We start from the raw sequence: 130,018 nt of genomic DNA, 5'->3' as shown, positions 1-130,018 counted from the left end.
CCACATTCTGCATGATTTCTTGAAGCCTGAAGGGTTTTCCAATGGAAAAATTGTTGAGAAAGGCTGTACTACACCAAGGCTGGCTATTTCAGAACATGCATAAACCTGACCAGAGCTCCTAATAGATTAACGCTACCAACCACAAAAAAGCAGGGCATATACCCACAAGGTTCCAATTTTAAATGATAATCACCTGACCATTAATGTTCCAATGATGTACCTCATTGATTTGTCCTAGTTAACTGTGAGCATGCGCTCAAGAGCACCTAGTCTTCATGCCAAATGTCACCAGCTGCCCATATGCAAAACCATTAAAAATACTGCTCATTAAACAGAAGAGAAGAAGAAGAGTTGGTTCTTATATGCCACTTTTCTTTATCCGAAGGAGTCTCAAAGTGGCTCACATTTGCCTTCCTTTCCTCTCCCCACAACAGACACCCTGTGAGGTGGGTGATCCTGAGAGAGCCCTGACATTACTTCTTGATCTGAATAACTTTATCAATGCTGTGACGAGCCCGAGGTCACCTAGCTGACTGCATGTGGAAGAGTGGGGAATTGGCGCTCCTAACCCCTACACCAAGCTGGCTCTCTAACGTGAGCAAATGGCCAATGTAAGCACCAGAGAGGCTCAACTCATGAGAAAAAATGGGCTTTTCAAACAGAACAGGATCAATTTTCAAAACACATTCAGAAGGTTTCTATTGTCCATGTGCAAAAGGCAGATCCTAGAATCTCCCCATGTCCCTCTCCTTTCCTGCAGTGACAAGATACTTGCCCTTTGGGGGGGGGGGCAGGTCTCTCCAGGCCACCAGCAGAAGATGGCGGCGTTTCCAGATCCAGGTTGTGAAAATCCTGGAGATTTGGGAGTGGAGCCTGGGGAGGGCAGGGACCTCAGTGTAGCACCATGTCATAGAGTCCATTTTCCAAAGGACCTATTTTCTGCAGGGCAGTTGATCTCTGTCATCTGGAGATGAGCTGTAATTCTGGAGGATCCCCAAGTCCTACCTGTAGGCGGACAAACCTTGATCCCTAAGATTGCAGCTTCACCACTGAGAAGGGTGAAGGTCCTGTAGGCACACTGCTAACTTGTGAGCTCTGCATGTCATGAGATACAAAGTATGAAAGGTCTATAATCAAAACACACTATTTCCTCTGTAACGTCATTGCTGTGCTGTTCTGTATTTCTCTGGCCTTTGATATTTTGGCCCTTTTGTGCAAAGGTTGCTACCTTCACTATGAAGAACGTTACTCTGATGACCAGCTTCTGATCAGGCATATTCGTATTAGAGCCATTAGTGACAACAATGGTTTTCACAGTTGTGTTTTTTAAAATGATGACAGTGAATTTGCAGATGGTTTGTGACCTGTGAATGAAATATACCAAAGCTTTGTCAGGGTGACATCCTATCTCTCTTAACTCATGGACGACAGCTCAAACTGGTGCCTGCAAAATTGATGGAGAGGGACGTAGCCCTTTTTGTGTCTGTTGCAATGGGAACGGGATAGCGGCAAAGTCTACAAACAGACTTTGAACACAACAAGGCTAAAGGGGGGGGAAAGCTTTGAACAGTATAGGTCCTTTTAAACAAACCAAGGGCAAAATGCCCTACAGGTAAATTTGCAGTGAAGCACACAGCACCTGCTCAAGATCCCTGGCCCCAGAGAAGTTAAATTGGCTTCAGCCAGAGCCAGGGCTTTCTCCTCCCCAGCCATGGCCTGGTAGAACTCTCTCCCGAGTGAGATTAGGGCCCTCCTTTACTTGAACAGTTCCACAGGGTTTGCATGACAGAGTCATTCCACCAGGCCTTGGGTTGAGGCCCACAGAGCATCATCCCAACTGGTCTTCCTACACAGACAGCATCTGCATGCTGACTAATTTGGACCCTATGGCACTTGGTCCTGTCCCCCCCCAGGTGGTGGTGGGGGGCTGTTTTTAATGTAGATTGGTTTTAATGGTTTAACTTCTGTCTATATTTAATGTTGTTACCTGCCCTGAGCCCTCGTCAAAGGGCAGCAGAGAAATTTAATAAACAAATAAATGGCTTTCCAACCAAACCACATACAGCAGCAGTATCAAAGACCAACTAGCGCTCTCTGTCTCCCCTCCCCCCTCTAGGATGGGTTCTGAGGGGTGGTAGAGGTAGGTTTGAGTTTTTTTGCTGCATCTTGTTTTATTGTGCATGTTTTATTATGTTTGTTAATTGTATGTATTCTCATTTTTATGGATTTTAATGTATGGTTTATACTGGGTTTTTATGCCTTGTAACTTGCCTCGAGCCTCCGGGGAGAGGCGAGTAAGAAATCCGATAGATAGATGATGAGGGATGGAGGGAGGGACCGATGGACCGATGGACAGACGGACAGACGGACGGACAGACAGACAGATAGGGAGGACTAGCAAGAAAGCCAACAAGGAAGTCTTCCACTCACTTATGCATTCGCTAGTCCGAGACTAATTAGTGATTGTGGTGTTGAGATTTGTCAATCTTTAGAATACTCAAAGCCCCCTTGAATGTGGACATGCAGACATACACCAAAGAGATAGGAAGGGTTGTGGCTCTCCAATGCCGGGGTACTGGGATGACCTACGGTCCTTCACTGGGACGTGATTAATCTAACGCCCAGCATGACCTTGATTCTCCAACCCATGCAGAACTGCTGCACCTGAAAGGCTTTCAGACAGTCGGAGCATTCTGGGGACAGCAGCCATTCCCATAGCAACAGCTAAAGCTTAAGAGGGTTCAATGGTATGTTCCTCTCATTAAGCAAATTTGCTGGGGAGGCTGGGTTGGGTACCCCTGCAGACATGGGTCGGTGGCTGCGAAGTGGAAAACCCAGGCAGGAACAGTTAGTGGGTTGGAGAAAGCATGCTGCCACCACTAGTCTTTTGGCTTCTATTTTAGCCATTTTATGTTTTAAGGGTTTTGTGTGTGTGTGTGTGGGGGGGGGGGGTTCTGCAGTATTTTATTGGTTTTATGTTGTAAAACGCCCAGAGAAGATCTGTCTTGAGGGGCGGCATAGAAATGTGAATATAAATAAATAAATAAAATAAATGCAACTATATTTCATTAGAAGCACATGCTGAAAGGAGCAGAGAGGCCCAGAAAGGAGGGTTTATTCTCATACTGTCATGGTGCCAGGATCAGATTAATAGATCTGAAATGCCTTAGGCAGCACCTAGAATCATAGAGTAGGAAGGGGCCACACAGGCCATCTCTTTCACCCCTGCTCAATGCAGGATTAGCCGAAAGCATCCATGGTAAGTAGGTGCTCCGCTGCTGCTATTCCACTGCTGAACTACTCTGGCTGTGAAAATATTTTCCTGATATCTTGCCAGTACCATTTATCACATAGTTTAAATCCTTAAATCCTGCTGCCAACAAGCATCGTTCCCTGCCCTCCTCCAAGTGACCACCTTTCAAATACAGCAATCTTGTCCCCTCTCCACCTCCTCTTCTCCAAGCTGAACATTCCCAAGTCCCTCAGCCTTTCCTCGCAGGGCTTGGTCCCCAGGTCCCGGTCATCCTGGTGATTCTCCTCTGTACCCTCTCTATTTTGTCCATGTCCTTTTTGAAGTGAGGCCTCCAGAACGGCACACAGTATTCCAGGTGCGGTCTGACCAAACTAGGATTGCCAGAAGGCAGTGCTCAAACAAGGATGAGAGAGTATAAGCCAGTAGTGTTACCACAAATGCCATTGCTTGCCCCCCCCCTTTTAGCGATGGGTTGGCAACAAGGGACCAGACAGAAAATGTCATTCAAGAGGCCTGATTGAATTTTTCAGAGGCAAATTCCTTTTGACATATCCACTGTGTAGAACAATCTGATAGGGTGGCCTAAAATGGCCACCAGTAAGTCTGAAATGGGTAGAGGCATAGCATGGAACAGGGATTCTCAGCCAGGTATCCATGGATCCCCAGGTGCCCAAGAGAGGGTCCACAGCTTTCCCCCTCCTTAATGCACACAGCAACAAGCTAGGGAAATGGCCACTTCCATTAACCTCCCCTCCTCCTGAGTATGAGTGAGTTCTCTCCTGGTTTCTGCACTTGGGAGGGGACGGAGCCTGCATGCCTACTCCCTGCTTCAACAACCTCCTCTCACACCCCCCCCCAGTCCTCCTCAAACCTGCTTTTTAACACAAGTGATAATGTCACTTCCAGTGATATATCACTTTCTGTGGGGGTGACGGGGAGATATGACCAGCTGACATCACTCCGAACCCTGCAACATTATTCCAGGTGCTCCTCCATGGTCAAAGGTTGAAAAAGGCTGCTGGTACTTGGATGGGAGACCACCAAGGACAACACCTCAGAGAAAGGCAATGGCAGACCATCTCTTCTTATTTGTTTTGAAAGCCCCTTTTTGGAGTTGCCATAAGTCAGTTGCAACTGGACATCACATACATACATAAATCTGAAATTATAATGGTGTGCTCTCACGGGGTCCTATGCTCCCCTGGCAGCAAAGCCAGATGAATAATTAAAACAGCAGGAAAGAAAACTGTCATACCCATATCCACAGGGTCTGTAATTATTTCATCAGCACCGAACAATGACAAGATCACTCATGGCGATCCCCATACCTGCCCATGTATGGAAAGTATTAGCAAGGAGCAACCTTCTTGTGACATACTGCACTTTCATACTTCCCCCAACACACAGAGCACAGATTGGTTGCATGAAAACCACAGAAACTTAATTTATCTGCTGAGTCTTATGAAACACAAAGGTAGGTGAGAAATTGAGTTGTTTATGCATGAAGCCACGGGGCTCAAAATCTCTGGGTAGATTTGTTGCCAGGAGAATCCAAGACCAGAAATAATGATATACAATCAATTTCAAACACACACCCCTTTCTAAGCACAACCTCACTGCTGGACAGCCATTGCGGTGCCTCTATACACACAGGCCGAAATTCAGCATCTCAACAAGGTGAACAGTAACTAGCCAATGTCTCCTAGGAATGGTTTGAATCTCCCCCTGCATCCAGCCACTGTAGGAAAAGATCTTTTACCCAGGAAAAACAGGTGAAATGAAACTCATACCAGTCATAAGAATCAACTAACTCCACAGCCCTGTGGGTGCATTGGGAGAATCTACGCTTGCTTCATGGAAACAAGGTAAAGGGTTAAAAAAGATGGAAAGTCCAAAGACTGGATCACATATTAACATAACTGGATTTCTTGCAAAGTAGGAGTTGATCATACTTTAAAGATTATTAAGGATAGACCCTAGTTTGAGTAACATAGGGAGTCCATTCCTTGCCCACTCTCCGGCCATCAGATAATTAATCATGGCCTTTCAGCAATTGATCAGTGTGCCTTGTTGGCATTTCTCAAAGAAAGGTTATCTTGCCACAGATTCATCTAAGTTACACTATTTGGAGTTACCTGCCAGAACCACCTTTCACAGGCTGTATATCAGCCTTCCTCGGCTTTTTTACCATTGAGAATCCCCTAAAGCATTATTCAAGCTTTGAGAAACCCCAGAAGGGGCACGATCGTGCAGAACATGGTTGGGGAGCATAGCTGTGGACACACCCATCTGGGGCTGCTCCCCTCCCCATCCCTTCCAGCCCATCATTGGCCATTTTAGGAAGGGTGGGTGAGTCAACATTACCACAAATGGTCATGCCACGGACATTTTTTTTTATAGCTAAAATAATTATTTAACTGTCACCCATTTGGGAAACCCGTTCAGGGCAGTCATGAAACCGCAGGGTTTCATGAAACCCTGGCTGAGAAAGCCTGCTGTAGAGTATGCCCTAAACACGCACCTCTCAACCCCCTTCTTTTTTTTAAAGCATAGAATCTGTACTTCCCCTCGGGCTAACATCGCCTGGGGTCATCTATCAGATTCCAATGACTGCTAGCAGAAGCGGCGAGGGTCTGCAGGGGAGACTGGGTTGCTGATTGTTGCCACCGTCAATTTTATTGGGTTTTATGTAGATTTTATATTTTTAAGTAAACTGTCATGAGCGGGCTGGGCCGAGAATGGCGGTCTATAAATCAAATTAATGGGTGGATGGATGGATTGATGGATGGATGATGATGATGTCATCTGTTCAGTTGCGTCTGACCTTCGGTGATTCTATAGAAAGGTCTCCGCCATGTGCCTCTGTCTCTTACTGCTTCTTTTAGTTGGTTCATGGTCATCCCTGTGTCGGCTTTGATCATGTTGAGCCAGCGGATCCTTTGGCAACCACGTCTCCTTTTGCCGCTGACCATTAATGATTTTTCTAGCGAGTTTGATCACATGATGTGTCCAAAGTAAGTGAGCCTTAGTCATAATATCTTGCCTTCTAATGACGTAGTTGGTTTGCTCCTCTCTAAAACTGTCTTGTTGGTAACTTTGGCTGTCCATGGTATTCGCAGCATTCAGAAAGATAGATAGATAATTTTGATGTTCTGAACTGTCCTTGGGATCAGACTCTGCCTTCCAAGTGTTTCTTCTTCTTCTGCTGCTGCTGCTGCTGCTGCTGGCTTCACCTTTGTTGGCTGCTACACCAGCTTCCTATTGCTGTTGGCATATTATGCGTCTCTGCTTGCTTTTGAGGTTTTTTTTTTTTTTAAGTTCCATTTTCATCCCTCCCCTGGTGTGGTTTAAACCATGCTTGGAGTGAGTGGCTAAAAAGGCTTCAAGCACTGGGCGTTGTCCCTGGATGTTTGATATTTTGTGCACTCAAGATTTGCTAACCCTTCTGTTAGATATTTGTACTATCCCCCTCAATAAACCTTATTTCTGGTTTTACTATATACAGTTTATGTGTATTCCTTCCAAACTTGTAGAGGTGCATCGCCACTGAGTCAAACGTCCCTTACAGCCATCGAGTAAACTGAGTGTAGAAGTATCCCTTTAAATGGCTTGTAGGTCTTACACCACCAGTTCCTTCAGCACAGTACCGGTGGGAGGAGGTTCCTCTTCCTTATGTGCAGGTTATTCAGTGGGCTCAGATCGGAAAGCCAGCCGCATTTTCAGTATATTTAGGATGTATTTGGGTGCCTTCACATATGGGCTATCTCCTTGAGATTGGTTAACCTACATTAGGTAACCTTACTAGAAGCTCCCATTTGGTCACTGCCCTGGAGGGCCACTAGTAGTTAGGAGATGTCAAATTGAGCCACAGTGGTGCTGGCATGGGAGGGGGGGGAAGAGACTCTCAGCTTGGACTTGGCTTGCAATGATGAAGACAACAAGCATAGACCCTCCAGGCAGGGTGGGAGGAGGCAAATGGGGCACAGATCCCCCCAAGCCATTCTTATTGGGCAGGTCTTGGATTGCTCCTGGGCTGCATTAACCACTCAGTCCCTGAGGTAACTTTTGACCATGCTGGCCACTGTGGATCAACTCTGTGGATCAAATAAATCTATAAAAATCAATGCCTGTGTCTAGATTCCTCTTCCATGAAGAAGCAGGAGCTGTTTATGTATACCCTGCTGTTCTCTGTCTTTAAGAGTCTCAAAGCAGCTTCCAGTCGCCTTTCCTTCCTCTCCCCACAACAGGGAACTTCTGAGATAGGTGGGGTTGAGAGAACTGCCACTGGCCCTGGGTCACCCAAGCAGGCTTCCTACAGAGGAGCGGGGAATCAAATCTGGTTCTCTATGTTAGAGCCTGCTGCTCATAACCACCACCCCACACTAGTTTAAATAGTTCTTAATCTTTGAAGTAGTAACAATTCTCTGTCATGCTGTCCACATAGTTTTAACCTAAATCAGAGTCCAGTGGCATCTTTAAGACCAACAAAGATTTATTCAAGGTGTGAGCTTTCAAGTGCAGTTCATAGTCTGAGGAAGAATGCTTGCACTCGAAAGCTCACACCTTGAATAAATCTTTGTTGGTCTTAAAGGTGCGACAGGACTCAGATTTTGTTCTGCTTCTTCAGACCAATACAGTTACCCACTTGAATCTAGTTTTAAACTAGTTAGGGAATGGCTTTCCCTGGTTTCACAATAGGCCAGGTAAAGGAATTTTTTTTAAGTTATTTTAATCTGCAACTAGTGGTTGTGAATTCAGGAGGTAGTTATTGGGTACAAGCATGTGACAGTTGGAAAATGACAATGGGATGTAGATTTCAGGCAGGCTCCAGAGGTGTAACTGAAACAAAATTTAAGGATGCCCAGTTCATCTCCAGCCCACTTTTTAAAAAACCTGTGCCCTTGCTACTCATCAGTTACACAGGGTGTAATCCTAACCATACTTTCTGCCCAAGATTATGGGCAAATTAGGAATGTCCTAGGGGTTAATCCAGCAGTTTACCCTCCAACTTTCCTGCGGCAAAACATTCCTTGCTCATGTCAGAGCCAGTTCCTCTGAAAGGAGACCCTCCCCACCCCTCAGCAGAGCCTGCAGCTAGCCGGCTGCCCGCTCCCCTAGGCAAAGCCCCGTCCTCAAACAGAGCTCCTTTCTGCACCGCTGCAAAGAAGCACCAGCGCCAAGTCCACCGCCCGCCCGTTCCTCCTAAGAAAGAGCCGGTTCCTCGCCGGAATCGATTGGTCGGCTGGCTAATTTATGGAGCAACCCCCGCCGCCGATTGGTCAGGGCTGCTTTGAGGGCTCCGTGCAGCGGGCGCTGCTACCTGTTTGCTGAGGGGGCTTCTCAAGTGCTGTCGCCGCCGCCGCCGCCTCTCTCCCAGCAGCTGGCGGCCAGGTGGGGAGGGGGACGAGGGGCTGGAGAGGACAGGACAGGACAGGCGGCGCCCCCCCACCGGCCCCTGGCATGGAGTCGTGGCGGCGGCGGCGCCCCTGTTTCCCGCTGCCACTCTGGAGCCCGCGCAGCCGGGTGAAGCTCCTGCTGCTGCTCTTGACGGTGCGCCTGGGGAGCAGGTGAGTGGAGGGGAGGGGAGCAGGGGGTGAGGCGGGGAGCAAAGGGTCAGGGGCAGCCGAGGCATGTGCTCCTCTCGCCCTCTTTCCCGCGGGGGCGGCTCCCTTCCTCCCCTCCGGAGGCGGCAGGGGAGTGGTTGCAAGTTGCCCAGCAGCCCCGGGGGTCGCCCGCGCTAACTTTTCGGCCCGTCTCCCCGCCTGGAGTAAACCCGGAGAGCGTCCCCGGGCTCTTTCCGCACACGTTGGCTCCGGCGCTTTCAGAGCGCGTTGGCAGCTGGAGTTCCCCGTGCGAAAGCGGGACAGCCGAGCTCGAAGGTAGCTCGCAAGGTTTCGCAGCTGGAGAGGAGAAGCGGGGAAGACCCTCCAAGCTGCTGAGCGGCGTTGGCGAAGGGAACTCCCTCCGCCCCCCGAGTCCTTTCCTACGAGTCAGTTACTTCGGAGTTAGCAGATGGGGCTCTTTCAAGAGACGGGTGCCGCCTGACCCCGCGTCGAGCGGTTCCTCCCACCCGGGCGAAGGACGCAAAGTTTTCCTGCTCTCTTTCTGGCGCTCGGAAACTGCAGCAGCAGCAGCAGCACTGGTTGCAGCAGCCATCTGTTGCTCAGCGGCCCGATCCTGTGCGGGGCTCCTCGGAGGGAAAGCCCTGGCTGCGGAGGCTGCGCGTGGGGTCGGGCTCCGCTGCACCTCCCGGGCACGCTCGTGGGCTTGCAGAGCCCCCAGGATGCAGCCTTGAGAGCGGGAGCTCGGGGTGGCCTCTTATCGGAGCCGCTGTGTCTCCTGGGAGTTACTCGCGCTTTGCAGTCTGCTTACGCTGCTCTTTAAGCAGAGCGAAGAACAAGGCTGAGCCGGCTTGGGGTCGGGGCTACGGAGCGGTGGACTCTAATCTGGAGAACCGGGTTTGGGTTCCCCACTTCTCCCCTCCCCCACCCCCCTTCAGAGGTCTCTCAGCCCCACCTACCTCTTAGGGAGTCCGTTGTGGGGAGAGGAAGGGAAATTTTTCCTTGGAAGTTTTTGGGAGAAGATTGAATGAGCACCTGCCAGGAGTGTGTGTTTTAAGTCCCCTAGGGGTGGGGGGGTGGGGGGCGGGTTGGACTAGACAGCCCTCTGGTTTCTTCCAGCTCTGCAAAGAAAGAAGACAAAAGGTTACTGTGAGCCACTTTGAGTCTCCTCCTGGTAGTGAAAAGCAGAGTGTAAAACCCAACTCTTCTTAAGTCCAGTGAAAGCAACAGAAGGTTCTTCAACAAACTGAGTCCCTCCCAACCCAAAATGTTCTTCCTGGTGTCTTTCTGTGTAAAATAACATATCTGCCATGAAGGATGGTGTCCTATTAGAACGTCTTGTGGGGGTTTTGTTGGTAATATGAGTGATTTGGAAGTCTGCCCTTTAAGTTCCAGAATGGTAGAGAAGAAGAAGAAGAAGAGTTGGTTCTTATATGCCGCTTTTCCCTACCCGAAGGAGGCTCAAAGCGGCTTACAGTCGCCTTCCCATTCCTCTCCCCACAACAGACACCCTGTGGGGTAGGTGAGGCTGAGAGGGCCCTGATATCACTGCCCGGTGAGAACAGTTTTATCAGTGCCGTGGCGAGCCCAAGGTCACCCAGCTGGCTGCATGTGGGGGAGTGCAGAATCGAACCTGGCATGCCAGATTAGAAGTCCGCACTCCTAACCACTACACCAAACTGGCTCTCTCCTGGTTGAGAAGCAACTAGTTTTGGGTGTGTCTGTACAGATGGCCTTCCAGCAGCTCTGAAAGCAAGCTATGTGTTGCCCCCAAAAGAGTACTCACCTGCAGAACCTCTGGCTAAATCACTCTTAGATTTTGAAAGAGACTGGACACATGATTCCCTGTCTGCCATCTCTCCCAAAATAAAGGGACCTCCGTACTTGTAGTGAAACTGGACAGCTACCTCAGTGGGATGCTTACGACCCTCCTTCCCCATTTTTTAAAACTGGGCCTTTGGCTTAAGACAGCTATTTGAGCAGGCACCATAGGGGGGGGGAATCTGTACCCCTTGTACACCAGTGGGGAATCCCTACAAATATTTGGAAAACTTACTGAACTCGTTAAGCAATGCCAAATACAAGCTGACCTTAGGGGAAGCCGGTCTTTCCTTATTTAGTATTCATGCGCTGCTTATAAGGTTTTCAACAAGAAGGGTATTAAATTAATTATACTTCTTGTACCTTTCTGTTATTTCTAGGTAATGCATGCTGCTCCCCCAACTTGTTCCCCGCCCCCCAGTAAAGACATTAAACTGATGTGCAAGCCAAACAGTGGAAACTTCTCTTTTAATTGAAGAGTTGCAAATTATCATTCTGAGGAGGGGTGGGTGGGGGGTGCAGCAGATGTGTGTATCCAGGGTGGTAACAACAATCCACTTAAATATGCTAAATGTGTTTGAAGTTCTCCATGCCGGGCTCTCATTTATCCACCTGTGTGAAGCGTGCAGATCTTAAGAATATCTCTCGGCTTTAGAAAGCTGCGAGGGGAGCCCAGCTTAGCAATGCTGCTGATTATCCCATTCTTAGGTGTGTGCTATCGTGTGGATCTGCTCCACAATGTGTGTGTGTGTGTGTGTGCTGGGGTTGGGAGAGCTTAGACAGATTACTGTAGCGCATTTCTTTTTTCAAGGCATCGCTGGAAACAATACCGACGGCGCAATGTGCAGCTTGTGAACAGGTCTTAATGAACACGTTGCACTATAAAGGTATATTAAAAAATATATCAGGTGGGTTGAGTGGGAGGAGGGGGAATCCGCGTGCTCATTTAGCTAGCTGAAAGACTTTGTTGGAAATTTCAAGAACTGGCGAGGGAAGTCTACTTGAACACTTGCAGAGAGGGAGGGGAGCCATTAGTGAAGTATTTAGTGAGGAATTAAACTGACATATGCTGGCTAGAGGAATTGTTTGTAATTGCAGAAGTGTTTCCCTTTTTTTGCATCCAAGATGTAATTATCTTTAAATTACAAAACAATTAAATGGGGGGAGGAGGAGAATAATCTGATGGATCTTTTTTGTTCCAGGCAGGCTTCTGTAACTGAACGTTCCATAGAAACACCTGCACCTCTCTGAAAGCTTCTATCTTGGGGGGGCTTTGGGGTGTGCATTCCCAGAATAATGGCGAATGGTAACGAGCTGTTCTGAGCTACCCAGGAGGCCCCGCCTCCGAGAATTCTAACCTCTAAGCATAGTGTTTGTTTAGTGTTCAAGCAATGGTCAGGGAGCATCTCTCAGGGATGCTTAGGTACCTGGTTGTAACAGTTAACCAAGCTGAAAGGAGTTGTAGTGGCTTTCTGCTCTCTTGGGTGACCATGGGCTCTCTCAGCCCCACCTACTTCACAGGGTGTTTGCTGTAAGGAGAGGAAGGGAAGGTGATTGTAAGCCGCATTGAGACTCCGGCAGCAGAGTAGCAGGGCAGCCCCTGAGGCAGCAGCCAGGGAGGAGGACGAGGAGGAGCTGCGGTCCGGTACTGGTCTCTGGATCGGGGATTGGGGACCACTGATCTACACAACAGCCTTGTGGGGTAGATTGAGGAGCGTTCATCTGTCTGGAGCAGTGGAAAAGAGCGAGATCGGCATGGTGGGACAAGAGAGAGAGCTGAACTGAGAAACCCCGGAAAAAAACAATTTATATACACTCATGAACAATGGATCTTCACACCATTGGTCAGTTTCGGTTGAATTTCTGTGAAAGAACACTTGCACAATTTTATGGTTGGGGTCAGCACAACATGAGGAACTGTATTAAAGGGTCACGGCATTAGGGTCACTTCTCTAAGAGAACCGTGACTGGCCCAAGGTCACCTAGCTGGCTGCAGGAGGAGGAGTGGGGAATCAAACCCAGTTCTCCGGATTAGAGTCCACCGCTCTTTAACCACTGCACCCTGCTGGCTCTCAAGAACCCAGGAAAGCATCATGTTTGTACCGGCAGGGTCACCCTTCTGGAAAGTTACCTTCAGCACAGGCTTGGTGACCTTCTAAGGTAAGCCCTTTGGGTTCCCATTGTGAAGAAAGGTGGGCCACAGATGAATTAAATCAATACAATAGCATGAAAGAGTCTGTAAATTGTTCTGTTCTCATAGAAAGCAGGGATGTAGGGGGGAAGGAAGGTAATGACAGAGCAAGGTCTTCTATAGCTATTGATGCAGGGGCCCAACTGCGATGAGGAGGTCCAGTTTTCTGTGCAGAAAATAGAAGCCAAAGTGCCTTACATCATTCTCTTTGTTTTATCTTCCCAGCAACCCTGTGAGGTAGGCTAGACTGAGAGTGTGTGACTAGTCCAAGGTCACCCTGCAAGCTTCCATGGCCGAGTGGGGATTTGAACCTGGATATCCTAATCCAGTGCTCTCGCAGGCGTAACTCATCTGAGAATAAAGCTAGGAGATTTAGCATTGGCCACCAGTTTCAGGGATGTTGTGGGGAGGTTCCAGGGTCAAAACTGAAAGGCATGAGGAAACCCTAGCCCAGATGAGGCAAACTGCCATCACACCATGCTATTTGTGACTGAAGCACAGGGCTCCTGGGGTAGGAGTAACTCAGAAAATAATGCTACATGTTCGAGAACTGGCCACTAACTCCACTATGATGGTGGAAACTACAGTGACAAAAATAAAGGGAGCTGGAACATCCTGAGATGCTTTTCTTTTGTACCCTGCTGTTTGCTAGTGGAAGGAGCCTCAGAGCAGCTTGCAATCACCTACCCTTCCTCTCCCCATGTCAGACACCCTGTGAGGCAGGTGGGACTGAGAGAACTCTGATAGAACTGTGACTGGGCCAAGTTCACTCAGCAGACCTCATATGTCTCAAAGGGACTTACAGTCGCCTATCCTTGCTTTCCCCACAACAGACACCCTGTGAGGCAGGTGGGGCTGACAGAGCCCTGAGAGAACTGTGACTGGGCCAAGCTGGCTGCAAGTGGAGGAGCTGGAGAATCAAACCTTGTTCTCCAGATTAGAGGCTGCCACTCTTAACCACTACCACCAAGGAGCCATCGGCTGGGGTAGCTTATCTTGCTCTGTTGCTGATTTGGTTGGTGGGTTTAGCATGATCTGTTAGACAAGTCGGCTTCAGTCTTGGAGAAGGGGGAATTTAGCCTACAGTAGAGTGCCTTTTACTGTGCTCAGGCTTTACTGTGCCTCTAGTGTCTGCAACCAGAATTGCATTAGAAATAAATCGAATGTCCTTTGACTGGTTACAGCATGAGGCTGGCTTCAAAGGACTTCCAGCTGACCCACCCCTCCCAGAATTTTGCTCCTCCAGAACACACTTGGCAGCCCTGAATGGTGTCCTTGTCAGGAAACCATTTGAGCTGCACATTTCCCTTCCCACAATGGCTCATACTGTACTTGATGGGAGGGCACTGGGCCCCATCAAGCCCCCATGGGCAGCAGGAGACAAATGCATGTGTCTGCCACAGGCAGTCTGGCCCCTGGATGCTGCAGACCCAAGGCTGGGCACACTAGCCACTTGTGACAGTGCAGTGTCCGATAATTGCCTGATGCAACCTCCTGAGACCTTCCCATTGGCATGGGCCAGCTGAGGGACTTGCAGCCTGAGGTGGCTAGCCCCATGGTCACCATCCTCGGTGTGGGCAGTGGTCTGTCGGGGGCCAGGGTGCAGTTATCTGTTGGGTGTTTCTCTATGGAGACCCTGCCTACGTAACACCAAGGCCCACTTATGTGCTTCCCCTGGGGGCAAAATAGATTAGGTACGCCCCTGCCTTCCCATGCCCTGCAGAAAGTGATATATTCAAACAACCCCAACATGACTACATGTTCTGTAGTTATCAAATACAAAAAACTTCTATATTTAAAAATCGTGTGTGATCTTGACCTAATCTAAATGAAAAAAAAAATCAGTTTATTGGATTTGATAGTTGCTCTACATGAGCTAAGGTACATGCTAGGACATGCTTGTTGCTGGAAAAAATCAGTAATGTTGCACAATTTGGAAGTCTGGATTTTTTAAATCCATAACCTCACCGCTGAATTTGCAAGTAACCGTAGGGATCTTTCAAACATACTCTGAGGCCCTTGCCTTATAGTAACTCCTGGTTGTACCTGGATTGACTGTGTAAAAGACTTGCTTTTAAATACATGGTGGAACAGCAACTTGCTTGATATCTATGGTAGCCGTAGAATGTGGTAGAATGGGAAGTTAATACACTTTAGAAGCTTTAGGCTGCATCCCTGAAATCATTTCCCTGGGAATAAGTCCCACTGAATACAATTTGATTTAGTTCTACTACATACTGCTTAGTCTGGCTCCTTTAATTGCTCTTGTCTGAAAAGTCCACCTTCTGTTTGTTTCTGGGGGGGAAATGACTTTCCCAACATTTTATTTTGTTATTAAAACATCAAACTGATATTTATATCTGTGTCACATTGATGAGCGGAGATAATTCCCAACTCTCCAGTGGTTTTAGTTGTAAAGGATATCTTGCCTGTTGAGACCTTGAAGGTGTGTTGGCAGGCAGTTCTGTGACAACAGTTGTGCAGTGTGAAAGACAGCTGTGATAGCAACCAGTGGTTTGATTCTAACAGCCAGAGGACAAATAAAATTACATGTGATGAAGTTTTGGCCCTTTTCCCTAAACGTTTGATTCTGCACAGCATAAAACAGACAAACTGGCTTTGACATGAATGCTTTAGCCCAGGAACTGGGTACTTTGTAGACTTCTAGATTTCCCTATAAGTAAGTTCTCCTAGCCATACATAAGGTTGCAGTTAAGCGGAGTCTGCACACATAGGCAGTGAGACAAATTAGTAAGCAACATTCTCGATTCTGTGCAAACTTGCATATTTTAACAATATCAACAGTTATACACATATCTCAGTGCAAGTTAAAATTTTCTGTGCCTCTGAGAGCCTGGGCAAACCTGATTTTATCAGATCTTGGAAGTGAAGCACCGCTACAACCAGAGCCTGTGGCTTTACGTCTTCAGCTAGGTTCTCCCAGAAGTCTCTAGTGGTCTACTGAAACATTATTCTGCCAAAGCCTTGGCTCTTTCCTGAATGGAAAAGCAGAATGCTTAGCTTCTTAAATGAGGGGAACAGCAGCACAGAAACAAGTAGAAAATCTAAATGAAACAAGATCTCCAACCAAAGACACCTTGAAGATCAAGCTATGCTTTATTTTCTGTGCAAATAACGAGGAAGAAGATAATTTTAAATGGCAGGAGTTAGCCCTATTCCTTAATGCATTATTTGGAAGGCACTAAACAATGAAAATTGAGCGTGTGTGTGCGTGCATGTGTGTGTACATGGTGTCTAGATAGGATATCATAGAACTGGAAACTAAGAGTAGAAAGGAGCCTGATTTGGTTTCTTCCTTATTCCAAAAACCCGTCAGCTTCTTTAGCATAAGAGTTAAAACTAGTCTTATTAAGAAAGCAATTTGCTAGGGATTTCCACTGATTTAAATGCAAAGCTTATTTTCTAAATGTAACTCCCCCTCCTCAAAAAAGAATTGAGATTAAATTGTCAATGGGTTCCACCCTTTACCTAAAAGCCTGTCAGACCACAGGAAGTTATGGATAAATTTCCCCTCATCCCCATTCTATAGGAAATTAAGCTTCTAATTTGTAGAAGAAATGTGAAACCAAGAACTATCAGTCTTGCCTTGGGGTCCTCTGTGATGAGAGAAGAAGGGCCTATTATTAAACAAGTGGAGTAACAAGTTAAAAGAGTGAAGTTCCAGTCCCTCGCATGAACCAGCTTTCACAATCTTTCTTACAGCCCACCCGTGATACTGTAAATCATTGCTGGAGTATGGTATTAGACGGAGCAGAATTTAGTTCCTCTGACACGCGTGGTCCAATTGTGTTGAAAAATAGCTCCCCCTGTCCTATTTTTTTACACAAGAGTGTGATTGCTTTTCTTTTTTTCAAACTGGGACTGGTAACAGAATGAGATGAAGAGTATTGGGACAAAGAAGAGGAGCTTTCTTCTGGTACTACACTTTTTACTACCCAAAGGGATATTCAAGCAACTTAAAATCACCTATTCTTCCTGTTTCCACAACAGAAACCTGGTGAGGTTTGAGAGAGTTCTGAGAGAACAGCAACTGGCCCCAGGTCACCCAGCAGACCTCATGTGCTTCAAAGCACCATCACCTTCCCTTCCTCCCACCCACAGCAGAGACCCTATGAGGTAGGTGAGGCTGGGAGAGCTTTGATAGGGCTGCAATTGGCCCCAGGTCACTCAGCTGGCTGTATGTGGAGGAGTGGAGAATCAAACCTGATTCTCCAGATTAGTGACTACTGCCCTTGACCACACATTGCAGTTATATCCTTCAGTGTATAAAGGGGCCTACTGTGGGAGGAAAGCATAGCCTCTGCTTCTGTATCCCCCCCCCCCCAATCTGCCTTACTTTGCTTCCAGCCAATAAAAAGCCTTGCCCTAGTCTGCCTAGTATGTTTACAGACCAGATAATGGAACAGCTCAGGCAAGCAAAGCACATCTATCCATGGAACATAAAACCCTCCTAGCTTTATTGAGACTTTCTAGTGATCTGTGGGAAGTAGAAACATGGTGCACAGAAACACCAGTCAACATTATTCTGTTGGGTAGGAAGATATGCTAACTGTTTTGGTTGGATGAAATCCCTATCTCACACAACAGTTGAGTCACTTTCTTCTATTGCTGACCTGCCTGCTGTCTGCAAAATCAAAAATGGACACCAAACCTCCTGAATAAATAGAGAGCAGAAAGCTTCCATGTTAGCCCAAATTTCAGGAATCGTTTTGTTGTGATGATGTACTTTGTTTCTCAGTGAGCTGTGGTTTGGGGCAGACTACAGTTAATACAAATGTGATTGTCTATACCTAATGAAATAATACATTCAGGTGGATAGCTATGTTGGTCTGAAGCAATAGAAAAGTGGATGCACACAAAAGCTTATGCCCAGAAATAAAGTTTGTTGACCTTTGTTCTAATAAGGAAGAGCAATTGATCAAAAACTGTAGATTCAAATCTAGGCCATAATTATCCAAACTATTGTATACTCTTGGTCAGTATGGACCGAACCATAAACTGATACAAACTGGGAGGGTTGTGCAAGTTTGTGGCCACTGTTTTCTGTTCCCTACCACTTTCTCCTTTTCCACCAAAAGCAGGATTAAATGGCTCCCCATGCGGTCTGCTCCCTGCAAAAACAACAACAACAAGAACAACAACAGCTGAGTGATAGGGGAGCAGAAAGCAGGAGTTTAAATACCTCAGAGCCATTTAAAACTTTGCTGTCTGCTCCCTGCTACTCAGTTGTTTTTCAGGAACCGTAGAAAGAAGAGGTTTAGATCAGTGGTCCCCAACCTTTTTATCACCAGGGACCGGTCAACGCTTGACAATTTTACTGAGGCCCGTGGGGGGGGGTAGTCTTTTACCAAGGGATGTCGCCGCTGCCGCATGAACCCCTGCTCCACTTACTTTCCTGCCAGCGCCCCTGACTTCCCACTGCCTGCTGGGTGGTGCTGCCAGCAGCAGCTGAGCAGTGCCACGCTGAGGGGGAGCCCCAGCCATGGCGGCCGCCAGAGAGCACCAAAGGTGAGCCAGTGGCAGAGTGGCAGGGCAGCCCCCGAGGCAGCCCCCAGGGAAGTGGATAAGGAGGAGCCGTGGCCCAGTACCGACTGATCCACGGACCAGAACTGGTCACCGAACACTGGACTGGAGGTTGGGGGCCACTAGTTTAGATGACTTTGCTTGATGAGTCAGTTTGTGTCCATCCTTAGTTGTGACATGGTAGACAGTTTTCACATCTTTGTTGGTCCTTGCAGCCTTCTCTTTCATTGTTCTCTTCCTTCTCTTGAACGCTGCTCATGTGCTTGTCTTTCAAGGTTGAACCTGACAGTGCTTTTCACCTGGACATATGCCATTACCTGCTCAAAGAAGTAGAGATGGCTATTTTTTTAAAAATGGGAGGACAAGTTCTGTCCCTGTCATTTTGTTGTTATTACCAACAAGAGTAAAAAGCATGTATCTGACTTTGCAAAGTGTACATATCCTGACAATATGATTGAGCTGTGTGAGGGCTGTTAGATGAATTTCACCTAATCCTGACCAGTAGACTGGACAGTGCTGATCATGTTAAAGAAAAGAGACCTTTCATGTGGCAGGGAATGAGACTGGTCACCAAAATATGCTGAAAGATCCCATGGAAAGCCATACAATGAATCAGGCTTGCACATGCACAAGACAAAATGATGAAATACCTTGATTGAAAGGCAGATAAAGTACTCACAGCTTGCTGTTGCACACATAGTAGTAGTAGTAGCTTAGTTTTTGTATAGGAACTGGTGATATTGAACTCATGATTTTACGTCTGCTGTAAAGTAATGGCTCTAGACCAGCCTTTGAAGAAACCCTCCAAGGCCATGGAGGAACTCCTGAAATATTTTCCAGGCTTCGAGTTGCTCTGGAAGTGGTGACATGTCCCTTCAGAGAACTGGGTGCAGAAGTAAGATGTGGGAGCCAGCTAATCAATCCATTGATCCTTTAACGTTTCCATTGTGGAGAAAGAGACAAGTCTGTAGAGCAACAGGGGAAGTCAGCTCCAGTGATTCCTAGTGATGTCAGCAGCCATCCAAACTTCTGGGAGAGGCTGCCTTTCCCCTGGGGAGCTCTTACCTACCACAGGATTTCCCAGAACCCTGGTTGGGAGTCACTGCTCTAGACATTGATCTTCTTCCTGTTTCAATTCAAAGTGCTATTTCTTGAATTTAAAAACATTCATGATCTTGGCCGTACATATTTTATTTTCATTTATTAGTTATTTTTGCATTTATACCCCTCTTTGTTAGAAACTCAGGTTGGCTTAGAAAATAATTAAATACTGAAGGATTACAATTATATATAGTTTAATATTTAACATTAATAATCAATTTTTATTCAAACCCATTAATTCTAGCTGCTTCCTTCCCCAAGTGGAAAAAGAGGGGGAGAAATAATAACCTTCATTCAGATTGTGTTTAACTGGTTATAGACTGGTAGTCCAGAAATTTATTTCTAAAGGAAGTAGAGTTGAGCATCAGTTTAGCACAAGAGCTGGTTGTTCATCCACCACATGAAATTCTGTTTTTCTGTTCACTGCTCCTCCCATATGAAATAACATCTACATTATGTATGTAAACTCTCCACTTCCTCTTTTTTTAAGAAAAGCAGATAAGACAATTCTGTATCAAAAGGTTTGTTTGAATTGCTGATCAATTTATTGTAGGGAAGTTGTTTTTATTATGAATTTGTATTTTAGGGCAGTTTTGTTCTGGTACTTCAAGGAGGGTTTGCATGTCATGCTTTGTAAGTTGCCAAGCTATTGGGAAAGACAAAGTATGGTTTTTAAAAAATAAATAAATAAAAATATTATATGACTGCTTTGCTCCTGCTGCAGTTTTGGATTGAACTGCCTTTATTCTTGTGGGAAACCCTTGTGTTTTTTGTAATAACAATATTTATTTATTTATTTATTTTGGATTTTTATACCGCCCATTCTTTATGGCTCTGGCCAGTTTACATGGAACATTGCATAAATTTACATGGAACATTATAACAATACTATCTGTCTCCAGGATGTAGCATTGAAAATCTTGCTTTGGGCAGTGGCTGTCAACTGCCAGGAGCCTATGTCTGCCAGAGAATCCCTATATGCCCCAAATGACAAATTATGGAAGCGCAGAAGAAGTGGAAGCAAAGGAAACGTGTTCTTGTTAATTAGGCCACCTGTGTTTGTGTCTTTAATGTCTGATTTGTAAATAGCAACAGAGCATTTTTGTAGCTGTATTTTCTGTATGTATAAAATTACATTTGGAATGCTTAGTAGATTGACAGAAGCTTATTTTACTTTGATTAATTGAGCATGATCGGAATGGATGGGTGACTGATTTTGTATTGTTTTGGGTTGAAGAACAGCAATTCAGATGGGAGTGAATGATTGACTGATTGTGTTGTGATCTGTATTTGGTTATTTTTGAAAATTGGGGGTTGGGTGCCAACATTTTGACTTATTTTTCTGATAAAAGGGCTACTTGTTCTCCATGATGAATCTGCCTCCAAAAGATACAGAGAAAAGGAAACCACACATGCAGTTACACTGGAAGGATAACAATGAGAAATCTAAAGCCAGCAGGTTAAAATGCCATATTTGATGAGAACATTGAGGTGTCAGATAAGAAAGCATAATTAGAAAATAAAACTGGACACTCTAGAAAGTGAACTTTTCATTAAAAGATTCAGAAGGTGCTTGTAGAACACCAGAAAGAAATTGGGTCTCTTGAGTATTAATTAAACTAGTTAATTGTGTAAGCCGAAAATTTGGAAAATAAAGCCAGGAGAAACTTTTTAATGTCCCTGAGATGGTGGTGGGGGATGAGGTGGAGGTGATTGGCATAGCAGAGTCCTACATCATAGAAAGTCACAGAACCATAGAGTTGGAAGGGGCCATACAATCCATCTAGGCCATCCCCCTGTTCAAGTCAGGATCAGCCTAAAGTATCAGAAGAAGAAGAGTTGGTTCTTAGATGCCACTTTTGTTTACCCGAAGGAGTCTCAAAGCGGCTTACATTTGCCTAAAGCAATTATCATCTTCATTAAACTTGAAGGCAGAAGATGGTGTCTAGACTTAAATGACATTATACCGATTTGATAAAAGTGTCAGATACGTTTTTATTAAAAACAGCTCGACAGTAGTTTTAAAGCAAGGGCATAGTGTGTTGCATGGTGGAGACCTAACTTGATAGTTTCTAAAATCTTCAGATGCAGTCAGACTTTTCAGTTGTGGCAAAGTGATGCAGTAAGGCTTAACAAGTGTATGTTGTTAAGAATATTGTGTCCTGTCACCTCGTTTTTGCTCCCACTACTGACAGGATCCTATGAATGTGTTTTATGTCATCTAGTTGGGTTGCTTTTATTGCTGTTCTGATCTGGTTGCTTTTATTATGTTTACTGTTTTCTACTACCTTAAGTGCTATCCCATACCCAATGTGGAATGTATATATTTTGAACAAACAAATGTGTCAATACCATGGTGCTTTTGCCTTATACCCTAGTTCCTTGGCCAGTTATCTATGCATGCATCTTGTGTAGCCCTTTGATCTGTAACTTAGTCTTCCAGGATTTTGTCTGGGGTAAGTGTGAATGTAGCAAGCCTGAGGGCTAAACTACCCACCTCCCACTGTGCTGTGCTTGGAAACTACTATATCTTCCCAGGGACCTTGAGCACCAACAGAGATAATGAGTGAAAGACTGTCCGTTTTGTCAACAATAAATCTTTGCACCCAAACCCTTTGGCACGGAGAAAGGGAGGGGAGGGCTGTAGGCAAAGGGTAGATAAGGGCCAGTTCAGTTAGGATCTTTAGTCTTAGCAAAGAACCCGTGATGCTAAGTTCATTATTCCTTCAATAAAGATATTTTCCTCAAATTACATCTGCTTATTGGGAGTCATCGACAGAACCTCACACAATGCATAATTGGAAGTTAATTAATTAATAGTAGACCTGAGCAACACTCTGTCATAAGTATCAGAAATGCCCCCAATTTCCTCGCACATTAGCAGTGTCATTTTCACAAATGGGAAGGAATGGCTCACTAAAAGGAGAATTGCTAGAAATAGATAAGACATGTGATCAGAGTTAATGATGGAATGCTGGGTAAGGTATTTATTTTTGAAGTGGAAAAAAAAAGATCCCTATTGAACCATGTGGAACATAGCAAAGAGAAACTGGGAACTGTTCTCCTGTGACATTCGTCCTAAAAAATTTCAGATAGGACTTAGACAGCATCATTAGGTGCTATGAATCATTACCCTGGGAACACCATTGAGGTCTGTACCATATGTCTGCCAATATCCAGGAGAGCATTCCTGGAATTGCAGCTGAAACCAGTTTCCTGAAGAATATTTATAGTTGCATTTGCTGACCGCCAGTCCTGGTCCCTGCTTGTGGCGGTTTACAGAAGATTAAAACAATGTAAAATACAATTACAAAAATATACGACCCTCTACAAACTGGAAGCAAAGTCCCCTCTAAAAACCTCCCCTCCTACCCACAACTAGCTGCAGCCACACACAGCTCCCCCCAATCTTGGGGGGGGGGGGGTGGGTAATACCTGCCCAAATGTTCAGCACATGGCCTGTACAGGGAGGGACTTGATCTTCCTAGCCTGGCCTCAGCCAAATGCCTGGTAAGAGAGTTCTGCCTTGCAAACCCTGGGGATCTGTAAAAAAAATTATCTCCCCATCATTAGAATAAACGAATTGGTATAAAAAGGTAAAACATAAAGAACTTATTGTTTTCTATGCTATTCTGAAGCTCTGATTATGCTGCTTTATATATGTTATTACTTCTATATGTCGCCTAGGACAGCTCACAACATTTAATATAATCAAGGGTTAGAACATTAACATATTAAAACATTTAAAAGCCAGTTTGCGCTAAAACCAGGAACCAGCCTTCTCTTCAGTAGTAGAGAGGGGGTAACAAAACGTTATAACATTGTAACTAGGTGGCTTGCTGATGTTGTTTGTGTCAGGAGGCCAGTAATTAATCACGTGCTTTCATTGATCACCTATGCATTATACCTTTGTTTTATGTAGACTTAGTTACAGTAATACTTCGATTAGTGGTTTCTAAATTGCTTGGCTAGATGAATCCATACATTTGTGTCTTATTTTTAAAAGGCTGATGTGTCTATTAGGCAAAATTGGAAGAAAGATTACTTTTAAAAGATCACCAGAAGCAGACATGGTGTCTGTAGGGAGATGACTTTAAGTGTTTTGGCTGATTACAAAAACAAGTCTGATATCATTGCAAACCATGATTCTATGGAAATTTAACTTGTCCAATAGGTTTGTATAAGCTGGCAAGCGCAAAGCTGAATCTTTGATCTGAAGTGAGGTGGCCATCCTGTGTTTGTGTTATGTTTAGCGCAATGACTTTAGCTCATCATCTGAAAGTAGGATTACTAGGTCCTGCCAAGCCACTAGCCGGTGGTGAGTGAGCAGTGTTGCCAAACCCAGGCTGAAAAACTCCTAGAGATTTGGAGATGGAATCTACAGAGGACAGGGACCTCAGTGGGGTCCAAGGCCACTGAGTCCACCCTCCAAACTATCCATTTTCACTAGGGAAATTGATCTCTGTAGTCTGGAGATGAGCTGTAATTCCAGGAGATTCCCAGGTCCCACCTGGAGGCTACCTGAAAGTAGGGTTGGCATTTTACACGTAGTAGATAGAGATCTCCTGAAATTACGCATGGTCTTCAGAGAACAGAGATCACTTCCCCTGGAGAAAATGGCAGCTTTGGAAGATTGATTTATGCTTGCTGAGGTTCCTCCCCTGTCCAAACCCAATCCTCTCCAGACTCCACCACCTGAATCTCCAGGAGTTTCACAATCCGCAGCTTCCAACCATTTCTGGAGGCTATGGTATTACGGACGGAGCAGACTAAAGATGGAAGTGGACAAGGAGCTCCAAACATCGATTTACCTGTATGTCTGGAAGCTTATTTAAAATAGATTTTACTGGTTTATTGAACTGCGAGCTGCATTGAGGGAAAGATCACACATTTATAACCTCAAAGCTCTTGGTTAGAGCCAACACCTTGGGGACTCAGATAATGTAATGCAGAGAGGTAGGTGTCAATAGCCTATTGATGACTGCCCCCTCCCAACCTAGAGCTCTGGACAACCTGGTTCAGAAGCCTGATATAGTTATTAAGGAGCATTGATCCTTTTCACACTCCAGGAGGAGGGATTCAGTCTTCTGACATAGCAGTTCAGATGGAAACTTTGTGTCCATCCACAAAAAGAGAAAGAGAGCAAAACCATTGTAGGTCTACTGTTTTATACCACTCTGTAGTTTTAACATATAAATACGAAGGGATCTACAAAATGATCAATTTAGGTGGGTTTTGTCCATTTGTACAACCAGACAGCCCCAAAACCATGCTAGAAGGCAGAATGAAATGAGTTCAAGTATCTTATCCATATATTCTTTCCCTACCACCATAGTTCTATTACCTTCCCCCCAAATATAGGTTGGAAATTAGCCTATAATTGGCCAGATTATCCTTAGTCAGCCATGATCCAGATAGCCCAGAGAAGCTAAGAATTACCTTTGTAATTCTGGCACAGAGTGGTGGGCACGGTCACAAAAAGGCTGCCACTGGAGGAATAGTCAACTCCAAAATGTCTTGGAGTGAGGTTTTGCATAATTTAGGGCTGCCAACTTCCAGGTGGTGGCTAGAGACCTCTTGGGATTACCGCTGATCTCCAGGTGGAAAAAGGATTTGCTTTACAAACCCTGCCCTCCGCAGGCTCCACCTCCAAAATCTCCAGCAATTCCTCACCAAGTAGCTGGGAAATCTTAATACTCCTCAATATTTCAGAGTGTTTGCTTAACAGGATGACTTTTAAAATCAACATACTATTTTTTAAAGTATTTTCTTGTTACATGCAGCTTGCTTTCAGTCAGTGCTCCAGTGGCAAGGGCTGCCAAAGCAACATTTTAAGAAATCTGCAGGGCCAATTAGAGTGCCAGTCAGAAGTCTTGCCAGGCTGTCTTGACTCACCCGTTCTCTAAAACTGCTTCACAGACACCCTGTTTGGTACCGGTAGAGTCTTAATGTGTAGAGCAGTGGTCCCCAACCTTTTTATCACCGGGGACCACTCAACGCTTGACAATTTTACTGAGGCCCGGTGGGGGGGGGGGTGGTAGTTTACTCCTCTACTCTCAACCACTGCCCTAACGCTCTCTGATCGCTATGATAATGTTTAAACATCCCTTCAAAATAAGATACAGACACGCCACAACAATGAACACAAGGAACATTTTATTTTCATGGAAATTTTAACTCATGACAATGACAAATCAATGGGAACCCTGAGCTTGTTTCTCTGTAACGAGATAGTCCCATCTGGGAGTGATGGGAGACAATGACACCCAAAGTGTGTTGTAAAGGGCCAGGGGGGATGAAGTAAAGGGCCGGGGGAGGGAGGGAGAAGGCGTCCTTTGCGGCCCACCTCCAATTAGTCGAAGGACCGCATGTGGTCCGCAACCCACAGGTTGGGGATCACTAGTGTAGAGAGCATGGAAGACCAGGCTGTTTAAAGAATAAAGTAGTTTTTATTTGGAAGAGAAACAACTATGTATAGAAAGAGAGAAACAGTGACCTACAAGGTAGTATTTAAACTGAAGAGTAGATACAGTCTAATGTTTGTCAGCAGTCATTTTTCTACTGTTCTGTTCTGGAGGCAAGCGGGGAGGAAGTGTGCTCAAAAAGCAGGAATTCTCTTGTGGAGCCCATCAGGACACTGGAGGGGATAATTTGAAAATCATCAGGAAGTTCCTATCCTATCTATGCTGTACATCTCCAATGCCCACTGCAGGATGTCCTTTATATTCTGTTCAATTATGCAAATTTTGGATCCCTGTCATACTTCCAAGGGGATTTAAGTGCAAAATCCTAGTGATCTTCATGAGAGCAGAACAACTTGCACTGGCATTCTTTCCTAATGTTGGAGAGCATTCAATATGCAATACCCGTTACATTATCTGCAGTCTAAGCATATCAACAATGATAATGCTTGCTGATGGTTTGCTTTGTCTGTTAGAATAAAACTTTGTGTGGAGGGTCCATAATACCCTTCACAGTGTTGAAAAAAAAAACAGTGCCTGGTGTACAAAGAAGAAGAGAAGAAGACCTTGATGGGGCAGCAAGAAGGTAATTAGGACAGTGAGGTAAGCAACTTCTCTCTCTCTCTCTCGTTTTTGTCTGTCTCTACATTGTTTCTCTTAGGGTGTTTTTTCCCTTCTTCTCAGAAGGGCCATACTCAGTCCCTGCCTCTCTTTCAGCTAGAGTTGTATTTAGGAACCTATCTCTACTTCGCCTTTTCCTGTCAAGTATATTAGTTTCTAAATAAACCTTTATCTGTTCTTTAATCAGGTTGTGTATTATTTTTGTGTTAATTATTCTGCCAACACACAGAACTAGAGCAAAGGGAATGGCTGTTCCTAAAGTATTATAGGCACAGTAAGATGTGCCTGGGGATTAAAATGCATTTACCCTGCTGACTAGATGGGCAAGTGACTCATTAGACACCTTTAATAAGTGCTAGGAGGTGATCTGAAAGATGGATGGCAACTACCTCTGTCTCCATCAGCAACTGCATCTTGTAAACTTGTGATAATGTTGTAGTATACTTTGAGTAGGGTCGCCAAGTCCTTCCTAGCCACCATCCAGGGGTATATGGGGTTAGGGTTGTCAGATCCAAGTTGGAAAACTCAGTGGGCTACAAAGCCATAGAATTGCCCCTCCAAAGCAGCCATTTTCTCCTGGGGGACAGATCTCTGTTATCTGGAGATGAGCTATAATTTCAGGTCCCACCTGGAGGCTGACATCCCTACCTTTGATGCAGCATCAGAGCCCCAGGCATGTGCATAGAAATCCTTCCCTGTGCCTAGTAGAGCTCCTTGAGGTCTATGAACTGCACTTGGGAGGTTCCTTTTTGGTTGAATTTTGAAGGAAGACAGGAGGGAAGACTAAACTGTTAAGGGTGCTGAGACTGTTAACTAAATGTAGTTGCAGGTTTGGCTTGGTTATCGCCAGCAATTTTAGCCTGATGGAATTTCTGTGCTCCTCAGAAAGTGGCAAAACTTGCCAGAAGCTCTTCCAGCAAAGGAACGGAACCTCCTCTTTTATTACCTCAGATAATACAATATAAACTTGTTCCCACTCTGTTCTAAACTAATTGTCTACTTTGCTCTTATGGGCGTGAAGAGGGAAAGTGTTCTCACTTACTCCAGGCCAACTGGATATTTATACATCCCTGTTAATCCCCTGCCCCTTTACTAAAGCTGCTTATCAGTCGCCTAAGTTTGGGAATTCTTGAAGTTGTTTCTGAAGAGACATTCTGTGAGCATTTCAGATCTGCTGGAAATGATTTCACTGGAAACACCAGAAACCTCCTTTCAAGTGAGGTGCATGCTGGGAATTTAGTTCATAATTTGAGCTTATCATGGGGAGAAGAAAATGTTTAATGTCATTTGGAAATGTACTTCACAGCTGCACAGAATCGGAAGAGACTTGATCTTCCTGGCGCCTGCCGTATCCATCAAGCCTGACAACTTAGCTGTTAAATAGGAAGGGGGTGGGGGGGAAGATGTTATCGGATCTCATTGCTTCAGACTAATAGAAGGAAAAGCAGTTGGGTTGTAGCCCCAAGATGACTTTGGTCCTATACCATTATGCCCTCTATTTGTCTTCACTTGCCCTTTGTTTGGTGGAGACCTGGTTCTTCTTTCTCCTTCCAAAAAGTAAAGTTCATTTGTTCATATGGTTATTAATCTCACATGGTGGTTACTGGGCCCACAACCTAGTTCTAGACTGCACTGTGAAAAGAATGTTACTGTGCTTTACTCATGCATTCTTCTGTGGTCCAAGGAGTCAGGGACCAAGGTCACATAGCAGTTGCTACACACGAAATCCAGAGAGTTTGGCTGTGCTAACTGGAAAGGAACACACATAGAGGCTGAATTCTGTAGCTCCAGCATTCATTTCAGTTGCTATTAAGAACTGATACATATCCTAGATTCAAATGGGTAGCCATGTTGTACTGAAGTTGCACAATAAAAGCAGAGTCCAGTTGGTCTTAAAGGTGCTACTGGACTCTGATTTTATTGTGATTCATATCCTGAAAGCACTATTCAGGAACTAGAAAGATAAAGAGGGCAGAAGGGATTCTGCTAACTGGATGGGAGCAGGCTGAGAGAGTATCTTTAGGTTCTAGCACAAATCTTCTGGTGGAGATTGTGATAAGTGCAGGACCTATTCACAACAGTCAGTAGCTATGAGTGGCAAAGCTTCCTTCTCCCCATAGGTGGCTTTCTCCCACCATGCCTGGCCCCTAATAACTAGGGTTGTTAGCCTCCAGGTGGGGACTGGAGATCTCTTGGAATTATGGCTCCTCTCCAGACTAGATAAATCGCTTATCGATTTAATGCATTTATTTTGCTTCTCCTGGAGAAAATGGTGCAAAATGTACTGTATGACATTAAACTTCCTCCCCTTCTTAAACACCACCCCGCTTTGGCTCTGCCTTCAGTTCTCCAGGTATTTCTAAACCTGGAATTGGCATCCCTACCAATAACAAAATCTGGTTACCTTGACTTTGTACATCAGGAGTTTGGATTAATACCCCACCAGACACTTCTCAGCAGCTGAGCAGTGTAGAGGTGATTTTATGGCTGGCTACAGTCAAGGCATGCTGTCGCTGTTGGAGTTATTCCTAGCCGGCTCTTCATGTATCTAGAACCTGCAGGAGAAGAAGTTATTAACTCCTAAAAGGTACTCCTGATTGGCTTAAATCTGCCCAAATGTAAAGCTGGACTCTCTTCTTTGGCACATGGGCACTACTGATTTGGGGGAATTGATTTATTTATTTATTTATACCCCCTTTCCTCTAGGTTCAAGGTGGCTTACAATAATAGTTAAAACATGCCCAGCTAAAATCAAAACTCAATAGTAAGCCCCAACTCTCTTCCCCTTCTGCCTTAAAAGATGCCCACTATTCAAACCCCCTCAAAAGCCTGATACATTCTTCAGCTTTGAGAAAACCCAGAAGTGGCACAATTGTGCAGAATGTAGTTGGAAAGTATAGCCGTATGCATGCCCACCTGGGGCCCCTCCTCTTCCCACCCCCTCCAGGCCCATCATTGGCCATGGGGGGGCAGGTCAACATGACCATGTATGCTTAATATATCACCCAATAAACGTTTAACACATTTTAAAAATGCATTAACAATTGATTAACTCCCACCCACTCAGAAAACCCTTCTGTGGCTGTCAAGTAACTCCCGAGTTTCATGTAACCCTGGCTCTATGATTATCTCAAAGAAAGCATATCAACCTCTTCATGGGGTCTGGCAGGCTCCCAGAATTGCCCTTGATCTCCAGACTATGGAGATCCTAGAGGATGTGGCAGCTTCAGTGGGTGGACTCTACAGCACTGCATCCCCATGGAGCCTTCTGCAAAATACTGCTAACCCCAGGAAGCCCCTCCAATCTCCAGGGATCTTGCAAGGCAGGATGGGCATCTTCAGAATGCTCATACTTTTGACTTGGTATCTGAAGCTTAGACCTCTCGCCCATCTCTTTGCAGGAATCTATCAAATGACCCATGAAAGTTCCCTTGAGGCAAGGTTTGGTAGCAACTCTACTTCGGGACGTTCCCCCACCTTTCAGTTTGTGGATAGAAATGCTGAATGTCTCAGCTGTTCTAGCTCTGCAGCATGGATACCAATTCTATATAGAGTTGGATTGTAATTATATTGCTATGGAGCACAATAATAATTCTTCAGTACAAGAAGCAAGAGCTCTTACAATGAGGGCATTCTGTAACCGAATTACTGCTCAATATGGTTTGGCTGTGCATGAAACATCCCGGGCTGCAGAATGAATAATGTTGACAGTTTTTCTCGGTATTGAAAAAGAAGAATCATGCTTTTATTACATAAAAGCAAAGCTGCAATGAGGCACCCGATGTGGTAGGCATAGGGGCAGTGATCCTGAGACTGTGTGCCCAGACACGGCATGATGCAGAGCTCTTAGAAGTGAGTTGGTAAAAGATGCATGCATGCCACAGTATTATATACTAAATTACAGGTTCTATTTCAAGTTGAATGGTATAACTAAGTGAGCAGGCATAGCTAGACTGAATGTAATCCAGTGTGGAAGTGTTGTGTTTCATAGAGGAAGGCAAGCACTCAATACAAAAATAAAATGCGTAAATTACTTGTATGGATAGATGGAGATCTGAATTCCTGTATTACTCAAGGGCATTATATATGTTACCATGGTAGCATGGCCATTGCCAGAAAGGGGAAACAAACCTGCTATGCATAATTCTGGCTACACAACGCCTTTGTTGTCCACCCAGGTCTCACCCCAGTCGTTTTGTTTTTCTGTGACTCTCCTGAAGCTGACCATGGGAAGAATGAAGAGCATGATTGGGATTTGCTGGTAGGGATGCCAGTCTGCCTGCTGGCAGCAGCTCATGTTGATTGTAGTCCATGGACATTTGAAGAGCCACCCCTGAACAGGATAACATAAGAAGAGCCCTGCTGGATCAGCGGGCAATCCGATATAACATCCTGTCTTACACAGTGGCCAACTAGTTCATCTGGAGGGCTAAGCAGGGGTCACCGAGGTCGAAGCATTTCTGTGATGTTGCTTCCTTGCACTGAGATTCAGAAGACAAGTGTCTCTGAATGTGGAGGTTCCCCTTAGTCACCATGGCTAGTAATCACTGATAGACCTATCTTCTTTTTAAATAAAACACTTTTTTGTTGTTGCTTGGTCAAAGTTAGTGTTTATCTTCTGGCTAGTTTCATCGTGTTTAATTTCAGGTATATTTTCTGTCTGATTTGGGGAGGGGTCATGGTTGTAGGATACATTTCAGCATTAGCCAGAGCTTCTCTGCTTGGCTGTCCACACATTAAAGAACATGTATTCTGGGAGACAGTCAGTCAACAATGTGGACTTATGTATTGGAGGGATAGATTCAGGTGGATTGCTGTGTTGGTCTGAAGTGGCAGAATCAAATTTGGGTCCAATGACACCTTTAAGACCACCAAAGCTTTTATTCAAAGCTTACACCTTGAATAAAACTTTGTTGGTCTTAAAGGTGCCATTGGATTCAGACCATGGGGCTTTCCGCACCGGGATCCTTGTAGCAAATTGTTTGCTGAACGAAAAATCGTCATTTAAAATAGTGCAATTCGTCATTATGCATACCTGACTTTGTAGTGGAATCCAGTTGCGTTTCTATCGTTTCCCACAAGCTTCTGGTCTCAGCAAAAATCGCTAGAAAGGAAGCACTATTGCCGAGCTCGTCCCGCCCCTGGCCGTCAAGCAGCCAATGGGCAGCCGTTAGCATGCTCCCAAACAGCCCCTTTCCCTTTAAGAAAGGTTTTTTTTAAAAAAACAAAACACACCCATTGCCACGAATATGTGTTGATTCATTGCAACGGAGAGACCCATCAGCTGGCAGGTGTGTTTGAGCTGTCGTTTCATCGTTGCCACGCTCCCCCCAAGTGAACCCCCCCCCCCTCACGGGCCCGATTTTCGGCCAAAAACAGTGTAAAAAATAAAGGGAAAATACATCAGCAAACGGGCTTCTCTGTTGTTTGTGCTAAACAGCTCTGGGGAGGGACTGAAGCCGGGGAAGCCTCTAAACAGGCTTGCTGGTGGGTTGAACTTCGCTCGCTCGGAGAAAAAAAAATGGCGATCGCTTTGCCGGAAGATCAGAGGAGAGAGCCAGGGGGAGGGACTTTGTAGAAACCACAACAATGTTAACGCACAGAACTTTCCCGCTAGTGTTGCAGATTGGTTGCAGGAGTATAGCGCTTTCCGGAGGGTGAATCCACTTTTGGGGATTTCCCTGAAAGCGCTACAAGGAAGCGCTTTTTGCGGATTGGTTTCAGGTGTGTGGCAGATTGTCAACGACGTTGTGCATAATGGCAAATCAGTAGCGTTTTCAATTGGCAACCATTGTGCGATTTTGAAGGCGTGCGAAAAGCCCCTTTGTATTGGAGAGGAGAGAAGTAGTTGAGATCATACCTATAACGAGAGGACCCCTGTTTGGCTGATGTGGTGGCTTATTAAGATCTCCCTTATAGGCTCCTTGTGAGGCCGTTCAGTATAAGTCTTGTAAAACATTTGTGTAGCGCCGTATAAACAGTAATATAACAATGCTTATAGTAAATTACAGAGACAGCTGCCCAATTAACTGTTGGAAAAGACAAGGGCCTCAGCATGCTGCCCTTCGTCTTACACATTTTATAAGCTCACACTGTGTAAAAATCAAATGTCATCTCAGGCATTTAATTGTTTGGTGAAACTTTGAGGTCACATCTAACTGAAGCCTTTACAAATTCATGGTCATTAACTTCATTTAGGCACTCACATTTATGCTTTCCATGTAGCCTTCATGCGTAATGCTATCAACACAGCAATGCTGTTTTGTGCAGTATGCATATAATCTTGCAGGTATTTTAGACAAGTTAAATATCAGCTGATCAGTTACCATGCTTTTGAGAGCAGAATGAAACCCCATGACATTCAGTTCGAAGGATAATAAATTTGCTACTGAATAGTGAAAAGAAAGCAGCCATTAGGCAGTTTGTGCCTTGAGATTTATCAAGTCATGGGGCATTTTCCAATTAGTTAGAACACAAAATAAACATAATTAGGCCAGTTTCCTGCAATCCCAGTTGAAGTAACCATCACATACATATGCACTGAGTATTGTTTTTCAGTTTGCATAGAAAGGATAGCTTGATATTAGAGCTGATGAGAGTCTGTGGACAAAAATGGCACCCATTGTGTTGTTTTGCCAAGTTTCCCCATAATGTTTAAGACTATTTGATATGTGGCTTCAGATCACCCCAGTATAAGATTCCACATTCTCTAAGTGAAGCCAATGAAGGGTAGTGGAGCATGCTATTCTGTCACAAGAGCTAGAATAATATAATACTTTTAAGTTTTGGACAAGAATCTGGGAAATCCAGGTTTGAACCCTACTTGGGTCATGGGCGTTTGCTGGGTGACCTTGGAACAGTCCCATTATTCTCAGCCTAGCCCTGACCTGCATGGCCCTAGGATAGCTGATCTCATCAGATCTCAGAAGCTAACCAGGGCTGATATGGAGCCAGGCTATGGTAAACCATACCTGAAACACCTCCCTGCACCACTAGTGGCTACAGCTAGACCTGCATGTTTAAATATTAAGGAATATAGCCTGGAATACCCACTTCAGTGAGTGAAAGCCTTTGACAATTCATTATGGAAATATGCTCAGCTGGACACAGCAAGGCACTGGCTTCAAGGACCCCTTTCAAGTGCCTTCCCCAAGGAGGACTGCACCTTCTGCCCTCCCCCCCCTCTTAGTACAGAACTGTTTTCCAGTGATAACTGGCACAATAGTAACCTTCTTTTCCCCAAAGGGCTCTAACTATTCCTAGTTCTTGGTATGTTGTTCTTTCTTTTCTATTCTGTTGTATTTTAGGATTAAAATGTCAATAATCCAAACCCTATTTTCCATTTTATCCTACAATTGTGATATGCTCCAATGTTTGTTTATAAGCAGGAATCCCAATGAATAATCTTGTCTGGTTTGTGTTCCCATGAATTTCTTGCAAAGTTTCCAGTGCAACATAACTGCAGCTCTATCATGATGTTTTTTATAGTCACTCTGAACAATTTTACTGCAGGCCCTGAACAGTGGGGTCAACAGTTTCATCCTTTGTCTTGCAAAGTCAACATTTGCTGCTATCACTGGTCCTTTGAATCTTGGCTTTCATGCTTCTTGTTTTGAGTGCCTGCTCTTGTACGGCGAGTTCTTCCTTTTCTTTCTTCAAGTGCCCATTTTGGAGTCATGTCCAGGTATTTTCACAATCAACTTTGTTTTCTGTGTCTTTCAGATGTTTTATTTACTTATTATTTGATCTATATCCCACCACTTCCACGTGGTGACTCATGACAGGACACAGTCATCAAAAAAATCCCATAAATCATAAAATTTCAATTCCCAGTAAAACCTGATTAACCCACCTGCCCCCAGTGGCAATTGAACTCCCCTGATCACAGACTTGTCAAAGCACCTCAGGAGGACTGCGAGGGCAGCCTAATGTCTGGTTAACTCAGGGAGGGGCCCAGATCTTCCTCACCCATGCAAGTGCTTTTATTTCCAGTTGTCAAAAGTTTTCATTTGTTTTTGTTTGTAATCTCCTTTGGTTAGGGTTATGTGATGTGAGTCTTTGTTGTTGGGAGATAGGTAATGGGGCAGAAGTTGCTTGGCGCAGCTCATTTTTCTTTGTTCTTCAGAATGAAAAAAAAAAGTCCTAGCAGTTATTATCTAGTCTTCTACTGCTTTCAAATGGAGCACATCATTAAATTATCACATCAATCATGGATGAAGACTTCTCAGCCTGGGCTTAGTCTCTTCCAGGTGCTGTCCAGGTTTGCATTTTCTTCTTTTGTTCTTGCAGGCTTTCTAAGGTTATTTTAAGATCCGCTGTTTGCTTTCTTTTTAGTTTGTTTTCCACAGCTGTGATCCAGGTGGCTTTTTTATTGTATTCGTTTGAGTCTTCCCAGAATTCCTTCCAGAAGGTTGTTATGTCTTCCTTGTCTGGTTTTACTTCTACTTTTTCATTTGCCTCTAGTCATTTGTAGAACTGTCTTTGGTTAGTCTGGGACTGGTTGTCTGTATTGCTGGATCCTACTGTTGTATCTCTTGATCTACTTGGATTTTGCAACAATTCTTTGCTTAAATTCTTCTGCCATATGGGCTGTTGTTTTTAAATCTAACTGAATAAACTATACTACTACTACTACTACTACAAAATCTTTCCTGAGGTTGCTTTTCTTTTTTCATTCTTAAATTTCCTTTCTTTTAATTCCTTTGTTGATTTTCCCCCTCCAATTTCATTTGCCAATTTAGTTTCTCCTTAAAGTCCTTTATTGCACCTTTCTTAATGTTCATTCCCAATCCTCTTGTTATTACAGCTGCTCCATTATACATCAACTGGTTGGTTTCAGGTATGCTTGTTGTAGGAATTATTTCAGTTGCTGCATTGCTATTTTCAATGAGTTTTTTTAAGCACAGGTGATCATTGTCGTCTTTGCTGTTAGTATGCTCTGCGATTTTTGCCTTCAGTTCTTTCTGTACAGAGGCAAGCTGATGATGTATTGTCAATATCTCACTCTTAATTAGTGGACTTTCAACAGCAACTTCATTTCTATGGCCTGTTTCTTGGTTGGTTTCATTTATTTGTTGTTCTTTATGTTCTTCCTTTGACTGGCTGTTGTTCCTTATTCCACCTAGCTCTGTTTCCTTTGCAAGGGCACTACAGAGGGCTCTTATGAAAAGGCTGATTGTTAGCAGTCTGTGGAGTTTCTCTTTGTAGTCATATTCTTATTGTATAATGCTTTGAATCACACCTGGTATGCTATATATGGATTAAAGCCATGCACCACATGGAGTAAAGCCATTTCGAAGCCCAACTTTTACTACATCAAACATAGGTTCCTGCAAAAATAAGTGCCCCTGACATCACTTAGGGTCAAGCTGCAGCAGTGTTATCTTAGAGTGGGAAAATGTGCTGAGTTTTGTGGCTAGGAATTGGAGTGTGATAGCTGTGTATTTCTCCCAAGGAGAATTAAGCACAGAGAATTCTTTGACTTAATGCCAATAATTTTTTAAGATTTAATGACTTCAGATATCCGTGGCAAGGTTCAAAACAGTTGGATAATAGGAATATATGGCCACAATGACATAGAAATGCAACACAGTGGGTTGCAATAGGAGCCGAGGGGGATATTAGAACAGATAAAAGGAAGGCCTTCTCTATATACAGACTACTATATAAAGGCAAGCTTGCTTGCACTTTTATCAGAGATAACATAAGAGAGAACAGCAAGAGTCCAGGAGTACCTTGAAGACTAACAAAATTTGAGCGTCTTTCATGAGTCACTGCTCATAAGAGCCTTGCATTTCCCCCAGATCTGCATTAGAAAAAGAGACAGTTCTACAAGGGTGGAGTCAAGATTATCATCTTTGGCTATTCCAGGCACAGGAGCCACTGAGCTCAGACATGCGAAGGTCAGGCCTGTGAGCAGCAGGTCAAAAGAGATGAGGATAAGTGCACCACTGAAGCATGTACCATAGTTCGAAATAAGGTGAGTCAGCCATGGAGGAATCTTGTCCACCACTTCCCCCCTGAAAAGTTACAAGAAATGGTGACTATTCAGAGGTTCACAAGCCAGCAGGAGGACTCTGTGATCCACTCAAGGATCCCAATCCATCAGTTGAAGACTCCAGGCTTACAGGATGTGAGGATTTTGATATACAAGTTATAAGAAGAAAAGAAGAAGAAGAGCTGCCCATTAAAAAACAGGCCACTGTATCCTATTTGAGTAATAATAATTAACCCCCCCTCCAAGGAAATTGGCTCTTCCTGGAGGTTCCAAGAGAGCTGGAAGTAATACAGGAGACAGCAAAGATCCATTTTGAGAGAACTAATTAAAGGAGGGTCTCCTGCTCCCAAAGAAGCAGAAGTCTACAAACAATAGTGGCAAAATAGACTCCTCTGCATTTGTCATTCATTCATAATTCCTTCAAGGGAATAGAAGGCCATGGATTTGCATCCTAGAGTACCCTACTTTTCCCTTTAAAGTGCCACAGGCACCTCTGATCTTGGCTTCTCAGACTGTTATGCCCACAGTGGTGTATATAGACAACAGTCTGAGGCTCAGTTCAGACATGGAATAAAACTGTGCCAAGGAGGGCACCCAAACTGTACAACAAGGTCTTTGGATGGAGTGCGGCCCCATGGTAGACAGGTTGTGTACTACTTATAGACGTCATCAGTATCAACCATCTTCATCTTGTTCTTACCCATTTAACCCATCAGCAGTTCCAGCTAATTAGGGATATACCAAGGCTGATGCTATTGAAAGCCACTGCAATCTCTAGGGGAATTAATAGCAATACATTCAACCTGTTCACCGTAACCTGACCACTCTCAGTTCTAAACAGTTATAGCTTTCTAAATTCATTGACATTAATGGTCTTAAAAGGGTGTTGATTTGCAGGTGGGCATGACGGCAAGCAAGACACGGCTCCGTTTTGGCATTAAGAAGGCCACAGCTTTTATTGTAACAACCTCCAGCCGGAGGGTTGGCATGGCACGAGGTACGAGCCCTCCCCATAGCTGTCTGGCTGCTCCTGTTTGGCCCAGAGAGCATCTGAGGCCTGTTTCCTCCCAGCTGGGAGGACAGGTCTTTTGCCCTCAAGGTCCATAACCCAGGAGGCAGCTTAGCAGGTGACTGATGGGCACCCACCTCGTTCAGTCACCCAGCTGCCTGGCTCAGAGCCCTTGACCTACCCAGCCAGGTAGGCCATGCTCACCATAGCCGGTCTCTTAAGGAGACCCCACCTTCAGGGCTCCTGTACGCAAACAAGGGAAGAGGAGAAGAAGAAGAGATGCAGCAGACTGTGAAGGCACAGAAGTAGCACATAGAGCAGAACGTAACTGTTCTTCAGAGCTGGAGCACCTAAATGAATATATGTGATCCGAAGCTACCATGACCATCAGCTGTGAGGAATTCTGCCCTCCCGTGGATGTTAAAATTGCTTTTTTCTTTGCTAGTTGGGAATTGCAAGCAAATGGGGACGGGGGGCAATTCACAGAGAGACGTGAGCCAATAAAAGCCCAGTAATTTCAAACAAGGCACATTCCAATGCCGTGCATATATTGTATGTGTGTGTGTGTGTGTGTGTGTGTGTGTGAGTTCACAGCTTCCACGCTGGGAACAAATCTACTGTACAACACTGAGCATAAGAAGAAGGTGTTTTTTTAGTTTCCCACTTTTTACGACATGAAGGAATCTCAAAGTGGCTCATACTGTCTACCTGTGAGGTAGGTGGGGTTGAGAGAGCTCTGGAAGAACCGTGACTGGCCCAAGGTCACCCAGCTTCTTTCCTGTGGAGGACTGGGAAATCAAACCAGGTTCTCCACATTGCCTTCCTTGCACAGTGACTCTGATATTCCGTGGTGGTCTCCCATCCAAATACCGATCAGGGCCAACCCTGCTTAGCTTCTGAGAATGCCAAGATGAATGTGCACATTGAAGGAGTAGGTGAGACAGGTAGAACTGGTTGGGCAAGCTCTGCTGCCTCCCTCCCATCCATGTGCACATTGTTCTTTGAGAGTTTGAACAGAGCCCATGCATATACAGATGGATGAAACTATGGTTCTCATATCCCCCAAATCCTTTTTATATTAGCTCTGAGTATCAGGTATAATTTAGGGCAGGGGTAGTCAAACTGTGGCCCTCCAGGGGCTCCTGGCAGGGGCTCCTGGCAGGGGCTCCTGGGAATTGTAGTCCATGGACATCTGGAGGGCCGCAGTTTGACTACCCCTGATGTAGGGATTTTTTTCCCGTCAGGGTCACCCAGAAATAGCTGGTATAAATATTGCTTTAAAATGGCCTCTGTTAAGGTCCCACACATCAGCTAACGCCTGCCGTTGTCCGTCTGTCAAGATATGCACGTAACTGCCATGGTTACCCCTTTCAATTTTGATTCACTTTGTTTGACTCGAAGCCTCTAGCTGTTGCTTGAAATTGTTGCCGGGCTGAATAATGGAGATGGCAAACTTTAGCACTGGAGGAATATTTAAAGTCCATACTCATTTGATTCAAATGGAGAGAAAATTACTTCTAGGCATTCTTTGACCTTTGCGGTGATCCTCTGAATGAATTTGCAGGCACATTCAAGCCGTTGCTGGGCTCTCCCGCCCCCAGTAAGGGTGTGAAAAGCAGCAATTTATACCCAATCCAATTGAATGGTAAGTAATAAATGGACATGCAATTTTTCCACCCCGTAGCTCCGTCGTCTTCCATCTTGATAAGTATATCAGATAATAATTTAATGGAACTACGACGAGTCCAGCTGTAATGCGTTTGCTGACAATTGATACACTCGCTAACCATCCACATGTTTGGATAATGCAATTATGGCCCAGATCCAGACAGGTACTTTGGGTATGCTGAGTAGAATTCTTGATGCTTGCTTTAAGCTGCAGAATCCGTGCAACTTCAAAAGCACGTTGCCCTATGGAGTGGGGATGGTGTGTATGGAGGGGAGGGGGTTGCTGTTTCCAAAATGACTCTAAAGCTATCATCAATAGTATTGCCAGGTTCCCCCCCTGCCAGCCACCAGCAAGGGCTGAGGGCATAGGAAGAAGAAGAAGAGTTGGTTCTTAGATGGTGCTTTTCTCTACCCGAAGGAGGCTCAAAGCGGCTTACATTCGCCTTCCCTTTCCTCTCCCCACAACAGACACCCTGTGAGGTGGGTAAGTCTGAGAAAGCCCTGATATTACTGCTCGGTCAGAACAGCTTTATCAGTTCTGTGGTGAGCCCAAGTTCACCCAGCTGGCTGCATGTGGGGGAGTGGGGAATCGAACCCGGCTCGCCAGATTAGAAGTCCTCACTCCTAACCACTAACCGCTACACCAAGCTGGTTGCAGGATCCAGAATGGGAAACTCCTGGAGATATGGGGATGGAGCCTGGTCAGTACATGGACCTCAGTGGTGAACCATGTCAAAGAATCCATGCTCTGATGCATCCATTTTCTCCTGGGGAACTAACTTCCATAGTCTGGAGATGAGCTGTAATTCCAAGTGATTAATTTTGGTCTGAATGACCGTAAATAAATATTGATTGATTGAATTCCAAGTGATCCCCAAGTCTCACCTGGGGGCTGGTATCCTTGGATGTATGGAGTTAGTGAGCCAGTATTTTGGACCTGAGCCTGTGAAACCATTTATCAGTGTGTGAGAGAACGCTATAAATGGTAGAGCTGTGTGTTTCTATAGGGCAGGCTTCGGTTTGATGGAAGTTGTCTCCACCAGCCTGGAGCATCACTCAGGTGATGATTTTGATCTCTGAGGGAAGATTGACAGATCAGCCAGCTATCTGGATTAAGTGTCTTGGTGCAGTTTGAGCAAAGTGCTTTGAATGTTGCAGCCATGGAAATGGAAAGCAGGAAGCCCAAAAGAGATAATGTAAGAGGAAACCTCCCTCCCCAAAGAAAAACCCTTTCTCAAAGTTAAAGGGATATGCTGAAACAAAAAAAACCAGGTTAAAATGAAAACCGGGTAAGGTTTCAATCTGTGAACAGAAGGTTATGGCACCTGTCTTGCTACTTGACCACTGAGCTTTCTTAACACCTGAAAAGATTGTCATAAATTGTTACCTGGAAAGGAAAAGCCTGACAGATTTTTACAGAAATAAGGTTCCTGGGATCCTTTGATCCAGTTGGTAAACGAATCCAGTGGATTTGATTCCCAGCCAGTAATGTACAAAACTGTTTTTGTTGGGTTGGCATCTTAGAATAACATTTAGCATTTGTATAGTGCATGTGGTGTTCAAAGTAATTCACATGTGTGAACTTGTGGTGGTCTCCCTACCAACAAATACGCACATGTTGCAATGGAGGGCTTGGAAAGCTTACGAATCAGATGAAACTTGAATGGGGCATATCATGGATGACAGCCCAGTCTGCAGTCTGCTTTGCTACACTTGCTGTAAATAATAAATAGGAAACGGGAGGTATTGTCAAATATGCCTCTCTCTCTCACACACACACACACACTTTTTCCAGGTCTGTTTAGTATTGCCTGCTCTGAGTTGTGAAATACTTGGAGATGATGGGGATAGAGCCTGAACAGGGCAGAGTTTGGAGAAGGAAGGGACTTCAGTGGGTATAATGCCATAGAGTTTACCTTCCAAAGTGAACTGTTGCCTGGAGATCAGTCATAATAGCGAGAGATGTCTAGCTGCCTCCAGGAGGTTGGCTCCCCTAGGTCTGTTGGATCTCTGGATTAGATTAATCATGCTTTTCTACAAGAGGATAAAGATCCCTGTTAGATATATGTTCGATATTGGCTTTTCACTTCACTTCACTTGAGTCACAATTCATGGAACTACAAGGGCGTCTGCATTCTTGGTGTGTGCAATACTGTTCATTTTAAATTTAAGTTCTCTATCCTGTGTACTTAGTTTTGTTCTATTTCTCCTTCAACTACCATCAGCACTGATAAAACAGATGATGAGGATGACGAAGACCTAGCTGGCAATAAGACCTGGGTGCTGTCCCCAAAGATCCACGAAGGAGATGTCACTCGTATCCTGAACTCGTTGCTCCAAGGCTATGACAACAAACTTCGGCCAGACATTGGAGGTAGGCGGCACTACAGGTTCAGTAGCCAGAAGATGTGTGTGGCCTTTGTTTTGATGTGAGGTCACTGTTTCCCAGTAGTGGGTTAAGGATTTGCAGGGCCCATAGCACCAGAGCCAATATAAGGATTGTGGGACTCTAACAGAGTACGATTTTGGTGGGAGTTGCCAGATGGGGGCGGGGGGGGGGCACAGGGGCTCCTCAGAACTGAGTGTCCTTCAAGAGGGGAGGAGAGAGTCTTCAGCCCTGATCCATGGTCAGGGGAGGCATTGTGAGGGGCCCCCTGGAAGCACGAGGCTTGTAGCATGTGCTACCCTTGCATCGTGGATAAACCAGCCCTGGTGTTTCCCAGACTGTGGTTGGGGATATTGGGGATATCTGATTAGAGGAATTTTGACTCTTGAAAATTTATTCTCCCCCAAATCTTGGTCTCTAAGGGACTACTGGACTTGAATCTGCAAGGGTTGTGTGTTTGTTTCATCTGTTAGTTTTCACGGAGAGTGAATTGACTGAGTAGTAAGACTGCTAGGTGAATGAACAAAGGCCCTAGGGAGCATTCTGGAGCTTCAAATGCTCCTTAGGTATAGACCATATGATTGAATTAATTTATCAGTTGTTGACACCAAAATTTCCTCCGGGCCAGGCTCGATTTTGGGGGGAGGGATCACTTGGGCATGAAATTGGGGTCACCATGGGTGCGCAGGTAGTTGTGAGTTCCTGCATTGTGCAGGGGCTTGGACTAGATCAGGGATCCTCAACCTGTGGTCCTCCAGATGTTCATGGACTACATTTCCCATGAGCCCCTGCCAGCATTTGCTGGCAGGGGCTCATGGGAATTGTAGTCCATGGATATCTGAAGGACCACAGGTTGAGGATCCCTGGACTAGATGACCCTGGAGGTACGAACTCTATGATTCTATGAAACCAAGAGGCATCACATTAAGGTTAAAAAGCCAGATAAACCTTTGATCTCCAGACCATCCCTCTGAAATACTATCTCCAATCCTATCTAGCTCACTCTTTCATAATATTATGTCTGAATCATGCACCAATGGGTTTGTTCTGATCCTCTTGAGCCGTGCTGTGATATGGTTTCCAGATAAGCAATCACCCTATCTTTGGTCCAGCACAATGCATTTTTTGATAATTTGTATTCACATTCTCTCTGTGCTGCTGTTGTACATCTCAACAAACTCAGAGTTGTTTTAGGGAACACTGGACAAAACCCCCGCTCTGCTCTACCAGTAGCCATATAGGTGGCTCATAATGTTCCTCTGTAATCCATCCTTGGTAAGCACTACAAAATGTTGGAAGCCTTCCTATAGCTGTTCAAAACCAAATGGTACATCTTGTGGTTTGCATGCAGAAGATATTGTAGTTCAGGTCTCGGCCTCTGCACTTAAGGGATTTCAGATAAGAAGCTTGGGAAGGAAAGTAGCCAGCTGTCCAAGATCTTGGCCCACAATCTGAGCCCCTGCCACTTGGGCTAGGCGGACCAGTGGTCTAACGGGGTAAAGCACGTCCTAGCTGAATAATTGGAATTCCACCCAGCTATGCTCTCTGTCAGCTGCAATCAGCTTAAAAATTGCAGCAGCCCATCAGGTGCATAGATCTGTGTCAGCCTAGCTGGCTCACTGGCAATCTACATTATCCTAGGATGCTGTGGAGAAGAGTTGGCCTCCTTCCCTGCCTCCTTACCTTTCTTTTTGGGCTGCCTAACAGCTCCGTGAACTGCCTCTGTATCTCGCTCAGTGATGCTGCTGGCAGGGAACCTGCTGCGACAAGGTGGTGTGCTGAATTAGCTAACCACGCAAGAAATCAGGATGCTGTGTTTGCTCGCCAGCCGCTGCCCTGTATCTTGAGAGCGGTTTTGCTGGAGCAGCAGTTTGTAAGTGTGTGACAGAATTTCCCCTCTTAAAATTTCTTTTTGAAGTTTCGCATTGTTTGCTTTAGGTGCTCTTCCCCGCGCAATGACTTGCAAAGGAAAGAAGAACTTTATTCTAATTTTTTTTGGGGTGGGGGATGCAACTCAAACATACCGAGTTAAAATTGCAAACACTGTAACTTGACGACCTGTCCAAAATTATTATAATATCTCAAGTAGTACGGGGGCAAAACTCAGAAGGGTGGAGGTTGAGGATAAGAAATGGAAGGGTTTGACTTGAGCCTTTTGCACAATGGACTACAATGCTACTGAAGTTGGGGACTGTTAATAAAATCCTTGGCCTGTTGATCAGCATTCTCTCCTGCCCACCACAGTGCCTCCCTTCCCTCCTTCTTCCCACCCAAACTTACTAGATGGTGGTACCACCAGCATGGCATGAGAGCAGTGGCAGGGTTAGATCTTAGATGTGTCCCAGTGTCAGAATTCACGAGACATGTGCATGCAAGAGCCAGCGTGGTGTTGTGGTTAGGAATGGTGGCCTCTAATCCGGAGAACTGGGTTCGAGTGCCCACTCCTCCACGTGCAGCCACCTGGGTGACCTTCTGCCGGTCACAGAGCTATCTCAGCCCCACCTACCTCACAGGGAGTCAGACATGGGGAGAGGAAGGGAAGGTGATTATAAGTTTCTTTCTAACACATGAGGCCTGCTGGGTGATTGTGGGCCAGGTTCTCGCAGAGCTCTCTCAGCCTTACCTACGTAACAGGGAGTCTGTCATGGGGAAGAAGAGAAGAAAAAGAGTTGGTTCTTATATGCCACTTTTCTCTACCCGAAGGAGGCTCAAAGTGACTTACAGCTTACAGTCGCCTTCCCTTTCCTCTCCCCATAACAGACACCTTGTGAAGGAGGTGAGGCTGAGAGAGCCCTGATATCACTGCTCGGTCAGAACAGCTTTATCAGTGCCGTGGCGAGCCCAAGGCCACCCAGCTGGCTGCATGTGAGGGAGTGCAGAATCGAACCCGGCATGCCAGATTGGAAGTCTGCACTCCTAACCACTACACTAAACCAGTGAAGAAGGGGAGGCGATTGCAAGCTGCTTTGAGACTCTTAAGGAAGTGAAACATCCATTCAACTATGACGTACTGATGGACCCGTCGGTTGGATGTGTCAGTGTTGGTTTTTGTGAGAGGGAAGCTCAGGGGCCAATGGAAGGCGATTGGATTCAAGTTGGCCTCAACCAAATGCCAGGTGGATGAGCTCCCTTTTGCAGGCCCTGTAGAACTTTTCTATTCCTATCAGGGCCCTGATCTCCTTAGGAGCTCGTTCCACCAGGTAGGGGCCAGGTTGGAGAAAGCTCTGGCCCTGGTTGAGGTCAAGTGAGCTTCCTTGGGGCCAGGAATCACCAAGGAGTTGGAAGTAGCAGAACATGAGGCTCTTTGAGAGATGAAAGGCGATCCCTCAGGTACACTGGGCCCTGATCGCATATCAGAGGAAAAATCTCTTTAAAATAAATAATTATTTATTTATTTATCCTCCCAGAAATATGGCAAATGCTCACACTACTGCTAGAGTTCTTGTCATGGTAAGCTGTGCCCACAAAGATATGTGAGCAAAGTCCCTGACCCTTTCTGTTGACTGTTGTTTGAAGACGAAAAGGCAACATCTTCCCCACCCACCCACCCCCTCGAGATACCTGGGGCTTTCATTGCAATCTACTGGCAACAAACTGGGCACTCTTGCTGTCAGTCTTTGTTTCATGTCTCAATCAGTTCCTGACTTCTTGATGATAATGTGATTTGAGATGCTTGAGGGGCAAATTCTGTTATTACAAGCTAAGTTGGTCCTACATTGAAACAAGTTGCATTTGTCCTTCCATGGTGTAATAGGACAAAAGCAAATCTATTAAAAGTAATTGTTGATTATGTTCTGGGAGCCTCACCCCTTGTGCACAGACACCTTCCTCCCAGGTGCTCAGAACAGGGGTGTAGCTGGATTTCCCTGTCCCCATTTTATCTGCACAACATCCCTGTAGGGCAATCCGCACTGAGAGATTGGCGCAAGATCAAGCCTGAGTGGGCACCTGAAGTTGTGTCTTTCCATTTCTTGTCCAGTGCTCTGGCCCCTGTTACCCACCTGTTTCATTATGTGCCTCCAAGTTTTAGTATTGTGGGCAAGAGACGAGCCAGGCTTCTGTACAATTTCGGAAATAAAAATGCAACCCACAAACTTTTGAACAGCATTCTGAGAGTGCAGCTGGGAATCGAAAACATCTAAAGATTAAGCTGGTTCTGTACCCATTTCCTTTGAACTGACTATAGTCAAAACCAGAAACGAAGTCTGCTTTCAAAAGAGAGAGAGCCCTGTTTATTTTGGTACATAGATGGATTCAAGTGAAAGCTGCACAAGGCCTTTGTTGGTCCACTCCCCCCCCCCCCATAGCAAAATCAAACCTGTCTGTACTCAAGGCATGTTTATATCTGATCTGTAATGAAGTCTGAATTCATTCCTCCTGCATTGTGATTTCTTCATTTACACAACCACACAAAGAAGCCACGGCAGTTTCTAACTTTTATGGGTCAGGGCTTGCTGGACCTGTGGATAGCTTAGGGTTGCTGGGTCTGTGGATACTGCCACACACACACATGTATGTGTGTGTGTGTGTGTGTGTGAGAGAGAGAGAGAGAGAGAGAGAGAGAGAGAGAGAGAGAGGGAGGGATCCATTCTCAAAGTAAAGAATATGGTAGGGCAATCTCAGTGTAAATAGCACTTATCAGAAGAATCAGTGTGTCTGTACTTGAAAAATAAAAACCTTATTGGTCTTAAAGGGGCCATGGCTCTGTCTTGGTTCTCTCTCATGTGCCTGCTCTCTCTGTTTCTTTCCTTCACACTCCCTCTCCAAAGGAGGACGAAGGGGGAGAAGACCTCAGCCTGTTGCAGGGAGGCTTAGCTTTCTGTCTTATGTGGTATTGAAGAAACCTTGTGAAAGGACACAGCTGAGAAGGAAGTGGGAGAGAGCGATTGTTTCTTTTGTAGGGGGGGGATTTTCCCACTTTCCTAAAGCCCTGAATCGGGGTGGGGGGGGGAGGGAGAGACATGCAAAACCAGGAGATCCTAAGGCCCCAACTAGGAAATGATAATCCTAGCATAGTTATATATATCTGGACCCATCTGGAGCTGAGAAGCCTGGCAGGCAGGTTCAGGTGCTCCCATTTGATGAAACCAAGGAAAAGCTTGACAAGATCAAGGTGAAAGGGCAGGTTCCTGTGATTCATTTAATATTCATCATGAGCATTACATTACCTGTCAATTGCAAGGTTGGGTATTGCGCATCTATACTCTGTTCTGTTCAGAAGGGTGTACAGAGCTCTGAGGCCACAATGTACACAGGTGTGGTAATTTAGAAGACTAAGTACTAGATAGGCTCCTGGTCCAAGCCTTGGAGTTCCCGATACTTCAGTTACCTTTGGAGACATTAACTTAGGCATGCTTGGTTGGATCAAGTGCTCTATAGGGATCAGTAGCACCTTTAAGACCAACAAAGGTTGGATCAAGCAATCTTTTCCTTTGTGAAAAAGGGAGGAGACCCTTTGACCACCCAGAAGGCTATGCAGGTGAGCATGGGACTGGCATGAACAAAAGCCCCATGGAATGCGGGCTGGAGTAAGGAAAGGAACTGAGTAAGACTGAGAGGAACAGCTGGTTGTTCCTTGAAATTTGAACAGAGTTCTGCCAGGTAAAATAAAATGGATTTCCTTCCACCTCTGTACTTCCCCTGTAGAGCACTTTCCCAAAGGAGATCAGCCTGATAATAGCCCCAGGAAAAATAGCAGGAAAAAACTGCTTGCCAGTTTTTAAGAGCCCTTGCTGACAGCTGATTGGAAAGTCTGTTGATGGCTGGCTGTTAAGATTCTTACCTGGGAACGGTTCTCGCATTGCTACTCTGACCATTGATTTTTAATTGATTCTTTTTTTACCTTCCTAGTTTCTGTTGGGTTGTGTTTCACAGTGGTGGCCGTGTATTGCATTGTTCAAAGCCTGCACATTGCCTTGGGGGGCCTCTGTGCTGAGAATGAGACAGAAATATTATCAATAAATAAAAGATTCCCCAGTAAAAGGTGACATGGGGTAGGCCTGATTAAAACGTTGAGAGTGCAAACGCATCAGGATGAAGAATATGTTTCAATATATTTTCTTGTTCCGCTCCAAACAAAATGAAACATTTAAGGTTGGAATCACTGTTCGTTATTGATTTTGTACCAAAAATGGTGTATGGAAGAAGGTTTCATCAGCTGTGTTAATAAACCCAATGTGTTTTGGCGTAGATGTCATTAGGAAGGGTTAAAGAAGGCAGTAGCTGTCCTCTACATACTTCACTAAGAATACATCAGGAGGAGAAAAATCAGTTTTGTGGTTAACTGTGATAAATTGTTGGCTGCACAGCGAGTCGTGCATTTCATGAGTTTTCTCATTTGCTATTTCTAGTCTTTAATCAGCTCCTGTGCTCCATTCCTCCTGTTTCTAACATATTTTTACTTTTGCCCTTTCAATCCGTGTTTCAATTTGATGCATGTTAATAAACAACTTCAGTGAAATAAAGGAGCTATGTTTTTTTTCTAGATTAGAGACACCAGCATCATTGAATGAGACCCTCATTACTGTTATGTATGTGGACAGAATGGTGCTAATATGAACCACTACTATGCAAATTAAGGCTTATAAAGGAACCATTCACAAACTCTAAATTATGGATTCTCTGGGCCCATCAAGGTGCCATGTTAAGGGCCAATCAGAGCTTTTGGCAGGCCCACTGAATTGTATATAAGTTTGTGTTGATCGGTGATTGGTTGGTATTTGGATTTAATGAAAGAGCTGCATTTTCAAAGAACATGTAGTCGGTGTTTACCAAACCCACATACTTATTAATTACGAGCATTGCTTCTTACTAAATCAAACAATTGTAGGCACAAATCCACTCCTTTCCCATTGGTGTAGAGCTATGGATTTCCCAGGGGGCATTTCATAGCACCCTTTTCCTCCTTTTTTCACTAAATCTGTGGTTCTTCCTCCAATGTCCCAGATAACACTAGATATACCTGACTGTTTTTTAAAAAGGGAGGCCTTGCATATTTCACAGGCACACTAAAGGTCCTTGCTACTCAAATTTCTTGTGTTGCATTATGAAAGTGGTACCCTTGGGCCCAGTATTCCTAATGGTTATGTTTTCTTCTGCCCACGACCTTCTTACTCAAGCAAAAAGCCAATCTTCATTCCTCTGTTTGACTCGAACAGGTGTTATTTCAGAACTAAACAGTAGCCATTACTTTTAGTCCGTGGAAGCATCCATTTGGAAAATATTTGCCTGCCTCCATCATAGCAAGAGATTTGACTAGGATCCTCTCAATATTCCGTGGTTGCCTATGTTCCTCTTATTTGGTTCCTCTTAAATAGGCTTATTTGGTGATGGTGGTGTCTACTACCTATTCTCAAAATGTCAAAAGTGCTCACTGGCTCAATACGATTGGGGCATTAGATGAGAAGACAATGGTAGATGTGTGAAGGGGCCACATATTATTGGAAATGTCCAGATGTATTGGAGCAGACTTTCTCAACTTTTTAAACCATTGATAAACCCCTGAAACATTCTTCATGATTCAAGAAACCTCAGAAATGGTGTGTTTTTGCCCAATATTATTAGGAAGCATAGCAATGTACACACCCAACTGAGGCCCCTCCCTTGCCCATCCTCTCTAGGTCTATCATTGGCCAATCTGAGAGGCGAGCATGTTGACATGACTATATATGGTCATAACACCCAATAAATATTTAACACACACACACAATTTTTTTAACTCCCACGCATTTGGGATGGCCTTCCAGGGCCATCAAGAAACCCCAGGGTTTCATGAAACCCTGGTTGAGAAAGCCTGTTTTAGAGTGTGCCCAGCAGAGGGTCAGCACACTCAAATGTCAGGTAAAAGGGACCCCAAGGAATGGTTACAGCAACTTCCTAGCAAGGCAACTTGTACTCATTGGTATATACAGAAGAAGGGATTGATTGTGCCCTTCATTTTTTATTGAGTCATAAAACTTAACATGCATAGACAATATAGGAAACACTGAATTGTGGTTATTGTGTTTTGTTTAGTGACAACCACAGTAATTGAAACTGATGTCTATGTTAACAGCATTGGCCCGGTTGATCCAATTAATATGGTAAGTTTGGATTTAATACAACTCAAGGTAAGCTTTGTTTGAGTTTTTTGTATGCTGACTTGAAGTGTGATATCATATCAAGAGTAAGCATAATCTTAAAATTAAAAATCATTTTATTATTATTATGTAAATTATTATTTATTAAATTTCTAGCCTGCCACTCCTGAAAAGGCTCATGGCAGGTTACAAACATGCATAAAATCCCCAATAAAATCACCCCTAAAACAATACAAAAACTATATCAGAATGCACAGCAAACCATACATAGAATCCAAGATATACCGTGGCAAAAAAACAATACTAAATCCCACCCACTATCACCTCTGGGGGTAGACAGAGGGGATGCAGGTCTTACTCATTTACTTTGAATGAGGTAGCTGAATCATCAAGTAGACTATTAAAAAGTGTCATGTTCTCAAGGAAGATCTAAGAAAAATAGAGGAGTAAAAGATGAAGTTAAATTTTGAAGGAAACCTACTTTATTCAAACAAGTGCTTTCAGTTCTTTTAATCCTCTTTACAATCTGGAGAGAACCACTTGGCAGATCAAAACGAAACACTACTCAAACTGCATGTGATCCAAAAAAGTACTTTTTAAAAGTCAGTTAATTAAAATTATGATGCTTAAAAATGTCTTTATGCTGTTTAAGGCACAGAGTGGGGGCCAAGTGTTACTAAAGGGATGGCTCTTGCCCTACAATTCAGAGTCTCATTCCAGTTTCACCCAGTTCTTGGTCAGTGTCCTTGTGTTCTCTCTTATCTATTCAGTAGTTCCACTAACACTCCAACAAGGAAGCATCTTATACTAGTATTAGAAACTAGTACTTGAGGCTGACATTGCATTTGTCCTATAGATTAGCTGACAGTTAGTGTTCTGCATTTTCTGCCCATTCAAATAATCTGCAAATTCCTGCATGAGTTCTTAGCTTTCTTTGTCAAATTCCTTAAGAGCTTGAATTGGGGGGGGGGGGCAAGGGCAGCAGGATAGCGGACTTCCTGTGGGGGTCGTTAGCACTTAACTCAACAGTTCATTTGTGCAGGAAAACTTCCCAGCAAATTATCTTCCTGAATTCTCAGAGCTCCTGAGCATAGATGATGCAAGAATGGGAACATGGAATACTGTGAATGAGTAGGAATGCCCTTGTTCCCATCAGATAGAGAGTTAGCTCCTACCACCCCCGCTCCCACAGAATTCCTCATTAGTGGGCAGTATCCTTGTAATTCTCCTCAGAAAGGTCCATTTGCATTGCAAGGTTAGCAATTTAAAAAATCAATAAAATCAATACGTGTCAAAAAAGTACTCTCACCAACGGGATAGATTTCCACAAGGAGTTCAGCATCTCTCCCCTGAGAAGATAGTGAGAAGAAGAGCTGAGAAGATAGTGGATGCTCAATGCAGCATCAGCCTTATCTATATACAGGGAATATTTTGTGAATATTCATTGCGTGCATTTTCGCATCCTGGGCTGCATAATGATTTATCAAGGTGGTTGTGTTAATGTTCAGGGACTTGTGTCAGACAACCTACTTCACAGCTTAAGTTTTTGAAATATTCAAAGCAGATGCTAATTTCCCAGGTAAGAGCCTTGTTTGCTTAAATATTTTGATAATTTTGCATAACACTTTTTGCCATAAGTGGAATAGTTAATGCTAAGAGATTCATTGATTTGGAAATTACCAGAAAATATGACTCAATTAAAGATTAATTGTGGGATTTTTGCTCAGTTGTACTATTAGTTTTCAACCCCCGTCATCCTGTTAGTTTTAAATCTGCTTTGCACTTTTTCTTTGACCTTTCCTCTCCCTGCCCCAGATGGCCTCCAAATATTCTGCTTTGACCCCACTTGAAAATATTTCACCCCTCTACTATTCCAATGCGCTTTTTTGGTACCTTCTTTTAATGTCACACTCTCCTTCATTGTAGAACTTCACATATAAGAACTTTCTGTTAGAATTATAGAACCATAGTTGGGAGGGGCCATATAGGCCATCTAGTCCAACCCCCTACTCAATGCAGCATCAGCCTAAAGCATCCAAGATAAGGATCTGTCCAGCCACTGCAGGAAAACCACCAGTGAGGGGGAACTCATGTTCTTTGAGAAGGAACATGTCAAATCAGAAACTCTGTTGCTGGGCAAGGGTGAGAAATGTCCCTTCAGATCATTTGGAGAGAATTCGGATGCTTGGGCAGAAACAGCTGCAACATGAGAGTTGACTGAGAGTTTGCCAAACTTGGTGTGGGTACGCATTATATCTTCTGTTTCAGTTTCTGTACAGCATCCTTCAGAGAAACCAGTATCTGCTGGCTTTTCCTTTGCACCCCAGGTGCCTGGATCGCCGCAGGGTCCTGTTGTCATTAAATTCTACAGCTTTGTCTTGGAGGCTTTTCAAAGTCTTTGATGTTACAAACAAGAGTAGCGGCAGGTGAGGGGGGAAAATGAATTACCTGAAATTCTGTAGCCATTCTTTTTATGTTGGATTTTTATTTTGTGCGTTGGGTATCAAGTATTGCTAGTTGTATCGGGGGGGGGGGGGGACTCTATTATTGTAGAGGCATTCTGTTTACTTATACCCTGCTTTGCTACCCAGTGAGGGCCCAAAGCAGATAACAACATTCTTCCCTCCTGCATTTGATCTTCCTGACAACCCTGCGAGGTAAATTAGATTGAGGGAACTTGGAATCACCCAGTGAGCTTCCATGGCAGACTCTGTGTCATGCTCCATGGAATTTCCCCAGAAAAGGCAAACTCAGGGTCCAGAATCAGAACTAGGTTGTTAATTCAGGAGAACAACATGCAGTACACATGGCTCCCAGCAGCTTTAGGGGTGACATCTTGGCCTGCAGCATTCTTGCAGGTTGCAGCCTGACCCCAGTAACTTCAGGGCTGCTCCCTGGGCCCACAGTGTTCTTGTGTGCCATGTCCTGGCCCTGAGTGTTACCTGGGCCCTCAGTGTTCACATGGGTCATGGCGTGGCCCACAAAGTTCACACAGCTCACAGCTCGGCCCCCAGTGGCTTCAGAGCAGCGCCTCAGCCTGCAGCAGTCATGCAGGTCATGGCCCGCCCCCCGGCAGCTTCATGGGTGCCACCTCAGCCTCCACCAGCTTTTTGGCTGAGGCATCTTTGTCTCCTCCACCGGCTGCCTCCCCTTGTCTTCTGGCGTGCTGCCTGGGGCAGGACTACGGATGTCATGTCCATACCCATTTCCGTCGCACCAGAAGATGTTTTCTACATCAACAACATAAATATTTGCATTTGTTTGTAAAGATGATGTTTTTGATTCCAAATCTTGGCTTTTCTCCAAAGAAGCTCTACAGGTCAGAATTCTCTCCCCCCGCCCCTTCCTGAAGTTTGGCAAACACTGTTCTAGTGGAATGTATAACATTCAAAGTATACATTCTCAATGTCTTTAGAATAGGAGCTACATTATTCAACAGAAAAAGTTCAAATACCTCTATAATACTATGCTGTATATTCTATGTTAATTGAAACCATTTTCCAGTATTTTATAGCTCTGAGACATCCCCATCACATATGGGTTTTTCTGTATTGAGTGCATTCATTAAAAGTGGTACAAATCTCAGAAGAGCAACACATTTTGCTCAAGCAAAAATGTGATCCATCTTCCAAAATTTCCCTTTCTAGCCAGCACGCAACAGAGCAGATCCCAAGGCATGAGGTGGCCACAAGATAATAGTCAATTAGTACTGAAGTGATCTGCTCATTCATAACATCTATGAATGCCCCACAGCAAAGTCTGTGGTCATCCTGATCAATGCACTGGGCTACTTGGTAATGAGCAATACAGACAGACAGTATCTCTTGAATAATGCTGAATTATTCTTTAAGCCTCAGGCTTAATTCAGCATGACGCTCCCTCAATGGACTTTGCAGGATGGAATTCACTCAGAAATAACCACTAACCTGTGTTCAGTTCTATCTTCAGTATTGGCAAAAACAAACACTGTAAACATACCATTTGGCCCCAGCCAGAATTGTTGTTATAATATTTACACATTCAAATGGCATGAATGAGCCCTGCTCTCCTCTTCACCTGCCTCCCCGTTCCCACTTTGAATTGCCCCCTGGTTGCTTATGTGTTGTTGTCAGCTCATCTGGCATACCATCAATGCTGGTATCAATGACTGTTGTTGAGGAGCATGAGAATCAGGTATCATTAGGGAGACCACTGTAGACTTTGCAAGTTCTTGCCCTTAAGGTTGTTTCAAGGACAGAGCTTCCACTTGTACAATTGTTTTTGTGGGCATAAAAATTGCATGGAATACAAGTTCTGCTAAGGCTATTGCATAGTTTCAAAAATAAGGTTTTTCCTGTGCAATGGCAGAAGCCCAAGTGGGTTGCTCTGGGTGGTGCTGTGGCTCAGTAGAAAAGCATGTAGGGGATCCAAAGTTCAATCCCTGACAGTTAAAAGGACCAGGCAGTAGATGGTGTGAAAGACCTCTGCCTGAGACCCTGGTAAACCAAGCATCTGATTCTCCATGAGGAAGCTTCATGTCTGTGTCCAAGTGGAATGACATCACAGGATCCAAGCTTTGGTTTTCCTGAGCTGATCCTTTGTATATCACATGGCAAAAAAAAAAAAAAAAATCCAAGCGGCAACGAAGTTCACCAGTAGAGTAACATGGAGACTCTTGTTGATCACGCTGGTCTCATCTATGATCCCCACCTTTGGTGCATGTCCATCTATCGCTTACAAGTTCTTCAGACTTTGGAGAAAACATTTTGTTTAAAAATATTTGTGTTAGCAAGGTTCATATGAACTTCATTAATAAATTTGACAGGAATGTAAAATGCCCTTATTCTGTAGGTGGTTGTAATACAACTGAAGGTCATTGTAATTTATGTCTAATGAGGCCTGCACATGATAATCACAACATGAGGTACTTGTCGATCTCAGTTACTTATCACTTCCTAAATTAGACATCTCTTTATAACATGAACCCTAAAATTAACCTGGCATAACATGATCACTGGAGGGTATAGCAAATGGTTCATTAGCAGTTACAAGCCATGAGTTTTATCATTGGGACGGGGGGCGGGGGGCTTGTGGGAAGTTACTTGTGGTTGGGAAGCCCTATTAACCTAAGAAGAGCAGATAATGCAAGCAGTAATGTCTCTCAACCAGCCTGTGAGTATTCTGTGCTTGGTTTAACATGGGATGGCCAGTGCCATTAGGGTATTAGGTTTTGGCTAGTATTCTAACCATAAAGTTTTGCTCCAATCCCCCCTCCCCCTTCCCCAATGGCCCTGATGCGCCAACATCACATTCATATGACCTACGTCAATTTCAACATTGGTATATCACTGTATGAGGTACAGGTACTGAAAAATCAAACATTCCCATAGAGATCTTTTAAGAACTCCAGCTGGTGATATGAAAAGCATAGTGCAAATCATTTCTAGTATATGATAAAATCAGAGTCCAGGAGCACCTTTAAGACCAACAAAGATTTATTCAAGGTGTGAGCTTTCGAGTGCAAGCACTCTTCCTCAGACTATGAGTAGTTCATAGTCTGATTTTGTTGTGCTACTTCAGACCAACATAGCTACCCACTAGTATATGATGTTTGCTTATTTTTATTAGCACAATTGCCATAAAAGCTTTGTCTGTCTGTCTGTTGATTTCTAAACCGCCCCTCCCCAGAAATTGGGGTTTGGATATTGTGAGGATTTTTGTTGTTGGGGGGGGGCAGAGTTTCTTCAGCTTTTCTGTATAGACACCCATTGTGCTGCTCTGCAGGCATTCCCATTCTGAATGTATTTGGTCCCATTCTGAATGTATTTGCTTAACATTTTCTGTGCCACCTTTCTACCTAAGTAGGGGGTTCCTGGAAAGCAACGTAGGGATGTTATTGAGGGGGATGCTCTAGTTTGGGGGCAAAACTCTATGGTAAGAAGCTAACTCTATCATAGAGGTCTTGCCTACAAACCAGAGCATCATCCGCAGTATGCTAGGTCACTTCCAGGTGATTTAAATACATCGTGTTAGTTCCTGGTTCTTCCCTTCTAGCTCCCAATAAGACCCCCCCATCCCCGGCCTGCAGATCTGACTGACCTGGGAACCCTACTGCCACCGCTGCCATCTAGAGCAGGGGTAGTCAAACTGCAGCCCTCCAGATGTCCATGGACTACAATTCCCACGAGTCCCTGTCAGTAAATGCTGGCAGGGGCTCATGGGAATTGTAGTCCATGGACATCTGGAGACCCCTGATCTAGAGGGACAAGGGGAACTACTACACCAGCCAGTGGGTAGTCAGCCCATACAAGGAGGAGCTAGAGCCCCTGCTTCTGGCACTGCAGCTGGTGAATGAGGAGAAGCAAGGAGCTGAAGGTGGTAGTGAACAAAACAAGTCCTCTGGCTTTTGCAATTGGTGGTCAAGCTCATATGGCAGCAATTGATCATTTAAACATTTTGGGTAACAGGAGGTTGAGGGCATTTGGGATAACCAACAGCATCATGGACTCACCCAAGAAAAAGATTGGCAGCTCTTGCAGTTCTTTAAGCATGGACATATAGTTGGCGTGCATATAAAACATGCAAATAATTTAAGGCGGAGGTGATTAGAGCATGATTAATTATCCTACTGTCTTACTTTTCAACAAAATGCTACAGCTAAAGTGCTTCCTCTAAAGTTTGTCAAATGCTCAACAGATCATATGGTGTGTTGGTATCGTCAGGCTGGCAGTTCCGTTTCATGGTAATCCCCAGCATGAACTTTCTCTTTTTAAGCAGCACTGCACATCCGCTTGACATTTTCATTGAGCTATTTGTCACAACCATGATTCCTTTGAACTTTATGAACTATATAAAAAGGTAATCAAAGCTGGATAAGGATGAGTTTCAGCCACCTCGCTGGTTCAAGCACCATCTTCTTTCTATGGTCGGTGCTTCAACACCCCAGTTATTGCCAGGCTGGGGGAGGGGCAGGAGCAGGTGGGCCTCTGCCTCATAGTGCGCACCATAGTCTTTCCTTGATTATGAGTGGAAGCCCTGAGGATGGGGACATAGTATCTCAGTGTGTGGCATTTTATGCTGAGCCACCTGGGCAGGCAAAGTTCAGGGTCATGTGGTAAATCTTCACTTGTTAACCTCTATATATCTAACTTCCAAACCATATAGTTTCAGTTAACCAACTCAAACTCTGTAAAGTTGTACAGAGACAAAGGTATTAAATTAAAGAAGAAGAAGAAGAAGAGTTGGTTCTTATATGCCACTTTTCCCTACCCAAAGGAGGCTCAAAGCGGCTTACAGTCGCCTTCCCATTCCTCTCCCCACAACAGACACCCTGTGGGGTGGGTGAGGCCGAGAGAGCCCTGATATTACTGCTCCGTCAGAACAGCTTGATTAGTGCTGTGGCGAGCCCAAGGTCACCCAGCTGGCTGCATGTGGGGGAGTGCAGAACTGAACCTGGCATGCCAGATTAGAAGTCCGCACTCCTAACCACTACACCAAGCACAGGCAATGAGCATGTGCCCCACCATCAAAAATAACTTTCAGAGCCACCCACTGAAAATCAAATAACATTGATGGTCAGGGAAATCCTGAGGAAAAAATTGGCCACATGGTATGAGACTTCTGTTGCTTTTGTCTGAAAAGTTCTAATGTCAGTTAGCCTCTCATGGCCATTGATTCTGCTGCCAAGGAGTTATGGAATGATTTATGAACCTTCGGATTGCTCAGAAGTTTTTGTCTTCTTTGTTTTGTTTGAATCAGGGTATTGGTTGGGAGAAAGAGCATTATCAGTAGGCTGCTGATAGCTTGAGAACCCATCTATGTGATTTTGGACCTCTCCCCTCCCCAGGGAAATTGACTTTGATTCCTCCCTGATGGCTTTTCTGTTCCTAAACAGCAAGTTAAAGCAGCTCTCCAGGAGGTTTTTTTAAATATTTTTTTTGGTGTTCGGGGGGGGGGGGGGTAGTTAGATGGTATTACCGTAGATTTATGTCTTGTTTCTCTGTTTCTGAACTGAACTCTTTATCTGGTTATTTTGCTGATGTACTCAGCCAGAATTTATTTTGATTTTTGTAGGTTTCTCTTATGATCTGTGATAGTTTGTTACCTGCCTTGTGCTCTTAGATAAGTCAAAAGATAAGATGTATGCATTTGAATCTGTTTGCATTATGAAGAATGAGAGGAATGACTCTGACCGTAGTGGTTGGGCCATTTCTAACTACAAGAATGGAGTCATATTTTGGAACCTTTCACCAGGTGAAAAACTCTCATTATGTGGTAAGCTGCATTGGATGGTAAAGCCCTTTCCCCATATAGGCTAGCTTATTGTATGTATGGAATTCAAGCAGGGGAATATTCAAGCATTCCACCTTCCAGAATTTTGCCACTACAATTGACCACCTGTTTCCATGTAATAGATAGATCACTTCTTGGAAGATGAAGTAATGACCGTATCAGAGAGATTAGCAATGGCAAACTTCCTCTGAACATGTAATTCCTTGAAAACCCTATGGCAGGGTGGCCAAACTGTAGCTCGCCAGATGTCCATGGACTACAATTCCTATGAAACTGTAGTCCATGGTCAACTGGAGAGCCATTGTTTGGCCACCCCTGCCCTACAGGGTAGTTATAAGTCGGCTGTGACTTGACATAATTTTACAGCCACACACACGGGGGGCCCTAAATGTAGATGTGGACATAATGCAATGGTTTTTTTTAATGCATGTTTCTATGCCTTGTTTTATACATACCTTCTCACCACATTTGAGGTGACTATTATCAATAAACCATCCATCCATCCACTACCATCTGCCCATCTGATTTGAACATACTGCAGAGCCTGATCAAGTAAGACTGTAGATACAATATTCACATGTGGATGATTCTCACTGAGCTGAATAAATGTTCTTTCTTATATTCTCCCTTTCTCTGTCTATACACATGTGCAGGTGAGAGACATATAGCCTCCATATCCCAGTTCAGCTTTCTCTTCCTGCGGCAGTCCCTGACATTCCTTAGGATGAGTAACGAATATGACTCAAAGGCATAGGGAGCTGGGGTGGGGGGAGGGCTGTGGCTCAGCTGGGCAGCATCTGCCTTGCATTGAGAACGTCCAACCCCCAGCTTCTCCAGTCAATAGGACCAGGTAAAAGGTGATGTGAAAGGCCTCTGCCAAAGTCCACCCTCTGCCAGAGTAGGCAGAACTGATGTTGATAGAGTAACACAGTATAAAGGAGCTTTGTGAGTTCATGTGGATGGCTGGAAGAATGTATGGGAGGTACTCATGGGCCTGTCATTTCATGGGCCTGAAATATCTTACAGGATTTAATGAGCCCTGGAACCAGGCCGGAAGTGATGTCAGCTGGCCACACCTCCCTGCCATGGCTGCAGAGGATGGGGGGAGTGAGAGAAAGGAAGTGGTTTGAGGCCAGAGTAGGCATCCTGGCCCTGCCCCCTTCCCAGCATGATAACCATGAGAGAATGCCACTCCGAGGTCAATGGGAGCAGCCCCTTTCCTGCTTTCAGGCAGTGCCCAGAATAGCTTGTGTCTGAGTTCATTGAGGCAGGATAGAGGGGATAGGCCAAGGAGCATCTCGTTGAGAATCCCAACACTAGATCGTCCCTGTAGTACCTTTGGCATGACTTCACCACTGAAACAACATTTGCTTTGTATTCAAATAGTATCAGAATATCATTTATCAAAGTCATCATAGAAAAAGGCTGCAACTGTGTTTATTTATTCTGGACAGCATACTAATTTATTTAGCTGAATAAATCTCCTTTGTCATGAGATTAAAATTAATAGAAACTCAATTACTGAACAGTGGAGGCTCCCGTCACCCAAGACAAAACGACCAATTTGTAAAGTTTAATGGCCCATTAAGGAATAAAGAAAACTATAGACACACACACGGAGATCTTAGCCAACAGGAGAATTTTTCCCTAGTGACAAGTAGTGCAAACTTTCAAAATGTTGTTTGGAAAAGAATGGGATCATCTGATTGTCTTCTTACAGCTTGAGAAATAGGAGGAGAACAATGGCCAGGGAACACATCTAAGGACAGAATCATCACAGTTTCTTCTTTTCTTCTCCTTAAGTATAATGAATCAGTACCCGCTCTTACCATTATGTACAATTGCAGTAGAAAATGGATCATTTACCTTGATGTATCTCCAACAACCAACGCCATCCCATTCCACTGTTTGTCAATTGCAATCCCATTATGATTGATTCCTGCCACAGACAGTGCACACAAAACCATTCAGAAAGTGCTTGTTTACTATGGTGTGCAGCCATGATGACCATTTGTCTTAAAATAATATAAGTAACTGGCAGACTGTGGGTGTACATAAGCCAGCAGCTGGCAAATGGCCAATCATATTTCCTCCAGTGAGAACTATGCAATAATGAAACTGTTGTCATTTTTGGTTAGTACTGTTTTTTTTTTCTTATCACCCACATTTGTTTTTGAGTTGTACCCCATGCAGCGCTTTGTGCCTCTCGCCGCGTCAGGCCGCCGGCAAGGGAGCACCCGCCAGCCGCACCATCGGCCATCGGAGAGGCCAGTCGGCAGGCTTCGCTTCGTGCCTGCCGATTGGCCCTACCGATGGTCTGTCCAGAGGAAGGGGCCAATCGGCACCCTTCCTCATCCCGGATAGAGCCCGCCCTAACTCCTCCCCCTAAGCCCTTATGGCTTTATTTAGTCTGCGGCGCCCGTGGCGCCGCAGGCGGGGCTTAAGATCATGAACAATGGATCTTGACGCCATTTGTCCGTTTGGGTTTCATTTCTGTGAAAGAACCCTTGCATAATTTTATGGTTGGGGGTCACCACGATATGAGGAACTGTATTAAAGGGTCATGGCATTAGGAAGGTTGAGAACCACTGCCATACAGAAACCAGATGCATGTTGTCTGAGCTGTACTTAACCAGAAGGACCATTTTTGTCAACCAGATATCCTCCTGCTGTGTATATCTTGCTGCCCCATCCAGCAGAATGGAGCTGGAGTCAAGGTTTTCCCTTTTCCCTTCCTCCACTCCTGCTCCAATGTAGGGCATCCGCTGAACCAGATGCTACATGGTTGTTTGCAAAACCACTGGGAACTGAAAAGGAAGCCAGCGCTCCTCTCCAAATACTTTGTTCTACCTTCATACGTGAGAAATCACCCTTCATCGTCATTGTTTAAGAAGATAGTTGAGTGAATTCTCCTGTATGAACTAGTCACCTATTTCAGGCTTAGCAAAATGCGATTTGGGTGGATGCAGTGATTGTAAATTTGCCAGTGTTTATAGCATTGATCCAGCCTGTTGCATTGGAGAGATGTTCTTTGTTGGCTTTTAACTTCAGAAAACATTGTCTGCTCTGGCTATTGGCTCACATCCCATAACAATAACAGGCACCTGTTGGGCAAACTCACGGAGGAAATTTTTAAGTTTGTTCAAATAGACTTTTGCAATTAAAATTCTTGTTAAAGAGCCAGCGGTTAACAGCTTTAAATCTGGCTCTCCAGATTTGATTCCCGACTCTTTCTCTACTTATAGCTAGTCCTGATAGAGCTGTTCTGTTTGGGGACCTTGTCTTTTTGGACCAGGATCTCTATACTATTTTGAGCCACTGACCAATTGATATTACTACTTGTATGGAGGTTGTGGAAGAAACACTGCTTAGATTTATTCCATTTAAAAGATAATAGAAAACGGATTTTATCTGGAAATCTGGCTGACATCCTTGAAATGAAATAAACTAAAAGTAAACTCAAGAAAGGACAGTGTTTAAAAACATTATTATTTAATTGTTTAATGCTATAAGGATAGGTCTTTTCTTCTTGGTTTGAGTTATCTGAGACCATTCTGTGTTTTTCTTATTGTCACTAGTCCTGATAGAGCTGTTTTCACAGAGCTCTCACCCTCGCCTACCACACAGGGTGTCTGCTGTGGGAAGAGGAAGGGAAGGTGATTGGAAGCCGCTTTGAGACTCCTTCGGGGAGTGAAAAGCAGGGTATAAAAACCAGTTCTTTAAAAATCCTCCATGCTGCCAGTAGAAAGGAATACAAGGAGCGGTCTGTGTCGTGCTATTATACCTTAATCGACCTTTCCTGAAAGAAATTCAAGAGAACATACATGGCTGCTTCAAATTATTCTCAGAATAATTCTGTGATGAGGCAGGGATGGTAACTTAAGGCAGTAATCTTCACTATACCATTCTGGTTTTCTCTTTGGTGTACAGATGGGGGTTAATAACCATCCTCTAGCATTGCTCCAGAGCTCTTAAGTGCACCTTAGGGTTCATTTTTCACAGTGTTTATGTTGGGAGTTAGCTCAACATCATAGTCCAGTGATCTGAAAAGACACTAGTCAACCTTGCAGTCTTGGATGAGCAGCCCACATTCGCACTATGTCCTCATACAAGGCTGCCTTTCCCCTATGCTGCAGGTCAGTGTCTGCAACTTAATTGACTTCTTTAGACGTGGCTAGCTCCAGATCCTAGGCCAGCCTTTCTCACCTTCTTTACAATTGAGAAGCCCCTGAAACAATCTTCAGGCTTCAAGAAATGAGTAGATGTTCACCATTCAGTCCTAGGAAGAAGAGTAGCATGACATGCATTGGCGAGTCCTTGCAATGAGGGCAAAAGCTTCCCTCACATTTTGGGGCCTGCTGCTGATAGAGACTGTGCGTCTCTCTGAGGCAGACCCGCCTTCTTGCAACACAATCGTTCCCATCCTAATGACATTTTGCTAGGCATTATTATTCAGATATCTGGCATTTTTAGATAATATATTTTCCATGCAAAGTGCAATTGGGGTTAAGCTCAGTCCTCAAACCTCCTTTTATTGCCAGAGATTCTCTGGTTCACCTCAATATCCTGGGGAGAAGCTTAACAAAGTGCTTGGCAAGCCGAAGATTTCCTGGGCCATTGAAGCTCCTTTCTTATCATCATTTAAATGATTGCTCAGCTTAACGCAGGACCCTGTTTGTGAAGTGGGGTTTCTGCAGAAGAACCTCCTCAAAGATTGTGCCCTCAGTGGCTAATTGGTGTTTCATTTGGGGGCAAAATGGGCTGGACCAAATCAGTGAGCATCAAAGGCCTGGTTTTCATGCTATCGAAGTGGTATGTGAGTGATTGGGAAAAGTGCTTGAATCTGTTGGGCTGCCACCATTCTTCGTGCAACTCAGTAGGACAAAGGTTGGGAACTTCTGACCATTTCATACATTCCTGTTATCAGGAACTAAACTTGTCCCTTGATAAGATTGTATTCACTGATGGTGCTACATGAATGAATGAGAGGCAAATGCACTCCACCAAAGGATCCCTCTTTCTTGAGAGCTGTCGGTATAGAGTTCAGTCCAGCCAGCTTTCTCACCTGGCCATATCCTGTTCCCCTCCCCTGCTGTAATGGCGTCTTGTCTGTGTAGGTTCCATGATCACCAGCTCCACCTTTTCTCTACCTTTTCTTCCAGTGTAGAATAGGATTGCTAACCTACCTCAGTTTGGGAAATTCCCAGGGATTAAGGAGAGGTGCCTGGGTGAAGTTTCGAGTTTGGGATGGATCTGAGCAGAGATGTGATGTGAGCAGAGAAGTGAAGCTGCCATTTCCTTCAGGGGAGTGATCTCTGTAGCATAGAGATGAGAGCTAATTCTGGGAGCATACCGGAGCCTACCATAATATTGGTAAACCCAGTGGAAAAAGCCAGTGCTTAATAAGCGTGGACGTGTAAAATGGGCTCCTTTAACACATATCCCAAATCCATTCAATTCCCCCCATTTTTGAGTATTTGAAGTGTTCTGGGAGCAGGTTTCTTTCCTCCACCCCCAAGACGCTTCCACACTTGGAACAGAAAAGAGCCATTCTCTCCCCGCGTTGTTCCCCAGCAATGTGTAGGCTAGAGAGGAGCCATTTAAGTGAGCCAGTTAAAGAAACAGAAAATACATCTCCCACCTAAAGAAAAAGCTCCAGTTGTACAACATTAGGGGTAGCCTAGGCATAACTTTCAACCTGATTGGACCCAGAACCAGACTTCCAATTCTGGATGTTGTCTAACAACATTTTTATCCTTTGCTGTATCTACCTAGATGTGTCCTTCTTTCCTTCTCTCTCTTTCCCCTGCCAGTGCCCCCAAAACATAGCCTTTGCACTGAATGACTGTACAGGATTCTCCTTTTGCACACACTGTAGCCATCAAACATCTTTTATTCTGGTATCTCACAATATTCCATTGACACTGGTTAAGATAGATTTCAGAAGAGAATATCAAATCCTGGACCTGAATTTCAGTACTTTTTTTATTAACCTAGTGGTAGATATTTTTAAATGCTTCTGGTGCTGTGATATTTTATGCCGCTATGATCATTTCTCTTTTTCCAGGAGTACACCATAGACATAATTTTTGCCCAGACTTGGTACGACAGCCGCCTGAAGTTCAACAGCACCATGAAAGTACTCATGCTCAACAGCAATATGGTTGGGAAAATCTGGATTCCGGACACTTTCTTCCGAAACTCAAGGAAATCAGATGCCCATTGGATCACGACTCCAAACCGCCTGCTACGCATCAGAAATGATGGACGAGTATTATACACTCTCAGGTAGACGGTGCCCCCAGATAAGTGGAAGAAGACACACATGAATCCTTTATCCTATGTTTACTGTTGTTTGCTGTTAATTAACAATTTTACATGCCTCTTTAAACTTAAAGTGACGGGATGTTCAGCACAATCCCATTCATAGTTTACTCTGGAGTAAGTCTCAATGACAAGTGTTTCCAATCTTCGCAGATGGTACCAATCATGGTTCCTTCCTTAAGAACATGTCTACAAAGTCACCATGTTAATTCTCTTGCTTTTCCCAGCCCCACCCTCTTCCCTCCCATATGGCAAGACCTGGATGAAATGACAAATTGCAGTTGTTCCCGTGCTTGTAAAGCAGAATTAAAATGTGTTTTGGAATCTTTGCATGTGAAACAAACTCTTATTGAATTTGGAGATCACAGCTCTTGGGAACCAGGATGCTTTCTGCTTCCATGTTGTACAGAGGCAAAGGGAGTTCACAAGCTCTAGGCCTGTTTGTGTAACCCCAGGTTACCCTTGAAAGCCATGTAGATAAATTAGTATTGCAATGTAAAACCTTCTGTCTAAAACTCACAAATACAGCAGGGAATAATTTGCAAAGCTGTTTAGTTCCATTATTAGGAAACAAGCAAAATTAAAATACTTTAATGCATGTTTACTCAGGAGTCACACTGTCTAGCTGCAATAAGTCTTATACCTAAGGAAATGTGCATATGATCGTAATGTTAGTCTTGTTTCTTACAAGTCTTTTTCCACACTGAATATCCACTTAAGCACCACAATCTATTTTGTCAATGTTAGAAAAAACGTCTTATTTTTGCTTTGGGTGCCATAATCAGAAAAACTGGAGCGCTTTCTCCTCTTCAGAACTGCCTTCCGGATCAACAGAACCTGTCACCTTCTATCTTCCTTTCACCGTTTAGATTATTTCCTTTAATTTAGTCTTCTCTTTTACTTATCATTTAATTTTGCAATATCAGCAAGAATGTGTGTAGGGAGATGAAAAATCAAAGGACTCTGGTTTTGTTCATGTTTGTTGTACTGAAAATAGATTTTAAAAAAACAATTGATGCTTGTGGGGGGAATTAGTAGTTGTGAAACCTCAATGTGTTTCGTGTCAAGCTTCTTCAGGGGGCTATTCAGAGTCCCTACTTTCAGAAGGGAAAGGAACATTCTACTTGGATTCTGGAGTGATATTCCCCTGAAAAAGCTTGACACGAAACACATTGAGGTTTCACAGATGTTAAAGATTCCTTTCCTACAAGCACCAGTTGTTTTCTTCTATGTTCTTTGTTGGACTCACTGCAGCCCTTTTCTTCTTTTCAGTGTACTGAAAATAACTAGCGCAAAGGCATTCAGGGGAATAATTAGAAATACTCAGATTTTTTTTCAGCAATTCTGGTACCTGGCTGTGATTTAGAGCAGGGGCAGTCAACCTGTGGTCCTCCAGATGTTCGTGGACTACAATTCCCATGAGCCCCTGCCAGCAAATGGTGGCAGGGGCTCATGGAAATTGTAGTCCATGAACATCTGGAGGACCACAGGTTGACTACCTCCGATTTAGAGCTTGCAACAGTCAAAACGAGGGAGTGGGTAAAGAATCAGTCCATAGATATTGGCTGGGACTATCTGCTCACAGATGGTACCTCATGGAGGTTCATTCTACCCATTTCGGATAATGTACTTTCAATGTGCTCTGGCAGGTGTATTTTCTTGTGCAAAGCAGGAAAATCTGCTTTGAAAGTGCATTACCTGATATGTGCGGACGGAGCCCGAACAAGACCTTCCCCATTGTTCCCCTGCAGTCAGTGGGCAATCAGCACTATGCACACAAAAAGAGAGAGCTCACATTATGCCGGTTGTTCCATGAATCTCCAATCAGACTCCTTCGACTGTACTAAATATATTTGGCTGAGAGTTTGGGAGGAAAACTTCCACGGGGGTGATGGTGGATGGTTTTAACCATTGCCTGGCCAAAATTGCCACACACACACTAATGTATTGTTACCTCCACAAATATTAAACTTTGCTCATTCTGAAGCAAAACAAACAGTGGCGTATTTTGAAGTGCTCCAGACCTGGACCAGAATTATTTCCAAGATTCAGAAACATGAGACTCGTCGCTGTGTGCTATTTGCCCAGCCACATAAGTTAGGAGAAGCTAAAGTGGAGGGGGGGGGGGCGGAGATGTATTTAAAAACGATGCCACCTGCATGTGGACTTCTTACCAGGCAGAATAGTCCGGATTGATACTTCTGTGATTAGTATTTCCACTTTCTGCCCATCACTGCACTGGCTTTTGGCAGAGTAATTTTGTATAATGACAGGCCAATGTGAGTAGGCAATTCCATCAGCAGGGGCTACGTGTACATTAGGCTACATTAGGCAAGGAAACCCTTTTTCTTGCATTTACTCTGAGATAAAATGACAAAGACTACTGCTTATCACTCCCTGATGAGGGTACATTTGGCTGGCAGCATGGGAGACCCCAAACAGAAACACAAGCAGATGCCAGGCTTTAGCTGACATTTTCTCCAGATATCTAACCATGACAACCAATAAAACAGATAAAAATAAAATGCCATCATCAGTAGTGCCTCCCCTCAGCACCAGCTGCATTAACAGGCAAGCTGGAGGATGGGGGTGGGGGGAGTGGGAGGTTGTTTAAGGCAGAAGTGGGCTTGCAGACTCTGCCTCTCCTCCCAGATACAGAAACCACAAGAGAACTCACTCATGTTCGGGTGGGGGGGGGAACAATGGAAGTGACTGGTTCCCTTGCTTGTGGCCAAGTCCATAAAGGCAGGAATGGAAAGATTGCGGACCCCCATGGAAGCTCCTGTGGATCCCCGGGGTATTGAGACCCCAGGTTGGGAATCTCTGCCTTAAGGGGATCCCATTTTGCTGATGTAACCCTTCCCTCACACCCCCCCAATTGTACTATTTTATTTATTTTTTTAGATTTCTATACCGCCCTTCTATACGGCTCTGGGCGGTTTACATATAACATCCTGGGGTAATTACATAGAACATGGGAACAAATATAACCATCATAACATAACATGTCAACCAGAACAATATTTAATCAGGAAAAGGAACATTGACAAAGCTTTGGGTTGGTCACATTCTTCAGTCATAGGAGGGGGAGTCTGGGCGGAGTGCTGGTAAGACCCTACGAACAACATCTCCAAGGAGGAAACTGTGACTGTGAACAGAAACAAAGGATCCAGTTCTTTACTTCCATTGCTGCTGCCTCCTTCCCAAGAAGTCTCACATGGAAGGAGACAGGGCAAGAACAAGAGCTTAAGCGATGAGGTAGAAAATCAGTAGGGCTTACTGGAAAGCTGCAATGGAAACTAATGGGAAGGTTGGACCGTTAGACTGAGATTGCCCTTCTACAAATTAGCATATGCATGTAGGCCCATTAAGCCACAGGAGGAGAGGGAAAGTTCAGCTTGTACCCGTTGCACATTTGTGCATAAGGAGAAAAATTGCTCAGGATTTGCCCAAGGTGAGAACGAGTGGGAAAACAAAGCAAAAGTTCAAATGATGGCAACTGAAGTAGCAATAATAAGATCTGACAACACTTCTGGCTGTTTGGCTCTCTGTGACTCTCTAGTGGCCTCCCTTCTTCCGTGGCACTCTCTTTCCAAGGGAGGCAAGGAGGAGGAAGAGGAAAGAGGGCGGGCTAGTCTCAACCTTCTGTTTTGTTGTCGGTCTGTTTGTTTCTTCTTCTGGTCCCTGCGTCTACTCTGCCGGACTTCAAAAATATGCCCTAACTTGAGTAGCCAATTAGTAAAGAAGTACACTTTGCACTTTAAGAAGAAATATGTATATTTGCTAAAGCGATGCTTCATAAATAGCCAATAGGCTCAGTTGCAGTTGGAGAAAGGAATCTTTTAGCTAGATGACCTGATTACCTGTTTCCTCCGCCCACCCCCCAAAATGTCACATTCTGTATAGGTGTAATGTAACTGAGAGTTTCAAACTCCATTGAAACTGTTGTAAACCATACCCCAATCTGTGCTTCCTGGGCTACAGGTCCCCATGGAGTTCAGTGCATAGGTTTTGTGGCTTAGTGATACATTTCTTAGTGATGCATTTCAGTCTAATTGACTTAAACTAGACTGATGTACAATATTTCAAATTGACTTCATTGCCTAGGGAACTGGAAGGGGGGAAAAGTCAAGCAAAAACTTATAGGAAAGGGAGGGGGAGACTAGCAAATGTAACATATGCATATTTATACGTATGAAATCAAGCAGTACACTTCTGCACAGAGGGTAACAGCTTTGTTATTAAAGTAAGGATGAAAGAGCCTCTGCTACATTTCCAAGAATCTATTTTCATCATTCATCAGGTGAGATAGTTTTGTTTTGGGGTTTTTTTGGTAGACACGTGGATGCTTTTCTGCCTCAGAAGTAAAACTGAGTAACATTACTGTATGTATACTCGTATGGCTGGTCTTTGTAAGATTTTTGCAGATGCTGTTATACATTTCTACCTCCTTGTCTCATACAATGATAAAAATTCAGAGTACATTGTGGATTCTACTAGATGATCACACGTATACGTAAGATGTAACAAGGAAAGAAGAAATTTACCAAATCTGAAGGAATTGCCACAATAACCCCACCCTTATGTGGGGAAAATCCCACATAAGAAAAGCTCTGCTGAATGAGACCTGTGGTCCTGCCTCACATGCTAGCCAACAATAGGGCATACAGGCTGAGACAGTTCCCTGATGTTGCCTCCTGACAATGGAATTCAGAGGTATAGTGCCTCTGAAAATGGATGTTCCCCTCCATCACCATAGCTAGCAGCCACTAATGGACCTATCCTCCATGACTTTGTGATAGAACTGATCTCTGTGAATAACTTGCATGAATTCCTGAAATAGGTTTTGGGGATCTTTGCTCCTTTTTTTGGGTAAAAATGACTTCTCTACCTGCTTGGAAATCTTACTGAATCTGATAGCTTGATCGGCATTTAAAGCTTTATGCATAATGTTTTATTTTCTCTTTTATTTAGGTTAACAATTAATGCTGAGTGTTACCTTAAGCTTCACAACTTTCCCATGGATGCACATTCCTGTCCGCTGGAGTTTTCAAGCTGTAGGTAGCAAAATTCGGTATTTTTCTCTGTCTCTCAACTGAGATTCTGTTCATTAAGAATGGTTGCACTTTTCATTTTGTTCATTCAAACCAGTTTTCTGCTCCTCATAAAAAGCAACAGGGAGCAGAAAGCAGTGGTTTAAATGGCTCCCAGATGCTTTTCATGGAGAACAGAAAGTGGAGATTTAAACCCTGCTTTCTGCTCTCCACGAACTGCCATGAACTGCATCAAAATTAATAGAAGTTCATAGGGATTCTTAATTTACAAACATTGCTTCACAAACTATGAACTTTATGATGAATTTCATTCAGGTATTTCATGCTCATCCCTAATGATTATATTTAACTTAATATAAAGTTCAATCCCATGCAGTCTTTTTTAGTCTCAGCTCAGTTATCTCAGGGAAATAATTGGAAAGGAGTAAATCTGCTTACATATATTTTAATACAATATAAAAACTAAGGCTTTTGACCAGATTACCCATGATGTTCTGCTGGAAGGACTGTAGACTGGATTTTTTGGGAAGTTAACTAGATAAGGAACTGGTTAGAAAACCACACCCAAAGAGTAGCAGGGAAACACTGCCCTCATATTCTTAGATCATTGGCTGGTAGTAGTTGACTTAAGTATCTACCTGGCACCCCAAGTAGCTACACCAGTTGGGAGAGACGGTGTCCATTACCACCATGAACTGTAAACTGTATGGATGATGGGTTTAGTGGGTTTTTAGTGGGAATTGTATTTTATGTGGACTTATTATGTAACTGCCATGAGACGGTTTGCCGTGGATGGTGGGATATAAGTTGAATTAATAATAATAATAATAATAATAATAATAATAATATATGATATTTCATCAGATTGGAGGGAGGTGAGCAGTGGAGTGCCACAGGGCTTGGTATTTGGTCCAGTATTTCTCAACATTTTTATCAGTAACCTGGATGAGGAGGTAGAGAGGCTACTCGTTACATTGGCAAATGACACCTAATTGGAAGGAGTAGCAAACACCCCAGAAGATAAAGTCCAATGAGATCTGAACATGCCGGAAAAGTGGGCAAATGAGAACAAGGTGAAAGTCAATAAGGAGTGCAGAGTTCTACATCACAACAATGAGAAGTATGCATAGTGGATAGGAGATTCACTTCTGGGTCGCAGTGTGTGTGAATGAGATCTTGGGGTATTTGTGGACTGTAAGCTACAGATGAGCAGACAGCGTGATGCAGTGGTAAAGGCAAATGCAACCTGGGGCTGTCTCAACAGAGGCATCACATCAAAACTGCAAGATATTATAGTCTTGCTGTATACCTCATGGGTCAGACAGCACCTTATGTTTTGTGTGTAGTTCTGGAGGCCTCGCTTCAAAAAGGATGTGGACAACACTGAGAGAGTTCAGAGGAGAGTGACAAGGATGATCCGCGGCCTTGGAGAAGAGGAGGTTGAGAGGCGACAGGATTGCTCTCTTTAAGTATTTGAAAGGTTGTCACATAGAAGAGGGCAGGGAGTGGTTCCTGTTGGCAGCAGAAGAGAAGACCCACAGTGATGAGTTTAAACTACATGTAGAATAGTATTGGCTAGATATCGTCTGGGGGGTGGGGGGATTTAGTCACAGTAGTTCAGTAGTTGAATCAACTGCCTAAGCTCCCCATCACTGATGGACTTTAAGCAGCTGCTGGACAGATACTTCTCATGGATATTTTAGGTTGCTCTTGCATAGATCAAGGGATTGGACTAGATGGCCTGTATAGCCTCTTTCAGCCCTATGACTCTAAGATCATGTTAAAAGACACAACACACCCAAAGCCAAGCATTTTAACATCCCCATTGCCCTGAAAGCTAAACAGCATATGCTTCAGAACATTAAAAAACCTGTTGCTCTGACCTCTACAGCCCTTTTCCCCACCATGACCCCTAAAGGTCTCTTTTTCACTTAGAATGAGAGTTTGAAGGGATTCGGGGCCATCTAGTCCAACCCCCTGCAGAATACAGGAAATTCACAACTCCCTGCCCACCCACAGTGACTCCAATTCCAGGCCCAGATGATGCCTCTCTTTAGAAGTCCTACCACCATCTGCCCTCATAGTCAGCTGGAACCAAAATGAGAAGCCGATTGGTTGACCACACATGAAAGCGTCTCTTTCTCAAGCTTTCTTCAGTTAAGCCAACAGGATATTTCCAGGAGTGTCCTGCCTGGCCATTAAGTGATGGATCTGGTTCCTTCCAAACCTTGATGGCTGCTATGGAGAACAAGTGGCCAGGAGTATTGCCACTTTATGAAACCACAGAGGAAAGAAAGAGCACACATGAACTTGGCTGCAGAGGTTGTAGGTTCACTTAATGTTTAAGCAGACCAAAACTGAAAATATTGGACTCTTCAGTGCAAAACTGAACACCTGGCAACCATATTTAGGAATTTCCCTTCTCTTTAGGGAAGGAAAAGTACACTGTGCCCAGGCAAGCATTTGCAGTTGTGTATGTTGTGTCCTTTCACTTCCTAGAGAAAATTAAGCCCCTTTGAATATAGCACTTGGTCCATCTATTCAGAGCCAGGCTGTCAAATCCTGCAGAAACCAACTTTTTATTTACTTGAAGGATGTGACTCTCACAACCCCCCCCCCCCAAGGAACTATCTAAGCACAAATTGGTATCCAGTGGGATTGCCTGTTGGTAAGGTGCAGCAAAAACAGAAGAGGTTGTAAGGCACTAACTGTGCTCAGGATTTGACAGATTCATTGTAGCATAAGCTTTCATGGACAAAAACCCATTTTATCAGATGCCTTCAGCCCTCCCAAAGAGCTTATGCTACAATAAATCTATTTAATCTTTAACTTTTCCCTCACAAGACTCTTTTTGTTAGTGGGTTTTAAGCTCGTTTAAAACGTGCCCACCCTACAAACGTGTCACCCAGTGCTATTTCTGCTTCCTTTATTCTGCACGACTTTCCTCAAATAAGTGTAAAGTTTGAGTCCAATGCCATCCTTTAAACCTACAAAATTTAATTCTGAGTATCAGCTTTTGTGTGCATGCACACTTCATCAGCTACACTGAAATTATTTCCCCCAAGCCTCACATATAGGGGGTGAGGTGGGGTGGGGTTAATGACCTGGAAGTGCTAGTTGGGGGCAACGGACTGGGCAATAAGTATAGCTGAGACTGGATTAAAGCAGTTGGTAAGAGCTGTGAATGGCAGCAAGTTAGAGTACAAAGCAAGAGTTCATAAGCAGAGGTGATTACAAAGCTGGAGCCTCAGTCAAGTCTGCCAGGGAGACATTTTAAAGACCCCACCAAACAGCTGATCCTCAGGATCAACTGATTGGTGGGGTCTTTCCCCCCCCCCCAGCAGATCCCGTCCTTAGGATTAGCTGTTTGGCAAAGTCTTTCTCAGTCAGTAGAATCAATCTCAAACGGATTTGGGCTTCTCTTATTCAGTCCATTTAAATGAGTGTGGGTTGGATGCCATTCAGATAAGCCTGGGGGGGGGGGATCTCTGAATCAGCATTGATTCAGGTTTGTTAAGGCTCACCTGAGCTGAATCACGTATTCCTAGTCTTAAACAGATTCTCCTTGCAAGTGTGAGGACTAGGAACAGAGGCTGCTCAGCACTTCACCGAACTCTAATTGGGTCCCAAAGTGCCCTCTTCTCACATACTACCCATCTTGCCAGTGAAGATCTGCCCCTCAAGCTCTGCTCTGTCTGTGCTCCTGTCTTCAGAGGTGAAGCAGGCGGCAGCTAGAGACAGGGCATTTTCTGTAATGGCACCTTGGCTTTGCAGGTCCTCCCCTTTGAGATTCAACTGGGACCTTTATTTTCTTTTAGGAACCAGCTGAAATGTCCCACCCCACCCCCTGCTGGGCTTTTAATTAGGATTTTTATCTTATCAGATTGTTAATGCTCTGCTTCTGTTTTATTGGTAGTTTTTATGATGTGCCTTATGTTTAATAGCTTGTTTTTATCCTAGTTGTTTAAAACAAACAAACTCTGTAAGCTGCCTCAAGCAGGACTCTGAAGAAGCAGCTTAGAAATATTCTAATTAATAAATGTAATGTGCAGGCTGTAATGTACAGAAATCGTGACCGCTGGAGTAGTACAAAACCAATACGAAGTTTAAAGTTTGGATAGGATGTTAATGCTGGGAGATATCCGGATGCAGCTGCTTTCTTCCTTTCTCCTGACAGGTTGTGTCAGCAGAATCATAGGATCCTAGAGAGTTGGAAGGGGCCACACAGGCCATCTAGTCCAACCCCCTGCTCAATGCAGGATCATCCTAAAGAACCCAGGATATGCCTTAAATATGCAAAGAGGAGTGTGGCACCAAGCTGCTTAAAATGATAAAACCAAGGTTTTATTAAGAAGAGGAACTTTGTATAGAAAGAAGAAAGAGAGATACCTAACTGTCTAACTGTTCTATCATCTTCAGTCTGCCTGTTCTGGAGGCAAGCTGGAAGGAAGCATGCTCAAAGGAGCAGAAAGTCTCCAGCTGAGCCTGTCAGGATGCTGGAGGTGATTATTTGAAAATATCAGGATGTTCCCCTGCGACTGTTTACGTACTGAAGGTTTCATGCAGGGCTGCAAGCTGAAGTTTTAGTCGTGACAGGTTACCCCATCTCTTCCTGCACCCACACAAGAGACCATTTGGCCTGGTGCACCTCATCTGCCCCTGTTTTGTGCTCCTGCATGGAAGCTGGGGCAATGAAGTTCCCAGTGCGGAAACGGTCTGTAGGATATTCTTCATAAGCCTTTGCAGATCTTGCATATTCCAACTATTTTCAGGCCTGGTGTTTGCTGTTCTGCAGCATCTCTACAGCCAATGGATTGAGAGTGTTCTGCGGGTTTGAAGCCCAGCAGGACTGGAGAGCTGTGAAACCATCATGATCTCATCTGGCCTCTTTCAGTTATTATGTCTCACCTGCTTTCTCTTGACCAGCCTTGGCATTTTTCTTGAAACAGATTTAAAATGAAAGTATTTGGATTAAGATTGGTTGTGGATCAGCCTGGAAGAAGTTACCTTGAGCTTTTTTCAGGGAAGATTTTGATGCATGTCAATCAGCAATTATAGAAAACTGTCCAGTGTGGGATTTGGCATGGTCTCTAATGTGGATGCAACCATACCAAGATTATTGTCAGTAGTCTGATCCCTTGAATGTGGGATCATACCAGTCTCTTATTATTATTATTACTCACTCTAATTTTTCCCAAGAATTCATAGCTCCACAGGCATTCAGTGCTATAAACTGTAATAAGCATATAAAATTAATTTGTTCCCAAGGACATTACACTGTCATGGGCAGAATGAAATACCAAGTACATCTAAACAATTCATTTCTCGATATTAAACTTAATAGGCGATGAAATTTAACTAAAGAGTATCTTTTGAAGATGTCATTTATTGCTTAATCCTTTTTTCAGCACTTAGATGAAACCCTTTCAGATTCCGATCTTTCCAAAGACGTTCCCCACCGATGGTTCTTCTCATTAGGAGGAAGCTTTTGCTCTTGGTGCTACATTAACCTAGCTGAAAATTTGTTATTCCCATATGAGGGTTCCCTTCCATTTCTAGAGGGGACACATTTTAGTTGAATTTACAAGCTCTATGCATGATACATAGGTGCATTGAACTGCAAAGATTGGTTCGGAAATGAAACAAACATGTCTCAAAAGACAGATTTAATTTCAACAAATTTCAGTGCATGGAGTCTGCAAGACATTTTGAATATGTCACGTTTAATGCCCACTGGAAGCTGTAGCACTGATGTGTCTGTTGCAGTTAACTTGCTCAATTTCAACAGAATTAAGCCATGACTAACATTATTGGATCAGGTTCTTAAACTTCAAGAGATCCACTAAAATATTCTCTCACTCGTATCACCTTTTCAGAAGCTGCTGCTGGTGGAAGCAGGAATAATTTTATAGGAACAAAAAGGGAGCTTAATTTAGAAGAACCTGTTAGGTTATGTTAGGGTATACATTTTGCCTCAGTGGCAAAACCATAGTTGAAAAGACAGTCTATGAATTTATGAAAAGTAAACTTAATACAATCAGCAAAATTCAGTCTATAATGTACCTTCAGGATCTAGTATCCTTTAGCCTTAAATTCAGTTCCCAGCAGTTCTTTAGTATAAGCAGCTTTGATGCCAACTTATTTAAATTAATGATGTCTCCAACATTCAAAATTATTTGGTGACTTTCTCCCATTGGCAAGGATTGGATGTATCACAGATAAGGCTGGGCTAAAACAGAGCGGTATCCTCTGCTGATTATTTCGAGACAGCTTTGGAAAAAGGAGGACAGAGTATATACATTCTCCACCCACCACACACACAACTGCCCCTGCAACCCTTAAAGCCCTTGAAGCTGGGAACGACTTGTCCTAAGGACCTCATTCTCCCAGATGAACTACCTGACCACTGCAGCGGTCCTTGTCAGGGGCCCTTCTTTGGGTGCTTCTGTCATCTGGGTGGCAACCCAAGAAAGGGAAAAAATGAAATCCTGTCCACACCCCTGAACTCTGTCTGTCCCTCTCTAACTGCCACCAGCAGGTGAAAACTCCTCTCTGTTTTGTCTGGCATGCCATCTCTGGCCCTCCATTGTATGTTTTTGCACCATGTATACGTTCTGTTGAATTATTGGGTTTGTTTCTTATCTTGATTATACTATGTATTATAAATCTTGCTTTAATATTTTTAATAGTTTGGGGGAAAAGGTAGCATTATTTGTTTGTTTGTTTGTTTTAATACTGAATAGGGGCTGTATTCCAACACACACAACTCTTAGGATAGGCCTTCTTAAGCAGGGTTTGTGAAATCTTGGGATTTCTGGACAGCCCTGGAAGGCTTTTCCGAACTGGTGGGCATTAATTAATTTCACATATGTATTTTACATTTGTTGAACATTTATTGGGTGATATGACCATATATGGTCATGTCAACTCCCCCCCAATGCCCAATGATGGGCCTGGGGGGTGGGTGGGAAGGGAAGTGGCTCCATGTGGGTGTGTACATAGCTATGCTTCCCAACCATATTCTGCACAATTGTGCCACTTCTAGGGTTTCTCAAAGCCTGAAGAATGTTTCAGGGGTTTCGCAACGGTAAAAAAGGTGAGAACGGCTTCCCTAGGATCATCAGAAATTACTCTTAGGTTCTCTTACTTTGGTTGCAGTAAACCTGTTTACCCAGCAATTATGTGCCCAATTCTTCATTGGTTCAACTGCGATCATATATATCATTGCCTTAATACTACCAGAGCTTGGTGCACGGAACGTAGTACAACAGTCTTCTATCATTATAAAGTGATTGATATTGTGCTCCTGTTTTCTAGATGGCTACCCCAAGAATGAAATTGTATACAAATGGAAGAAATCCTCAGTTGAAGTGGCAGATCCAGAATACTGGAGATTGTATCAGTTTGCATTTGTAGGTTTAAGAAATACAACTGATATCTCTCGTACTCAGTCTGGTGAGGAGTAACCTGGATTTACCTTATATTTATTTCAGATGGATGATCTTTGTTATGCATACTTCTGAACTCATACCTCAGAGTACTTTAGCATGTTTTGAAATTGTGTAATAAAAATGCAGTTGTAGTAGTTTCATTTGTTAGAAATTGAATGTGTGCACATTGAGTAATTTCTTTGCTCCCATTTTATCGGAGTACATTTTTCCAGTAGCAATTTTCATCCACAGTAAGGTATCATTTTTGGGGAGGAAAGGCAAAATGAAATGTTTAGCGGAAAATCACTTGCATGGTATAATTGATTGTGGAATTCTTTTCTTGTAGGGGATTATGTTGTCATGACGATCTTCTTTGATCTGAGCAGACGCATGGGGTATTTTACGATTCAAACATACATTCCTTGCATACTGACTGTTGTTCTGTCCTGGGTCTCGTTCTGGATCAATAAAGATGCAGTGCCTGCAAGGACTTCCTTAGGTACCTGTGCTCTTCCAACTCACCTGTACATCAGTGATTGCACACTTATAGACATGAGCACCAGAAAGAAAACCGGCCAGCGGTGATTGTATCTTAAATGATGTTTACACCCTTTTAATTTCATTGACTTCACCACGCTTAAAAGGGTCAACATCTTGCCCTGCAAAAGCAGACCCGGCCTTAGTAGTACAGCTTCTTCAAACAGCATGAAAACGGTAGTGCAATGAGACATACCAGAAAGAAACCCTGGTTCCACAGTGTGCAACTCTGCACCATGATAGTGTGAAATTATTTCCTGGTATGTTGATTTATGGGTGTTGTTCCAGTTCAATGATACATTTTTTCCTTCACCAGAAGTCCATATTGACAGATGCGGAAGTGTCTGTTTTAACTGTTCCCCTTGGCTGGCCATGGCCAAATACGTTCAGCAGAAGAATGACTGCTGTTTGAAAAATGAAACCCTGTGTGCGCCGTTCCATCTAGGATGCTGTATACATGAATTAATCCCTCAAGCAGATAAGCAGGTTTTCAACCATACCAATATAACCCACTGTAGGGGATGAGTTAGGAGGATGCTGGTATGATTGTGAAATCTGCAGGAGCATGCTAGAAGTTACTTCCCGTGAATGGCTTCCCACATAGACCATTATCTGTGTGATTTTATTTGCAGACGACCATTACACTGAGTTAGGTGTAACTCAAGCATTCAGTTATCACTGTCTTTCTCCCAATTTATTTCAGACTATTGAATTAAACTATTGAGCATAATCTTGTAGGGATGCCAACCTCCAGGTGGGACCTGGGGGTTCCCTGGAATTACACTTTGTCTCCTGACTACAAAGAAAACGAATGCTTTGGAGAGTGGACTTTCTGACATTTTACCCCACTGAGGTCCCTGTCCTCCCCAGGCTCCATCCCCAGATCTCCAGGAGTTTCCCAACCTGGCCCTGGCCACCCTACCCTCCCATCCTTCACTATATTCACCATACAGTGGTATGTTAGGCTCATGCAAATAAGCTAATAGAACTTTGGCGCACTTGACTTGCTCACCAACCGCACATTGGCAAATTTGAAGACTAAATAATGATATTGAAGAATAACATGGACTTCAATGGAGTTAAAAGGATGTCTAAAATAATATAATCAGCACAGCCATGGCAACCAACAAAACACAAAAAGAGTGAACTCTGCTTAGAATGACACTGTAAATCGGCCAATTTAACTTGCTATGGTATTTATAGATTTCACTGCTAATGTACTATAGTATTCACGGCTTTTATTTCATTTTATTACTTTATCATTTGCCCTTCTCACAAAGACTCAAGGTGCATTTCAAAATTATAATACAGTGTAATTTCAGCCACAAGACCTTAAAAGTGCGTTTATAGCAAAAGCACCGTAAATTGTAATGCAATAATAATAAAATAGTTCTAAGATTAAAAGTATAAAATGCAAATAGCATAAGGCAGATTATGTTCACATTACTCTGAAGGCTTGTTGGAATGGAACCATCATGTTATACATGACATTTAGATAAATACAATATAGAAATAATATATAGCATAGATCATACATTGCCTTGAATGGGTTTGAAGTTTACATTCAAAAGATCACTGTCACATCTAAACCAGTTTTTGGGTATAATGATGCCTACGGGTGGTTAGTCAAGACAGAATGGTCGATTATGTTGTGGTGTTACTTGAAGGAGCACACAATTTGGAGCTGTTTTGCAGTCCTGGTTTGGAGAGAAAACTCAACCCAGAAATCCTAACAGAAACATTGGTTGTGGTTTGCATTAAAGAGGAATTGAATGGGAGTGGGTGAACACATTACTATTTATTATTTTTTATTTATTTATTTAGATTTATATACCGCTCTCCCCGAAGGCTCAGGGCGGTTTACATTAAAACTAGTCAACGATACATGAAACATTTGAGATAGTGACTTGGCATTCTGCCCTGAACAAACCCAATGACTAGAATTTTAATATCTTAACAATGAAAACCAACCCATGAAAAAGAAGAGGGTAGGGGGGATAAGGAAAGAAAAATGTCAACCCAGAACAAGTTAGGTAACCAAAAAGGTGGGAAGATGGGGGAAAAGAGGGAAGAAACCCTTATATATGTCAGTTATAAAACAACCTAAAATTATATTTCAAAAACTGTAATTCACCTTGTAAATATTAAAAATCTATCATAGCAAATACTTCAAAAAACCTGTCTTACATAGGTTTTATATTCAGATAGATACCTTCCCCTAGTGTTAAAAAAAATGTTTGAGTAAAACTTCTCTTATACACAGGGGGATGTCACATATTTACAAGCCTCTTTTCTGTGATCAGGTACAAATATAAATAATATAAAATACAGGGTAAGACAAACCAAATGCATTTTGCCCATTAGACCTTCCCCAGTGGTTTACATTTGTGCAATACACACTGTACAAAATTACAACATGCCTGACCAAAGCACTGACCATCCTCACGGGCTAGGTATCCCTCGATGCTGTTAATTAGGACCATCAGAGAGATCTTTCCAGATAGTTGATGTTAGTGGTCCAAATTTCTCTATAAGCCAGGTCTGCATAAAACATTGCCCATTTGGTGTGTAGAGTCAAAGACAGGAAACCAAATGCATGTCTAAAGTTTTTGGAACATCATTTTATTTTTTCCCTAATTTCATTTATATTTCAACCTAAGTGCCCCCCCTCCCCCAAACACCTTTCTGGTTAACTAGATTTTAATTGGGTTCCATTCATGCATCTCAGTCAGCGGAGTCCCAAAGCATCTGGCAAAAGTAACCCAATTAAAATAGCACAAATCATTATGAACACAATGTGTGTGTGTGTGTTTCTGTGGTTTATGCAGCCATGCCACCACAGCCCATGGTAGTGCATCCCTCATAGATCCATATATATGTCCTGTTGTGTCTTCTAGACTCTTGAGATAGAAATGTTCCTGGGTTTCTCATGATAAACCCCCCCAAAACTGTTCTGTTATTCCTGAACAGGCATCACCACCGTCTTGACGATGACCACGCTGAGTACAATTGCGAGGAAGTCTCTTCCCAAGGTTTCTTACGTCACAGCAATGGACCTTTTTGTCTCGGTGTGTTTCATTTTCGTGTTTGCTGCCTTGATGGAGTATGGCACCTTGCATTATTTCACCAGCAACAAAACAGGAACCAAGAAGAATGACAAGCAAGGAAACAAGAAACCTGGGGTAAGTGCAAAAGTTGAGTGAAACATTCGGAAGAGTGAGACAGTAGAGATAATGTTTGATCAAACAAAACTGCTCTATGGGTGAAGTTTTCCAAATCCAACCCAAAGAAGCCCAGAAATAGTTAAGAAGGGGTGCCACATAAGCCCCCAGAGATCAGCTTAGATTTGGAAGGGAGCTCGTTCATCCAAATAATGACCGAATAGTATGATGGGCAGAGCCCATATTCCTTGGCTGAATGGAGTGAAAAGTCTGTGGGAGGGAGCACACGGGCCTCTCACTTCCTGTCCTGGCTTGGCCTTGTCTACATGCATTTAAGTCAACAGGGTAAAAGAGATCTATTCTGCTGTATAACAACATCTCCCAACCTGTGGGACAAAACCCAAAAATGGGAGGGTGACACCTCTGGAACTGGGTTGCAGGCCAGCCCTTCCAAATGGCATCTCCTGCACTTTGCATCTCCACCTCCCTCTTTATGACAATAATAATGAGGGGTCAGGAAGGCTATCTAGCAAGTAGTAACCTCACGGTAGTAGCAGAAGGAAATGGGGTGCAGAGATTGGAGAGTAGCTGGGAGCTGTTCAGTATGCCATGGAAAAAAACAGAGGAGGGTAGAAAAGGGGTGGTGGTGGTGGGGCTTCATCTGAGCACTGTTCCTGCAGCAACCTAGCCTCTTGCTTCTCCCATTGCAGCACCTCATTGGTAGACATAACCCAGAGAGCCCCTTGCCCCCAAACCCTTCCCTATCTTCTTCACATAACTTCTAGAGCAGCCTTTCTCTACTTTTCCACCCTGAAGCATTCTTCAGGCTTTGAGAAACCCCAAAAGTGGTGCGATCGTGAAAAATATGGTTGGGAACCAGAACTGTGGATACGCCCACCCAGGGCCCCTCCCCTTCCTACCTCCTCCAGGCTCATCATTGGCCATTCTGGGGGGGGGGGCAGATCAATATGACCATAAATGATCATATAACCCAATGGGAGAAACCCCAGGGATTCACAAAACCTTGGTTGACTAGGCCTGTTCTAGACTCGGCACACCCCAGGCACTCCTCCTTAAACTCCAGCTGACAACTTATGCCTAGAGAGGCCATTTGCCATTGTGTAGCAACTGTAGACTTCCTTGGTGGTTTCCTATCCAAGTGCCAGACAGAGCTGACCTTGCTTAAGTTCTGACAAGATTGGACTAGCCTGGGCTATCCAGGTCAGGGGTTCAAACAATTACGATCTACTTTATGATATCTTTATGCTGTTAGATTGGTTATGCTGAGAGCCAGGGACTGACCGAGGTCATCCGGGGAGCTTCTTGGTAAAATGTGGACTTGACCCATGTCACCCACATCCTCATTTGAAATTCAAATGACTACCTGAGATCTTAACAGAATATATAGAGGGTATTGCTGGATATACTTTTAAATTCTTGATTTTTGCCACGCAAACTAAAAATAGTGTTTTCAGTTTCAGTCTGAGGTCTTGGAAATAGGTCAAATGGTAACGTAATAAATAAGTAAATTCTCTGAGATCTCTTTTGGATGGTGCTTTCACTGAAAGTTATATCTGCCGTGGGTTGAAAGTGGTCTTTTTTTGGCTGTAGCACAAGCCCTCTGAAACAGCTTCCCAGGAGAAGATAGCAGGGGTAGTCAACCTGTGGTCCTCCAGATGCAAATGCTGGCAGGGGCTCATGGGAATTGTAGTCCATGAACATCTGGAGGACCACAGGTTGACTACCCCTGCTTTACTGGACTGCCTTCAGAAGCTTGGAAAACTCTTTTTTTTTTCTGTTGCTGGCAGCACCCTGGGAATTGTATTTTGGACAAGTTGTCGTAGTTCAAATTTTGGTCCTCCTCTTCTGTTTTGTTCTTGGCTAGCCCTGTTTTTGCAAGCCTCCTTTTGCTGCTGCAGACAGTGAGCAAGATGGTGGTTGGGGCTGGGGGAGGTGTTAAGTATTTTAATGAAGTAACCAATGAGACATCTCACTTTTATTCCAGTCTGCACCCCCTCCCCGCCATCTCTTGGGTTTGTGCTTTGTTAGGAAAACAATTCCCTCTGCTCATACAAGCTGCAAACCCAAAATATCTACGAATCAGCATTTTGCATTGTGCCCAATCAAGTCCTGGGGTAGACAACCCTGACATTTATAAATCATGTATGCATTTCTAACTATTTGTGACACTGTGATAAATGGCAAAACAAAAGGAAAACATATTTTATTAATACAGTACAGTCCTACTCTGTCACTTGGTTTTCATGGAGTGTGGCAGGCATGCAGAGCGGGGGGGGGGGGGTCAGGTGGTGAAATATACCCTCTCTTGGGCTGCCAAGCAGAGCAACAATTGCTCCTTCAGCCTCGTGGCTTTTCCAGGAAGAAGAAGAAAACTGGTTTTTTTTTGTATCCTACTTTTCACTTCCTGAAGGAGTCTCAAAGCGGCTTACAATCGCCTTCCCTTCCTCTCCCCACAACAGACACCTTGTGAGGAAGGTGAGGCTGAGAGAGCTCTTAAAGGACTGACTGGCCCAAGGCCCCCAGCAGGCCGCAAGTGTCTCACAGCAGCTTACAATTGCCTTGCCTTCCTCTCCCTACAGCAGACACCTATGAGGTAAATGGGGCTGAGAGAACTCTGAGAGATCTGCATCTGGCCTGAGGTCACCCAGCTGGCTGCATGTGGAGGAATGGGGAATCATCCTGGTTCTCCTGATTAGAAGCCACCGCTCTTAACCATGACTCCACACTGGCTCTCCTGGAGATGGCCAATGCTGTTGCTGCTTCCACGCACCATTTTTCCACTCTGGAAAAGCTATGTTGGAAGGACCACCCTGCCCGTACATCATGGCTGATGTTTTCTGCAGTGTCCAGGCAGTGGCTCTGAGGAGCTCCTGCATGGTAGTCTGTAAGGCTGACCTGAAGAGCATGTTTTATTCCACCTTCCTCCAAGAAGCTGAGGCCACTTATATGGCTCTCTTTCCCAGCCACCCCCCTCCATGTGAGGTATGTGACCCGAAGCAGGGTTTTCAAGCCCGGTCCTCCTAGCTCGAATCCGTCATTCTAACTATGGCACCATACTGGCTACATTTTCACTTTCAGAACCAAACATTCCACTATGTAGCTGGACAGCTTGGAGGGGCAGATTCCTCAGGGCCAAGACCAGGGGTAATCAAACTGCGGCTCTCCAGATGTCCATGGACTACAATTCCCAGGAACCCCTGCCAGCGAATGCTGGCAGGGGCTTCTGGGAATTGTAGTCCATGGACATCTGGAGGGCCGCAGTTTGACTACCCCTGGCCAAGACAGACAGGAAGCTTGGGGATAGTGTCAGGCATTGCAGAGACAAGGCAAGGATGAAGCCCCATAGTTTTGGGATGGTTTATGGGCAGAGCCAGAGGGCTTTTTTTTTTAAAAAAAGAGAGAGGCATTTGCAGAACCCAGTCCCAAGGCTTCACAGCAAAAAAACTGGTTGGAGTAAAACAAATAGAAATACCGTGTGGCAGAAATTGCTAATTATTATTATAATAAACATTAAAAAAAACTTATCACAGTATCTTCCTTCAAATAATTTTAATTGATGGCAGAATTAGCTTGAAGTAAAAATAACCAAAAACATTTTGGTGCTTTACCGTCTTCGGTTCAGTTCAGTTAAGGAAACGCAGAACGGTTGTATGTAACAGTCAAAACATTCAAGTGGTAGTTGGCAAAGAACCTACAGTGGGTTTCTCCGTGATTGTCTCTATGTGCAGCGACTGTAATTAGCCATTTCTGCCACACAGTATTTCTCTTTGATTTACTCCTGCACTGTTTATTCCTTCCACTGTTATATTAAAAAAATGGTGGGGGCAACTCTGGATTCAAATTGTTTGTTCCTTCCTACCAGGCTTCCACAATCCAGGAAAATATTGATCTGCAGTTACACCCTATTATATGCACACATCGTACAAACCAGAGAACAGCTCTGTATTTTTAAGATTCCCAAGTGAAACGCAAGGTCAGGTTGTTGTCCCTAGTCCTTTTGCTTGCTGTTACCTGCTGTGCAGCACACCTGAAGGCTTGAGTTTACAACCAGCGGAGTAGACAACTGGCTCAGAGGAGAGGCTGGAGGTGCTGCATCTCCTGGTGGTCAGAAAGGAGACTTGGAGCGAATCTCTTTAGCTGCAACTCTCAGAGAAGGTGGCTTTAGAGGTGAAGCTTGCCTGGCCTCTCTTAAATTCATTTAGGCACCAAGCTAAGGCATTCCTTCTTAACTTGGCTTTGAACTATGGGGTTTTATCTTTCACATATTTTATGGGCTGCTCCTCATGCAAGCATCATTTTATCAACATCCTCTGAGATTCCACAGGGCAGATTTTATGCCATTGTTGTCTTTTTTTTCACAGTGACACTTGCTTTTTTCCAAGGGTCTTGTTTTTAATGCATTTCTTTTATTAACATTTTTAAAATATACTACTTCTCCAGAAAACTGCTGAGGTGGATTTTAAAATAAAAACAATGCATCAAAATATATTGATTAAAACCCTTAATTCAGGTTTTTTTCAACCAGGGTTTCGTGAAACCCTGAGGATTTTTGATGACTCTGGAAGAGTTTCTGGAATGGGTGGGAGTTATATATATATATATATATATATATATATATATATATATATATATATATATATATATATATATATATATATATATATATATATATATATATATATATATATATATATATATATATATATATATATATATATATATATATATATATATATATATATATATATATATATATTGGGTGATATAACCATATATGGTCATGTCATCCTACTCACCCCCTCCCAAAATGGCTAATAATGAGCTTGGAGGGGGTGGGAAGAGGAGGGGCCTTGGGTGGGCATATAAACAGCTCAGCTTTCCAACCATATGATAGGATCACTTCTGGGATTTCTCGAAGCTTGAATAATGTTTCAGGGATTCCTCGACAGTAACAAAGTTGAGAAATGCCGCCTTAATTAAAAGCCTGAGTGAACAGAAATGGTTTGTCCTGGCACTTAAAATAAAGCAATGTAGGTACCAGGTGATCCTCAAGGGGGAGATGATGTGCCACCACTGAACAGGTCCTGTCTTTTATTGCCACCAACCTCACAGTGGGAGCACAGTGAGAAAGGTCGATGAGCAGATTTTAGCTGGCAGACAGTCTTATTAACAGATTTATATTCCGCTTTGCTGTCCTTAAAAGGGCTGAGAAAGTGACTAACAATTCAATATATACAAGATAAAAATATGGGTTTGAAGTATGTGAGATAATAAAGTCATCCCTCCTCCCAAATATGGATCATTAAAATACTTTCTAAAAAAGTTAAAATAAATATGAAACAAATTAAATACATACAAATCCTAAAATCATTGGTTAGGAAGGAGGGATCATTGGGGGAATGTCAAAGCAAACCAAACAAAAATCTCACCTGCTGGTAGAAGCTGCAAAAGAAGGCAACAGATGAATACCCCTGGGAAGAAAGTTCCATAGATTTGGTGCCATGACCAAGAATGCCCTCCTGAGCATAGAAGATAGAGTACCCGAAGCAGGGCCTCCAAAGATCTGTAATGGTTGGGTGGGTTCATAAGTGATCAGGTGTTCATTCAGGAATGTTGGTCCCAAACAATATAGGGCTTTGAAGGTCAAGGCCAGCACCTTGAATTGTGCCCAGAAACAAACTAGATGTCAGTGTAGACAGGCCAAGAGTGAAGTGGTATGGTCCCTTCCAGTCTACATCCTGGCTGCACAATTCTCCATCTATTAAAGTTTCCATCCACTTTTCAAGTGTTTAATGGTTTTATTAGTTAAAAAACATCTTGAGCAGGTCTTTGGAGAGATTGCATATACCTTTTCGTGGGGACTCTGGTCAGTTTTGTCACTTCCTTCTCCCCCCCCCTCCCTCCTGCTTATAGTTCTCAGTCTTTCATCCAGTTGTCACTTGAAACTGCCCTTTTTGTGGCAAAGAAGTTTCAAAAAGGTCACTCCTGTTCCTTGCTAGGGTGATGAGAGATCATTGCTGGGTTCTGATGCTGTAGACGTTGGGTATAATGTGTTCTACATTTTTGTATGCTTCCTGGAACAGAAATCTTTTTTTTTGGAGGAAAAAAACACACCCAATGATTAAATAGTCAATAATTATACACTAGAACTAAAGAGCTGATCCCAAGATGCAGTTTCTTTTTTTTTTAATCTGCCAATCTTTACTCTTCCCTTTTTTTAGCTATAAATGCTGGCTATGCCCCTTGTAGATCACCATGCTCCACCAAGTCAAAACAGCTGGTGATCGCTGCCCCCCAAGACATGTGTTAAATCCGTGGGTTCAGAGGTGGACATGGACACTGGATTTGAGCTCATTATTATGACTTCAGAATGGTATGAAGTTCATTATTATTATTTGAACTCATTATTATGACTTCAGAATGGAACTGAACTGAACCAACTCCACCCTCCTGAAAACCCCAATTTATATATATAAGCAAACAATGGGTCTTCCTGCCAGTGCATGCTATTGGTCAATTTCAGTTTAAACTGACTTGACCCGCCAGATGGGATCTAGCGTGCATTGGTCAGTTACATTGTAAGCTACAATCCTGCCTCAGACTCATGCTTGACCTCAACAGTTCTACAGATACAACAGTATGCTTGGCCCAAGCCATGGCCAGGGCCTTCTCGGTTCTGGAGCCAACGTATTAGAATGATCTCCCAGAAGAGTTGCAGGCCCTCCAGGAATGTACAAAGTTCCAAAGGGCCTCCCAAACGGAGCTCTTCCACCAGGCATTTAGTTGGGGCCAATGAACTACAAAATAACACTGAGCTGGTCCCCTCTTACAAGAGTCCTCCCCCAGGAATACAAGTGATTTCGCAAGTCAGCTCATATACCAGTGTATAACAGAATCAAATGAGCCTCTTGTGGTGCAGGGTGGTAAGGCAGCTGACATGCTGTCTGAAGCTCTGGTCGTGAGGCTGGGAGTTCGATCCCAGCAGCCGGCTCAAGGTTGACTCAGCCTTCCATCCTTCTGAGGTCGGTAAAATAAGTACCCAGCTTGCTGGGGGGTACATGGTAATGACTGGGGAAGGGAATGTCAAACCACCCTGTACTGAGTCTGCCAAGAAAACGCTAGAGGGTGTCACCTCAAGGTCAGACATGACTCGGTGCTTGCACAGGGGATACCTTTACCTACCTTTAATGGAATCAAAATGCACTTTATGGTTTTAACTGTTTTGGTGGTTTGGGATATGATGTTTCTATCTTGTAAACCGTCCTGAGCCAGTACACTCCAAACATACGTCAATATTAACAACCACAGATGTTTTGCCTATCCCTGTGGTCTTTTTGACATTGGCAGTGGTGGAAAGTGCCATCAAGTCTCAGTCAATTTATGGTGACCCTGGATGGCTTTCAAGGAAGGAGACATTGAGAGGTGTTTTGCCATTGTCTGCCCCTGTGTCTTGACCCTGATATTCCATGGTGGTCCCCCATCACAATTCTAACCAGGACTGAACCTGCTTAGCTTTCAACACCCGATGAGGTCAGGCTAGACTGGGTATACAGGTCAGGACCTTTTTGGCACTCCAGACACATTTTGACATGTGACCAAGTATTTGGCTGCTGAACTGCAGTGATTTTCTTTCTCTTTGGGGACACAGACTTGACTGCCCTGCTGGCTGTGCTGCTAACCGCTGCCTTCTCACTGCTGTGAGCCTGAGCTTCCAAAAAGACTCACATGCCAGGAACATAATAAACATTTAATAATCCCCAAATGGAAAACATACTAAAACATTAATGCACAGCGTATCATTAGAAAATATATAAATTTAGTCAGCTCCTATAAATAAATAAGATGTTACTCCTTCTTATTACAAAGTGAAGCGTTTTATGATGTTCCTAAACATAATAGCAGAATGAGGGAATTCTGAAACAGGGCTGCAAAGAGCGCTCTCAAGCAGAAGAGTGAGAAGAAGCAAAGGAATCAGAAGACCTTTATTGGCATAAAAAAATGCTAAGGATTGGGACAGAGGAACCTCTGAGATTTAAATCATTGTAATTACATCATCTCTAAGTGCTGAAGCAAACACTTACAACAAACAAACCATCAGATTTGCAATTTCCGGATTGTTTGCCATCAGAAGTAAAAAATAACGGATCACATCTAGCCATGCCACTCAGCTAAGGGGGGGCGGGACTTTTTGGCAACAGAAGGAGTCTTCTGCAGAAGCAAAGTTCCATGCTAGCTGAGTGGGGTAATGGGTTACACTCCAGTCATTTATTATGACTGCCACCATATACATTGGTCAGTTCTAGGGTTACCTTTTGCCAAGCACTGGTGGGGGAACTGCCACTGGCATCTGTTTGTTCCTTCCTTTATTCCTTTATGTATTTATTTGTGACATTTGTCTACCATTCTCCCCTAAGGCTCAGGGTGGTTCACATGGAACGAAAAAAAAGAACAGTACATCGAACTCTGTTTCTATGTCAAATAATAATAGCAATAAACAGAGAAAACAACTGTCAGGAATCAGGCTGAGCCCAGCCTGTGGAGTCCCAAGTAAAGGCACATTCGAAATCCAATAGTCAGTTGCAAATTTCCGAGAAAGAGCTTTATTAGGCTAAGTCCACAGAAAGCTAAAGCATGCCAAGATCTTCCTAAGCAAAGATCTTGATAATAACAAAGTACAAAGGAACACGCGGGGCAGTTACAGAGCCCACCAAATAAGGGAGAGGGGCCAAAGGTATTTCGGGGGGAGAGTGGAAAAGTAACAGAGGAGAGTCGGTTCCCAAGCCGCCAGATGGTCCGGAACCTTATCAAGCGGTTCGCACTTTGTTGAGACTTTGGGTTGTCTCCGCAAGGTCACTTACAGTAAGATTGATACATTCGCATGGAGCCTCTCCCGCTGGGAAAGGAAGGGAGTAAGAAGACCAGAGGACAGGTTTATTGCTTTATGGCCTTGGCCAGAGCTGGCCAGTAAGATCAGAGAAGTGTGAGAAATGCAGCATCAGGATGGCATGAATCTAGGTTCATGACAACAACAGTCTAACAATAATAAATAAACAATCTAGCAGACCCCAGGTTGGTCAGCATATGGGTTCAAAGGAGGAAGGTTCAGGCCCCAGTCAGTGTTGTTTGGCTTTAGTCAGCCTCAACCAAATGCCGGGTGGAGGAGCTCCCATTTGCAGGTGCTGCAGAACTGTTTTAGTTCCATTAGGGCTTTATCTCCAATGGGAGTTCATTCCACCAGGACAGAGAAGGCTCTGGCCCTGCTTGAGGTCAAGCGGACTTCCATGGGACCCGGGATCACTAGCCAGTTGGAGGTGGCAGAACACAGAGCTCTTTGAGGGGTGTAGGCAGAGAGGCTAGCCCTTGGGTACACTGGGCCCAGACTGCATATGTCCTTGAAGGTAATTACCAAAACCTTAAGCTGGAATGTGACTCTTCCAGTTATTCTCCTCTAGTAGGCATATGACTTTTATCTACATTGATCCCACAATCCTCATCTTAGCCTTTTTGGTTAGTCTGAAGGGGTTTTCTCCTCTCTTGGACACTGTCAGGATCCATCTCAGTGTTTGTTTGAATCTACAGAAAGGATGCTGATCATAAATGGTTTTTAGGAAGAACTATTGTGGAAATTGGAGGGGGGGGGGAACCCATCATGTTGGCCAAATTGGTTTCTCTGAGAGTGTGTGTTTGGTTAACAGAGCAGACTAACATTGTTTAACAGAGCAGACTTCAATTGCTTGAAGACCTAGATAGATTGTATGAATAGCAACATTACAGCTTATTGATATGGACATTCTTTTACATTTGGGTGTTGAGGCATTCTACTTGCTTTGATCCCAAAGCTTATCCGTAATGCTTACAATTCAATTAAAGGAATTAGATTCTTTCAGCCAACAAGATATAATTGTTTAGTAACCAAAATGTCAAAAACAGGCCCTATCAGGAACTTTTATTTCTTTACATGATAAGCAATTATCTGCCTGCTCCATTATAATGTGTCTAAGTGTTGCATTTTAACAACATTGCTGATGGTAATTGGCTCAATTAGATCCTAAATGTTATGAAGAATGCTGAAAAAGCAGCTTGTGCTGTAATACCAATTTAAAATTTAATCATACAATTTCAGCAACTTTTGTCAAAGCTTTTGAATGAATAATTCCTTGGGCTGCTGGTATCCTTTCAGTTCAATTAGACAAACCCCAGCAAGATATACAGTCATTGATTTGAGGCTCAGCCACCATGTTGGGAAAATAGAAGGACCATCTCTTTGCCAAATTAGGGACTTGGGTCTAATAACAAGGCAGTCCAGTAAAGCAGGGATAGTCAACCTGTGGTCCTGACAGCATGGCAATGTCTGTAGACAACAATGACTGTAGACAACAAGTTTCCCTGTTGGAGAAGCAATTTAGATTTTCCTTATCAAATGGTCACTGGAAGATGCAAGAGCACTGATGCATGAGAGTTAGTTTCTTCATCCTTTCTTTGCTCTGGTGTAATTCCATAGTAAACATACTACTACTACCACTTCATCCTTTCCTGAGATCATAGAATCATAGTGCCATTTGGTTAAATAAATATCTACTCCAAAGCCCTGGTTCTCCCCCTTTCATGCAAAACAATGGCCGGATATGCCAATCCAACATGATGTTCTGATACAATAAACACACTCCTTACATTGGACGAAAAAGATTGTAGTATGTGCAACTGATGAATGGGATTGCGAGAAGTTGTGTGGCTTTGCTTTGCGCCGATGAGACTTGAGGAAGACCTGCCCTCTTATCTTCTTGTTTTTAGCATCCACCTGCTCTCGCTGTCCGCCCTGGCTCAACATTAATCCCAATAAACAATATCCATCACCTTCAAGAGCATGATGACCGTTATGGCTATGAGTGCCTCGAAGGTAAGGACTGTACCAGCTTCTTTTGTTGCTTTGAGGACTGCCGCACAGGATCATGGCGAGAAGGAAGAATACACATTCGGGTGGCCAAAATAGACTCCTACTCCCGGATCTTCTTTCCCACAGCCTTCACTCTGTTCAACCTTGTTTACTGGATTGGTTATCTTTACATGCAACCCAAATACTACATCAAGTGATGGCTATTTCTGAGCACCTTCTGTCCTGTATGCTACACATGTTATGTGTTTGAAAGTTTTTGTTCAAATTGTGTGGTTAATCTGCTACCGACTGCCATTCAGATTGGAATGTAATAGTCCTCAAAAGATCCCTGGTCCTAATTATTTACAGGATAAATTGAGGTTCAATAGAACTGTGCTCAGGCCTAGTTCCTGTGTTCCCAAAGCTGAGCCATTATTTCTACTGTTTGAAGATATCTTACAGGAACGGGAGAAACTATGACAACATCCAACAGCTCCATTGTTGGTCTTTTCCAATTGATCTCATCAGATAATACAGAAGTGACAGCTACAGCATTTAGATGATATATTTATCAATCTTATTTATACTGATAAAGAACTGGCCATGGTATGTGATGTGTTTGTACACCTTCAATATTTATTTATTCAAAGTATTTGCATCCAACTTTTTGATCAGGGATCACCAAAGCAGCAAACTCCATTAAAAAAAATTGAAAACACAAGTATCCAAATAAAAATTAACAAAACAAAAGCAACATTAAACTAAATCACCATGGAGAGAGGGATCAGACACCTGGTAGCAGAAGAGAAAGAAGAATCAACTCAGGGAGGATGGGAAACTCCTCTTAAAAAGTCACATTGTCACTTGTTGAAAGGTGAACAGTGCAGGGGAAAAGCAGATTTCCTCAGCAACTGCATTCCATGACATTGGGCTGTCACCCAAAGGCCCTATAATACATGCCAGTAAGGGGGACATTAACAGGTAGAGGAATGCATGAAAAGGTACCAGACATTGATTTGAGAGGTCAAGCAGAGTATATGGCGCAAGTATTCTCTATTCTGCAAAAATTACAATGGGGAATTCTTTCTAGATGCTAAAATAGAATAGTACACCAAATTCTACAGGGGACAAGTATGGCATTACTGAGAGAATTTTGTTAGCTAATGTTGCAGTTCTGAAGACTGTTGGAACACTTGGAAGAGGTAGTCATGATTTTCTCCAGTTCCCATTTCATTTCCAGCCTCCCTTTTACGGTTCCTAATGACCTACTGACCTCCAGGAACAACATTTTCAGGAGACTCAGTTGGCTGTAGTGGGAGAGTGGAGCAGGAAATTCCTACACCATGAGCTAATTTCATTGGATACAAACTGTTGTATTTGATAAGTCACATTGGCCCAAATCTTTTAATGGCAGCAGGAAGCACCAGTTCCTTGGAGGCTGTCAATCCATGTGCTTTAAAATGTTTACTCAGAGAGAAAGAAAAAAATAGGAATGGACTATCAATCCTGAGGCCCTTGGCCATCCGGAACCTGAGAGCTGTCTGTTGGGGTTTGGCCTATGCATGACCACTCAGTTCTTGACAGACCTAAATAGCCCAGGCAAGCTCAGTCCTGTCAGATCTCAGAAGTTATGCAGGGATGACCCTGGTGAGTATTTGGGTGGTAGTTCCCCCAAGGAACATTAGGAGTCATGACATGGAAGCAGGAAATGGCAAATCACCTCCAAACGTCCCTTTCCTGGTTGCTAAACAATCCTTGGATCTCCTGGTTACACAAAACATGCCATATGATAAATAGATAAGCTTGCCAGACATAGGGGATGTTAAATGAGCAAGAAATCTTCTTAATAGCAATAGGCCAGGGCAGAGCAGGTAAGACCCCCTGATCTGAGCAACATGGGAACTGTAGTCCTCTGCTGCCTGCAGCTCTTGTGCCTTTCTTGTCTTTTAGGTCTTCAGGCCATTTCACCCTCCTTGCTTTGCTTCCTCTTGACTTTAACTTGTCCTGCTGTCAACTACAGATTGGCCAGTCACCATTCAGTCACTGTATTGTTCTGAAATTGTATTGTTCTCTGTTTGGCAATTCACTTTTTATTAATGGTGATAATTCAACTAGGAAAAGTTCTGGATGGAATTCCAAAATGGGGGCACGTATAGGTTGCTTCAGTGTTCAGTTCCTTCAGTCCATTTATATGGCCTCCCCCCACAATCACCGTTGCAGATAAATACGTTGCTAAACAGTGGCAAAAATATCAATGAATGGAATCAATGTTTACTTAACATAAACCTTGGTGTCATGTGATATCTGAATCAAGCCAACATGCTCAACAATAACAGGCAGTTGGGGGGGATATAAATTAGGGGGGAAGAAATCTGGTAATAAAAAACAGAAGGTTGTATCTTGTGACCATTCCACTAATAGAAGAGGGACTGTCTCACTCAATTTTCCTTCTTACTGATGCCCCTGCCCACACATTAAAAGGTCCCCCATCACCAACAGTGCCTTTTGGGGGCTCCTGATAAAAGGGTAAAGGAGGGAAAGATCTATGTCTGCTAGTAGCATGGAGCAGGATACAATCCAGAATAATGGACAGTGTGCTGGCTTCACTTTGGAAACAAGGCCAAGTGATTCAGAATACCAAACTCAGCAAGATTTTCAGAGCTGAATCTAGCAACTGTAACCTTCCTTGGAGTGTAAAATATATTATGGAAAGGCAAAAGTTTCCACCACTATTTCTTTCGGGTCAGCGACAAATGCGTCAGACAAAGTCCATAAATCCAACACTTTATGAGATACTGAAATAAAAAGGAATGCATGAGTTAAACAGTCTTTAGCATGTTTGAGAATGTCAGATGAGAATAAAAGTGATTGCAGACAAAACAGTTTATCAGCAATTCTCCCAACATTACCCCACTCATGAGTGAGAGTCCTTGAGCATCAAGGACACAAGAACACTGGTGCTTTAATTGTTATGACAACATGTACAGTTTAAAAGCAAACATCCATCCATAATCTCACGCACACATTGAATGTGCAGAGGGCAACTGTGATTGGCCAAGGACACATGTCCATGTCATGTTTGAGGTTGTACAGCTTCCCTGGCTGTTTATGTCTACTGTACAGACAATGGATATGACAAGCCTTCAAAGAAGGCAAAGTTGGGAAAGGACAATTACAGTGTTCCAATGCTTCTTGGGTCATTTTTGAACAATTTCTTGATTTTAATGTTTTGTATAAAACTGTCTGATGTACTGGTGTTTTGTGGTTTGGCCACTATCTGTCTGAAGGGACTGGAAATAATTGTTTTTCAAATTTCTAGCTGTATACAGGCAGAGCACTGTCTGGTTTCTTCTTCTGCCTGATGGAGAGTTCCATGAACCTTTCCAACAGAAGTTGGTCCAATAAAGTCTACTAATTTACCTCTTCTGATTTGCACTTTATATTGCAATGTACTTTGATAATCTTAAAGGGTAGTTTGGGTTAGCTGCTAGACTGGCTGAGCAGACAATATCATAGAGGGTTTAGTATATACAAAGTGCTTTTTCTTGGAGGAGTTACCAGTTATTGAGCTGCTCACATCCTAGAGAGGAACTTGACAGAAAAGGACCTAAGGAAGAAAGGATGCCATGGCCTAAAGAAGAAGCAAGAAGCAGACAACAAGCCCATGGAATAAGACCAAGGAGGAAGAACCTCAGACGGGACAGCAACCTGAGCAATGAGATGTTTCATGGTCTTTGATCAGCTAATATCATGAAGATGAAACATCCCGGGATCATTGCCCTCACTGTTCAGTGACTTTGTTTGTCTTTAGTGGTAGAATAAGAAGAGTTGGATTTTATACCCTGTTTTTCACTACCAAAAGGAGCGTCAAAGTGGTTTACAATCACCTATTCTTCCTCTCCCCACAACAGACACCCTGTGAGGTAGGTGGGGCCAAGAGAGCTCTGAGAGAACTGTGACAAGCCCAAGGTCACCCAGCTGGCTGCATGTGGAGGAGGAGTGGGAAATCAGAGGTATTAAACAGAGTTGGAAAAATGACAAATATTTTAACAAAGTGGATTTTAGGCAATATTTTCCCCTCCTGGCACCAAATTCCTAGCTTCTTCATGATTACATCACTTCTGTAGTTTCTCGATACCTGAAGAATGTTTCACACATTTCTCAATGATAAAAAGGTTGAGAAAGGCTGAGTTGCGGTGACATCCTGGTATCAACAAGCTTTACAATTTTATGACTTCTACAGTTTATGACTAAACTTATATAAACTTCAACTACATGCAAGACATATAACCAAGGTCACTGTTGCAGGGAGAGGAAGGGAATACAATAAGAGAAAGAAAAGACCTATCTCAAGGCTACTATAGATGTTACTAAAATTATTACAGAATAAATGAAGTAAAGGGTTCTTCATTCTTGTTTTATTATCGTGTAGGATCCAACCAGAACGGTTTCTAGATATGTCCCATTTTCAAATGGAAATTTTCCTCAAGGGAAAATTTGGAGATTCATGATGTTTACATTCAAAGGTAAGGTAGAGTATGGGTTTACTTGTATGAGTACAATTCCTTTCAATATTGAAAGATATCCATTTTGAGCATTTATGTTTAGGACAACCATTGAGGAAACTTTCCATTTGAAAACGGAACATATCTAGAAATCGTTCTGGTTGGATCCTACACTATAATAAACAAACAACGAAGAAACCTTTATTTCATTTATTCTGTAATAATTTTAGTACCATCTATAGAATCATAGAATCATAGAGTTGGAAGGGGCCTTACAGGTCCAACCCCCTGCTCAACACATCTAGTCCAACCCCCTGCTCAACACAGGATCAGCCCAAAGCATCCTAAAGCATCCACAAAAAGTGTGTATCCAACCTTTGCTTGAAAACTGCCAGTGAGGGGGAGCTCACCACCTCCTTAGGCAGCCTATTCTACTGCTGAACTACTCTGACTGTGAAAAATGTTTTCCTGATATCTAGCCTATATCGTTGTACTTGTAGTTTAAACCCATTACTGCATGTCCTTTCCTCTGCAGCCAATGGGAACAGCATCCTGCCCTCCCCAAATGACAACCTTTCAAATACTTAACAAGTATTTAAGTATAGTAGACTTGGGATAGATTTTTTCTTTATCTTATTGTATTCACTACAAACCGCCCCACATCTGTATTTGGGAGAGGAAGGGAAGGGAAGGCAGTTGTAAGCCACTTTAAGACTCCTTAGGGTAGAGAAAAGTGGGGTATAAAACCCAACTCCTCCTTTCATCTCTAAATTATGTGAGACAGTGTAAAGGTCTGAGTATTAAAGCTATTGAGCAGCATGGCTGTTTGGCTCATAAATACACTTTGCTTCAGTCTGTTTTCCATGTACCTCATTTGTTTTCTGAAGAAATCATTTCAAGTTTCTCTTAGTACCCTGAGTGTTAACACAAATTGTAATGCACTGAACCATAGCTTGGTGTGTAACAAATGCATTACTTGAGCCTGGGAGAATTTTCTTTTTAATCTTCCTGGAAACCAGCTTTTTGGATATGCAGGACTCTCATTGAGACTTCACTGAAGTGGAGATCATGGGTAGCTCAAGCAACTTGATTTGAGGGCTGGCTGAACTGGTGAATTGATGTTTGGGTATAGGCAAAAAAAATGTAAAGGTGTAGAAAAATTTTTCAGGCCATTTGGTTGTTTTTCCCTCTGCCTCCTTGCCTCTGAGTGTTCGGGGATTTCAGCCTCCATAGTGGTCCCAGGAAAGGATCTCCCTCTTGTGACAAAGGTCTACTGCAGGGGTAGTCAGACTGCGGCCCTCCAGATGTCCATGGAACACAATTCCCAGAAGCCCCTGCCAGCATTTGCTGGCAGGGGCTTCTGGGAATTGTGGTCCATGGACATCTGGAGGGCTGCAGTTTGACTACCCCTGGTCTACTGTATAGCATAACATTTGGTGCCATGGATTCTTCATACCCAGTCTCCTTAGAATGTTTCAACCTTGTCATTTTCACTGTTTCAATAGAATTCCTGCCCTCATGTCAGCCCTTCTCTTTTTTTTCTGGCATATATCAAGATTTTCAATGACGTGCGAGCCCTATTCTTGCCACAGTTAACAAATGTAATACTATATCATGATATGAAGCATGACTCATTTTAACGTGGTTCAGAAGAAAAACTACAGCTCTAAAAGTCTGATCAATATTGAATTCATTTTTTTTGGAACAAGGTCTTTCTCCTGGCACAACTTCAAAACTCCGCTCAATGAAATCATGTGAACCACCTGTTGTACTCTGCTATTTTGCTAAAAATGAGATTAAAGCATTACATGCTGCTGCAGCTGCTATTCTACTGCTGGCACGAGTGGAGCTGTTTCAAGTTCACCTTCCTTTGTGATTATGCATTGGTGGGTCCGCCCCACACCGGTAAACTTCATGGGCCTGAAGCATGCAGAACACTGCCTGCATATGGAGTTGGACAGACACAAGTAGGATACACAGTAATCACATTAAGCAGGAAAACCATGTAGGCTAAACAATGAGGAACATGAAGAAAAACAGCACTCTTGGTGAGTCCAATAGAGATGACTTCCAAGTTGAGGTCTTTTTGGTAGATATTCTTTGTAGGTTTCATGACAGCATGGACATTCAATCTTCTGTGAATGGCACTGTAGCATGGACTTGCCATCAGCATACATCAGCTTACAATCAGCATCAGCAAACATCAGGACATCACAGGGAACCTTGTCAAAAGCTTTGCAGTGAAGGAATCGGCAGACAAGTGTGCCCTTTCTCCTGCCTCCTCATTGTTCCTTGCAAATGTCACTTCTGTATTTTCTGAGAGTTTCCCCCCCCCCCTCTGCCTGGGTCCAAAATGAGAAGGACGAGCTGACTGGAAGGCTTTAAGAAATGAGGCAGGCTGTAGACATCTGGAGAAGGAAAAGGAATACCAATGGAGAATCATCAGACACATTTAGCTCTTTCCCTGCAGCTTACCAAGTCTTCCCATCAAATGGCAAGGTAGCATGTCATTTCACTCTCCCATGAGCAGTTTTCGGTTCTCTGTAGCGACTGGAGATGGAGTCTCTCATTTGCCATTTTTATAATTTCCCAGCTTGTATTCCACTTGGGTAATCATGTCACAATATTTCTCATAACATCTGCCAACAGAAACGTTTAGTGATTCTAAGAATGTATTCAATGTAGCCCCCAAATTTGATCTTTTTATTTAATCATAGAAGGGATCACAAGGATCATCTAGTCCAGCCTTTCTCAACCCTTTTACCGTTGAGAAACCCCTGAATCCCCAGAAGTTGTGAGATCATGCAGAATATGGTTGGGAAGCATACCCTCCTGGTGCCCATCCCCTTTCCGCCCCCTCCAGGTCCATCACTGACCTTTTGGGGGGGAGGGGGAGTGGGCCAATTACTATATATGGTTATATCACCTGATAAATTTTAACAAATTTTACTTATTTATTTTAACATTTATATCCTGGCCCTCCCAACATGTGTTGGCTCGAGGGGGCTCACAAATAAAATAGTTAAAACCCCATAAAAATACAATACAACATTAAAACATTAAGTTTAAAACAATTAAACTTAACATCAAAACTAGCATCAAGATGGTTATTAAAAGCAAAAGAACCCCCCCCCCCAAATCTTCCTGGTGTCAGATCTAGCATTTAGCATAGTGTGGGACCCCCAAATTATAATATACAAAACTAATTCCCACCCATTTAAGAAACCCTTCAAGGGCCATCAAGAAGCCCCATGATTTCATGAAACCCTGGTTGAGAAAGTCAGATCTAATCCAATCCTCTGCCAACACAGGAGCTCCAACTATAATATCCCCAACAAGTTGCTGTTCTATTGATACTTAGAAACCTCCAACAATGAAGAATCCACTACCTCAAAAGAGAGACTGTTCCAGTAAGAAACACACCTTAACATCAAGAAATTCTTCCTCAAATTTAGATAAAACCTTCTTTTAGCATTCATGTTTGAGTGTCTCAGACTGAAAATATACCAACCCCCCCTTTTTTTTAAGTCAAGAGGCATGCCAAACATTTGGCCCACTACAAACAGAAACATTATCTTTGGAATATCTTTTCTATCACCATGAAGATGAGCTCATGTGTGTAACTATCAAGCTGCCTTATACTGAATCAGGCCATTTATCCACCCAGTTTAGCATTGCCTGACTGATAAGCAGGGGTCTAAGGCCACACAAGAGGTGCTTGGGGGGGTGTGGAGTAGGGAATAAATGGTTACTGCCACCACTGTATTAATCTGTATTCTTGCACAAGCACCATATAAGTATTTTCTGCACCATTCTCATTGTAGCTGAAGCAAGCACAAAAACATGGGAACTTGAACCTGAGTCACAACACCGGCAATCCTATCCATTGCCCCAACACTCCTTGTGCAGAGGCTATGTGCAATAGCTCTATACCACTGCTAACGTGTACATGAAGAAACATACAGGCAACTTACCACATACCCATAGTCCTCCCCCAAGTGGTGTTGGAGCTCAGTCCTTCAAATAGTCTGCTTACCAGCAAAGCCTTGTTTTATCTCCTTAATAGCCAACTTTGGCCATCTTTGCTATTTCCCACTCTTTCAACCATTGCTTTATGGCAGTTTTGCAGCAGTTTGCAACACTGTGGCTCAGGATAGGCAGACAGCTTTCAAATTGAGCCATTTTGCTTCAATCTTCTAACAATATTTAGGAGCATCTGGATAGAGGTGATAAGTGCTAGATATTCTTACATGTTGTAAAATTTTGTCTGGAACTTGTACGTAGATCACTTATTTGATTAAAAAATATTTTATAGCCAAGCACGGATGTGTTAGCCTGTTGTGCCATTTTTGCACTACAAGAAGCATTCTCCACATCTCTTGTCCCTTATCAGAGCATGTAGCAAAAATTCAAATCTGCCATTTAAATCTGCACATGCAGCTGTGCAGCACAGTCCCTTAACCCCCCCCCCCCAAGAAAGTGCAGTCCAGGTGGTAGAAATACAGGAGCTTTTAAGCTAATGCAGCCTAGCTCCCATTATCCCACATAAATCACTTTCCTTCACTCAGATTTATGGTTGAACAGGGGAAAGGAGCTTCAAATGGGAATAAATGCAGCTCCCCCATCCTTGGTCATCTGCATCTCAGTGTGTGTTGCAAAATTGATTTTTGCCTAGAGCAGCAAAATAACTTGAGCCGGCCCTGCTAGCAAAGTCTGAGCGCTATTCTGCATAGCAAGAAAGAGGTGAATTCAGTTTATTGGAGTCCACAGGATGCCTGTCAATAATTTGCAAGGGGATGAGCTTTGTTCTGCCTTGGGATACGGTGCGGCGCCTTGTAAAGTGCCATGTCTTAAAAGTATGCGGTGCTATTTTTCCCTTTCATATTTTGGAGTGGAAATAGTACCCGGTTTAAATGAAAGGCTGAAAGATTTTTGACAACCTGATTATGAAAATGGGACTGCAGTTATACAAAATAAAGTTTTGGCTGTATTTACAACATTAAGCATCCTTTGAAAATGACTGTTAATGCGGACTCTGGATGTGTATCCAAGTCTAAATCAATTTTATCCTCCACATTGCGGTAGCTTCATAAAACATAATGCGTTGGATCCACTCCGGTTTTGGATTGATGAAAAAGTGGGGGATTCATGGGAACTGTATCGACAAAAGCCATATGTGGGACAAGGTCGGTAATAAGCAGAACTGGGTGAGATTAAGTTTAAAAACCAGCCATAACCAACCCAGTGTCATGTTACGAATGGGGAGCAATGTGATTTGCAGTCATTCTGGTATGTGTTCATGACAGTATTGCTATGGAAAGTTTGCTGGCAGCTATCTTAGAAAACAACCCAGTAGAAATATCATGAATATTTGGAGACACAGAGAACACCAGAAGCGCAAAAGTTGCTCTTCTCAAAAAGATGAAAGAGGACTTTTTTGCTTTGCTTGGCCATGGTTGGAATGCAAAAACTCTGCCTTGGACAGGATTGACACCTCTCCAGGACTAGCAGCATGCAGAGATTCGACTAGAATTGGTATTGATCTCCCAGAGACTATCGAGGGCAATGCAAGATCTACAAACAGTCCCCACAGTAGAAAATGCTTTCTATTATTTAAAACACAGAATCATAGAGTTGGAAGGGACCTCCAGGGTCATCTAGATCCTGCACAATGCAGGATCTCACAACTACATGGAACTAAATGGAACCTCCTTTTCCATAATTTGAAATTGAATCAATTGCTTGTAATCATTGTCTATAGCTGCAGTAAACAAGTTGGCTCCCATCTCCAACATGTCTACCTTTTATGTCGTCAAACACTGCTATTATATCACCTCTTGCCCTCCTCCAAGTAACACATATCCAGCTCTTTCCATCTCTTCTCTCCAACCCCTCAACCATCCTAAGGACTCCTTTCTAAACATGTTCCAATTTGTCACGATCCTTCTTGGTGTAGTGGTTAAGAGCATCAGCCTCTAAGCTGGGTTTGATTCCCCATTCCTTCTCCTGACCTTGGGCTAGTCAAAGCTCTGTTAGAGCTGTTCTCACAAATCAGTTTCTTTTAGAGCTCTCTCAGTCCTGATTACTTCACAGAGTGTCTGTCATGGGGAGGGGATGGGTAAGTGATTGTCAGCCACTTTAAGACTCCTTTGGGCAGTGAAAAGCAGGGTAAAAAACCCAGTTCTTTGTCTTCATCTTCCTGAACTGCCGCACCCAGAACTGGACACAATAATCCAAATGGAGTAGAGGCCATTTGGGTTGAATGGTACCATTAATCATATGATGTTAGGATGGGGATGGGTCTCCAAGAACAATGTCAAACATCAAAGAAGAAGCACCGAAACAGAAAATTCAAGCCAGGATTTATTTCCTCAGTTCCCACTGAATCCCTAAGCAACAGCTGGAAAATTAAAGTCAATATTGATTTTAAAGGGCTGGGTCAGATTGCATCCAAGATATTGTGTTCCTTTAACTCTCCAGCAGCTTAAAATTACCCCTTAAAGGGTATTTTTTTTCTTGACACGGGATTTCTACTGAAGGACTATGTGTACATGGAGTTTAAAGACACGAACCCCTCATTAGTTTGTTTCTAGCCGTTCTGGCTCTGTGTAGACACCCAAGCGTAGTCCTTTTCAGCATCCTCTAATGCTGAAGGAATTCAATTTGCTGTCTCCCAAAAATAGACATATCATTCAAAGGTGGAGATCTGACTGCGGTCACGGATAATCTTTTGCTTCTCACTCTAAAGCAGGCCAGAACAATTTGTGGCACACTAAGCCAGCCATGGCCTAGCATTCCTCCACTAACCCTCCAGATTATGCTGCCCATTTGGGAGAAGAAAAATGGGCCTGGTTAAGCATTTGGCCAGGCTAAAATCCTTGTCTGGCAGCTTGTACTAGGCACAGTGAATCCCACCTCACACAAGGTGATGCTGATAGAGAAAAGCAACCGTAGGTCAGTGCTGAGACAAAAAACAAATTGTAGCCGTGCAGGGAAGCCATGTCAGGCTCATTTCGAGAAAGGATCTACAGTGGTTTTATTCTCCATCATAAGTAACTTGGCAGTTCATGCTGTATTCAAGCCAGTCCTTTATACAAGACTTGTGTCTTTTAAATGTTAGAAACAGTAATTCAGAATGAGACTAATAGGCCAGTAAACAAATCACTTAGCCAAAACACATCATGACAGAGGTAAAATAGAAGCCAGAGGTAAAAAGGTAGGCAAGAAAATATGATGATGTAGACATCCTAGAAGCAAAAATGTTTTTTTTGTCTAAATCTTAGAAGTCTAATCCACACTTTCTCAACCAAGTTTTGTAAAACCCTGGGGTTTCCTGACAGCCCTGGAAGGGTTTCCCAAATGGGTGGGAGTTAATGAATTTAAATATATTTTAAAAATTATTTAAACATCTATCGGGTGATATGACCCTATATGGTAATATTATTTATTTATTATTATTAACTAAATTTGTATGACCACCGCTCTCGGAGAACCGGCTTGTGGCAATTTACAACATTTCAAATACAAATCAATACATTAAACCATTAACATTCCCCATTAAACCCCCCATAAACAATACTCATTTTCAAAGGATATAATAACTATTCCCGCACAGGCTACTGTTCTCACACAGGCTGTTGAACCCCCCCCCCCCATGTCCAATGTCAGGTCTGGAGGGGATGGCAAGAAGAGGGGAGCCAAGTGGGTGTGTACCCAGGTATGCTTCCGAACCATATTCTGCGTAATTGCACCATTTCTGGGGTTTCTCAAAGTTTGAGGAATGTTTAAGGGGTTTCTCAATGGTAAAAAAATTGAGAAAGGTCTAATTCCTATGTCAGTGACCCCTAACACAGTGTCCATGGGTACCTTGCCACCCACTCATGTGTTTCTTGGTGCCCTTTTCCTTCTTTCCCCAGGCATCGCTTCACCAAAGCAAAGAGCCAATCCAGGCTTTTCCTTCTCCTGACTGGAGCATGGGATGCTTCAGAGTGCTTGGGAAGTATCACCTTTGGATCTGCAGGGAGCACACAGGCATCATAGGAGGATGCTTATTTTGCAGCCTCCCAATATTTTGTGACTGGACCTGGGCTCCAGCCCCCATAATAGCCTTTTGGTTTGCCAAGTCCTCCATGGCAGACATATTGGGGTGGCAGGTACTCCATGTTTCAACATTGCAAAAGTGCCCATAGGCATAATATGGTGTCCAACTGCAAGCAGGCACCTGGGGTGAGAGGCAACAACCATTGTTGAAGCACAGCTCAGGGTCAAAGCACAGCTATTTGGGAGTCCCAAGTATCACACCAGAAGCAAAAATCCAAGGAGCTGAAGCCAAGCCGCAGTCCAGAAATTCAAACCTCTGAAGTCCAGAACAAGGCACAGAACAACAGCCAATGCACGAGGATTGTGGACAAGTTGCTCCCATATTGGCCTGCTCCTTTCTGGCTGCCTTTACCAAGGAAAGCCTGCGAGTCATTCAGGGACAGGCTCAACTCATCAGCTTGCTGAGTCATCCTGAGATAGGTGCAATTCATTCATGGCTGAGCCACCTACAGAGATGTCTGCCGTGATCCTGTGGTGACTCAGTTTCAGAGGCACAAGTTAACTGGTGCTGGGCTCCCACCCATGCACTACAGCATTGCTCCTGTGCCTCTCTTGCCTTCTCTGGTATTGCAGGGGCATTGGCAACCCCTTAGGTGAGTCTGGTGGCTGTGGGGCTTCTGCTTCGTCTACAGATCCTGGGTGCAGAACTGAGGGTATGGTACATCAACTCTGGCCAGACTTGCCCACTATGCCTGACTGAGTTTCTACCTTGTCTGACAGGCCTTCCTGCAGCATCCAAGGGCTAGCTTCTCCCATCTCTGCCTTATCCAAGGATGCATTGGCAAGGCAGACCCAAAACACAAGGTTTGTGACTCCCTACTTCAAAATGAACAAAGGAATGTCATAGCTGAGTTTTCAAAGCGAGTATGGCACCCTCTGTCACTAGAAATTACCTACCAGAAAGGTGCAGTGGTGGTAGCATGCAAAAAAAAAAACAAAAAATGGCAACATCAGGTGTTAACTAGCAAGCAGGTTCATATGGGAGAAGGTTTCAGTTTTGTGGCCCTAGACCAGGGGTAGCCAAACTATGGCTCTCCCAATATCCATGGACATCCGGAGAGCCACAGTTTGGTCACCCCTGCCTTAGACCATGTGGGACATTATAGATAAGACTTAGCTTCTTGATTTGTGCTAGAAGTGAATTGGTACTCAATGTGTATGTTTAAGGACCAGTGTTATATATTCCTTGTAAAGTACAATGGCAAACTTTGCACTATTTGCAGCACCAATGCAGCATTTTGCACTGTCTAAAGTTTCCAACTGCATATTGCAGTGATCCAACCCATAAATCAGATTGGCTTGTTAAACACAATAGCAAAGCAACACCATTATAGCAATGATGATTGCTCTGGTATGGCTGAAAGTCTACTTGGGGTAGTGAACAAATCCAGGTTGGGTATCCTCAAGATAAGCAAGGATGAGCATAACTCATAAATACGGCTCATGTTGTCCCCACAACATTGGATATTATTGTTTCGGGAATCCCTGGTTACCCACTGAACTCCTAATTAGCGATGGGCAGGAACCGAACCTCAATGCAAAATTTGTGCTGAATTTTGCCTTGTTTATGGTTCAGGAACCGATGTTCATGATGGGTCCATCACGAACCACAGTCTTTTATTACCCGAAGAAGTCACAGCCTACAATCTGAACCCAAAACTTAAGGCAGTTCCTGAGGCTTATTCTAGTTACTGGCCAAAACAGAAAGCTTCAAAAACAGCTGAGCAGCTGGGAGCAGCCCTGAGCCAAACCACTTTGGTTTGTGGTTTGGCCACAAACTGAACTACATTTTTGCAGTTTGTTTCCTAATGATGATTTATCTCTGAGCTTGCCTTCCCTGTTGTTCTGCCAGGAGCACACATGGGGTTTTAGCTTTTAAAGGGAATATACCCGATTTCTTCCAGAGGAAATGTGCCATTCAACCATGAAACAACAAATGGTCAATAAAGTTTAAAGAATTTTTTTCAGTCCTAGCCTAACTTCTTACCATGTCTTCTAATCCTAAATCATATACCTTATAGATGGCTACACCTAGCCAACCAAAGGTGCCCCCAAGATCTACTCTTGTTGTTGCCTCCCTAGAAACAATGCATTCAGAAGCACATTGTCTCTGAATATGGGTATTATGGGAGGGTCTGTGGCTTACTGGTAAAGCAACTGCCTTTCATGTCAAAAGTCTCTGGTTGAATGTCTACCATCTTCAGTTAGCAGTGGTCCCCAACCTTTTTATCACCGGGGACCGGTCAACACTTGACAATTTTACTGAGGCCGCAATTTTAAAGAGTTCACTATCTTTTGAGGACACCCCCAATATTAACAATAACTTTTGAAGGGTGGCTTCTTCTAGATAGTAAACACGTGGAAATATGTGGAAGATGCGGCAGTTAAATTGATTCAGATCTTTGCAGACCTGCATAATTAACCCACATAAACACGTTCACATACTGCTTGACTAATGTAGCTAATTTATTAAAATAGTCTAACATTATGTACTTGCATTCATGTGGGTTAATTACAACCCTCCATCACTCCCCTCACTGATAACCAACTCTAGCGAGTACATTGCACTGAATCAGTGGAACAAAATGCTAGTAAGGCAAAGTAAAGCTATTCTCTGGAGAAAGTATATCTAACTTTAGTTATGCACCCTCACTCCTTCCTATTAAACTCCCATGTACAGCTGATGTGAAACTAAACTTGCAATTTAATTCTGTGTAGCTCGCTGGAAAACAAACACAAGCACACCATGACTTATCTGTCAAAAGAGACAACATTAAAAATCAAGACATCATGCAATCCCTAGGCAGTAATAACCAGTTAGAATACACTAGGGATTATTAATTCTCATCTGACCATTAATTTACTTGAGATGTCCTACTATAAAGCTAGTCTATTATTGATAATAGTAGTAGTAAAATTTATTGCCCTTGGCCAAAGGCCCTCAAAATATACAAACAGCCACAAAAGACCCCATAAAATATCCCAAGTGACCAACATATATGTTAAACCAATTAAAACTCTTATTTCCTAAACTTAGACACACCAGCTTAGAGCATATACAACCAGAGCTCTCTCTGTATTTCCCAAATTCAGATACATGAAGTTAGGTCATGGAATTGGTCTATTATTGCTAATAGGTGTTCTAATCAAAGAAAAGGGACTTATTTGAAGAGCCTGGCAATTTTTGAAATGCAGTTCTCAGGTGTGGGGAGGCTGATTTGGATTGGTACAACGGCACATAGGAAGAAGGGGCTTAAGTATTTCCCTCATTGTGTTCTCCTGTCCTGAAATGCTGAGGAGCCACTGTTTTCCCCAGCAGAAAAACGTGTCTCCACAAGCAGACTGGGCTCTGAGGTGGATCCCAAAACAAAGTGATGTACAGTTAGGCCATTTTTAATGCATGGTTTGTCAACAGGGAAACTGTAGCACCCACAATGCATCAAGAGCATAGGAACAGGCCCTCACCACAGCCTTCACCAACTAGGAATGTGAAAATTGGTGATAGCTCCTCCTCACACAGAAATACACAATATACGCTGACTGGATATATCAAGCCAGATTTGTAAGAGCCTAGGAGAATATTTGTGTACATGCTTACAGAAGACCTAGATACTGTTTCCAAAGCAGTAAAGCCATTTCTACAAGCCAGAGATGAACTGAGCTATTAGTAGTGTCTCCTTTTAACAAAGAAAACTGATAAGACCGCTCTGTGATGGAGGAGACGATAACATGATAAGAACTGAGTGCAGTTAAACACCATATTTTTGTGATGCCATTCGTAATGCTTTCATTTCTCCCTGGCATCTTGCTGTGTGGTTGATTGGTTATCTTGTGATAAATGAAACAGCAGCTAGATAACTGGTTTTTTTGTTCACCATATATATATGGTTAATCTTAACCTCTGCTTAATCACTTGCCTCAAAATCCCTCTGGGGGTGCCTTTAACTTGATCGCACTTTACACAACACATAAACTGATAAGGCAGAACCCTTTATAATACTGGACATATTCTTTACTATGCTGGTAAAGAAGAGGGGGGGGGGGAATTATGCTAATAGCCATTTTTTTGGTAGGAAAAAAAAATATGTGCAGAAGAGAGCTTGTTATCTGTAGGTTTGGATGTGCCAAGTTGCCAAAAGTCACCTTAGGCCCAGAGAAATTATTCTAGAGAGTACTGATATACAAATTTCTCAGGGTTTGAACTTCTAGAAGAATTTATGTTAGTGGAAAAATGATTATCATCCAGTTATTTAACATGCTATAGCAGCTAGAGTGTCAGACTAGAAGGTGGAACAGACAGGTTAAAACCCCCTGTGGGGCTCAAAAGCGGGCATGGGGAGAAGGCAGGCAATGGCCGCAGGTGGGCAAGTGGTGGGGAGGGGGGCATTTGGGGTGGACCCAGATCCATCCTCCCAGGGGGAGGAAAGCCGGGGCTTGGCTCTTCGCCAACTGGCATGTAGCAGCTGGGCAGCCTCCAAGAGGGCAACAAGTCCTCACAGCCAGGCAAATGTGTGAAAACAACAACAACAAAGAGTGGAAGGTGAAGAAGCCCCTCCCCCATGAAATCTTCTGCTGCAACCTGCAGCCTTCATAGCTGTATTCTGTTTTGTTTTTTTAATTGTAGGAAAATCATGATAGAATAGTGTGTGGCCCTGTGTTGCACCGCCCACCCAACTCTTCACAATAGAACGTTTCACTAGTAAACAGACTAGATTTCACATTTGTGACTTTCATATGGTGAGATAGTTGTTAAGTCCTCTGCATGAATACGGAACTAAATAGGAAGATTGTTTTACAGACAACCTTCACATTTCCCAGCAGGCAGATTTAAGATGAATGTGAATGGGCTGTCATCCCACCATTCCAATGGGACATTAGGGGAAAGTGATACATCTGAGCTTAATTGCCCTTAAGACCACTTAAGGGCAGTAATTCATAATGGGGCCATGTGGAGATAATAGATAAAAAGACTTTTACAGTAGGTTTGATGTTACTCTGTACCTTGGGATTGTTATCCACTTGGAAGAAGTTTCAAGTAGGTGAAAGATGGGAAGAATTATGAGATGGTTTGAAGGCTTTCAAACCTGGAGGTATAAATTCAAGGCAATAGATTTCAGACTAATTGGCCTCAAATATGCTCCCTTTCAGTGCAGTCCTACACCTGTATACTCAAGAAGTAAATTAGATCCAGATTAAATTTTCCAGTGAGAGAATGGAACTTTTCTTCTTCCACCTCCCACTGCAGCCAAATGATCTGCACAAAATGCTGCTCTTGGGAGATAGAAGAACCTGAGAGATGATAGGAAGGGAGTCTGCAGCAGGATAGGGGGGATCATCATAAACTGCCAATTTAGTCTGAGTCCATCCCATTGAGTTTATTCCCTAGTGCAGCGGTCCCCAACCCAGAGGCCGGAGACCGGTACCAGGCCATGGATCAGTCGGTAACGGGCCATGGCTCCAGCTCATCCTCCTCCCTGGCTGCTGCCTTGGGGGCTGCCCTGCCACTCTGCCACCGGCTCATCTTTGGTGTTTGCGCATGGCACTGTGCAGCTCTTGCTGGCAGCGCCCCCCAGCGGGCAGTGGGAAGTCAGGGGTGCTGGCAGGAAAACAAGTGGAGCAGGAGCTCAGGCAGCAGCGGCAACATCCCTCAGGAAAAGACTACCCCCCCCCCCACAGGCCTCAGTAAAATTGTCAAACGTTGACTGGTCCCCAGTGATTAAAAAGATTGGGGACCACTGCCCTAGTGTGCTCTGGGTTGAATCTGCACGGAACATTTATTCCAATCCCAGGTTGATTCAATTCCTGCCATCTACACTGAATATGATTTCCATTTTGATTTTGGGTAATTTAAATTTTCCCTCTGCAACAAGCATGATCCCCCACGATATCATGGAGTGGATATAACCCTCAATATTTGAAAAATCAGCATGAGGAAGCATGCAGCTGCCTGCTTTCCCTGAAATAACTTGCTGCCGAGCCTCCAATGTTGTAGAAAAGGCCTGATTGGTCAGGGCATCAGTTCAAAGGCTTCCTCCTTCCCAGATTGTAAGGCTTCCCTTAAAGGGGAAGCCCTAACTTCTCTCGGCAGAAGCTCCAGAATCCCTAACTTCTCTTTGCAGAGATTTTCTTCTTGGATTTATTCCCCCTCCTCTGCTGTCTCCAATCCCCCCCTTTCTGAGCTTCCCTGATCATCTGCAGCACACTTTCTGTTTCAGTGAGGGGATAGAGAAAGACCCAAGTTCAAATCTATCTGAATTCAGAAGGATACTCAACAGAATAAACAAAGTAAGCACAGAATCAGCCCAGGATTGCAGCCTTTGTTTCCCAAAAGGTCTAGCCGATACTGATCACAGTGTCAAGGTTCACATAGGCAATATTCACACTGGACAAATCCAGATAGTAATGGCTTGCAACAGCGTTTTTTCTTACTTACACCAGATAGTCCAACTACTCCCCTTCCTGGAAGGTAAGGCTTTGGACACCATTGCCCATGCCTTGGTAAATCTGATAAGCACTGGTATATCGGAGAATGCTCCTGAGGACAATTTAGTAGCTAAGACAGGATTAGAAAGTAACAGCTTATTTATTGTTCTCTGTTGGGGATAAAAGCCACATAATTCCCATGTTTCAGCTGCTGTGCCAGGTTTTTGTGTCAGCTTCAAGATTCTCAAGTTATTTTTTAACTTGAGGAAAGGGGGGCGTTGTCCAGGAGTAGAGCACATGTTTTGCATGAAGAAGGGCCTGGGTTACGTCTCTGGTATCAACAGTAAAAAAGTAGCAGAACTGGGAAAGATTTCTATCTAGGATTTGAGATCAGTAAGTGTCAAGTTAAACCAGCCTTTCTCAACTTTTCTACCATTGAGAAACCCCTTCAGGCTTCAAGGAACCCCAGAAGGTTGCACATGCAGAATATGGTTAGGAAACACCCACCCAGGGCCCCTTCCCTTCTCACTCACTCCACGTCCATCACTGGCCATTTTGGGAGGGGGAAGGAGGTCAACATGACCACATATGGTCATATCACCCAGTAAATGTTTAACAAATTTAGAACATATATAAATAATTAATTAACTGTCACCCATTTGGGAAACCCTTCAGGGCCATCAAGAAACCCCAAGGTTTCACAAAACCTTGCACAAAACCAAGGTTTCCCAAAACTCAGGAAGCCCGAGTTAGACACACCGATAGTTTTCTAGCTGGAAGGAGCTTCGTAAGCTGCCTGTGTATGAACCAGCCATTGAGAGCCAGCAATTGAGAGTTTTTAAGGAAGGGATTGTCTGTATTTCAGTGCTGTCATTACTACCACTGCCAAAATGGCTTTATTAGGGTTGCCAGCTTTCAGCTGGTGGCTGGAGATCTCCAGAGATTACAAAGCATCCATCTGAAAGAGATAATTTCACTTGTTGAACCTATTACACACAGTGGCAACCTGGCGTGGCCACCGCCGGTTTCTTGCAGTGGGGCAGCATGCCCTTCCACTTCAGTCTGCCTCAGATTTTGGCTTGCATACATGCTGCTGGGGTGAAAGGCTACTGCTTCACTGCAGCTGTGTGTGCATGTGTGTGTGTGTGGGGGGGGGTTACTTTCATGAAAGTAGAATTGTGTCACAATGCAATCCCACCTTGTGGAAGTAAATAAAATGCCCCTTTTGACTCCATACCACAGTGAAGTGCCACGGAGCCAAATGGAGCATTTTCTGTCCCTGCCAAGACACCGTAGGTGGGGGAGGAACCAGGCCTGGAAGGCCTGACTCTTCCCTGTGCACACAATCCTAGCCCAGCATGGCCACTGATGGTGCCCACAGTGAAAAAGGGAAGGTGGAAACATCTGCCTTCCCTTGCTGCTGGGCATTGGATGCCCTAAAGTGAGCCGGCACTGGAAGGGGGCAACGTCATGCATAAGCAACGTCATGAATAAGCGGGGGTTAGCCCTGCTGCCATGTGAACACCCTCCCAGCCTTTTCATTCCGTGTGGAATCGGTCTTAGAGAAAATGGCTGCTTTGGAAGGTAGAATCTATGGCACCATTGAAGTCCCTTTCTCCCCTAAACTCTGCCATCCTAGAGATCCATCCCCAAATCCTTAGGTACTTCCCAGTCCCGAGCTGGCAACCAACCTCCAGATATTTAGCAACAGATGTTATCAAGACTCAAACCTCTAAGCAAATATTGTCATGTTTCATAAGCAAACAAGCCTTTTAAAGATCAAGGCACAATCTGTTGATTTTTTTTCCCCACAAAGATATTCTATCTATTGAATAAACTGTCTTTGGGAACCATCTTTTTCTGTGTTGTGGAACAGCTGCCTACTAAAAAAGTTTCGTTGCCCTTTGTTTTCCTTAGCAGATGCTCCTTTTTCAAAGGAGAATTAAAGGATTGAGATAGTCTCCTTTCTCTAAAGAGCTGCTCAACAGGTTTACCATTAAAAGACATGCATCTCATATTTTCCTTAAATGCCACAATTTTATTTTGTTTGTATGATGTTAACTGGATTGACAAATTGCATTGATAAGTTATTCATCACCAGCCAGAGGCATCTCATTGATATCTTGACCTCTGAAGGCAACATCATGTGAGACTTTCCTGAACCACATGCCAGTTTCCCACACTCTCCCCATTTCATGTTGTGATGCACCAAGATCCAGTGTGGCTATCAAGTAGTGGTTATCGTGTTGTTCTAGAATCTGAAAGACCTGGGTTCAAATCTCCACTCTACCATAAAAACTTGGTATAAACTTGGGCTAGTCTCACTCTCTCCACCATGTCTATCTCACAGGATCATTATTAGGATCACTGAAGGTAGAATAAAAGAATCAGAGTTGGAAGGGACCAGACAGACCATCTAGTCCAACTCCCTGCTCAATGCAGGATCAGCCTAAAGCTTCTCTGAAAAGTACCTGTCCAGCCACTGCTTAAAGACTGCCTATACTCTTCCCAGAGATTCTTGGAGGGTGGGAAGGGAGAAATATACTAGATAAATAGTACATTATGCTCAAGAAAGGCTAATTATTTTGAGCTCTTCAATGTACCTGCGTGTGCCACGGTGCCCACTGATACGTGTCATAGCACACTGGCTTTTCACCACCTCATTGCAACAGGAGGTGCTTTAGAAAACTTGGTAGAAATCACCTTTATGTCTGCAGAGAGAATCCATCATAGAAGAATGCTTGGCTTGGAACTTTGCAACATTCATGGTTCGGAACTCCCAATGAAGAGTTACCGATCAACAGAAATCTCAGCCCCGCCTGCAGGTGGGTCTCTGTTGCTGCCTTCATGATAGACACTCACCCATAATCCTTGCTCTTAGAAGAAACAAACTGGGAGACTACAAAGTGCCACCATGAAGGGAGAAACAGTTTGGAAATTTAGCTCCCATGTCCAGGTCTTCCCCTGCAAGACTGGATATCTTCTCAGGCCCATCCTCTTTTGGGTTCCATTTGTTTTCCTTCTTTTGCATTAACAACTTGCAAGTCTCCTCTGTAGTAGCCACATCTTGTCAGATTTCAGAAGCTAAGCAGGAAGCTGCCCTAGAAGGAAGACGACCAAGGAAATCCAGAATTGGTTCACAAAGGCAGGCGATGGCCAACCCTCTTGGTTTCTCTCTTGCCTTGCAAACTGTACAGTTTTGTCATAAGTTGGCTACAACTTGACAACACTTTCCAACTCCACCACCATCACCTTTCCATGGCTCCTTCCCAGGCCATATCCTCACCCTTTTTTAATATACAAAAAGGTCACATTTTTCTCCTATTTGGGGAATATCTTCACTCTACCAAGTGTGTCCTTTGCTGGTGGCTTGGTAAGGAACCATCCACATTATTCTTTGATGTCATGATGAGTCTGCTAGACAATTGTTTGTGCTGATAAAAATATACCATCCACCTTTTCTAACGGCATATGAGAAAGAGGGAAATTGATTTTCATTTATTGTGTAGGTTGGTGCTGTTGTAAAAAGCAGAGAACTGGGTTTGATTCCCAACTTCTTCACATGCAGCTAGGGCTTGTTACCTTGGGCTTGTTACAGTCCTGATAGTTCTGTTCTCATAGTGCCGTCCTGTCAGAGCTCTCTCAGCCCCACCTACCTCACAGGGTGTCTTTTGTGGGGAGAGGAAGGGAAGACAATTATAAGATGCTTTGAGTCCCCTTTAGGTAGTGAAAAGTGGGGTATAAAACCCAACTCTTCTTTACAATTATGTTAATGTACGGTGTTTTTGTTGAAAGCCTATTTGTTATTCATCTTTTCCCTGCCTTCTCAGAGTGATTATTAAGCTGTCCTCGATAAAGTTTATTTGGATTATTGAAAGATGTAAAATAAAAGGAATTTATGGTGCTTGAAATAAGTCTGGATGGAAGGACAGGCTTGCTGAACAAGCTGATGGAACTTGCTCAGGGAAGAAGACTTGTTTACCAGGGTCTACAGAAGGTGCTTGTTTTAATGGCATACCTTTAAATTGCTAATGCAATCTGACATGAACATCACATCGCATTAGAGTACAGTCTTACCTAGAAATGATATCCAGGTAGGCCTGACAAACAGAAACACCAGTTTGGTGCAGGCTTCATTAAAAAAAAAAAAGATTTTCAAGGTCTAATACAGCTGCAGGGAGAAGGAAAAGAACTGAGGCTACAAGGACACAAACCCCCTATTGTGACAAAGGAAAGTCATTTCGTCAAAACTAAGCCAGGACCCAATGCATCCACTAGAAGCTCACCAGGCATCATTTGCCTGAACTTAAAATACGGTCAAATCTTAAATCAGCAGGCTAGAAGAGAACAAATTAGCTTAAAATCTATATTTATGAATTAGAATTAGAATTAGAATTAGAATTAGAATTAGAATTAGAATTAGAATTAGAATTAGAATTAGAATTAGAAGAAGAAGAAGAAGAAGAAGAAGAAGAAGAAGAAGAAGAAGAAGAAGAAGAAGAAGAAGAAGAGTTGATTCTTATATGCCACTTTTCTCTACCCGAAGGAGTCTCAAAGCGGCTCACGGTCGCCTTCCCTTTCCTCTCCCCACAACAGACACCCTATGAGGGAGGTGAGGCTGAGAGAGCTGGCTACATGTGGGGGAGCGTGGAATCAAGCCCAGCTTGCCAGATTAGAAGTCCACACTCCTAACCACAACACCAAGCTGGCCCCAGCTCATGACATCATCACATGATGCTTGCCTAATGTTGCTAGCTATGGGTTGGGGAGGAGCTCAGGATTTTGGGGGTGGAACCTAGGAAATGTGTTGCTTGGGAAGTGGTGGTACCTCACCTGGGAATAATGCCATGGAGTCTACCTGATCTCTGTGGCCTGGGGATCACATGGAATTCCAGGAGATCTCCAGCCACCACCTGGAGGTGGAAACCCCTTGCTTGCCTTAGAAATGCTAAACATTTTGTGACAGAACTCTATGGCACCCATTTTATGATTGGTCTATCCTATGGTCCACTGACAGCAAAGACAGTCTTAGTGACTCTTGGGACCTGGTCAGAAGTCCAGGATGGAGCCTAGAATCACTGTTACCATTTCCCCCAGAAGCCCAGTGCCTGTTCCCAGACCTATAGGGCCAGTGTGGTACTCCACTCTGGATTCCAATATGGAGAAACAGATTGGATTCTGCACTCCTCCACAGGTAGCCAACAGTGTGATGATTAGCTAGTCATAGTTCTTGTAGAGCTGTTCTCACAGAGCAGCTCTCTCAGAGCTCTTTCAGCCCCACCTATCTCACAGAGTTTCTTTTGTGGGGAGAGGAAGGGAAACATTTATGTAAGCCACTTTGGGATGCCTTTGAGTAGTGAAATCAGAGTATATCACCAGTTCTTCTTCTTCCCTCCCCCTTTGAAGGGAAGCTGCAGAAGATCAGGGATACCCAAACACAGGGTCATGGGACAGCTCCCCCTATTTTCCATTGGTTAAGACTCTCCCTAATTAATAACTCCTGTCCTTTTTGGAATTGTTGGTAGGTCTGGGCTCTCCCATTCTGCTATGCATCCCACCACTCTTGAACTGGGACATCTATTTTGTTTGGAACTGCTATGAAGAATATAGCTGTGCATATAGCACATGTTCCAAGATTTGGAAATTGATCTGAAAGGAAGACTGTGCACTGAACAACTGCCACTATCTTGGCAATGGGGTGGGGATTCCTATTTGCCAAATTAAATATTGCAATTTTGGCCCAGCAGGTGCTACATCATGCTTGCTACTTATCACATCAAAAGTCCTTGCTTGGAGAAAGCTGGGAACTAAAGGGAAAGGATTCTTCTATCCTTCTACTTAACATACTGGTTTCTGCTTTGAGGGAGTTGTTCATTTTGTTTTATTTTTAAAAGCATCTAATTAGTTTATAAACCTGAAGAGACCACAGGGGTAGCCATGTCCATCTGTTTCAGTAAGAGTAAACAAGGGTCTAGTGGCACCAAAGAGAATAAAGATTAGATTCCAGTGTAAGCTTTTGTGGATTACAGCCCACTCCATTTGGATTAATGAAAATTTATGCAGGAGTACATTCTTATTAGTCTTCAAGATGCCACTAGACTCCTGCTTTGTGGTGTCTGGATTTGAGTAATCAGACAACATGCTAATCTCTTTTAAAGTGAGGGTTGGCGGGGATGCAGGATTCTCATCTCCGCCACATTCTTCTAAAAGGATATAAGCCTTCATTGTGACCTCTGAGATACAGAAGCAACTACTCTTGAAACAGAACCAGTTAAAAGTTTCCCCTATCTACACAGGTGTCACTGGACCTAGCTTACATGTACAACCTACCACTCACATGAGTGGTTTATTAATATCTGTCATTTTTATCCCACCCAAACAGCTTTGGGCAGCTTATATGGTACCCTCCTATTATGTTTTATCATCATAGGAATTGTGTGAAGTAAATTATGCTGAGAGAAAGAGAGAGAGAGAGAGAGAGAGAGAGAGAGAGAGAGAGAGAGAGAGATGGTAAATAGGGGATTTCTCATTCCTCGGTTGGCCATAATACATGTATGCATATGCAGATAACTCTTTTGGTTTTCATGTTGTTTGTTGGCTTGCTTGCTTATTGAATTACTTAACCATGAATTCTTAAACCATCCCTGCCTATGGGCTAGCCCTAAGTCCAATTTGATGGCACTTCACATATGACCACACACAGCCCTCCCACAAGGAGGGCTCCTGACAAATAGTCATTTTATGGGCAATCGCTATTCTTGTTTGTGTAACGGTGACTTTTTTCAATGCTCTCCTCTTTATCTCTGGGAACAGACACGCCTGCTTTTAAATGAAAATAAAGATATTGAGACTGATGACACAGTTCTGATTCTCTGGTGTGTTCCCCTCACATCGGATTCAGAAGGTAGACTCTGAATTTGTGCCTGGCCTTCTGCATCTGTGGTTTTCTCCCGTCACTGGCCAGGACTCCAAACATGGCATTTGTTCTGCATTTTCTTGGGAGAGTGGGTGGTCCCACCTCCTGTCATGCCTCTCCCATTCTTTTAGTCTGAGCATGTGCAATAATGCACTCGCACTGTAACAATCAAAAGGTTTTTAAAAAATTAATATCGTACACATCCCCATTCTTTGATTTCCACAGCACTCAACTCACCCAAGCAAGGGAGGATTCTTGTGTTGGTGTGTCCTCAGTCACCATGCATATTTCTTTCTGACCTCCTGTCTGCGGTGTCTATCATCCAAATGTGCCAAGCAAGGTGTCTTTTCCTAACAGGCAGGTACAGAACCAGAGCAGGGTAGAATGTGGATTTGCAAGAAAGTGCTAGCTCTAACCACTCAGAATATAATCTAAATCCCTACCTCCATGCCAATTCCCTTGGAAACTGTTCACTAGCTGGAGAAAAGTAGAGACCCATCCACAGGGCCGGATTTTCCTATAAGCTAACTAGGCTTCAGCCTAGGGCCTCAAGATCAAGAGGGGTCTATATTCCACATTTTTTATAAAGGTTAGTACCAATCACAACATGTCTCATTTAACATATTGTTAACATATATCACAGTAAAGGTAAAGGTAATGGTATCCCCTATGCAAGCACCGAGACATGTCTGACCCTTGGGGTGACGCCCTCTAGCGTTTTCATGGCAGACTCAATACGGGGTGGTTTGCCAGTGCCTTCCCCAGTCATTACTGTTACATTACATATCACAGTAATGATGTATTTAATTATTTTATTTTCTCTCATGTAAATTACAAACTTAAAAATGGGAGGTGAAAGGGCCACATAAGTGGAATAGCCTAGGGCCTCTTTTCATGTCAATCCGGCCCTGCCTATCCATGAATAGAAGCTCCACTTCACTGGGAACATTTGCTAACTCTTCCACATGGAATTAATACCTCTATCGCTTGGATTATTTGCCAAGCCTCCCTTTTTTGCTGTTGCTAAATAATTAAACCTAATATAAAATGTAATAATGCAACAGAACGTCTAGGAAGAATAAATAGGAATAATGAATATGCAATGGGAATCATAAATATGAATTAAATAATGAATAAATTAAACCTTAAAATGCCCATTTAGCTGCCCTCAGCAAACCCACATTACTTGGTTATTGCCGACCAAAAGAGAGAAGCTGCTTCAGGCTACGTTCAGACCCTTTATATGCTGCCCATTGCGTGAAATTCCAAATGAAAGTTTTATCAAGAAATGTTAGGCTGATGGAAGGCAGCTTGGATAGAGCTGGCAGTATATATGTAAGTCTTTAGGTAAACCCCGGGGAGGGAGCACCATGAAAAATTCACATCCCATTTGCAATATTAAACTGCTCTATGAGTCAAGTACTCTAAAATAGAACTCACAAACCTGGAATCCATAATCTGGCCTGTTTAAACTTCAGTTTAAAATATTTATAGTCAGGTTTTTCAATATTTTTCTGCCTCTGTTCACTACATACAAATATAACTGGCACCAAGTTGCAGCTAACTTTGGACAACTCCTTCAAGAGGCTTCCAAATCAAGGGAGGGGGAGAGCTGGTTTGAGGTTGTCTTCCTCTGCAGAGGTTTCCTTGATGGTTTTCCATGCAAGCACCAACCCTGGAGGGATGGACCAGAACCAATGGGATGGAATTAATTCAAAAGAAATTCCATCTCAACATCCGGAAGAAGTTCCTGACAGAGCAGTTTCTCAGCGGAACAGGCTTCCTCGGGAGGTGGTGGGTTGTCCATCTTTGGAAATATTTAAACAGAGGCTGAATAGCCATCTGAAGGGGAGGCTGATTCTGTGAAGGCTCAAGGGGGTGGCAGGTTATACTGAATGAGCAATAGGTTTGTGTGTGTATCCTGCATAGTGCAGGGGGTTGGACTAGATGATCCATGAGGTCCCTTACAACTCTATTATTCTATGATTCTATTATTCTAACCCTTCTTAGCTTTTGAGGTCTGACGAGATTGGACCATCCCATGCTATTATGCTTTCCCTTCTGTTCACTAACAGAAGCTGATTTATTTTCAAACAATGTGGATTCTTAATGGTAGCCACTGATGAATATCAGGGCACAATATGAGGTCTAGTTGCTGATGTCAATCTGAGGACTCAACCCCTTAGAATGCTACTAATTTCCCAGCCCTGCTGGCTCAGTTCACACTCCAGCCACTACCACCATCATCCTTCTACTCCGTCTCTCTCCTATAGAGCTCAAGGTGGTTTACAACATATTTAAAATGCATGCATAATAAATAATAAAAAATCGTATCATTTACCTGGCAACTCAGTTTAACTTTCTAACTATCTTTTCCCCGCCTCTGCAAAACTGGTACGAAACTAAAACTTCCAAGTTCAATTTGCAAGTGGGAAAAGTAAAACTGAAATGGAGGTTTTCAAACTGAAGCAACCAGGAGAACAGATTTAATACCATCTGACTCTCCAGGTTCTTTTTCTTCTTTGTGCAAGAAATTTCACTCTATTGATACTCTGGTCCTTTTAAAAAGAGGTACCGTTCCACCTTGACTCAGTGACGTGCACTGAAGGCCTTTTATTGTTCTTGGTTTATTTTAGTTATTTATTGAGATATTTATACCTGCTTTCATCTTCAAAGAAGCTTACAATATCATTCTTCCCTGCTTTATTTTATCCCCACAACAGCCATTATGTTTGCAAGCTTAGGCTCACAGAGAATCACTGGCTCGAAGTCATGCAGCAAGCTTCCATGACAGAGAATGGTTCTGAATTTTGTAGTCTGGCACACTAACCATGACACCATTCTGTATCATTGCACCCTCAATTGGGATGACCCTACTCTGGAGATGCCACAGAGGACACCAAACCCTCTCCAATCACATATTGTTAGATGTATCGCTGTTGTTGCCTTATACCAGGCTTTCTCAACCAAGGTTTTGTGAAACCTTGGAATTTCTTGACAGCCCCTGTAGGGTTTTCCAAATGAATGAGAGTTAATTAGTTTTTTACATATTTTTAAAATTTGTTAAGCACTTACTGGGTGACATGACCATATATGGTCATGTTGACCCCGCATAATGGCCAATGATTGGCCAGGAATGAGTGGGAAGGGGAGGGCTCTACTTCTCAATCATATGCTGCACTATTGTACAACTACTGGAGTTTCTCATAGCCTGAAAAATGTTTCAGGGGTTTCTCAATGGTTAAAAAATTGAGCAAGGCTGCCCTATAGCAATGGTCTTCAATCTTGATGAGTCTGTGGGCCCTTTTGGAAATTTGAGAATGAGGAGTGGGCACCAATTCAAAATGGCTGCTACCTGAAGGACAATCACATAATGTTGCTCATGGGTTGCTGCAGCTGTTTGCAAAATGTTGCTGGAGCTGGTCCCAAAATGTTGGCAGGTTGCTTTAGTCACGTAATCAGATGTACCGGCACAAACTGTGCACATCACTTAAACATAATTTGTTTAAACATAAATTGTTTATGACCCCCGCAGGGCTCTTTGCTCTGTGGGTATGAAACTCCTGGTGGTCCTGGGCCCTCAGCACATCCGCCTGACCTCAACCAGTGACAGGGCTTTTTCGGCCCTGGCTCCCACCTGGTGGAATGAGCCCCTGGAAGAGCTAAGGGCCCTGTTGGAGTTGTCAGCTTTCTGCAGGGCCTGCAAGACAGAGCTCTTCTGCCAGGTGTATGGTTGAGGCCAGGGCAGAGTCTCAGTGTTACCACCAGAGGATATCCTAATGTGTGTTAGACCCTTGCTCCGAGTGAGAGAGAGCTTTTGACCCATGTGCTGAAGGGGGAGGGGAGATTGGGGTTTTTTAATTGCCATCTTGTTAATGTTTTAAGGTGTGTTTTAGGGGTTTTATTGTATTTTTATTGCTTTATTGTGAACCACCATGAGACAATTGAGAGTGGCGGTATACAAATCTAAGAATAAATAAATAAAATTTGTGTCAGAATTTTTAGTTAAAATATGAACATGACAGCTATGGACTTTGCAGCACAATTCTAAGAAGAGCCATGCTCTTCTAAGCCTAATGACTTCAGTGACATAAGGTAAAGGTATCCCCTGTGCAAGCACCGGGTCATGTCTGACCCTTGGGGTGACACCCTCCAGCGTTTTCATGGCAGACTCAATACGGGGTACTCATTTTACCAACCTCGGAAGGATGGAAGGCTGAGTCAACCTTGAGCTGGCTGCTGGGATCAAACTCCCAACCTCATGGACAGACAGCTTTAGACAGCATTTCTGCCACTTACCACTCTGCGCCACAAGAGGCTCAGTGACATAGGAGAGTATAAATCTGTTGAGGATTATATTGTATGCTTAGTTAGCCAAATCAAGACACTTTAAATGTGATGCTCTGATCTGGAAAACAGGGTATTTAACCCTGATCTGAATGTTGACATAAAAGACACAAATAGAACAAATCCAGGATAGAAAGAACCTTCCTAGTTCCAAATATTTGTGATTTACATTTGATGAATGCTAGCTTGTGTTCTCTTTCTCTGTTTTACAACTGTTCTTTTACACAATATTCCAAGTTTTCAGTTTATTATTTCAGACACATACTTTTCATCAGCACTTACTGATGTTTAGTATTTTTCTCTAAAATTATCTCCTACCTGATTTTATAGATTTATCAATGACATCAGGGTTTTCTCAGGCGTAGCTGAATCTACAAGGATGGAATCCTGCCAGATTGCTAGATACATAATCCACTTCCTGACAATTGATCTTAGCACATGTTCGCAATCTCCTTTGGCTTGTCTCACTCTTCTATTACTCATTCGGACACAGCTGCAAGATGGATTTTATTCTCAAAAAGTGTAAGACAAGCTGCCAGATCCCCTATAAAACAGCCAGCATAAATTTCAAGAGCATTCTCCTGGAAATAACTTATTAAATTGCAACATCAATACAAGGAGAGGGTCAGGCATCCACGCACGTATATAGTACCTTGACAAGTCCAAGGCAAACAATATTAGTTGTCCTCATGATTCATAAGTCCTTGGTTATACGCCTTTATTTTCCTTCTTGGCTTAGTGGCTCTATCTTTTTTTGTCTTTTTTTCTTGCATTAACAAATGAAATGTGGCACAAAAACAATCTCTCTGTGTTCAGTTGCTGTCATCTTTAAAATAATTGTTTGGTGTAAGATCAACTGCAACAAAATAATAATTGGTTGTGGCCAATTTCTTTTTGATTTCTCTTTAAGGCTGGGGTCCCTGAGCAAATTCTTAGCACTCTTTGGGGGGGGGGGTTATAATGGCAGGGATAGTCTTGAAGGTATGGGGTTTTTAGACCATTTAGGCTTTAAAGGTTATCATGAGAACCTTGAACTGATCTGTTCTCCCATCTGTAGCAAGTGTTGAATATGTGCCCTCCAGTAGGTCCCAGTAAGGATCTGAGCAGCTGCATTCTAGACTAACTGGAGTTTCTGGAGCAGCTTCAAGGGTAGCCCTCTGACCCAAATGTTTATTTTACCCCCTTTTGAAATGGTCTATGTTTGTAGCCACCACTACAATGTGAATTCCATGTGTTAACAATGGTCAAGCCAGGTGCACCAGACATGGACATGTCATTACCTACGCACCAGTTGGGCTTACCTTTGAATGAGGAAGCTGAGCTTTCCCTCAAAGCAGCCAATGATATTACTACCAATTACTGCACAGTGGGTGAATTTTCTCTCTTGAGAATCTCTCTTTTGCAAAGAACATATTATGAGCTACCATTCTGGATCACCACGAAGACTCATCTAGTTCAGCATTCTGTTCCTAGCACTGATCATCTGATACTTCTGAAAAGTACAAGAGCAAGGAATTAAAGTAGTGGCCTCTCTCTTTTATTCACTTTGTAATATAAACATGGAGACTCCATTTAGCTAATGTGGCCCATGGCTATTAATTGATGTATCGTCTATACACTTGACTCCCATCCCTAATCTAAGCTAGCAACAATTGCTAGATATTGTGAGAAAGTCAAATAAGTAGGGACTACAAGGTCAGGCAAGGGAGAGGAACTAACACCCCACACTTGCCTTTTCCCCTCCCTGCACTGTATCCACTTTCTTCCATCCATCCATTCACCGGGGTCTCCTGTTCTCAGTCTTGTCCCTGCTTCCTCCCACTGTCATTATGTTCCAACCATACCCATCTACAATTTGAGAATAACAATGCTAGCTAATATAACATAACCTGTGACCCACAAGTCATATGACAGCCCACAATGAACTTGATATGCCAGAACTTGCAGCACATCTTGTCTAACAGAAATAGTAATGCATGTCAAGCATCTGGGACCACACAGTCAGTGGCTAGTGGCTGCATGTTGCATGGTGGAAGTTGTCCTATTGTCATCAAAACTGTCCAAATATCACTGTGTCTCACCAAACAGATATAAAAATAGTCACCTGCAAGGAAATATGGCCAGTCAGGCAGGTGACAATTGACTTTCATTCCTCATTTTTATTGCCAAAGGCTATGCAGGGTGAAGAGCCTCTTGTGGCGCAGAGTGGTAAGGCAGTGACATGCTGTCTGAAGCTGTCTGCCCATGAGGCTGGGAGTTCAATCCCAGCAGTCGGCTCAAGGTTGACTCAGCCTTCCATCCTTCTGAGGTCGGTAAAATGAGTACCCAGCTTGCTGGGGGGTAAAGGGTAATGATTGGGGAAGGCACTGGCAAACCACCCTGTATTGAGTCTGCCATGAAAACGCTAGAGGGTGTCACCCCAAGGGTCAGACAAGACCCGGTGCTTGCACAGGGGATACCTTTACCTTTTATGCAAGGTGAAGAATCAGACTGGGGTCACCATTTCATTGAGAGCACATCCCAGGGACAGTAACTTGACCAGCATCTCAAGAAGATTGCCCGGAAAGATCCAAGTGAGCAAAGACTGGCATTCAGCTGCAAGCAACTCAGGAAGAACTGCTACTTTACAATTTATGAGGCTCAAAAGGAGCTGGAGGTTCAGAGCTTAGAACTCAGGGAGATGTTCAGAGCCCTCTTGTGGGCTTTTCACAATTCAAGTTGAGTCACAGCCAAAAACGAAGCCAGTGATGCCCATGAAACTGTCAAGTCTGAAGAGGCAGAAACATTCTAGATGAGCAAAGAGGGACCTCTTAACTTATCTGCCATAAGATAAGAACCAATTGCAACCTTGAATCATACAACTTACCAAAAGAATGTACTCCTTATGTAATGTATTTTAAAGGTATGAATACAACTTTTAGCTGATGTGTTAGACATTTGTGATGTTTTCCACATCCCTGAAAGTCTACATAACTAGTCTCCGCCTTTACTGATATTGTGAATGCTTCTGAAATGTTGATAGAAGTCAGGGAACCACTACAAAATGGTTGTCATGATGGGGCACAGCCCTGGAGCACTGGGGCTAATCACAATATGTCTGCAGGTTCCAATCCAAGAACTATCCTATGACAGAGGCATCTGTTTCCAAATGGGTATGCCATGAAAACACATGGTATTGCAGTCAGTACAAAGGGAGCCCGGAGTCAAAAAAGCTGTCCTCCTCATGGCCATATCAGATCTGGAAAATGGAATGAGGGAAGACTGGAGTCCTTCCTCTCACATACTGTTCTCATGAGCCAAGTCTTGCACTAAGTAACATGGGAATGTTAGTCCCCCGATGTTACATGTACTACAAGTAGGGTTAGAGAACTCCCAGCCTTACTCACATAACACATATCATCTAGCTGAGCCTTTAATATTGTATAGTGGTGTCAAACTTTGTTAAGTCTCTGGGCACTTTTGTAATACGAGGTAGACATGGAAGCCACCACAAAATGGTTGTCTTAGGAGAAGGGCCAATCACAAAATGGCTCTCATTTAGCTTGGGAGAACTGGTCCTTTATTTTGGGAAAGAGACACTGTTTGGTTTCAGTTCCCAAAGCAATAATGAGAAACCTTTCTCACTGCATGGTCATGGAGTAGGGATGCTAGTTCCCAGGTAAGACCTGGGGACCTTGTGGTTTTACAGTTCATCTCCAGACAGCAGAGACCCCTGGAGAAAGTGGTTGGTTTGGAGGATGGATTCCCTAGCCTTATACTTCATTGAGGTCCATCTCTATCGCAAATCCCACCCACTCTGGGCTTCACCCCCAAAGTCTCCAGGTATTTCCCAGCCCAGAGCTGGCAACCCTATCACAGAAAGCTGTTGCCAAAGCCAGAAACATCTGAAAGTCTAACATCAAGAAGAAGATTCATAGCTGTGAAAAGAGAAAGTATACCCTTTTATCTTGTTTGCTGTTTCCATCTAGCATTCTTTCCACTGGAGTTCTACCTGCTAAGAAACATCCCACATAGCTATGACGCTCCTGCTATAGAGTTGCCCATTTCCAGGTGGGACCTGAAAGTCTCCCAGAATTAGAGCTGGTCTTTGAACAACAGAGATCAATTCCCATAGAGAAGATGGCTGATTTGAAAGGTGGATTCTATGGCACTATACACTACTAAGGTCCACCCTCCCTCACAGAAACAAGCCTGTGAGGTAGGTCAGGCTGAGAGGCCACCCAGTAATCTCCCATAGCTGTGGGACATGAGTGTACATTCACAGCCTCATCCTGCATACCACCAGAACACACGTGAGCATTAAAAAAGTCAACAGGAATCATGTCAGACTTGTGTTCTATAGGAGGGGGGGCATAGTATTCATCACAGATCTGGTTGATTGGCTGCCACTGAAACATTTAGAACTCTTGCATTAAAATGCTACATTTTCCATGCGGCATATTAGTCACCTACTCACTTATAATCGTACGTTAATTGGCCAGGATGGATAACTGGAAGCAGGAGGCTATAATGCTCAACTGTTTTTATAGTGCAGTATCACTTCCCTAAGCAGGGTAACACTGAACAACATGGAAACATTGCTACCGTTATTAGCCTTGATAGCATTAACTAGGGGTTGCCATAGTAATCGTTCAGGCTCTGCGTTTCTTATTTGGTACTGATATCAAGACAATTCAACAGGAACACCTTAAGGCTGGAGGTTTGTTTGTTTAAAGAATTAGATGGGAGGGGGACATAGCTACACTGAATCTTCCATGAGAGATGCTTAGCCCACTCCATTGAAATGACAGTTCCCAAAATTCCCCCAGGAGAAGGATTTGTGCTGAAAGTCATGGAAGTCACTGGTATGGATGTGCTTGGAGTATCAGGACATACTTCTGTTCACACTTGCTTACCCAGATACATGATGATATAGAGAACATGGCCACATGAATCAACCTTATGCGGAGTGTCACATAGGGCCACCAACTTCCAGGTGGCACTTGGAGATCTGCTTGAAATACATGTGTTCTCCAGTGACCAATTCCCCTGGAGAAAATGGCTTGTATAGTGGGTAGACCCTATGGCAGGTTTCATGGAACCCTCTCCCCCTATGCACTGCTATGATGGCTTCTCTCGTCTGAGCAGGTTCTTCCACAGGTGTTAGCCTGCAAATCGACAAACTCAACCACTGTCCATGTACATGCCTTCTCCATGCACTTGCCTTCCACCTTATGGAATGGCCCACTTAAGAGGGGCAGGAAGGCTCCCGGCCTCATGGCTTTCCTGCCAGTTTTGCCCAACTGAATAATGCAGGAGAGCTTTTCTTTGCAGGCAATAGAGTTGCACTCACTAAATGATTCACCAAATTACTTAGATAAATTAATAAGGACCATGGTGTATGTGATTTTTGTATTATCTAAAGTGTTATGTTAATATTTATGCTTTGCTTCAGTTCTATTTTTTAGAGTTCTGATTGCCTCTACAACCCTAAAACTATTGCTTGTTTGTCAATGTCACCAGCCCGTTGATTGCATTGACTCACTCTGTATAACCCACCTTGTGTCCCTGTGAGGATGGTGAACTATAAATAATGTAAATAAAATCAGTAAATTAATACATATTCACTGGATACCTACTCCTGTGTTGAGACCATGATATCCTCAACTCCTATACAGTAAGAGAAGGGGACATAATGCATTCATGAATTTAAGTCTCTTTCACTCCAAGTTTTTCTTTGATGGTTCTTGAATTAAGAGATCCTTTTAAAAAAAAATGCAATCTAGGTTGGCTTTCAGAAAAATGGCCATATGAAGATATTCAAGTTTAATCAGTTAGTTTGCTATTAATGTGTATGGCTTTACTGAATTATTCAGTCTTTCCCATTTCTATGCCTTCTCTCCACTTGAAGAAACACGTTAGATATATTCTGGGTAAGTTAATGCATCTAAAAGAATCCATTTATGCCTTTCTTTAAGAGCACTCTGCTCAAAAGCTGGGGACTGACCAATGACAAGATAGGCTATCCCAGGGAAATTGTTTGAGACTGATTGCATGAACTGTGTTTGGGGGGGGGGGAAACAATGCAATGCTCATCTCCACTTACTAATCAAACAAGTAGCTTAACAAATTCTAACCAAGCCTTTGTTTCTTTACCCTACATTCTTAGAGCCATGCCTGGGCTGTTGATAGCCAGACCCAAATTTAGACTTGGATGATACCCAACTCAGGTTCTCTGAATTCAGCATTAGAGATGCAGGAAACAACAAAAGCAATAGCTCTGTCAATTAGACTAAACTGAAAGTGGGCTCCAATTATTGACAGCATGCCTAGCCAATCAAAGGGCTCTCCACTGATCAAACTGAAACTTTTAATTCTCTATTTCTCTCTGCTCTTGAAGAGGGCTCAGAAACAAAACATGACACCTTACAAGGAAAAGCCCTGCTGTGAGGTACTCCAATCAAACCATAAATCCTATGACATTTTTACCAGGTAATCCAAAAGGTTAAGCTTGTACAAAACTCACTCAGAGAAGGATATACTCTTGTCCTATTTGTAATTATTACCATTCTCAGAGAAAGGAAAGGCATGTAAGCTATTGTGCTACTTCAGACCAACATGGCTACCCATTTGAATTTTCTCTTCCCAGCTCAGCTGATCTGTCCATGCTGATCCATGTTACTGCAACAGAGGACATCGATTATTGTAACATGTTTTACATGGAGGTTCCCTTGGACACAGTTTGATAAAATGAGACAGCCCACCTAGTGTAAGAAACAATGTGCTGAGTTCAAATCACCTTGATTTTAAGTTCTCTGTACTAATTGCCAAAATGTTAGAGCAGTTCTGTCAGAGCTCTCTCAACCCCACCTACCTCACAGGGTGCCTATTGTAGGTAGAGGAATGGAAGATGATTGTAAACTGAAGAAGTAGAGTTGGTGCTTATAGGTTATTTTTCTCTACCAGTAAGAGTCTCAAAGTGGCTTACATTTGCCTTCCCTTTCCTCTCCCCACAACAGGTACCCTGTGAGGGAGGTGAGGCTAAGAGAGCCCTGATATTACTGCTCTGTCAGAGCAGCTCTATCAGTGCTGCGGAGAGCCCAAGTCAACCAGCTGGCTACATGTGGGGGAACAGGGAATCAAGCCCAGCTTGCTAAATTAGAAGTCAGCCCTCATAGCCACTAGACCAAGCTGGATCTCAGTCTGGTGTTTGAGGAAAGGTAGGGGAGCAACCGTAGAGAAAGTCTAAGGAAGCTGACAGCTATGGTGGAGCTAGGAAGGCTCCAGAAGGTATGAAAAATGCTGGAACAAGGCTGGGTTGCAAGGGCCAGCTGAAGGAGGGGGCAGAAGGCTATGAGAAACCTGAGACACTGAGATCATTTATGCATGGGCCAGGAAAGTCGGGCTGGTGCATGCATGCTAGCAGGGCTAATCTCTGCTTATGCATGATGCTGGCACCATCCACTCCCCTCCTGGCCCTGGCCCATGTTAGGGCCTCTGATGGCCTGCAGCAAGTGAACGAAGATCCTTCCATGTTCCCCGTCTTGCCGCAGTGGCCATTAGAGGCCTGGCTGGGGTTAGCCATGCATTTATGGTGTATCTGCAGGGACTCAAAACATCGTATTTGGCTTCATGGTCCTGTGGAGCTGAATGAGGCATTTGTACACTCCCCACCATCGTGCCCCCCACTCCCCCATGCTCCCCACTTTCCTGCTGCTGCCACGAGGCATGGTGGACCCTTCCCATCCCAGAGTTGTGCATGTGCATGGAAAACTCTGGGGCAGACCATGTGCACAAGGGGATTATATCCCCCATGCATACATGTGAAGCTACAGAGCATGCTGCCCAACTACTAGGAATTGGTGGCAATTCAGCACAGCCACCACCATGTGTAATTGGTCTTACAGAGTCCATTCCAAGCTGGGAAGAAGCTACTAGAGCAAACAAGACTGAGTCAGAGAAGGTTCTTTTGGTCAGCAATCAAATTCCATCCCCACTGAGAGCTTGCCCTCAGCCCTCAAAATGAAAAAAAAAAAAGCCTTCAACCTTATTGATGCCAGCAACAACACCGGAATATGGAATCCCAGGAAAGATATTTTTCCATGATTATTTTTTGTATGTGTGTGTAGGTTTTAGCAGAGGAAAAATGAGAGATTTAAGTTGTTAAGAATGGAGGATGCTGTCATGATTAGAGTTCATGGCTAGAGTTGTTGAAATGGAGGGGGAAATCCATTTTTTGTTTGTTTGAATCATCCATGAAAATTTGACTGTGGTGTTTGATCAGTAAGTTTTTCTTTTCCTCTGATGAACAAGGCCCTCAATAACCCTGGTGTTATTGAGTAGGGATGCTCAACAAATACAAATCATTTGTTTCATTACCCAGTAG

General features: G+C 43.5%; 1 protein-coding gene across 3 annotated transcripts; it reads left to right on the top strand.

Moving 5' to 3' along the window:
- Positions 1-8,517: 8,517 nt before the first annotated feature.
- Positions 8,518-94,781, top strand: GABRG1 (gamma-aminobutyric acid type A receptor subunit gamma1). Of its 3 annotated transcripts, none has more exons than XM_077301881.1 (9): positions 8,518-8,820; positions 41,453-41,601; positions 49,627-49,694; positions 64,030-64,250; positions 69,261-69,343; positions 76,658-76,795; positions 77,117-77,269; positions 80,278-80,489; positions 86,711-86,824. In XM_077301881.1, the coding sequence occupies exons 1-9, from the start codon at positions 8,714-8,716 to the stop codon at positions 86,714-86,716; spliced, it is 1,137 nt and encodes a 378-aa protein (XP_077157996.1). In that variant the 5' UTR covers positions 8,518-8,713; the 3' UTR covers positions 86,717-86,824. The 3 variants fall into 3 exon arrangements, with proteins under 3 accessions (XP_077157996.1, XP_077157995.1, XP_077157994.1); XM_077301879.1 differs by lacking the exon at positions 86,711-86,824 and adding an exon at positions 91,281-94,781 and having other exon boundaries at positions 8,520-8,820; XM_077301880.1 differs by lacking the exons at positions 77,117-77,269; positions 86,711-86,824 and adding an exon at positions 91,281-94,781.
- Positions 94,782-130,018: the final 35,237 nt, after the last annotated feature.

Source organism: Paroedura picta, chromosome 10 (genome assembly GCF_049243985.1).
Source record: "Paroedura picta isolate Pp20150507F chromosome 10, Ppicta_v3.0, whole genome shotgun sequence".
NCBI lineage: Eukaryota > Metazoa > Chordata > Lepidosauria > Squamata > Gekkonidae > Paroedura > Paroedura picta.
Note: the sequence above shows the minus strand (reverse complement) of the source record. Positions and strands in the feature narration are given on the sequence as shown.

What these genes read in the sequence shown, in the direction of transcription:
- GABRG1 (XM_077301879.1), top strand. Translation starts at nt 8,714, where the DNA reads ATGGAGTCGTGGCGGCGGCGGCGCCCCTGTTTCCCGCTGCCACTCTGG. An exon ending in ACGGTGCGCCTGGGGAGCAG is followed by an intron (nt 8,821 to 41,452) that starts GTGAGTGGAGGG and finishes AACTACCATCAG; the next exon opens with CACTGATAAAACAGATGATG. An exon ending in CGGTTGATCCAATTAATATG is followed by an intron (nt 49,695 to 64,029) that starts GTAAGTTTGGAT and finishes CTCTTTTTCCAG; the next exon opens with GAGTACACCATAGACATAAT.